The sequence below is a fragment of the Sander vitreus genome, chromosome 17, assembly GCF_031162955.1.
Source record: "Sander vitreus isolate 19-12246 chromosome 17, sanVit1, whole genome shotgun sequence".
NCBI classification, from domain to species: Eukaryota; Metazoa; Chordata; class Actinopteri; order Perciformes; family Percidae; genus Sander; species Sander vitreus.
The window spans coordinates 3,071-124,966 of NC_135871.1; the positions used below are offsets into that span (position 1 = coordinate 3,071).

Consider the following 121,896-nt stretch of genomic DNA (forward strand, 5'->3'; position numbering starts at 1 on the left):
GAGGATCTCCAGTCGTGTTTGGATTCTACTAACTGGGATGTGTTCAGGACTGCTACCAACAGTCTGGATGAGTACACAGAGGCTGTGACGTCATACATCAGCTTCTGTGAGGACTGCTGTGTTCCATCAAGCACCAGGGTGAGTTACAACAATGACAAACCCTGGTTCACAGCCAAACTCAGAAGGTTAAGGCTGACTAAGGAAGAGGCGTTCAGGACTGGGGACAAAGACAGATTTAAAGAGTCAAATTACAAGTTTAGCAAGGCAGTGAAGGAGGCTAAACGACGGTACTCTGAGAAGCTCCAACGCCAGTTTTCAGCTAACGACTCTGCAACTGTCTGGAAAGGATGTAGGCAGATCACCACCTATAAGCCTAAAACCCCCCTCAGCTGCACCTCCAGTCACCAGTCCATCAAGCTTCTGAAGTTTGCGGACGACACCTCCCTCATCGGACTCCCACCTCTAGACGAGTCCGCCTACAGGTGGGAGGCTGCCCACCTGGTGACCTGGTGCAATCAAAACAATCTAGAGCTCAACGCTCTAAAGACAGTGGAGATGGTTGTGGACTTCAGGAAGAACCCAGCCCCACCTGCCTCCATCACCCTCTGTGGCTCCACAATTGACACTGCGGAGTCTTTCCTCTTCCTGGGAACTACCATCTCCCAGGACCTCAAGTGGGAGCTGAACATCAGCTCCCTCGTGAAGAAAGCACAACAGAGGATGTACTTCCTGCGGCAGCTGAAGAAATGATGGTGACCTGCCAAAGACAATGATGGTGCACTTCTACACAGCCATCATTGAGTCCATCCTCACATCCTCCATCACCATCTGGTACGCTGCTGCCACTGCCAAGGACAAGGGCAGACTGTCCTCACATCCTCCATCACCATCTGGTACGCTGCTGCCACTGCCAAGGACAAGGGCAGACTGTCCTCACATCCTCCATCACCATCTGGTACGCTGCTGCCACTGCCAAGGACAAGGGCAGACTGCAGCGTGTCATTCGATCTGCAGAGAAGGTGATTGGCTGTAATCTGCCGCCGCTTCAGGACCTATACGCCACCAGGACTCTGAAACGTGCTGGTAAGATTGTGGCCGACCCCTCCCACCCCAGACACAAACTCTTTGAGACACTCCCCTCTGGCAGGAGGCTGAGGTCCATCAGGACCAAAACCTCACATCACATGAACAGTTTTGTCCCCTCCGCCACTAGCCTTATTAACAAGGCCCGAAAACCACCCTGACTCTCTCCACACCCCCCCCCCCACACCCCCCCCCCCCTGGCTCTACATGACACTGTTTTTTTTATTTATTTATTTATTTTATTTAACCTTTATTTATTCAAGGGAGGTTCACTGAGAGGCAGCATCTCTTTTGCAGGAACGCCCTGATCACACAGCTGCCCAGCACAACCGCAGTCTGATCTGCTGGCCACTGAGCAGCTCCACTGGAGCGGTTGGGGTTAAGGGCCTTGCTCAAGGGCACCTCAGTGGTATTAATGAGGGAGGGACAAGTGCTCCTTTATCCTTTAGTCTGGGGATTGAACCAATGACCTCCCGGTCACAAGCTCTCATCTCTAACTCTAACAATTTTAAAAATCTTCTTAAAACCCACCTCTTTTATTTGGCTTTTTAGCACCAGGTAGAATGTTGATGTTATGTGTATACTTTTTACTATATGCGGGCAGTGCATTTTAGTTTTTTATTTATTCTACTTATTTCTGTTTTATCTTTTTGTGCAGCACTTTGGAAACCTTGTGTTTGTTAAAATCGTGCTATATAAATAAAGTAGATTGAATTGGATTGGATCCAGGCACCCCTCAAAGCTTTTAAAAGTCTGGATGCTTACCAGTTCTTTCTAATTGATGCCTGAACGCATCCCAGCTCTGGGAAGTGCAGTCATTAATTATCTATCACACGTTAATCCATGAAGTAAATCAAGGAGTGTCTATGATCAGTAGTAACTAGAGATGCACCAATTACAACTTTCTAGGCCGATTCCGATTTCCGAATTTTTTTGAGTTAGGCCAGCCGATACCGATTTTAGCCAATTCCAATTTCATTTTTTCTAACCACTTTACATTACATGGGAAATTCACACACATCTAAAGTGCAATGTTACGGAAGAACCATTTCCTTCTTTTCACATCCAATATCCAACTAAACTTCTGTATGTATGAAAACAGGTAAAACAGGTAATGGCAATAAAATAATATATAAATAACAAATAAAAATAAAATAAATATAGCCTTAATGCAGTATAAAGATATTTCTCAAAACACACACAGAGGCCTGTTTGAACGTCAATAGTAACGTTACCTGAAAACAACTTTTTTAGCAAGTTTGCTTTATGTGTCATTGTGCATAAATATGAACACTACCGTTGCTGTCAACGGGCTTATCTGCTAACGTTAGCTACCGACGGTTACCTCGGAACAATCCAGCAAATAGACTGTACCCTAGAGTGCCGTTACCTGAAACAGATGATTTTAACGTCACCGCTCATTTTACACACAGTTTAACATCAAAACTAAACTCTTTAAAGATTACTACGTTTTTAATGTTGGTTTTCAGAAAGTTGGTTTTTAAAGTTCCATTTCAGCTGATGGAGCGGCAGTGCGCCGCTGCTACATGCATACAGCTGAAACCGTGCACGTGTGGTGTTGCTGTTGCACGATGTAAATCATGCAGCGCCCGAGTGCATTTGACCGGCATAAAATCGGCATATGTCAGACTGACCGGCAGGTCACCGGTCATGGCCGATGACGTGAAAATCGGCCAATTCCGGTCACTCGGTACATCTCTAGTAGTAACCATACATAATTGTAACATCTAGCCATCTTCTTATCTGTGATTATATTCACTGTAGCCTATGTTAAGATTTGACTGGTGGATATTATGACGCGATGGGCAGCAGCTAGCGGGCAGTCCAAAGCTAGCTGCAGCTAGCTGGTCGGCAAGCCGAGGGTAGGAGCTCCGCAGACCCGCATTTAACTTGTTTTTTTTTTACCTTTTTGAAGCTAATTTCTGTGCCATGTCATCTTTAATTTAACCAATATTTTTTGTATGTGTGTTAAGTTAAATGATCAAGGGAACGGCTTTCTTTTTGGGATATGTAGGTCAGTGAATAACCAACGATAGGTTGACCAGACGTCTGGAGCTGTCCCCGGAAATGTCCCCGGTGTTCACTGTGACTGAAATTGGAATGAAAGAAAGAAAACATCGACCAAACGTATAGTCGCGCGCCCTACATACGCAGGCTCAAGACAGCCAGAGCAAGCGCTGCTCAGAGCTCAGAGATGTTCTAGAATGTCCATATTTTACGATGCTAAAATTACTGTTTATTTACATGGAGTCTGGTGGGTTTAGCGAATGCAATTTCGCGGACTTTTTATGTTAAAAAAAAGGAACTTACTCTTTAACAAAAAGGTCGACCTCCTTAGAAATAATGTTGTCTGACACTTATAATATTAATCTGAGTCTGTCAGCAGCAAAACGAGCACTTTTATGAACGTAAATACAAGCTGAACAATTGTCCTATAAACTTACTGTACATTGTAGCTTGTTTCACCTTTGCTGACTGCAGCGATCTCGTTTAATACTGGACCAATGTCAAAGGAAAATATTTCCTCAATAGTTTTAATTGTATCCAATACTAATGAGCTGTTGCAGAAACAAGCCCAGCGTGAAGCAATAAAGCAAAAGCTGTCAGATAAATGTAGTGCAGTAAACATTACAACATTTCCCTCTGAACTGTAGTGGAGTACAAGTATGAAGTAGCAGCAGGGGCGATTCTAGGATCAGACCTTTAGGGGGGCTCAGCCCCTAATGAGAATGTAACATGGATATAGTGCATGCAAAAGTGTTAACCCCTTGCTGTGACAAATGGTTTGCAAGAAAATTAACATTGAACTTACATGAAATGTTATCATATTTGCATTCTGCATAAATCTCTGCACACCCATTACTCTCTTGTTTTGAAATTGTAACAACATTTCTACATGGTCTCCAACTTTGGGCACAAATTATAATGTATTCTCATGTAAACTATTTATGTCAGCACAGACATTTTTGTAAATTGCTTAGCCAGTGTATTCCACCATAATGGTTATTATATTGCCAGATTCCAGACAATCCCACTTACTTATATATATCCCACTTACAAATATGAATATATATTTCTACTGGTATGCTTCCTAGTGACATTAAAGCAAAAATATGAAGAAAAAACTATTCCACCTGTGTGCATGGTTAAAATTCTGATCCATTCATTTCCATTGCTGGCCGTCGAGTAACTTCTGAGGTAAGTTGATTAAATAGCTACCTCTTTAGAATTGTCAACTGTCTATATTTTATCACAGGCCCTTTATGATGCATATACTGATCTTTATTTGTATGTGTGCACAGCGTAATTATATATATTTATATCTTGGTAGTCGACCGATTGCCTGTTAGTTTGTTAGCTAGTTAGCTCGTTTGTTAGCTTGACTTCGCCAACTGTGATGGTATCGCTACACCAACAATTCCAAAGTTCCGTAGTGAATCTCTGACAACTTTTATTTAGTGAGTTATTGATGTTGGATTACTAGGATCATTAAGGTTGATTAAGGGCGGGTTTTATTTAGGTTTTATCTGCTGAACCTGACAGTGTTAGCTAGTCAGCTGAGTACTGTGTGTCTAGAAATAAGGTTGTGTTTGTTTAATTATACCATTATAGGGCTGTTGGATTACATGTATGAATACAAATGATTCCACACAAAAAATATCAGTAAGTGACATATGACAATGACATAAGTTTAAATATGAAAAAGTATTAAGACAAATTTCACAGTTGTGTTTTTTTTTACTGTTTTATTTTTTATATTTAGTTAACGTTTTCCACTGTTTTTTAAGTTCAATAATTGCAACATCTTTCCAGAAGTCAACAAGTAATCGTGTTAAATTATCGTGATTTCAATATTGACCGAAATAATTATGATCGTATTTCTTTCCATATTTGAGCTGCCCTAGCTGGTGCTGGCGACGGCTGCTGGCGGTGGCTGCTGGCTGCTGAAATAAGAGGCGACTGGAGGCTGCGGACGATGTGCCGGGGATGGAGAGGCCAAATACATCCATGGCAACCAGTAAGGTGTTTGGCAGTGGACTCGATGTTATGACCTTAGGTGAGGAAGTCTGCTGTGTTGAAATTGCCTTCTTAGTCTGACTCTTGCTGCCAAGGTACCCCTTATCACAGTTGTTTACCGTCCTCTCAGTCCTGATGCACTTTGATTGAATCCTTAACCTCAGCCTGATATATGTGGAGGATATTTTTTGTTAATTAATCACTTATACTATTCCCCCCTGTTCCTTCACTTTGTTCTTGTTTTTCAAGTAAGATACACAGCACACCTGTTCACACATTTGTTGTTCTTTTTCCACACATGACTAACTTTGTTTTAATTATTGATACCCCCTGGCTCTACTTTGTTGCTCTTATTCATACTTGTTCCCACTTGTTTTTTGTTCCACAAACCTCAGCCTGATATATGTGGAGAGGATTTGTTTTATTAAACACTCAGCATCTCAAACACTAACCCCCAAAACTCCAGATGTACATGCTGCATCCTCCTTTGCAGCGTGCGGATGTTAGGCAGTAGAATCTGCATTTGCTGAAGGGTTTTATAACCAGTGGTGCCAGCTTTTTTTTAATCGTCTCCTTTCCCCACTGTATTCCTTTCTTTTTCTGTACTTGTTCTTGTTGTGTCACTCATTGTTTAATAAAAAAAATACATTTCATTTATTCATCCAAGTGTAATGAGTTGTTATTCTTTAATATATGTGATACTTTGTGTATGGCTTAGTCTTAAAATGATCATGGTTGTGTGGTCAACTCCTGCCTCATCAGAAGAAGTGGGCTAGACACTAAACGCTGAATGGACTGTTGCTACTCTGCTTTCTCAATCGCTCTCTGACCACGGGTAAGTGAATCGGAATTACAAGCAAAATCAAGGAAAATCCAATAGTCCAGATGTGCAAAAAAGAACATCTTGAATCATCTTTGATTTAAAAAAAGATGTAGTAAGGTTAAGGTTAACCCTTGTGTTGTCCTTCGGGTCCCCGGGACTTAGTTTATTTTTGACGTTTTTGCATTGGCCTGGCGTTGAGCTTCGGGTCCCCCGGTGACCCTCGCGTACTCATTTAACGTGAACTGGCACGGGGGGGTCCCAAACATGTCAGAACGAACGCGTTTGGACAGGCTAATACAAAATGTAAATAAACTAAACAAGTCCCCGTGACCAGAAGGACAACATAAGACAGTAGCCTAGTGCTACCCATGCTAACACGGACATGAAGCTTTCCCTCCAAAACTTAAAAACGTATCTATACATAGCTTTCAGTTGTCACCCTACCACTCCAAATGTAAAACTGACATTTACAAATATGCAATAACAATCAAACAAGTACATGGGTATGTGTTTTTATTTATATTTACCATTCAATATCGCAATCGCTGCTGTCAGTCCCATAGTAGAACATGACAGCGCTGCGTGTGTTTGGAACTATACAGGCTTACATGAACCACGTGACCACCCCACTAGCGAGATCAAAGAGTGTCGCAACTCTTCTCTCTCTATGGCTCTGGGTCTAGTGAGGGGCAGTGTCCCCATTTTAAGTTTTACAAAGATAAAATCATTACCTGTTTTGGAGGTATTTACGCTTCTGAGCTGAAAATGTCCCGGATTTTGTCTCAGAAATCTAGTCACCTTACAATGATAGTTATGTGGGTCATCATCGGGTTGACCTGTTAGCAGGAACAGCTGGTTAGCACGGCAGCTAGCTGGTTGAGGATAATTTTATTATTATTTATCATCATTATTTGTCATTTAAAACAGAAAGGCAATACATAGACATGCTTGTGTTGGTGAGGATTACTTACTTGGCGTGCCGTCCGTCTACAGCATAGCTCTTCCGCCGTCCATCATGGCGTTCATAATTTGCGCGAGTAGAGCGTGACGTCACGTGCAAAGGGTGAATAGGCTCAGTCTGCTGTCATCATCGTCATCTGCAATCATATTTCAGAGGGGGCCTGTGCCACCCCGTGCCACCCTTCTAGCCCCACCCCTATTTCCAGAATGCCTGTATACCAACAAGAATGAGATGTGGTCCCACAGGTAGACCTGTGGTAGGAGCATCACAGAGCACCTCCTGGTTGACTTTTATGGTTGCTGAAGTACTGATCAGATGATTCTCATTATCCATGGGACAGAAATATTTGTTAGGTTTGTGATGTACATATTGTCAACCAGGTATTCATGGTTTTCTCTCACCTGGACTAATATCAATGCCTCATTGAAAAATCTACCTAAAGTATATTTCTCCACAGTCTCTAGCACAGATTCAGACCATAATCAGTAGCAGAGTTGATTGACAAGTCTCAATCAATGTCACAAATCATTGTTGACTAGTATTTTTTACTTCATGGCACACTACGTAACACAAACACAACTGTATTTTTTCAGTGGTTTGGTGCACATGCTAATCTCTCTTCATAATCCTTGTATAAAACATTTAATGCATGTGAAATGGTGCATTATACATCTGGCCCCTGGAGTGTGTTTTAACAGATAACAGCTGCTTGACTCCTTTAAATCCACCACATATTTCCTCTGCAACCAAAATGTCAACTTCCCTTTTCTCAAATGTCTGCATCTTGGATCTGCTGCCACATCCCACCACCACATGCCACCGACTAGGCACAATTGTGGGTGCATCGTAGTAAAAATGAATTGATTCCACGTGAGTCTCATTTCACTAATGCGGCTGATTTCTTACATCTATTTCATCTGATTAATGATGTAATGTGTGCTCATTTTGGTTTAGTGAGAATTTACACATTTAACCAAAAGACTTTCCCTCACAGAATGTGAATGTGTGAGTATTTTTGTTTGTTTGATGGTAATATATGGGTCAGACAGATCTGGGCAGTGGAACCTGCTGCTGCTGAATATGGACCCATGAAGGCAGTGGTGTAGTCTACGTGATACGTAGGTATACACAGTATACCCACTAAGAAAGCTCCAGGATTTCCATATACCCACTTTAAAATGCCCAATGACACGCAACAACATACTTTCCATTATATTTTTGATATATTTAGGGCCCGAGCGCCAACGGCGACGAAGGCCTATTGAAACTGAAGGAATTATTATTATTATTACGGCAAATGAATTGCCATTTTGAGGGGCTTAACATAGAGATTTCATCTGATCAACTTCAAATTTGGTCTGTGCCATCTTATGACGTTAAAGATGAAAAGTTGTTCGTCATAGGGCGTGGCCGTGGCGGGACGGCCATTTTGTGCGTTTCGCCATCAAAACAGGAAGTGGGTGTAAATTGAGTGTACATTGCCCAATTGGCTCAAAACTTTTCAGGATTCATAAGACTTTAACTCTGAGGACATTTACCAGACAACATTGACTCAAAGTCATAGCCTAACCCTAACCCTTAGTGGCAACAGGAAGTAGGCCTAGAAGTCAAGGTGCTAGACTTTAACAAACTCCTCCTAGAGATTTCATCCCATGGACTTCAAATTTGGTCTGTGTCATCTAAACACCTTAAGATGAAAAGTTATTAAAAGAAAAACTTTTCGTCAAACGGTGTGGGCGTGGCGTGGCGGCCATTTGAGTGTTTAGCGATGAACGAGAAAGTGGCTGTAACTACAGTGTACATTGTCATATCTGCTTGAAATTCCCCACAATCAACAAGAGTCCAGGCCTGAGGACATCTACAGGCCAATATTGACTTTTGGTCATAGCGCCCCACACTGGCAACAGGAAACCAGCCTTATATGACAAACATTATCTGATTTACATGAAACTTATAATGTGTGGTCGACATGTGATACTGAGCTGCCCCCTATACTTTAACCACGCCCATGTATGCAGGCCACGCCCCTTTCATTACATTTGAACCATTTAAGGTAGAGTCTTGTGTGAGGTGTCATTGAACTCAGCAGAGAGTTTGTTTTTGATTGGTGATAGTTTGGCCCGCCCCCCATCCTTAAGCCACGCCCCTTTCATAACTGGTGACCCGTTTAAGGTCTTGTGTGAGGTATCATTGAACTCAGCAGAGAGTTCCCTTTTCATTGGTGACGATTTGCAGTGTCTGAGTGTCGCGCAAATGCACGGTCGCAAGGAGCGGAGTCCGCCAGTAACTAAAGTAAATAAGTAAATAAAGGTATTTCCACCGTAAATTGGTGCATGAAAGTGTATCCAAATACAGGAAATGAAGTCGTCAAACTTCCCTGGGGAGGACACCCAGATCCCCCACTATGATATGCCCCCCCCTCCCCCAAAGGCAGATGCTGGCCAATATGAATATACGGTTCAGTATACCCACTACAATACATTAGACTACACCACTGCATGAAGGGTGATGGTAAGCAGAACCTATAGACAGTGACTGTGGAACAGTTTCCTTGGGAGAGAGGGAGGATGCTGGGAGTCCTTTGCCAAACTTGTGGGGAAAGCCAAGGCAAGGCTCCGAGGAGGGCTGCAGCCATGATGCAATGTTTTAAAATCCAGGCCGAGAGAGAGTATTCATTCAGTCAGCCTGGGTCATCCACACAGAGACTGCTTTCATCAAGGACAAACATGTTTGAAACATGAGACCTAAAATATGTATTTATATGTATTATTTTGTTTTGGTTGTTGTTTTTTTACACAGATTCCATGTGTTTGTGGGAATGAGCCCCATATCATACTTCTTAGGTTCACTACACTACTATATCATGTTATATTGATGTATACTATATGATACTATATTAGTACTACACTACTGCACCTTAAACTATGTCTCATTCCCTCACTATATCATAATGTACATATTACACTATATTATGTGATGACTCTAGCACTATATTCTATTATATTAATACAGACAAACACTTGAGTTAGGTGTCTCATTTATATGGACCCATTGACTCTGAGGTGACGAGACCGCGAGGGTAGCTAAATCATGCGATATCAAGGTGGCGGATGAGACTCCGCCAAATTTCAGCTCTTTGTAGTTCAGTACAATAAATCAAACTTAATTATTTGTTTTGTGACTAGAGCTTTTAACATTCATTGCTGGGGGAAAACATTTCCTGTTAATGTAATCTGTACAAGTAGTTCAAACTAATATCATTTATAGAATATGTAATGCAATCATATATGACATATATTGTAAAGCTTCATTGTTAAACACTTCACTTAAATTATGTATTTCTTTGAATTTTTATTGAATTGGAATTCTGCTTCCTTTAATTCAAAGTCGATTGTAATTCTAGATCCTGTTTTTGACATCAATTCAAATCCAATTCAAATTCAAGAATTGAATTGGAATTTAGGAGTCATTCTCAATTCAATTCTGAATTGTGCACAAGCCTGCTGCGCAGTAACGCTCAGCCATCACCGGAAAAGTGACTTCACTGGTCTCCGTAGAAATATATGGCGTCACTGTGTCCAGTCTTTTACTGTCTATGGTGTGTTTGTGTGTGTGTTAGATTCATGTGTAAAAGAGGAAAGGAAAGCACAATTTAGAGAAAGAAAAAGCACTTGGAGTCTTGATTCTCGAGGTTCTGATAATAAACACTCCTCTCGTTCACTCAGGACTCCGTGCCCAACGTGACGTTATGGCCGGAGGCTGAGAAGCTTGCTAACGTGGGGGTTGTTTATTTTACAAACTCTGGTGTGCTAACAGATGATTTTACAGTGGAAATAATAGACCGGTCCCTTCGTCTACACAGCGACCCTGCGTTAACTGTCTCATTACCTCGAGGTGCTGTAGTTTGAGTGACGACTACCTCGCTAGTCCAGTAACTAACTTCTCCGCAGCGGGAGAATTAGTAGGGTAGCATTTACAGTTTCAATAAGCTACCTATCTAACACAACATATATCAACTAGGGCTGTCAAACAATACATTTTATTTTAATCGCAATTAATCGCTGAATTTCTATAGTTAATCACGATTAATCGCATGTTTTATCATTTGATTAAAATTCTATTATTTTACATTTCAGAACAGTTTTTAAGTCCATATTAACAATGGAAAGCAATTCTTACCAGAGGATCTTGTTTGGGAATCAAATGAATGCAAAGAAAGTGACTTTATGAGCTTGACTTTAAGATTTGTATTTGTTATTATTTATTTACTGTAAACAAAAGAAAAATGTGCAAAAGTCTTGCTGCTGCAATCATATTCTGCGCACTGTCTGTGTCCATAGTTGTAACTTTATTTGCAATGCCCCATGTCTCTGCAACTTCGCTTAAGTGCTCGGCACGTTTCAGCATAGTGTCGTTCTTCTGTATGTCGAACCGTTAAAGCAAACAAGTGCAAAGTCAATCTAGTGTTTAGTAACTCCTAAATAATGTTGATTCCTCACTGACGTCCAGTGATCAGCGGTTAATGAGACAGAGTTTGCACTCTGCAGCAGTTCCAGTTTAGCTGCTTTCTCCGTGTCATACAGGCTGTGTATGGTGAAACTACTGTCCCCCTCGATGGCAGTATATAAGACGGGTCAGAACATGCCAACCGTACCACTTCTTTAAGACCCAAGCCCATTGTACCGAATTTGGTTGCAGTTCCACCAGAGTTCCACTGGGGGTGATCGCGGTCCAGTGCTAAATGAATGGGACTCTATGGAGCTAGAGGGCTAAATTGATCTCTTTCACCTGATTGTCGTTGAGAAATCTCAAGGCAAGGCAAGGCAAGGCAGCTTTATTTGTAGAGCACATTTCAACAACAGGGCAATTCAAAGTGCTTTTAAAATTAAAAACAGATTTACATGAAAACAGATTAAAAAATATAAAATACGAGAAAAAATAAAAAGTTACAGTGCAGTATAAGAAATGAAACATTGAAGAGCAGTTAAAACAGTTAAATATATAAAAGCAGATAAAATAACTTTCCTGGACACAGTGATCCAGTTTTTGGAAAGCCAAAGCTTTTTGACCAATATGACAGATATTTCAAGCAGTCCGGTCCATATTTTCGAACCATCTCACCCATTATGGGTCCAGATGCGTTGCACGGCTTTGAGGTTTCATTCCCCATAGTTACAGAAGCTTTTCCTTTAGTATACTCTTATCATTTTCGATGTGGTCGTCACCACAAAGCTTAGTTCTTTTCTTCTCAAACCTTGTAAAACCCGGTACAGCCCTGCAGACAAAAATCTCTTAATAGTCCAGAACGTGTTCTTAAACTATTTTATTTCTTCTGCAGTCTGTCTCTAAATAGTCAAGAACTCGCTCAGAGTGTTTATAGACTATTTTTTTTTTAGGCCTTCTGCCTAAATTAGTTAGTTACTTTGACTAACTTTTGACCAGCCCAACGTCTGTCTCTTCTGTCACTCTATTGCCATGCCTGCATCAGAGAAACAATCAGAGATATGTCCGTTTCTGCAAGAAAATGTCACTCGTAATCATAAATTCAATCTTAACTTTCCTGGACTCAGTGATCCATTTTGTGGAAAGCCAAATCTTCAATCTTCAAAACTAAATCAAATCTCAGATTTGATTGTAGTTTTCGCAAGTTCAACATGGATTATAGGTTGAAAGGTGAATGAACGAGTACTTGTGTCCTTTTGATTTCTTACAGGTTGAGTCGTTGTTGCCCATAACACGCTAGCATTCTGCTAATGAATGCTGATTGGTCAGTGAAGGACTGATTACGATCGGAGATCCCGCTTGACGGCATCCAAAGCAGAACCAGAATGTCAGAGTGAATATTTCGGCTTGGTCTTTAAAACATTAGCAAACCTCTTTCTAGCACGTGTATTAACAGGGAGAGTCTAACCTGTCAGCTGTGTTGTATTAACAGAGAGTCTAACCTGTCAGCTGTGTTGTATTAACAGAGAGTCTAACCTGTCAGCTGTGTTGTATTAACAGGGAGAGTCTAACCTGTCAGCTGTGTTGTATTAACAGGGAGAGTCTAACCTGTCAGCTGTGTTGTATTAACAGGGAGAGTCTAACCTGTCAGCTGTGTTGTATTAACAGAGAGAGTCTAACCTGTCAGCTGTGTTGTATTAACAGAGAGAGTCTAACCTGTCAGCTGTGTTGTATTAACAGAGAGAGTCTAACCTGTCAGCTGTGTTGTATTAACAGAGAGAGTCTAACCTGTCAGCCGTGTTGTATTAACTTCGAGAGTCTAACCTGTCAGCTGTGTTGTATTAACAGAGAGTCTAACCTGTCAGCTGTGTTGTAGTAACAGAGAGAGTCTAACCTGTCAGCTGTGTTGTATTAACAGAGAGAGTCTAACCTGTCAGCCGTGTTGTATTAACAGGGAGAGTCTAACCTGTCAGCCGTGTTGTAGTAACAGGGAGAGACTAACCTGTCAGCTGTGTTGTATTAACAGGGAGAGTCTAACCTGTCAGCTGTGTTGTAGTAACAGAGAGAGTCTAACCTGTCAGCTGTGTTGTATTAACAGAGAGTCTAACCTGTCAGCTGTGTTGTATTAACAGAGAGAGTCTAACCTGTCAGCTGTGTTGTATTAACAGGGAGAGTCTAACCTGTCAGCTGTGTTGTATTAACAGAGAGTCTAACCTGTCAGCTGTGTTGTATTAACAGAGAGAGTCTAACCTGTCAGCTGTGTTGTATTAACAGAGAGAGTCTAACCTGTCAGCTGTGTTGTAGTAACAGAGAGAGTCTAACCTGTCAGCTGTGTTGTATTAACAGAGAGTCTAACCTGTCAGCTGTGTTGTATTAACAGGGAGAGTCTAACCTGTCAGCTGTGTTGTATTAACAGGGAGAGTCTAACCTGTCAGCTGTGTTGTAGTAACAGGGAGAGCCTAACCTGTCAGCTGTGTTGTATTAACAGGGAGAGTCTAACCTGTCAGCTGTGTTGTATTAACAGAGAGTCTAACCTGTCAGCTGTGTTGTATTAACAGGGAGAGTCTAACCTGTCAGCTGTGTTGTATTAACAGGGAGAGTCTAACCTGTCAGCTGTGTTGTATTAACAGGGAGAGTCTAACCTGTCAGCTGTGTTGTCAATGCCTCAAGAGAACAAAGGAAGTGACTCAGAATTTGCCGTAAAGCAGTATCTCTGGCCGTATATGTGTATGACGTCATTGACATTTTAAAAGGCTTTTTAGAACAAACAAAAAAACACTTTAAAGGGGTGATAGAATGATTATATAGGGTATTTCACACTAAGGTCTCAGAAGAGGATATGTCACATTGGTTGGGCTGAAAATGGCCCGGGTGCTGTTCTATGCTCCCTAATGCAACCCTGTTAAACAGCCCTAGAATGAAACAAGAGGTTTTCTCCCTTAGATGGTATTCTCAAGAATATTTAGATGAGCTGCGCGCTGATTGATTAGTTTACAACGTAGCTGCAGAGCAAAGACACATGGGGGGAATGGACAACACAGAGCACAGCAACATGATACCTTTTTCTCCTTTTGAGTCTGACATTGTCAGCGCCACCTTTCCCTTTTTGGCTTTCCATCATTAGACTCACACACTGTCTGTTAACGTTACCGATAGACTTCCAAACGGCCGCAACGACGCTGGCAGGGTTCGAATTATGATTTCATCTTTGTGGGGGTCTCTTTAAAAAAAAAAAAAAAGGCATTCTGTATTGCTATTTATTCTCCTTTGGATTGACTTTTCTAATTATAGCTGAGTCAGCACACATGTAGCCTAGCATCATTTACTCCTCCCTCCTCTTTTGCATCTTTTGTTGAGGAAGTAACCTCCTTAAATGTGCATATGACAATTATTCACCTCAGTGATACATTATTCATTTAATGGATTAATAAACCCCTGGACTGTAATATTTCAGATGTGTTTGAGCAAGATTACTGCTCATGTTCAAAACTTTGTGCACATTCAAAATATATCCCATCTGTGCTCTCTGAGATTTTGAGGAGTCGTGATATTTTTAGAAAAATAAAGTGATAACAGTCTATTACAAGAATAAAGTCACTACATTTCAAAATAATCTACCTGCACCATAGTCTGCTGTGTATTACGTGATTGCTCTGCTGATACGGTAGATCTCAGACCGTCTGACCGACTCAGAGCCCCGTTTGGGACTCTGGTCTCTGAATGAGACAAAGTTTAGGGAAGTGGCTGTACGTTACTCTACATCGGAGGTGGAAAACCAAAACTACGACAGAAATACACAGAGCACATCCATTATAAACCTGAAGCTGCACAGACCACGGATGGCGCGCTGCTCATCTCTATTTATAGAGTGTGGACAATAAGAGTGGGGGTGGACAATAAGCGACACACAGGTCTGCTTCAGAGCTCCGTGTGTTTGGGAAAAGTGCTTTATTTGCGATTTAAATAATGGTGCTGATGATTTTTAGAGACCCCCACAGGTGTATGATTTTACTGCTTTCATGGGAGCTCATCCTCTCTCTATGGGAGCTCAGCTCCCACGTAATTTGAACCCTGGCCGCCGGAGCAGGAATGGCTGGAGCAGCCGAGGCCCGAGAAAATATCCCCGGCTGGCTTCAAACTTCATTTCTGCTCCGACACATGAACTCATCAACTAATGTTACTGTACAAAGCACCAGAGACACAGTTTAGTTACAGTTTAGTCATCCTCCAGTCTGTCGCGCACACACACACACACACACACACACACACACACACCAATGCAAAGTTATGACACTTTCATTACAACTAGTGTTGTTGTAACGTTACCCTTAGGACATAAAAAACCTCCATTTCCAGACAAGGAATCACAACTCACGCTGTAGCTAGTTCAGTGTCTCAGCGCGGGGACATTTAGCGGAGAGTGAAGCCCACAGGCACACAGACAGAGAGCAGCAGCAGCAGCACCTCCAGCAGCATGCCGCCCATTGCAAGTCCTTTGCGCCGCCGCGTTAGATTGCCCGGCCGCACACATTTGGAAGTCTATCGGGAACATTAACAGTATGTGACAGTGTGTGAGTCTAATGATGCCCACTGCTGCGGCCCGCCGTACGGGTTGAGCAGAGGCTGCACAGTTTGACCAGCAGGCAGCGGCGCCAGGCCGCCGGATGGTGTTGCTAACGACTTGCAATTTATAACTATTATCAGAACGGCCCTCGTGGCCTCGAAACACTACCGGCCCACCGGGAAAAGTCCAGACTCTCCCGATTGCCACTCCACTACTGGTTAAGTGTATTATTTACATTGCAATATAAATGAAAACATAACTTAATTTATTAATATCAGGGAACATGCCTGCCACACTCGCAGTTACCCGGTAAATAGACCACCAACTACCGCTGACCTGACGGAGCTTCACGATTGGCAGCATGGTGCTCTATACCCAGCGCACAGTCACCTTTTCTTGGGTAACTGAACCACTAACTACCGGAGCACCACGACCAGCAGCCCGTGATGAAATGTGAAAAGTGTCAACATTCCCTGTACAGCCTGGAACACTGCATTTACGACCATGGTTCATGTTCAATATCCTTGAAAAACTTTCTTCTTTGTAATTCCTGTGGAAGTGCAAGCAGCTAAACTAGTGTCTGAGATCTGCGTGACCTACATTCAGAAGACCAGCTGGTCTCAAACCAGAGGTCTGTATGTACATTTTGGGGAGTGACAAAGGTACAGACCAGAGCCAAATAAGGTACAGCCACTGAGTTGATGTCAACTATCAGCTTCATTGAGATTCGCCCGTTTTCAGAGGCAGTTTCAAATTGTGAGATTTGCAGAGGAAAGGGATGTCAATGGGACTTTGAGGTTCTCTGTATGCCCATTTCACCCACCAAACTCGTTATTCAGCTATGACAAGGTAAACTCGGTTTTGCATTCTATTACCCCTTTAAAAAAATCGAACACCCAGCAGTGTGTATTCAGTTCAGTTCAGTTCAGTTCAGTTTATTCTTTGTCTCAAAAGGGCAATTTATATGCAGCATTTTCTTAGCCTCCCCTGTCGAATGCAACATTCAAATTACTAGACAAAAGATTATATCCTGAGAAAAGTGGATTTTGAGGGGTATAGCTCCATAGACCTCCATTCATTCTGCACTCGCCTGTGAACACCCCCTATATGGAACCAGAGTGGAACTGCAACCAGTTCAGAAGCCGGAAGTATCGAGAGAGTGGAACTTCTTCCCTTATTAGAAATTCTTTGACACATGGAAGTGTGAAGTGAAAGGGCTTCTGAAAGTACATGCAGGCCCATCTCTCTGTTTGAGAAAGGGTGCTCAGGCTGTAGATTTGGCTTTGTCTCTCAGAGGTCAGTTTAATCATACTGTTTGGTTCCAACACTGACCGAGCACTTCAAAACTGTCTGGCCTGGGGCGCCCTGGTAGCTCATCTGGTAGAGCGTGCGCCCCATGTACCAAGGTTCAGTCCTTACCAAAGCGGCCCAGGGTTCGATTCCGACCTGCGGCCCTTTGCTGCATGTCTTACCACTCTCTCTCTCTCTCCCCCTTTCCTCTATACAGCTGTCCCATCGATTAAAGAAAAAAGAAAAAAAAAAAAGGCCTGTTTGTGTTCTATGGACGTGTACGATGCTTTAAAGGAACAGGTTGACTTATTGGGACTTATTCACCGTATCCCCCAGAGTTAGATAAGTCCATACAATACACTTCTCATCTCCGTGTGTATCGTAACTCTGTCTGACGCACCCACCGCTACCCTAGCTTAGCACAGATCATGGAGGTAACCAGCTCCAACTAGTCTACTGCTCCCAATAAGTGACAAAATATTGCCAATATTTTCCTATTTCCATGTTGTGATTTGTATAGTCACAGTGTGTACAAATAACAAGGTCACATGACACACAGCCATCTTCTAACCGTATACATACTGGGAACTATATTCTCAGAAAGGCGAAGCACTGCTACTTCTGCTACTTGGGCGGAGTGATTTGCTCGCAGCACCTGAGAAGCCCCGTGGTGAGGAGCAGAGAGTAACAACGGGGCTTTTCAGGTGTTGCGCTAAGCAGTGCTCAAAGTGGGCCGGTACTCACCGCAGTGCCGGCACTTCTACATTTTACTCTTAAGCGTACCTGCACTTTTTCTTGTGTACCGCTACTTCTCGCATGTAGTCGGTACTCTACCACTGACAGAGAAAGTGTCAGTGTCAGAGAGATTGACCCAAACGTTACATAAACTACACTACCCAGAGGGCACTACTTGACTTACCTCAGTTCGGAAAAGCTGTCTGATGTCTGCAGCCTGACCGTAACTGATCTTTCACTGCTGAGAAGCTAGAAACTAAAAAGAAGTGTGTGGAGTTTGTAAGTTGTTATGTTAGCCTGGCTTCAGAAAGGTACTAAAAGAAGGCGTGTGCCAGAGCCAGACACATCAACAGAGGTCCAAGTCCAACCAGAAACATCAGGTACCATTCATGAGCATCAAACTACCGTTAACGTTGATGTGAGCGGAACAGCTAGCCTTAATGAGGAGTCTGCAGCTACCAACCTTAACGTTACCTTAGTCAATGACACCGACGTCAACAATAACGGGAGTAACGGAACACATGGATGGCCTGACTGTTGGTCAAGGGACCAAATTATGTATTTTTGCTCCACGAACAGCTGGCTCGTTTTCAAAGACAACAAACTGGGCTGCAAAACATGTAGCAGCATCCCATCACTTGCTGGCCAGACAGAGAGGGGACTACAGCTGTCAAGAGAAACACACACACACACACACACACACACACACACACACACACACACACACAATGCCAATGCAAGAGAGTACCGGCACCTTTTTTTTCCACTTCAAGCACTGGCGCTAAGGCCTATAAAACTAATGCTGTCAGTCTCAGCCACCTGTGTGTGTTTGTGTGTGTGTGCGGGGGGGACATTGTATGAAGCACTTTGTGCTACATTTGCTTGTATGACAAGTACTATACAAATAAAGTGTGATTGATTAAGTGAGGTGTAAAGAGGCAGATGGATGTCCCATGTCTGGCCTCTGTAGTTCTTGTACCAGATCGTTTAAAGGAATTCTTCTTTATGGAAACTTAATTCCAGTCCAGCTTCAGAACTAAAAACCGTGGTCATGAAGCAACCGGGACATGATTGAATCTGTCTCTCTCCCAAGTGAACTAAAATGTGATGTAATGGGAGTTTTGGGAATGGTGACATCAGTGCTTCATTGGCCACTGAGGAATTCTGGGAGAGCGAGTCTGAGGCAGAACAAGCAAACCTGTGTTTGCTTCTATTACAGCTGTCCTCCGGGCAAATCCCTCTAATATGGTTTATCTACAAACAGGGACATGTACAGTCCCATTAAGGACATTAGTCACTACTTGTGACTGATCCTGAGTCTGTGGGTGTGAGACAATGTGGTGTTGAATGAATGACACATAGCCTGAAATGGCTCATTATTTCATGCCATGTTTATACCATGACTGGTGTGTGAGGCTGGAAATGAGGATTTAATGCCCCCTAACCTGAGTGTTGCCTCATATAGTATGCTATGCAGATATCCAAAACAGTGGTGGAATGTAACTGAGTACATTTACTCCTGTACTGTACTTCTGTCCAAATGTTGAGGTACTTGTACTTTACTTGAGTCTTTTCTTTTCATGCCACTTTCTACTTCTACTCCGCTACATTCATCTGTTCCAGCTTTAGTTACTAGTTACTTTAGTTACTCCGCTACATTCATCTGTTCCAGCTTTAGTTACTAGTTACTTTAGTTACTCCGCCACATTCATCTGTTCCAGCTTTAGTTACTAGTTACTTTAGTTACTCCGCTACATTCATCTGTTCCAGCTTTAGTTACTAGTTACTTTAGTTACTCCGCTACATTCATCTGTTACAGCTTTAGTTACTAGTTACTTTAGTTACTCCACTATATTCATCTGTTCCAGCTTTAGTTACTAGTTACTTTAGTTACTCCGCTACATTCATCTGTTACAGCTTTAGTTACTAGTTACTTTAGTTACTCCACTATATTCATCTGTTCCAGCTTTAGTTACTAGTTACTTTAGTTACTCCGCTACATTCATCTGTTCCAGCTTTAGTTACTAGTTACTTTAGTTACTCCGCTACATTCATCTGTTCCAGCTTTAGTTACTAGTTACTTTAGTTACTAGTTACTTTACACATTAAGATTTCTGCTCTCTAAACACATGTAGTTTATAAATCTGATGTTTTATTCTAAAGTAAACTAGCCAACAATATAACGGCTACTAGTCAGCTGACATGATCAGACCATTACACAGGTATTTGACTGACAGCATTGTTTTGATCGCTTCCAGTTTTTAAAATGGGAGGATTTTTCTGCATTGACTACTTTTACTTTTAATACTTTAAGTACATTTTCCTGATGATACTTAGACTTTTACTTAATTAACATTTTCAATGCAGGACTTTTACTTGTAACAGAGTATTTTTACAGTGTAGTAATAGTACTTTTACTTAAGTAAAGGATCGGAGTACTTCTTCCACCGCTGATCTGAAGCAATAAGAAAACTCTAACCAGTGCCTTAAAGTACTAATATCTATTCAACGTGCAGTACCTGGATGTTGCACATTGCATTCCAATCCCTTACATGATAACAGCCAAATCATCAACACTGGCTTTCAGAAAACCCTATCTTAAACAAGTCCTCTCCATCCTTATCAGGCTGCTACAACAGGCTTTCCCTTCCAAGCAGAGGCTGTGTGTGCTGTGATCAAATGGACCAGGCAAAATAAAACAGTAAAAACACACAGCAGATAAAGCCCTGAGCAATGTCAAGGTCATTTCCTGCTGGGTGAGGAAATAAACTGGAGGGAAGATTGTGGGATCCTCCTTTCACTAACTCTGTGTGTGTGTGTGTGTGTGTGTGTGTGTGCGCGTTTGTCTGTTCATGTGTGTGTGTGTCTGTTCGTGTGTGTGTATGTATGTGTCTGTGTGTCTGTTCGTGTGTGTGTGTGCGCGCGTTTGTCTGTCTGTGTCTGTTCAATATGTGTGTTTGTGTGTGTCTGTTTGTGTGTGTCTGTTTGTGTGTGTGTGTGTGTGTGTGTGTACATCGCACACATACCATCTCTCCGTTCTCAGAGTGTGCCCTCTGGTTTTTAACAGCTGTGAACATTACAGTGTCTACAATGGAGAGCTCATAGGCAGAGGAAGTTGTGGGATTGTGTTTAAATCTAGTTGTTCAGAATTGTAATTCCACATTGTGAATGTGCACAACATTGTGCATATGGGCACCTGTCTTTAGTTGAAGACAGACCTAGCTAACCTTTAACACCTGTTCCACGGCCCTCTCTGGTTGGATGTTTCAAGACTGTTGCATCTTTGACAGTAACCACACCCACTAGTGATGTCACATTCTACTGAGTCACGATGGAGAGTTAAGAAATAAACCACGATGTCAGCAAAAACAAGAGCTGCTGCTGCTCGTAAGTTAGTATTAATAGTGCTCTAATTACCACAGAACTTTAACAGAATATATAGAAAATAACAGACATTAACTCAGAGGATGCTGGGAGCCTGCAGTGTAGGGCTGTTGGAATGAATTTCAGGAGTCAAATATAATTCCAATAGTAATCAAATATAATCAAATACAAATCGAATGCTTAAACTACTATTTGAATGTGTATTTTTAACAAATGTGTTGGCTAACGTTAGAAAATCTTACCCCCACCGTGGCCATCCCAAATATAAAAACTAAATGCTTGTCATGTCACATCTGATGAACAACAAGTTAGATCTCAGAGGACGGAGCTATCGTTACCATAGAAACTGAGTAACATTAGGCTTGTTTGAGATAAACTGAGCCTCGCCTGTAAAGTGGACGAGAGCAGGCGGCAGCAGCCGGGGGCGGTGACAAAAAGCTGCAGTAAAGTCAGACAGTTTCCAGCAGCCTTCAGGCTCAACAGGAAGTCACAGAAACACTCACATCCTGTTATGGCCGATTCTGATTTAGTAAAATGTTATCAGACCCAAATATCAGCTTGTACACAGTCTCCAGTTGTTTTTATGAAGACAGAGTAGCTGTCAACATGCTCTACATGTGATCTGTTGCCGATGTTAATAACAAACAGACTGTAGATGATCCGTAATCTGAACAGATTCAGTCTCTCTGACTACTAAACGTCAGCCACACAACAGGTGGTTTGTACACAATAAGCCTTTAAATCAGACAAATAGCTGTTAAAATCAATTCAAAAACAATAAAAAGTGTATATAACATTATCATGTTGTGTTGATTCTGAACCAATCAGCTGTGAGATCAGCTGAGAGCCAGGTGTTTCCCAGCATTCCCTGGGTCCGCCTGGGTCTTGCAGGCTGTGAAAAACATAGACAGTTAAAGAAATGGACACAGCGACGCCGTAGACTTCTACAGAGATCAGTGACGTCTCTTTCCCGGTGATGGCTGAGCGTTACTGAGCAGCCTCCAACTGAGCTTGAAGACGTAGATGTGACGTGAGCAACCTGTCTGAAAGTTGGAAGTCTTCTGGTAGCTGTGCCAAGAGAAATCTCAATCATTCCCAATCTAGCAGAGACGGAGAGCGTAGGTATATGTAAGGAGATAACATAGACACAGGCTCATTATTGATCACTAAAATGATAGTTCACAGTAGTCATTACACTTAAATTTTGAATTATGCGACAGAAAGTTGCGTGGTTATGACCCAATCGTTAGCCTATTGTTATAAAAACGTCTGCTACGGAGCCAGAACGTGAGCTACAAGGTAATGGAGCCTTTTATACATTGTCGTGTTTCTTTAGAAATAAACAACGGACAAATAGAGTCTTTAAACGCCTCAGATGTAAAGGTATTCTCTGATCTCGCCTTGATCACGTGATGTCATCGTTGCCCACGTGTGCATGACATCAGAGCAAGCCGGGATCATATCAGACACAAATCTAACATGCATTGGGCGGCGATCGCCGCCGATTGATTCTGCGCAGACCTGGATCATCTCGAATGAGCAGAGAGCTAGCTGTTTCTCAATGTCAAGGATCCTTCCTTGGTAGGACTAGTCCTTCCAAGGAAGGATCCTTCAGAGGCTAGGCCAGGCTTCTCCTTAGCATTCGGAGAACACGTACAATGGAACAGGCTACCAAGTGCACGTCATTACGTTTACATCAGTGAAAAGGCCTTTGGTGCTGCAATTCAACAGTGGACAGAAATGCATGTGCTACTGATTGTTTTGCTGTACAGCATCTTTGCTGAGATGGAGCTGCAGATGATGAGAGAGCATCGGGGTCAGGCTGCCCGCAGGAGGAGGAGGTTCATCTGTCGCCACCTCTGCCGTCAAAGACGTGGGATGGTAAGTGACGTTAAAACATGAATAAAGGGTAAACAAGTAAGCTAGCTAGTGAGATCTCAGAAGGCAGAGCTAACGTTACCATAGAGAGTAACGTTAGCAGAGAGGGAGTGACAGGCTGCGGATCTAAAGGAGGATGAGAAATACTGCTTTAACATGAATTAATATCCGACTGATGACTTTTTTTCCTAACTGCGTCGCTAGTTATAGGAGCTCAGCTGTCAGAGTTAGCTTCTACTTCATATATTACCTTCTAACAGCTGGATTCTCAGTAAAGTGACAATCTGCAAGAAACAGGTTTTTTATAAATCACTAAAACAGTAGTGACAGCACCGTTTGGTTTAGTTATCAATGCCGTTAACACGGTGGCTAACACTATTGTTAGTCCGTTAATGACATTTCGGCTGTGCTTTCTAACATGATGTCATTGTGCTAACCGAGCAACGTTAGCCTTTACAACAGACTACATATGTTAGATAACGTTTCATTCCAGAGTTCTCTGTTGATTTGTGTTTATCGCTGTGTGCTCGTGGTGGAATATAATGTAAACAGAGAGCGGCGTGCCAGAAATGGAATGCTCCATGACGTAGATCTCCTTCAAGGCCAGGCTGATGTTAGGAGTCCCTCTAGTGGACAGAACGTGTAAAAACAACCACATGCATGACCATAAGCCTGAGTAGTGTAGTACATATTAACAGGCTGCATTTGAGCATTGAATATTTATAAAAATTACAAATTAAATGTTAATAGTATTGTAGAAGAAGATTGACAACAAGGCCACAAGGGACTGGTACCCTGCAGAATGCATCAGTACACTAAGATTTAGCTTCAGCACAGTTTCTATACTAGAAGCAGATGAAACACACACAACATTGACACCAACTCTGTAATGTTACGTTCCTCAAGCTCATCTTGTAATACAGAAATGATCCAAATCAATGTTGTCCTAATGCAACTAAAATAAAGCAAGTATTACATTTTTTTTTTTTTTTTAAAGATAATTTTTTTGGGTCTTTTCCCTTTATTATTTAGTGACAGTGGATAGACAGGAAAGGGGGAGAGAGAGATGGGGGATGACACGCAGCAAAGGGCAGCAGGTCGGATTTGAACCCGCGCTGCTGCAGGACTCAGCCTACATGGGGCGAAAGCTCTTACTGGGTGAGGTAGAGGCCGCCCTGGCATTCCATATTTTAAACATTACTTTACTATTTGATGCCTTACAGTCATTGTTTCCATTCCAATGTAGAGGTATAAGAACATTACTAACTTTATCTACTGTTATTCTCAGTGCTCACATGGAAAACTCTTGATTTACATAGGGCCGATGACTGCAGCTGAGTCTCTGGTTAGTTAGTCTCTGGTTGAGCAGCGTCCCGCTCACTGTGATTGGCCCGCAGCGTCCCGCTCACTGCGATTGGCCCGCAGCGTCCCGCTCACTGCGATTGGCCCGCAGCGTCCCGCTCACTGCGATTGGCCCTGCAGCGTCCCGCTCACTGTGATTGGCCCGCAGCGTCCCGCTCACTGTGATTGGCCCACAGCGTCCCGCTCACTGTGATTGGCCCCGCAGCGTCCCGCTCACTGTGATTGGCCCCGCAGCGTCCCGCCCAGCTCCTGCAGCTCTGTGAGCAGCTGCTCCAGAGCAGCGACAGCATCCTGCAGCTCGCCGTGGATCTGACCCGTGGACACATCTGTGTGCATTTGCTGGAATAGAGTAATGCAGAAGAAAAATATTAACTAATGATCACGCTTTGGGTTCAGGACATTTTACAGTTGCTCTCTGGTGGACAAACTGTAACATGAACACTTTCTAAATTAACTCAAACATATCTTTGGCATCACTGCAATTCTGGCCAACCTGTGCGCTGATGCCTTATTCCTGATTCCATAGCTCCATTGTGATTATGTCCCCTGTCTAACTTGCAAAGACACATTTATTAGTGATGTTTCAGTATTCCACCTTCATCAGGCAAATCATAAAATGTTCCGTCACTGACCTCCCTGCATCCAATGGTGCCCCATAAAACAGAATAAAGATAAATAAATAAATAAAAATATATATGTTATATGTTAAATATGTTGACCAAAGTCGGTTTGTCAAAAACTCACTCGGCACCATTTTGATTTTAAAGAGGTTAGTGAGAATCGAGTCGGTTTGGTGTTCAAAAAGACCAATGAAGTGATAATTCTAACCGCTGACAAACTATCAAGTGTTAGCTGACTGTGCACATCATAATCCATCCCAATATGTTGTAGCCAGATAGCAGTCGAGCACTGACTGAGTGCTAAGCTAGCAGATAGTTAATAAAAGGCTAAATCCCTCAGGAGTGCGACAGTGCGAGCTGAGCAGCAACTCATCCCGTCAACCAGTCAGACTCTAATACTGGCTAGACCCATGTACATGACACCTGCTGTCTTCAGCTTCTTCACATCATGGTTTTCATTAGTACCCAAACTAGACGACTACATAGCATTCACCACTAAATATAGTTTCACTTTTGTATGCAATGATTAAAATAGTCAATGTTTGTGTCAATGGCTTAGTCCTGGGGGGTACTTCATCACCATTCTTTTAAGTCACATGATTTTATATTTTCCTATAAATTCTACTTTGTTGAAAGTAATGGAAAAGTAGTCACAGTGAGAAAAAAATGTATAGACATAAAAAATTGTATGCATCAAGATGCATCAATATCATTTTAATGGTATTATCATGGCATGGAATGGGATGGGTTGAGGTGCAGCAGTGGACTGTGATTAACCCTGAGCTTACCTTAGCTTTGGTGGCCAGACTCTTGAGGCTGAGGCGGGTGGAGGAGAGCAGCTGAAGAGCTTCTGTTGGATTACTCTTGTTCTTACAGCAGCTGATGGTCACTGAGACATAGACACATTCAGAGAATGGATTAGATGCTTTTGTGTATCTGTAGTGTTGTTCTAGATTTGAACTCAGTTTCTTTCACTTTTTTTTAGTGCTGTCAATTATTAATTAATAAATAATAAATAAAATAAATTAATCACACATTTTTATCTATTCTAAATGTCCCTAGATTTCATTTTGTCTAATTATTTTGTCTCATTTTAATGGTCTTATCAACATGGAAAAGTGGATATGCTTGCTTTGTGCTTTGTGTCTGAAGTCAGCCATTGTCGCCTGGCTTTGACGAGGGGGCAGAGAATTGCCATCAGCTGTGTGCTTGGCCATCAGCCGTGTGCTTGGCCATCAGCTGTGTGCTTGACCATCAGCTGTATGCTTGGCCATCAGCTGTGTGCTTGGCCATCAGCCGTGTGCTTGGCCATCAGCTGTGCGCTTGGCCATCAGCTGTGCGCTTGGCCATCAGCTGTGTGCTTGGCCATCAAGTGGTCTTTCAGACTGGACGTGCTGCGATGATAGCTCAGTTCACAACGACAAAACACACAGATCACTTTGGTCTTGTCAATGGAACCATTTGGCAACTTTTTAAAAGTAAACTTTCTATTCAGAATCTTATTGGCATCCATTTCGGCGTCTCACGCTCGCCATCCACTCAAAACCTAACGTTAGCCTACTACTCTTTGGCCGGCTCCAAGCCCAAACAAGTGTGTGCAGCGTGCGTGTTGTTCTGTTTCCGGTCTAGCTAGATCCGGTGTGGTGTTGTAGTTTTTCTAACATTACTAGTTGTTGCAACAGCATGTGAAAAAAACTACAAAGTTTGATAGGCCAAAAAGAACGTTAATCTCGCGATAAAAAATTGACGCCATTAAAATGGGTTTGCGTTAACACCGTTAATAACACGTTTAACTGACAGCACTACTTTTCTTTACATTTTACTGTATGACCATATAAAATAAACAAACTATGAATTATGCAGACACTGCTCATCTGCATCAGTTGTACTGTACAATCCAAAATGAAACAGTGAATATAATTGACAACACAACAACAGGGTAAAGTGTGATACTGTATACCACATTTGGAGTATTACATAGCTGACACAGCTGTTTTCATTTCATCATCTGTCCTGGCTATCACAACGTAACCAGCAAAAGTATGCGGCACGGCACAACCTATTTTTCTTTTGGTTTTCCATTAGCAGAAGTTGTGGCTAGCACCTGGTACTTTTTTTGGTACCACCTCAGTCGAGGTTCCAAGCGAGTTGAGTGGATACTAGAAGGTGGAGTTAAAACGCTGCAGACCACTGATTGGCCAGAGAGAACCGTCACTAGTGTGACAAAGGACTTGCTCGGTGTCTTGCTCAAGGGCACCTCAGCAGTGCCCAGGATGTGAACTGGCACCTCTCCAGCTACCAGTCCACACTGGTACCCGGTCTGTACGGGGACTTGAACCGGCGACCCTTGAGTATAGGTACTATTACCAATACTTTAGGACGGTTTGTCAGGGCTGGGCTGAATGTGACATTGCGTTACAGTTTGGGAGTGGAGTGTCCAAGGACACATAATAGATTCTCAGAAGACAGAATGAGAATGGCTAAGAATCCTGAGTTCAATATTACTGTGGTAAGGAAAGACATCAACATGGCAAAAGTGAGACTGTAAAAGTGGAAGGGCTATCACCTTCCCCCATATTGATGGCTCGTAGGACCATCTCCTTGAAGAGACTAGCTTCCTTCTCCCAGCCCCCAGCCTGAAGCTTGCAGCGATGAGCCTTGGACAGGAACTGGAGAGCCTGGGAAAGCACACAATAACCCTGCCTTTAGAGTAGGTGACTACACACAAGTCAAATGCAGTCATGGCTTTAGCTGGTCTCTGCCGTGGGGATTATTGGTTAGTTCAGCTGACTATGAGTCAAGCAGCATGGGGAAATAACATGGTTGGGACATTTCATCTCATCAAATTAATTCAATCAGTGCCGCTCAGAACAAATACTAAATATGAATAATATTGGCGCCAACCTTTTCGTTGTCCTCTGGGTTGGAGCTGCGTCCGTCTTCGTACAGCAGAGCGTACTGCTGCCATACCTCAGAGTCGCTGCTGTGGCGGGAACTGACCCGGCCCAACAGCTCCTTCAGTTTGGAGCCAAGGGCCGCAGCCTGCTCCCCCTGGCTGTCCGTCACGTTCTCAACAACTGCTCGGACCAGGATCTGCACAATCTGCCATGGGGACAAATCAATGATACATACATCAACAATGCATTTGTGTTCAAAGATAAATCACAATTCATCAAGCCTCAGCCTCATTATATGTGATGTCATGGCTCGGGTTGGAATTCCACATGCAATTCTATAAGAAACTTTATTATTGGTCACATACATGTCTGGCTCAGGGACACTCTGACATGTGGCCGGAGGAGCCTGGGATCGAACCGCCAGCCTTGTGGTTGTGGTTCTTTAATTACTGTTCATTAAAGCAGCATTGCCTCGAACTGCCAAAGAATCCAAAGACGAAGCGGCAGGATGGAAAGCAACTGGGTTTATGGGAAACGTGGTTTTCATTTTCACAAACACTGGAACTCATAATGGCACTGGCGTGAGACTGCTAATTATCACTCTCAGGTCTCTGTGGTTTATGGCAATTATGTGAGATTTTGTTACCGCCACATCTTCCACATCTCTTTCCACCTGAACACAGGCTGCTGTAGACTGGCTCCTCCAAAGACAAACAAGGCTGTAAAGACCAACACACGCAGTATAATATCTGCCAGAGTGTCTTTGATGCCAGTCTATTTGATGTGACATTGACTGTGATGAGAGGGAGATTAAATCCAGAAATAGAACTCTGTTTGATGCTGTCTATCTATCTCTATTATTAGGGTGAAAACTGAATGGATGACTTATTCAGATTCCTGCTGGATCCAGTTAAAGTGTGAAATTAAATGGAAAAGTAATAACCTCTAGGTTGAGGAAAAAAGGGTAAATAACATGAATGACAGGCCAGAATTTTACTTTGACATCACAACAATGGAGAAGGTAGAAAGCTCTCTTTTTTTTCAAGGGATTTGTGTGTGTGTGTGTGTGTGTGTGTGTGTGTGTGTGTGTGTGTGTGTGTGTGTCATGTGACTAGGGTTGGGTATCGTTTGGGTTTTTTCCGATACCGGTGCTAAAACGATACTTTTAAAATAGTGCCGGTGCCTAAACGGTGCCTATATATATATATATACACATATATATTTATATGTATATAATATAAAATATAAAAAAAGGAGCACAGACGACAGTTGGCGACATTAAAGAATGGCTTGTTTATTGCTAAGGCCATATGGTCAAAATGAAATGATTGATTAATAATGTCATAACAATAACTTATAACAATGACTTATTTCACCAGTAGATTGCTGGTAAATGACAAAAACAAGCACCAGATGGGAAAAGGTTTTTTTTACAATAACTTTGAATGCAACAAAAGGCTGGCGAGTTTCAAGCGAACACACCGTCTGTGTGTTGTTTTCCGACAACAGCAGCTGCAGTCAGACTGTTTACACCACTTAACGTAAGCTGTCAGCATTTTAACCATTGTGTTTAATCCAGCTACTAGCTAACGGTACCGTAGTGTCCTGTGCAGCGATGCTTCTGAAAAATCAAAAGTCAGGCACTGAAATTTTCATTCATATTTGGTCTTGTTACTAGCATTTACGTCGGAACCAGTGCCCTATTGGCATTGAGTTTCGGTACCCAACCCTACATGTGACCCTCAGCTCCTCTGAAATCTATCAGCTAAAGCACTGGTGTCAGCGCACTGTGCACAGAGACGATTCATGGCGGTCCCTGGCATCATCTCTCCTTCACCACTGCTCCTGCTCTGGGCCCGGGGCAACAAACAACCCCAGGACAGAGAAATATGGAAGAGAATAAGGCAGAACTGTGGCTTCTAAAAATGGGACTGAGATCTGATTATGTAGTTAAAGGAAGATGTTTTTATGCAAAACACCATTAAAAGGTGCAAGATGAATGTTAGTAAAAATAGAAGGGTAAAAATGGAATTTTCATCATTTGAAGTAAAGAGACTGCTTTTATGTGACGTTTTGACAGGTTTGTTTCCCTGAGGAAGGCATGGGAGAGGACTGCTGCACAGTGATGTCAAACAGCAACATTGTTATAGAAATATACACAAGAGATCATGTCAGAATGTGAGCATAATACCCAGAAAATGGGGACTGTGAGTCCGGAGAGTGGGGCTTCTTCGACATGCATTAATGCTGATTTGGTGTCTAATGTCCTGACATATCTCTAAAAAGACCAAACAACTGCTAAGCATGGATTATAGAGGTTTTAGTATTAGATCAATCTAAAATGTTGTCTGCATATAAAGCAATGGAGTGTTGGTGACCAAACTATGGGATTGGTTTAATCAACAACTGTGTCTGATTGTTGAGCTACAGGTTCAAGTCATAATCAAAACAAGAAAGGGGAGAGAGGTCTGCCTTGTCCCGGGCATCCAGGGAGAGATGATGCACCCTCTAAGTACCCTAGCCATAGGTAAAGTACTACAGAACTACTACACAAACAAAACGAGACCAGCAGAAGAGAGTGGAGCTCTCTAAACTGCATCTACCTAAATTAAGTGTGTGTGTGTGGGTATGAATGTACTGGATTATTCAGTTCATTTTTCCCTCCCAACTCAAAATTGATTTTGTAAATCTTACCATTGTACTCCCTGGCCACACCCCATAGCTTACACTACCATGCACATGCGCACACATCGAGTCTCAAACAACTCCATTCCGGTCTCCAATGAAACCAACGTCGTCATTTGTTGTGCACTTATATTGTGGGTTTATAGGATACTGCCTGAATTTGATCAATGAAAAGTATGTTTTCTTTAAAAATACACTGAGCAGAAGACATATTTTTTATGCTAAAAATCTTGGGGTCCCATTCTTTCATATTTTCTAAGGTTACATTGTTCTGTTGTCTTACAGAATACACAAGTGGGTATAAGTTTTAAATAAAAGTCATCTTTAGTTGCATATTTGGAAAGTAATCAAGTTATGGTACTTTAATATTGTGTCACTTGGATTAACAGGTCATTAGTAATTGCATGGGAATCTTTTTAAAGTAATCCTCCCAACCCTGGTCCCAGCTGTAGAATGAAGTTTGAGAAGAAGACATTAAGAGCAGTCCTTTACCTGGATGTCTTTGTAGTTTTCCCTGAGGTCCATTAGGCGATGGTAGGCATGGATGGCTTCAGTAAACGCCCCGATGTCCGTGCTCACAGCGATAAAGTTCTCCCAGATCTGCCAGTGTTCATAGTTACACTTCAGGGCTTCCTGCAGGGTACAAAAGGCTTTGTTTCTGCAAATAAGGGGGACAGAAAGAGAATGAACACACTGTGACATTAATGTGTCAAATACACTTTTAACACACAACAGTGATGTTACACACACACACACACACAGACAAACACACACACACACACACACACACACACACACACACACACACACACACACACACACACTTAAAAGTGCTCCTGCTGAATCAGCAGTGGTGCTAACCAGGTATTAATAAAAGCTTTTCCATTTCAGGCCTGAGAGCACAGACGTCTGATGCAAACAAAGCACCTTTTTGAGGTCTCTACCACGAAGCTCTTAGGCTGTCCTGTGGGCAAAGTGGGCTCCTAACAACTACAAAGGTGTAACTAAGGTACGTGACACTGCCTTTCAAAAGGTTGGAATCACTCAGAACATTTTAGATTTCCATGAAAACTCATACTTTTATTCATCAAACAAATTGTAAATTGAAAACAATACATAAGACACTGAGAAGGTTAAAAAAGATAATCTTCGCTTCAATTAACAATTTGGTGCTTGAGGGGGCTGTCTCACCTGCCTCACTGAGTTGTGTTGAATGGCACTAGAGTTGGTTTTCCCTCTTGGTGCGGTTCGTTTGGGCAGCTGTCTCGCAGCAATTGCACTGAGATGCGCACCAAAGGGGACAAATCAAGCGTACCGGGAACTCCTTCAAGTGGTGGTCTCAGTACGCATTCAACTGCTGGAAGAACTGCACATTTTTGGCCTGAACCAGCTGCCGAAGTCAGTTGCGCTGCGCTGTGATGACCAGCGCTACAATCAACCTGTGCAGTTCTCTCTCCATAGCAGGACTTGGAAAAATGACTTTTTCTCCTCTCTTTGTTGAGCTCTGTTGGCAATTTACCCCATGTTAATTCTGACCAATCGAATAGAAGTTTAACAATTACGTTCAAAGACACATCTGGCCAATGATGTGAATGTTGTCACGTGACTAGTTTTCTGCAATTTGGTCAGTTTCACCATTTCATCAACTGATTGGAACCAGAGCAAACAGTGTGGTGTGACAAGGAACCCAAACGGCTGAAAAATGCTACAATGTAGAATTTTTAGCTCTTGGACCAAATAAACCAAACTACAGATGTGAAGGCACACTTAAACTTGGCTTCTATTGAAGAATTCTCCATTTGCAGCAATTACCGCCTTGCAGATCTTTGGCATTCTAGCTGTCAATTTGTCAAGGTAATCTTCAGAAAAGTCACTCCAAGCTTCCTAAGGTACATCCCATACATTGGATTGGTTTGATGGGCACTTCATTTGAATGCAATGCTTGGGGTCATTGTCCTGTTGTAGGACCAATCTGGCTCTAATCAGGCGCTGTCCACATGGCGTTGCAAAACGGAGTGATAGCCTTCTTTGTTCAATATGCCTTTCACTTTGTGCAATCCCCACTTTCCCCAACACCAAAGCACCCCCAGACCATCACACTGCCTCCACCATGCTTAACAGATAGCATCAAGCTTCCAGCTTCTTTTCATGGGTCCTGCACCTCACTCAAGTTGAAGGCCAGCATCACCCATTCGCCTATGATGACCCTGGTGTTTTATGAGTACTGTTCAATAAACCTGCCAGCTGACTTTAGCTCTTTTATTTCTTTGTGAAGCGACACATGAAGATGCAAAAAAACACGAAGATTTTATTAACGCTGGACAGGACACTAACCTCCATATCTGTCATCTGTGGGTCCTCTGTGTCTGTGGATAACTCTTGTTTTTATCTTTTGGATGGCTGGGTGGATGTGCAGCCAGAGTCCTTGTTGTCTTGTTGATGGCAGTAGTGATCAATAACAGCTTTCCAGTCTGATAATAAAGCTTCACTTTGAGGGTAATCCTTTCCGTGTAAGCCGCAGGAGATAAGTAAAAGAAAGTAGTCCTACAGTTTTTGTTTTAATCAGTAGGCTTTCCTTGTATGCAATGTATGAGCTTTCTCATGATACTCATACTGCCATCACTCGCCGCGCTTATTCACTTTGATCAACGACCAATGGGGAAACTCCAACACTCAGCCGACCAATGGTGCAGCTCCACTCACTCACTAAGTCAAGGACAGATTTTTATTTAGCGTTTACAGGGCTGGTCACACTTTGGTGACTTCCTTTTGTTTGGTGCTACAATCAGGTCAAATTCTCCTAATACACGAACCATGATCCATCACAAATCATCTTGAAAACTAATGGAGCCATTTCCATTATGTTTGCTATGGATATTGATGTTTCTAATGCTAAAATCGTACCTAACAAAGCTCAATCTATTCTATTACCCGACACACTCTCACTACCAATGCAAACAAGTTAACACAAACGTTTCCAATACACACCACAGTCATAGTCATACTCACTTCTTCTGGAGGCGAATGTAGGCTGTAGAGAGGTTGTTCCATGCTTCTGCATTCTGAAAAGAGGAGGGAGTAAAGGAGGAAAAAAAGGGAAGGACACAGTAAGGAAGAGGTGTAGTACAATAATAACATTACATATGGAAGGATAAGAATAGAAGAGAAGAAGAATCCACACAGGTATGCCCAGAGGCTATCAAACCGTGCAGGGTGGTGTGAAGAAAGAGTATTGGTGTTGCAGATTCTGCTGCGTGGTGTTTGTTTTCATGTGTGTGTGTGTGTGTGTGTGTGTGTGTGTGTGTGTGTTCTGGACTGTGAACGAAGGAACAGGAGTGTTTGATGGGATTGTTATTTTCTCCATGCATGAACTTGTACTTTTCCACCTTGTGATGTAGTTACTGAAATGTTGAGTGTGTGTAGGTACTTACATCTGGCTCTAGTCCCACACATCTCTTAAAAGCCCTGGCAGCTCCCTCATAGCCCTCCAGGGCAAGGTAGGCACAACCCAGGGAAAACCACACACCGAGCTACACACACACACACACACACACACACACACACACACACACACAAATCCATGTATTATATCTATGCAGAGATATTTCAAGAAAACATTCCAAAAGCAGCTTGTTAGCAAAAATAACAGATTATTTACATCCTAATAAGACTACTGGCTGTCACAGTTCACTTCCTACCCACAGTTCAGTACGAATTTGGTACAAAAAGTGGGAAAAAACCTAAATGGCGAGGGCCTGTTAATCGACTACTTGCAGCTTTAATTTTAATTTATAATAGGAAATGAATGTGTTCACAGTAAACAAATATTAACTGTATCTATCATTCCACATATAAATGTATCGTCCCTGAACAGTATGGTAGCCCATGTATCTAGATATGTATCGGATTGTCCTATAAGGGAGAGATGCACAGCCCTAGGTATTGTTGTATATGTACATAATGCTACCAGATTAGATAGTTTCGTTATAATTATCCCTTCCAGAAGCACATCTCTCAACCACAATTTTCATATCTGAATTATTACTATTTGTTGCATGTCTTATTTCTGCTTAAATTCGAGCTGTTGGATTCCACCAAGCACAGCTGATCACAAGACAGTGCTTGAGATTCCACGAGCGTGTCAGAAGCAGCTGTCTGTTCTGCTCCAGTAAACATACCAGCCCTGTCTGTTCTGACGGAGTCTTCGGTGCGTTGCACAGAGCACACTGAGCCGGCCAATAGACCGGAGGCAGGAGCGCCGTGACATGCCGCGGAGCACGGCCAAGTGCATTCCCCTGCGCCAAGCCATTTTGCTTCTCTGTTCTATTCTAATCAGACGTAGAGCTGTTTGCCAGGCTGAACCCAACGCTACACACAGTAGGACAGCTACACTACAGGGCAGTACAGGGAAGCATACTGAACAACATATCTGGAATATAAGCTTTCCAATAATATAGGAATTATAAATGAATAATAATTTAATGAAATGTTATTAGCGTTACAAGAACCTTAGTTTTGCGTTTCAGTAAAACGTAAGTGATGTGCTTGTACCTGCATGCCGTTGATTTGCAGTGAGTGCTCAAAGCAGTCCACACACTGCTGGAACTCTTTGTTGCGGAGGTGCAGCAGGGCTTTGGAGCGCATGGCTCTTGCACTGCGGCGGCCCGACAGCTCCCACGCACGGTCGTAGTACTGATGCTCCCTCAGGATGTCTCCCAGCAGGCAGTACAGACTGGGCATCTCCTTCTTCTCCAACTCCCGGCGAACTATCTCCTCAGCCTGGGCAAATAGACGGGACGGAGAGGGACGGTCAGAGTGGAGGACGAGATGGATAAGGAAGGAGACCGTCATTGGAATGGGGATGAAGAGAAAGATGTTAGGAACTGGGAGGCAGTGTTCGCCATGCAGTACTAACAGAATAAAGTTACACAGGTAATACGTATGGAATGCCAAGATGAGGTGTAAAAACAACAATGGATTTGGGGAAAAAGTTCAACAGAAAAACAAATGAACCCTCTGGGGTCGACACAGCTCAGCAGGATTAGAATAAAGATGTCATGTATTTAGATAAATAGCATCACATTGGCTCCGGTAAAAAAGTGAACGGTAGACAACCCTACTTGATACAACCTTGTGATGCTATTTATCTAAATACCAGTACCTGAAATTCAGTTCCGGTACCCAACGGTACCTTTTTCGGTACTTTCCCTCAGTAATAATGCAAAATTAATTGAAGTTGTAAAAATAATTCCAAACCTATTTATCCTATTTACTTAGAACATTTAGTTATTTATTTAGAAGATTTTACACTCCACACAAATTAAAACCCCTCCCTCTCCCCTCCCAAACTCGTCCCTACGACCTGTTCAATCAAATAATTATTCATTTCTCACACTGCACTGGAACCTTTATTCTTGTATTTGTATCTTATTCTATTTAACCTGTTCTTATCTAGACTATACAACTGATTGTACCAGATACAGCATTCTGCAATTAAAGATAATACACAAAGCTTCTATTACACTCTGTAACTGACAGATAATTAAGATAAATAACCATACACTGGCACGTTCTTGCTGGCATAGCTGCCGATAGAAAAATTATAGTAACAAACATCTATTAGGGCCATCACTGTGTATTTGGCCGTTAAAATGTGGAAGAAAATTCTATATTTGATCTGTCTGAATTAAAGCTAATTTTGTACTCTACTGTGATGGAAGCATGAAGGAGCCACTGTACAGCTGAAACATGACACAGCAACATCCAGCGGACCTCAGGCGGACATGCGGTGTGTGTGTGTGTGTGTGTGTGTGTGTGTTTACCTTGCCGTGTTGGCCCAGCCTCTCATAGCAGATAACTACATCCTCCCAGAGCTCCAGCTTCTCATATAGGAGCAGAGCTGAGCTGGTGCAGCCGAGGTCCGTCAGCAGGCTGGCCAGCTGTTTCTGGAGACGGAGAGAGAACGAGACTCAGAAGCTACCACCATGCTAGCTGCTTCAAATGTCAGCATGCTCACATGCGCACAATAAAAATACTGACATGCGGGTGTTTAGCAAATGTTCACCATCTTAGTTTAGTGTGTTAGCGTGCTAACATTTGATAAACAGCACTAAAGAAAAACTACAGCTGAATGATGGAAATATCATTAGTTTGCAGGCCACTGGTCATAAACCATTGTTTCACCAAAGATACTACAATTCATCCTGAATGTCAGAACCACATCTCATGGCAATCCATCCAATACAGAAACAGCAATTTCATTTATATAGCAGAGATGTTCACAAGTCATTTTTTGGAAGTCCAAGTCGAGTCTCAAGTCTCTGGTCATATCTGTCCCTAACACTGTATTGTTAAATCTTATGAATTTAAAGCATGTCCTGTAGCTCCCATCCATACAGTACAGCATCAACATCAGTTGTAGGAGAACTTTATGGGGTCTACTTAACACATCCCTCTAGCCCTCGGACCGGATCTGATTCTGGGTTGAGCTAGAAGGCCTCTGCCTGATGACCTGAGAGGCCTGATGGGGTTATGATCAGTGAGAAAATCAGAGATAAACCATTAAGTGCTTGTAGACTAACAGCAGGATTTTGAAAGTGATTCTGTATTGTACCGGGAGCCAATGAAGTGGTTTAAGTACCGGAATAATGTGTTAAAATTTACGTGAATGTGTAAGGACTCTGGCTGCTGCATTTTGAATGAGCTGGAGGCATCCTACTGATTGTTTGGATAATCCTGCAAATAAAGCGTTACAGTAGTCTAATCTCAGCCTTTTTTGTATTTAGCTTTAAAAGGTTTCTGGATATCCAGCAAGTAATATCATAAATACAGTTAACTAGTTTGTTAACAGAGCTGAGATCATCGGGGAAAGTGGAATGTACAACTGTGTGTCATAGGCATATGGCTGGTAGGATATATTGTATTTCTTTATGATAATACCAAGCGGGAGCATGTACAGATTGAAGAGCAATGGTCCGAGGACTGACCCTTCTGGATCCCAGAGAAGATTTCATTTGTTTCTGCAGATTTAAACATGGAGCGTTTTAATTAAAATGTCATGGTCAACAGTGTCAAACGCAGCCGGAAGATCAAACTCTAAAATAGAGTTCAATGTCACGGTTTATCTTGAGGTCATAAATTACTTTTGTGATAGCTGTTTCTGGGCTGTGATTGGCTTTAAATCCCAATTAGTATCTATCATATATATTGTGACTTGAATGACATTCATCCACTTATTTATATAAACATTTTTCAAGTATTTTGCTTATAAAAAGGGAGATTGGAAATTGATCTGTAGTTATTTTTTAAGGATTCTTTTTTTTGGCATCGTAGGCCTTTATTTGATAGGACAGCTTAGACGTGAAAGGAGAGAGGGAGGGGGAATGACATACAGCAAAGGGCCGCAGGTGGGATTTGAAGCTGTGGCCACTGCGGCAAGGACTGAGCCACTCCCAGGTGAGTTAGCCAGGCGCCTGGTCTGTAGTTAGAAATTATACCTGAATCCAGATTTTCACTCAAAAGTCAAGCGTTTATAAACCTGGAAAGTCTATACAATATTTCATGGCAATCCATCCAATATTTGTTGAGATATCTAAACATAATGACTATATGAAATAATGACTACAGTACTGTAAAATAAATGGCTGCCTAGTCAGCAGTGATGTAACATATTTTACACTGTGTTGTGGAGTTACAGGCCTGAAATGTGCTAAACCAGGGGTTCTCAACCTTTTGCAAGCTGGGCCCCCCAAAAGCTGGTTCATTGCAGTTGGGCCCCCCCTTTCCCAGCGACACCCCCACTACACCACCTTGCATAGATAGATGGATGGCCCTAGGCTAGGCTATTGTTTTTAGGCCCACACTATTATTATTATTATTATCATCATCAGTAGCGGTAGGTAGGCCTATTATCATTACTAGGCTATTGTTATAATTGGCAGTAGCACCAGACTTCTAATGTGAGCTTGCAGGCATTATTATTATTATTATTATTATTATTATTATTATGAGTAGTAGTAGGCCTATTATGATTACTAGGCTATTGCTATATAATTATATGAGGTCACATGCTTTATTGCTGTTATTATTATTATTATCATCAGTAGGCCTATTATCATTACTAGGCTATTGCTATAATTGGGAATTGGCACCAGACCTCTGATATGAATTTATGCTTTATTATTACGTTATTATTACTAGGCCTAATAGTAGGCATATCATCTGCATATTTTACAGAAGCTTGCAGGTAGGCGATGTTAATGTGAGACCTGAGCCAGGTCAGCTTCATCGTACTTTCGAAGCTTTTTTGCAGCTGGTGGTGCGTCGGTTGCCTTGTTGGTCCTCACTAGAAATCTCTCCATTTTTGTTTGGTTTTGAAATAATTTGGATGTGGATTAGTTGTGTTTTCAATAAAGTTGAGGCTATGATGTAACGATGTGTGCAGCCTGGACGCGGAGTGGTGTGTGTCTCTTCTCTGCTCTGACTGCAGGCTGGGACCGCTGCGCGAGGCTGCTGAGAGACTGACCGCCTGTGAGGGCTTTTGGACGGGGGAGGGGCTCACGGCAACACCCGCTGCTCGTTGAGCACTTAACTGCAGAGTGATACGTACTTTCGAGTCTCCAAACACCACAAAAGTCTCCAATAACACCAGTAAAAGTCGCTAGATTTGTCGCTACTCGCTTTTGACAAAAAAAAAGGCGCCAGGATGATGATTTGTTTGTGTGTTAAGCTTGTTTTACAGTTCTGCAGAGGCTCCACGCAAAGCTTCCTCCGTAGCCTACGTAAGTGGCCTGATGTTTATACTTGTGCACTGGTGTGTGCGTTGAGCCGGCATATGTGTGTGTGTGTGTGTGTGTGTGTGTGTGTGTGTGTGTGTGTGTGTGTGTGGGGTAGAGGGAGAAGTGAGAGAGTGATGGCGATTAGCTCCGGAGCAAGTACCGACTCTAGAGTCATAAGGGGCTTTCCGACCAGAGGGATTTTTAAGTTCCTCTGGCCTCAGTAGCGTACTTTTTTAGCTCCTACTCCAGAGCAGGGTCTTTTCCCTTTTCCCTTTTCCTAGATGGACTTGATTGGTCGAACTTATAAGTCCCGCCCACTGCCAACTCGGAACTTGCAGGCAGAGCAACAACCAACAACGGGACATTTTTAACAATTTTCACCATCTTATTCATCATTAAATTCACTTCTGACAACGTTTTAGGCGCGAAATTAACTGTTTAGATTTCTAATATAGGCTGTCTTGCAAAAATTGATGCTGAATTGACAATTTGCTTCAAAGTTTTCGGAGTTCAGAAGCTCCATGAAGTGAGGAGACAGCCAGCAAGGGCCTGCCCCGGCTTCTAGCTCGTGGCTGGGCCAGTCATGCTCCGACACCTCGCTGTAAGCTGGAGGTCTGTCAGACTGCTCTCGTAAATAAGAGGCTTTTATTTCGCCGTTGACGGTTCGTTTGTTTAAATATAACAACACATGTCCATCATAAGCTTAGCGGGAACCTGTGGTTAACTTTTCAGGTCTTTTCAGAGTTAAACTCCACAAGCGTGTCCTGCGGCTCGCCGGCCGTCACACACACACACACACACACACACACACACACACACACACACACACACACACACAGCGCAGCAGGCAGAGGCGGGGTCTGTTCCGAGTATCTTAAAGCCCCGTCTGTGTTGAGCAAAACATTACGTGAATTACTACGAGAATGGACGGAATGCGGAACTCGAAAAAGTGGACTGAGGAGGTGCAGGCACTGCTGGCCATGTACGGCCTCCTCCATGCTGCTTTGTTGTTGTTGTATGTGGCGCTAAGGTCTAGTGACCATGCTATAAAGACCGTTGCCGTGCTTGCGTCACTCCCTTACCCCTCCTACCAGTCCCTATGGCCACTTGGCCAGTGGGAATGCAAACGGAAAAAAAGATTTTGGGGGAGAGTAGTTCTTAGAACTGCTTAGAAGTGTACTTTTCCTCTAAAAAGTACAAGTACTATCCGGTCGGTAAGCACCTATTGTGAGAGAAACAAAGTGTCTCCCCTGTTCTTTCTGACCACGGTCTGAAATCTGGAGCAGGAGAACTTAACCCTCTCCTTGATCTCATGTTGTTGATGGAGAAGGAGAACCAGGAGAAGTTAACCCTCTCCTTGATGTCATGTTGTTGATGGAGAAGGAGAACCAGGAGAAGTTAACCCTCTCCTTGATGTCATGTTGTTGATGGAGAAGGAGAACCAGGAGAAGTTAACCCTCTCCTTGATGTCATGTTGTTGATGGAGAAGGAGAACCAGGAGAAGTTAACCCTCTCCTTGATGTCATATTGTTGATGGAGAAGGAGAACCAGGAGAAGTTAACCCTCTCCTTGATGTCATGTTGTTTATGGAGAAGGAGAACCAGGAGAAGTTAACCCTCTCCTTGATGTCATGTTGTTGATGGAGAAGGAGAACCAGGAGAAGTTAACCCTCTCCTTGATGTCATGTTGTTTATGGAGAAGGAGACCCAGGAAATGAGTCGGGGAGGAAATGCAATGCTACCAAGCCACGGCCGAGCCACATGCGTCGCCGTGACGTGTAGTTACATTTTTCGAGAGGTGCACGTCAGGCTACGGAGTAGGGTCCGGTGTAGACACAGAGGGGTCTGCGTCTATGCCGGACCCTGCACCATCGATTCTACGCACAACTATAAAAAGGCCTTTATAATAGACCAACCACTTGCATTTCAACATGGGGGGAATTTTCGTGATTATTTTTTTTTTCTCCCATCCTGTAGCCTACTCGCGCCCCCCCGGGAGAGTGTCCGTGCCCCCCCAGGGGGGCGGGCCCCACCGGTTGAGAACCACTGTGCTAAACCAACAGTACATAACGTAGAAAAATGCCTTAGCTCCAAAGGTGTTTAAAAGAAATGGTATTTCATGAAAATAAAGTAACACACACACACACACACACACACACACACACACACACACACACACACACCATAAATAGACCTTCAGTGCTTTGTCACATGCAGGCCATGGTTCTCCAGTGTAAAAAAAAAAAAAGCATCACAGCACCTGCTGCAATCATCCGCCTCCACTTGCTTTCATGTCCTCAGGCGGCAATAGGGACTCTTCAATTCCAGCTTTATTGCTGTTATTAGTTATTACTGGGTGATGTCTTCTCCCCACCTGGTATCTCTCCCTCTCTCCAACACTCCCCCTCCTTCCTTACAGCTTTTACTACTTAATCTATTTTATTCTGCCCCCTACCCTGCGCTGAGTTAGAATGTCTCATGTTTGTCTTCAAAGATCTAATGATGGTTTGTTGTATAGCAAATGTGGAACGAAATGTCATTAGTGCAGTTTGCTACAGCTCTCTGAAACCTTGATACTTCCCATTTCCTGCGTTGCTTCAGAGCTGTCACCTTCTGCACAAAGAGCAATACAAAAACTGAAAATGAACATTTTCTAACTGAAAGCAAGTCAGACTGAGACTGTGGACTGTCCAATCAAAGCTTAGAAACTGTAACTACTCACAGCAGGTCTGTTAAGCTTTGGATTTCTCCACATGTTGTAGCCGTGTGCACAGAGCAGTAGTAAGAGAGATACTCTGTATCCAAAGAGTTTGGAGGGCTGTGTCTTTAAGCAAAGAAATAGATTAAACGGTGTGTTTATCTGCTCTAATGTAAGCTGCTAACATTAGCATGCTGGCTAACTAGCTTCCCACTTACATGGGTATAGTGATCTAGCATTACTTTGAAGGCAAATAGTTAACATAGCATTAGCTAACTACTTTATTTTGTTGGGTTACAGATAAAATTAGAAAGTTCCCGTTAAGGAATAGAACAGCGACTGTGTGGGAGATAAAATGCTACTTTATCACTAGAGATAGAATTATCATCACTATATCATCAGAGTTTAATGCTAGTGCTAGCAGCTAGTAAACACCTAAACAGCGCTATGGATGTCTTCTAATGATACTAGGGCCAACTAGCTAACTAACTATATAGTCCTGCAACACAAGAACAATGCTGCTGATTATTTCCATGTATTCTGCATGTATCATCCTCGAGCATGCTGGCTGGTTGGACAGGCCAACCAACAGTTGTTGAAGACGTTGAGGCCAAACAGCTTATATTGTTAGCCTGTTTATATTTCAGCACATATAATAACAGAGTTTACAGACATCTACCCATCTTTTATTGCTATTAGTGTTGATAGCGGTATGGCTTGGACCAAAGCCCACCACTTTGGTCCAAACTTAAATATGAATTATGACGCAACATGTTTAACTGACATTAAAAAGTTGCGGTGGACGGAACAAAACCGGAACGCAGCTGGGACGCAGCACAGACGTGCCCAGACATCCATGGTTCCCAGATGATGTATCCTACTCTTCTGACTTTTCATCTGACATTCCCATTAGCCTCAGCTGTATGTTATGTTCTGTAGTGCCAATAAGCAAATGTTAGCATGCTAATACGCTAAACTAAGACCACGCTTAACTAAGCATATTTTGTTACAGGCCAAAATAATAAATTGCCTTTTTGTGTCACACATACATTTGTTTTAGTACATTTCATTGATATTGAATACAAACTTAAAGAAGAACATTGTTTTCATTAAAAAACAGCTAAAAGATAAATATTAGCAAATACAAATGTGGGACTTTCTGGGAAATTCTCCTAATTGACGCAGTAAAAATGCTGGATTTGGAGTCTGTAGTCAGAGTTGTCCTTCATTAAAATTGTTTTCCCTGCAACCCAAAATCAAATAAGTAATTTCTTCACAATTTAGAGAGATTTTTTTATATGTACGGGAACTATAAAAAGATAATCTATTAAAATAATAACACCAAAACATTTAAAAACACAATACTTAAACTATTTATCATTATTTAAGCTGTAGGCCTAAATGTCACATTTATTTCTCAATAGCTATATATTTTGTGTGTGAGTGTTAAAGTGGCAGCAGAGGTCCGATACAGCGCTCTCACCATTATATATTTGTTTTGGTAGGATACAAACATTTAACCGCCAGTGTGGCAGATAGCCTTCTAAAACGTACCCTCCAAACAGAAAATCTGCCTGCATTAGGTGCTTGTTAATTTTAGACCCTGCTCATAAATGAGCATGTTGACATAGTCATTATGAGCATGCTGATGTTCATCAAGTCATTGTTAGTCATTGTGACAAATACATTGGTTTATTAAAAATGAAAAACATAAAAAAGGCTTTTCTACCTGGACAGCCCATCTGGGGGGGGCTTGGCAGAAGTAGAACCCCTTCAGCCTCTCGGTCACGGGACAGTTCTTGTCTTCAAAGTGGTCTACTATCGCCTGGCAGAGGAAAACACAGGATGACTTTCTGCAGCTGGGTGGGTTAATGCTTGTTATGTAGCCCACAGACAGGGAGGATGGTGTAGCACACCTACACTACACCGTAGTTCATGAAAGACAAACCCTACAACTGAACAATCCAAGTAATATACCAGTTTTTCTATACATTGGGTTAAACTAAACAATAAGCTGATTTTCAAAAATCTGTTTTCAGCTTTTCAACAGATTCAAATAAAAGATGATCCTCTCAGTTTAAAATGTAGAGACTGATGTGTACAATAGTCAGGAATGTCGGGAGCATTTAAACCAAAAACAGACCTGCTTTTTGGGTTCAAACTGTTGCTGTAGTGGTGAGGGTGTGTTGCCTCAGGTGCAGGTTAGACATCCAATCATCACAATCTTTTGTTGTGATGATTGGGAGGTTAAGAGTAGTATATAGTGTTCATGTTACAAAGTAATCCACCAGGAATGTTTGCGTCTTGTATTTAATTGGCCAACCTTGTCAGATGACACTCCACTGTGGTCTGGCAAAAGTTGAAGTAAATCTCATGACTATCAAAGACAATGTAAAAACTGAATGGATATGACATTACATTTTGTTTTGTGACTTGCTGTCAGAGATGGACTCTGCTGGGATACTGATATTTCTTCCTCAGGGGTAGGTTAGGTGACCCAGGGTAACTAAAAAGTTTGAGACAGCTGACACACCATCAGCATAAAACAGAAAGTCACAAATCAAGGTGTCAAGTTTATTTTCACACTTATAATTTAGCTCACAAAAAGGTTTTCACAAGAGAAAAAAATCATGTGGATGCGCCGACAGTGTTGTTGTAATTACTTAGAATTCCTTATGGGGGCGACAGACACTATGCACTATAGCTTGGGATTAACCATTAGTCAAACAATACTGCATTCAGCATTATGCTGATGTATGGTGTATTTCATTTTACGTGATATTTTTGTTGGTATTGACAAAAAAACATGGTGTGTTTCATTTGTTAAATAAACCTGAACCTTTCATAGGAAAACACTTCAAGTAGATAAAGTACGTCTAAGAAAATGACATCTATTGCTCACAATTTTACTCTCAGTACCTAGCCTCAAGTCTGAAATGTTTGAGTAAAAAAACAAGCACAATCCTTGCTTCATTTATTCATTTCAGCATGAGCACAGCAACTTTGTTCCAGCTAGTGGTTTGAGTCTTAGAAGCTCTTGCCTGGCTTTTTCCTTATCTCATAATCATGTCTGCATTAGGTTATTTGGAGCTGTGGTGGATCGATGGATTTGTTTGTGCTTAGGGTTGTTTGGAAAGAGAAAACAACAGTTTTTTAGAACATATTTTTCTGACTCTATTGCACATCTGATGAACAGTTGTAGATTTTTTATACATAATTATCTGACTATGAATCGAGGACCTTCTGTGTGTGTGTCCATTAAATATCTCGAGAAGCGTTCATCTGATCTACTTGGCGTTTGGAATTTAGAGCAGTTTGGACAGCGTTGATTATTAAAAAATATGAATGAAACTAAGCACCGGGTGAGAAAAGACCTGTGTGCAGCTGCGGGGCTTCAGGGTTTCACGGTTCTCAGTCAAGCATGTCTTCGCAGCGGGCTACCATTAATACGCCTATTCTGAAATGAATACCTCCATATTTCACCTGAGCGTTTCTGACCGTAGGATACAGCCTACTGACCTAACAACCCAACTTCCCTTCACTTCCCTCAACAAACACGAGCGGACTTCCTACAGGTCAGGAACATCGTCACTCTGCCAACTCCCATTCTAAGTTCTACCTTTATGTTTCACTGAGCAGTGTTCTCATTCCCAACCCCACGCTTTGTCCCTCAGCGTGAGTCTCTTACCTACGCACTAGTCTAACTGACACACAGAGACAGAACTCACTCACAATCCTTCCCTGAGTCTCTGGAGCCTGCTCCATTATGGAAAAAATCATAATTACAACTATTTTGGTCAATATTGAATTCACGATTATTTAACACGATTACTCATTGACTTTTGGAAAAATGTTGCCTTTATGAAACTGAAAACACCTTGAACTGTGAAATTTCCTGTTTTTTTCATTCAGAACACAAGACAAAATAATAGTATCCTTGCAAAAGATAATCAAAATCATGATTAAAGTTTGATTATTAAACAGCCCTACTGGACGGACCTACAGGTGATGTTCTGTCAGTCATCATCTTAATCTGGCCTCATATTAGATAACTGGCTGTGATTGGTCTGCCCAGGGCGGCTGGAAATCTGACTTACCGAAAGGGGGGCCGGACATATCTGCCAGAGCAAATCAAACACATTCATCTAGCTCCAGGCCAGGTTGGCCTCGTGATGAATATAGAAACCATCTTACCTGGGTTTGCATCATGGCTCTCTCCACACAACGGGAGCTCCCTTTCTCCAGTTTGGTCCGGAGGCAAAGCGCGGAGACTTCTACAGCCCAGAATTTAGGCTGAGACAGAATACACTGCAGACAGACATGAGAGAGACAACATGTATGATCATCCTTTAGATAGCACTAAATCATTCAAAATGCACAACTAATAGGACATGTATAGAATATATACATTTTGACTAGGGACAGACCAATTATTGGCCCCGGCTGATTATCGGCCGTTTTGCAGATGATCTGCATCTGTGTTTTATTTGCCTGATAACCGATAAAGTTAATGAATTAAAAAGTGCTCTACTTTGGCTCGGCTAAAGCTCTGTGTCTGTCCCTCTGCTTCAGTTTCACTCACCACTGACCCCCCCCCCACAACACTATCTGACTCTCTGTTACTGGGGATTATGTTGAAAGTTTATAATTTATTAAATAATTGCTTAAAGCCTTTAAACACAGTTTTGTGTTGGAGTTTGTAACATTCCAAAATCTTCATTTTGACTTAAAGATTTTCATGTTCACTGTAAGTGCATATCGGTTCCATATATCGGTTATCAGTTTCATTAACTACTAATAATCGGTATCAGCCTAGAAGAACCAGTATCGGCCGATCCCTAATTTACACAGCACTAATTCTACCAGTACAGCAACAGAATTGTACTACGTACAAATATTTCTATTTTGTTTCCACTTAGCAGGTTTTTTGTTTGCTGTTAAGATACCCTCAATGTTTAGTACTACTTCCTGCAAAATGTTTCATGATAAAAGCCTACCAGGAATGGTATTTCCACTTTTAGTAATACACTTTGAGCTGCTGAAAGATTTTTAATGTGTGCAGGCAATGTTGGGTTTTATTAACAGACTCATGACATAAGTACTACAAAGTGTGACAAACTAAACACTCCCAGCGTGATTAACCAGAATGAGCAGCAATTCAGGAGACAGGGGCCACGACCCCCCCTCCTAAAGACACACATATCTTCTTCAAAAATAAACCGTATGCTTTTCTGATCATCGGAAAGCTGACAAACAAAATCCACAATTTCAATACTTTTGGTCCAAAATAAATATGCAAATAAGGTGAGTTTTCCCTCTAAAATCTTATTTTGCAAAAAAACAACACTTAAACAGTAGTGCATTCCTGTAGGGCATTTTTTATTTGCATAATTATGAATGTAAACAGCAGCAACAAAATCACTGCTGATTGAGTTCATTTCAATGATTAATGCTAATGCTATTGTACTAGAACATGTTTACATGCTTTAATGTTTAAAAAAACACTATTTTTCTCATCCTAACCATGGCTGCTGCTCCTGTATTCACCCTCTGTCTGAGACGCTCTGTTGGAGCGCCTGTCTCTTTAAGAAGCCCAGTCTGCTCTGATTGGTCAGCGTTTCCGATTCACTGCATCTGTGCTCCACTCTCACCGTCTCTGGACCGTACATGCAGCAGGGGATGACTTTAACGGAGTCACCAAATCACCAATAAAGGCTTCTAAACCGAAAACCACTTTGGTAATCTTTAAGTATTACTGACTAAATTAGTGCTGTGGAAATGTACATTATATTGAATTTATCAAGATGACAGAAACATGGAAGAAGTATTGGGCTTGCATTAACCAAGGAACAGTAGAAATAGAAAGGCTCAGGTAACTCCTGCAGTTTTGCAGAATTGACTAAATCAGTCTGTATTCCACATTGGCAACTTGGGAGTGTCACAGGAAAGTTTTTAGCTTTTCCTATTGCACAACTCCATATTTAGCTTCCACACAGACACTGCATTCTGACTGAATTCCATAAGTGTATTCATTTCAGTATGCCCCTTTAGATTTAGAGTCTCTTCATTATCCTCCTAGTTCACACTACTGCATGAGAAGAGAGAACTTCCACAGCAATGAAGAGTGGGACTGGACTACCATTGTTAACCCTCTGTAGGTAAAAAAAAAACTGTAGAGGTCTTGACACCTGGTGGAAAACAATACACATAATAGTTCAATAGTTTCAGTTCGCACTGAAATACATTTTGCATTCCTGAAAAGCTCCGCTTACAGGAAGAAATAAAAAGAAAAACACACACAGAGCTAGACAATTACACATATAGTACAAAGATGAAGACATATCAACAGCCATGGCAAAGAACCATGTTACATGATCTCCTCTGATCCAGATCTTAATTGGCAGTACACTGGTTTTGGTTCAGCAGGATAGACTGATACACAAGACCTAAGTTCACTTTTATTCTCCCTCCCCACTTCTAAAACAACACAGGGCCCACTGTTTGCTGTGCTCTATAATGAGAAGTCATCTTAGGTGATAAGATCACCTGATTGTTAAAACCTACTACTGTATAGCCTGACACCCCTGTGTGCTGTGGTGACAATGTGCTGTATAATAGCTGGGGAGGCTTAGTGGAACAGCTTCAGATAAGCTTATTAAAGGAATATTACGCTGATCTCCTGACAGGTAGACACCAGGGAAGAGCACTCTCACTGTTTATATGAGCTCAGGTTTTGGCTCACTTTAATTAGAACAAGTTATACAACAATGACTTTCTATCTACAGTACATTCATCACCATGGAAATATGCACTTAATTTGATGCATGGTTTTAGGAGAGATGAACAAACACTAATGATGTTTGTGGATGCTTAGCGAGTCTTGCTGGAGTCATTAGTTCAACAGTAAATTGTCCCAATTAGACAGTTATTCCTCTAGCATCATCAATCACTGAGCGACTCAAATCAAATGATAAGGCACACTAAGCATTTGTCATGCGCCTGTTAACACAAACAATGAGGTCATTTCAAAAGCAATGAAAATAGTACAGAACTTTTTTTTGTACGTTAGTGTGATAGAAACTAAAATTGACTTCATATTTTTATTATTAGGATGGATTATTTTCTGCCGTGCTCAGTAACGCCATCAGTTAGTTGCACTGACCATCCACTCTTTATTTTTGGGGCTTTTCAGCTAAGGGGGTTTTAGATACAATTCAGACCTGCCAACCTTGAAGAAATTTTATGAGTACAACCCCCCCCCCGCGCACCCGACAGCCCGCCGCCAATGTACGCTCCACGGTTGCCCACCCACCACTGAGAAACCTATGAGATACCTAACACCATAATACATAATAGACACATGGCGTCTGCAATCTGAAAATGTAGGTGGAGAGGGGGGAGATTATAATAGGCTACTATGAGTAGGTCATATTCCTGCATATTGTTACAAATATTATGAATTATGTTACACACACACACTTCAAAGGAATACTAGATATATGTAATTTATATTCAATACATTGTTTGGCTCATCACTACCTCCTAGATTACAATACATTATTATTACTGTGTAGAGGAATGGAGTGGATGAATGGCTGTAGGTGTACTGAAACTACACAAATGTTTTCTTATATCCTGTCCAATTTTGTGCCCATATATATGTGTTATATTAGCCTCCTATTGGCTAGACTATAATAATAAATAGGCCTACGTACTTCTGTGTTAAAGATGAGAGTCAGACCAGGTTAACACAGAGCCTTCTTCTGATTACTGAAGGGAAATGAAGTCGTCTAAGTAATGATTTACTCATAAAGCAACTTTAAATAGGCCTAAAGCAACTACTAAAACAGCACAAGAAGCCTGGCAGAGACACGATTATAGGCTAATATATAACATGGGTCAGATATTTTCAGATAGGCTTTTCAAAGGTTGACATGGCATTATGTCAGTTGCCATCACATTGGCCTAGCAAATAGCCCTACTGTATGCTATGCATTATTAACTGAGCTCATCCCAGCTGGACTCCCTGTTATGATGTCAAGGTCATTATTTATGTTCATAAATTCAAGTAAGCTAAGAATAGCCTAACTGTTCCCTTTATCTTAGGTTAATCAGCACCTGGCCTATCTAAAACCTTCTACTTTTCTAGCCATTCCACCACTTTTCTAACTGCCCCCAACTAATGGGAAGGATGGCTAGCCTATTGACACTATGAAGGTTTTTTTTCTTATCATCCTTTTATTTTTAATATCATTATGTTTTGGGGGGTGGGCGGGGAGTATTTGCAAGAGTGTATGGCTGCAGCTGGAGACCTCCTGTCTCATGCTGCTCCCGTCTCATGCTGGGCATGTCCAACGGTAAATTCAGATGTTCAGAATAGCCTACGGAATTGTGAATTATTTTCTAAATTAATTCACAGATAAGTTAGTGAGCATGGGAGGCATGAGACGGGAGGTCTCCAGGCTGCAGCCATACCCGACTCAGTATTTGCGTGTGGGACTGTGTTCGTTACCTGTTGTCCCTTCGTGACTGATATCGATGTCTGTTGCGTGATGAGGTAGCCTGGACGTGTGGAGGCAGGGCCATCTCTCCTGATAGCTGTCAAGAAATCGCTGTGGTTTCCGAACCTTTTTTTGAGGCGGTTCAGCCATGACATACAAGCCCACAGTTATCTGGACAGCCTGGCTTGCTTGAGGCACTGAACTGAATTAAACGTGCGAAGCATTTAGCTAGGAGGGGCAGGTGGGCGGAGGGTTAAAATGCAGCGCTCTGATTGGCCGAAAGCTTTTCACTCCACTTAAACGCTGTGGCTCAGCGGCAGAATCAACGTCATATACAGTCAGGTCCATAAATATTGGGACATCGACACAATTCTAATCTTTTTGGCTCTATACACCACCACAATGGAGTTGAAATGAAACGAACAAGATGTGCTTTAACTGCAGACTTTCAGCTTTAATTTGAGGGTATTTACATCCAAATCAGGTGAACGGTGTAGGAATTACAACAGTTTGTATATGTGCCTCCCACTTTCTAAGGGACCAAAAGTAATGGGACAATTGGCTGCTCAGCTGTTCCATGGCCAGGTGTGTGTTATTCCCTCATTATCCCATTTACAAGGAGCAGATAAAAGGTCCAGAGTTCATTTCAAGTGTGCTATTTGCATTTGGAATCTGTTGCTGTCAACTCTCAATATGAGATCCAAAGAGCTGTCACTATCAGTGAAGCAAGCCATCATTAGGTTGAAAAATCTAAACAAACCCATCAGAGAGATAGCAAAAACATTAGGTGTGGCCAAATCAACTGTTTGGAACATTCTTAAAAAGAAAGAACGCACCCGGTGAGCTCAGCAACACCAAAAGACCCGGAAGACCACGGAAAACAACTGTGGTGGATGACCGAAGAATACTTTCCCTGGTGAAGAAAACACCCTTCACAACAGTTGGCCGGATCAAGAACACTCTCCAGGAGGTAGGTGTATGTGTGTCAAAGTCAACAATCAAGAGAAGACTTCACCAGAGTGAATACAGAGGGTTTACTACAAGATGTAAACCATTGGTGAGCCTCAAAAACAGGAAGGCCAGATTAGAGTTTGCCAAACAACATCTAAAAAACCTTCACATTTCTGGAACAACATCCTATGGACAGATGAGACAAAGATCGACTTGTACCAGAGTGATGGGAAGAGAAGAGTATGGAGAAGGAAAGGAACTGCTCATGATCCAAAGCATACCACCTCATCAGTGAAGTATGGTGGTGGTAGTGTCATGGCGTGGGCATGTATGGCTGCCAATGGAACTGCTTCTCTTGTATTTATTGATGATGTGACTGCTGACAAAAGCAGCAGGATGAATTCTGAAGTGTTTCGGGCAATATTATCTGCTCATATTCAGCCAAATGCTTCAGAACTCATTGGACGGCGCTTCACAGTGCAGATGGACAATGACCCGAAGCATACTGCGAAAGCAACCAAAGAGTTTTTTAAGGGAAAGAAGTGGAATGTTATGCAATGGCCAAGTCAATCACCTGACCTGAATCTGATTGAGCATGCATTTCACTTGCTGAAGACAAAACTGAAGGGAAAATGCCCCAAGAACAAGCAGGAACTGAAGACAGTTGCAGTAGAGGCCTGGCAGAGCATCACCAGGGATGAAACCCAGCGTCTGGTGATGTCTATGCCTTCCAGACTTCAGGCTGTAATTGAATGCAAAGGATTTGCAACCAAGTATTAAAAAGTGAAAGTTTGATTTATGATTGTTAATCTGTCCCATTACTTTTGGTCCCTTAAAAAGTGGGAGGCACATATACAAACTGTTGTAATTCCTACACCGTTCACCTGATTTGGATGTAAATACCCTCAAATTAAAGCTGAAAGTCTGCAGTTAAAGCACATCTTGTTCGTTTCATTTCAACTCCATTGTGGTGGTGTATAGAGCCAAAAAGATTAGAATTGTGTCGATGTCCCAATATTTATGGACCTGACTGTAGATTGCATAGAAACTGAAACCGGCAAAATGAAAGATGCAACAAAATGCGTACCTAGAGAGCAGCAAATCCTACAAGTGCACTTAAGGGTCAAAATGTGTGCCGAGTACGAACAATGTGTACATGTTGGCAGGTCTGACAATTTCACCATGATTCTAAAACAGCATGGAGAAAATGTGAAAGAATGCAGGCTTCAGGATCGGGCATACCCAGGCACAGATCATAGGAACCTCCAACTTAGATCAGGAAGTGTTTGTCCCTTAAAGTCTGGAATGCTGTTGAAAGACATTAAAAACGCCATATATCCACACACACCTTTTGGGAATAATTATCACTTTCAATCAGTTAGGAAGCCATTTTCCTGGTCCAGCCGGGGCATTTACACACTAAAAGATATTTTGGGGGGAATAGCGGTTTGTTATTGTTTCAGAAATCACATCTCAGTTTAATATTAACCACGGTCCTCTTATTTCTTATATTTACAATTAAGATCTCTCAGGACATATGGTGCACCATGGCAGTCTTCTGACTGATCATCCTTTAGATTTTTTAATCCATTTGCAAAGTCTTGTGGTTGGGTTTCAAAATTATGGAAATGTTGACTGTACTTGGGATAGAGAGCTTGGGACTTATTGTTGTCTACCATATTGTAATACAATATAAGCACATCTGACTGGGGGCCTGCTCTGCCGACCCAGACTAGTGCTGCTGGCACGTATATATGACTTTTAAAGTTTTTTTTAATCATTTTTTTATTGTCTAACTTTCATTGGTCTGTGTCATATGACTGCAACAAGTGTAAGCTGGGCTAAACACCATAGTGACGTATATACAAGGACTACTTCTGGTACTGATTGTTTTGGTTGCGTGGAAGCGGAGCTTCCGCTGTGTTACACCAGAGAAGCACTGCTGTTCCTTTGTTTCATGAGAACAATTCCTCCTGCTGGCCTCCCCCAGGATGTAACAACCGGCAGGAGGCAGACAACGCAGGAGAGGCAGAAGAAGGGGAATACGGCAGCGCCTCTGACAACGAGGAAACAGACCACCGCTGCCCTGTACATGTATGATACGTAAGACCATGTCAACACCAAGGTGTGCTGGGAATACAGGGAATCGAGCTATATGGGGTTTAGCTATATGGAGACTTGGCTCCATCAGGATATTTCAGACTCTCTCATCAAACTCGAGGGTTTCTCTCTCATACAGGCGAACAGAACAACACTATCAGGGAAGAGCCCAGGGGGTTAGCTCTGTCTGTTTCTGAATGACAGCTGGTGTAGCTACTACACTGGGAGGGAGACTGTATACACAGCTGACATGGAACTATTGGGTCCGTCACTGAGACCCTTCTACCTTCTTCGGGAGCAGGGGCGCCGCCAGGAATTTTGGGCCCCATGACAAAAAATCTAATTGGGGCCCCCTCTGCGCAGCTGTTGTCACCACATCTCTAGGACCTAACTGTCCCATCAAAAGCTTTACATAACTCTTATTAAAGGCTTGCAACTGTCTTGCTTCTTGTAGTTCAATACAGTTAATATGGTCTGTATCTTACATGCAGGCTCAGGTAAGCTACTCACTGTTTCCAACTGTCCAGCATCTAGTACAGACAGTAGGTTGTTTTAAAAAAAATATTATTTCATAATGATCATTATGTGAGAAAATAATTGTTATTAATATGTTTGAATTTCTGTCATTAATAAATATTTCATTTTCTTTTTTGTAATGGTAAAAAGAGCAAGAGAGAGAGAAATCCCCACAGACTCCCTGCTATGATGCTAACTGGCATGTCACTGAACACAATGTTGCTCACCTTCTTCACTGGGACAGGGAGGGGCTCAGGTAAGGGGAGACTGGGCTGCTGCTGACTCATCTGTTAAGTCTGCTAAAAGGGGCAGGGACAATGATTTAATATGAATATCTTGCTAAACGTTTCCCTGCACTGATTAAATGGTAATTAAATGTAGGCTAACACTAGTCTGTAGCTAGCTAGCTCATTTCACTATGGACATTAAGCCAACAGGTTAATACCACTCACAGACTACAGGCTACCCACCTTTCTTGGTGAAAAACTGGGTTACAGTTTGACACCCTTTCCTTTGTCTTACCTCTCTCTCTCTCTTTTCTCTCTCTCCTTTTTTGAAAACCAAATTTTGATTAGAGGTCGACCGATATGGGTTTTCTCTGGCCGATGCCGATCTTTAGGAATCAGGGTCAGCCGATGGCCGACTTATTTTGGCCGATATTTTGGCCGATATGTGCTAGTTTTTAAACCTCTATTTGAAAGATAAAATGTAACACTAATATACACAGAATTTCTCTACAAAAACATTTATTGAACACTTCACCAATCTACACTTGTATACTTCAATTAAAAATGCATCATGTAAAAACATACTGTATATTGTATAAATAATGTATGAAAAATATATTAAATAAACGAAACAGGTAAGAAGAAAATAAACTTTGTCAAATAAACTTTTCAATGAAAAAATAAAGTTTAGTGCACTTAGCAGCATTTATTAAACTTCTGAGAATACAAATCCTCAAGCTTCACAGAAAGTGACATATTATTATTAATCTCACACTATTTCCTCCTAACTCCTGTTGAATCACGTCAGACCAGGGCTCTCTAAAGTCAGTTCTTGGTCACCTTGTTTGTTAGATCATTGTTCATTTGGTGAAGTGTTGTATCTGTGTTTTGGGGGCCCTACTGTTACATGTCCTGTAGCACTCATTAGGATCTTATCTGAGCTCTGAGTTGGAATTTAAAACTCGTCCAGCCAATTTAATGAAATGAAGGGTTTTATTCGTGCTCGAGTCCATAGATGCAGTTAATGGATACAGGCACGGAGAACTGAAGGCTCTGTTAGCAACCATTAGCTCCGTTAGCGGTTAGCTCCGTTATAGGAGTGGATGAGACTTCCACAGACAGGGGTAACAACCAGACTCTGATAAATGACATTCGGGGAGCTTCCACAGCGCTGTGGCTACGGTGTTTTGTATGGTTTCATTAGTACAGTTAATCCCAAGGCAGGAACACCAGCAGCATGCTACTGCTAACGCTAGCATCTGATCCTGAAGTGACTGCGCGAGACACACAGCAAGACTTCACGAGGGGAGGGGCTGGAGGCAGCTGGTCTGGGTGCGCTGTAAAAAATGTCGCCTATTCATGTTTTTAACACTAGGCTGCCCGCAGATGTGCCTGCCTATTAATCGGCTTGATATACTGGGATATTGGCCGATGCCGATTATGTAAAAAAATGCCAAAAACCGGCCGATTAATCGGTCGACCTCTAATTTTGAAACATCGTGGTCACTGTAGTTCTGCCGCATCTACTGACTGCAACTAAAAACCGTCACAGAGTGCTCTAAGGCAGGACCAAACCATTTCATGCAGATACAGGGGGGGGTGGACGGTCAATATGGATGTTTACTTTTTGGTCAATGGGGATATTTAACTTATACTGTCAAAAACAAGTAAAAACAAAGAGATCATTCATTTTATTATTATATTTGAAATATATATACACTGAATGATGATGGTTTAATAATTTTATATTAGTTTTTACCTATTTTTGGGGCCCCTGTCAGTCATGGGCCCTTGGAATTGTCCTAACTTTCCCCCCCTATACGGCGCCCCTGGGAGGGAGTTTCGAAATGTTTTAATCTGTGCGGTGTACATTACACCCAGGGGGAACGTGGCAAAAGCTGCAACTAGAATAGCAGACTGTGTTCACCAACAATTGCAACGCACACTCAGAACCTCTATTTTCATTTTAGGGGATTTGAACGACTGCAGACTGGAACTAGCCCTCCCTGGATTGTTGTTGGCGACAACAAAGCTTTAGATAAATGTTATGGAAACATAAAAAATGCTTACACTGCAAAACCAAAGCCCCCTCTGTCAAATTCTGACTATAATACTGTCCAGCTAATTCCTACCTACAAGGCTGTTCTTAAAAGGAGTAAACCCCAGACCAAGACAGTGACTGTATGGGATAGAGATCGCATAGACACACTTAAAGGATCCTTCCTCTGCACAAACTGGGACATATTTTATAATCTGGAGATTGATGTGGCCACTGAACACAGTGTGGTTACCAAAAAAAATAATAGTGTACCCTAACAATAAGCCTTATGTAACTAAGAGCATAAAGGACTGCATCAACAGGAAAAAGATAGCTTTAAAAATAATGACATAGTGTAAAAATGGTGCAAAAGGAACTCAACCAGAGGTTGAAGGATGCCAGGAAGCATCACAAGGACATTTTAGAGCAGACTGTTCAATGTCAATGAGCTCTAAAAAGCTGTGGGACTCTGTGAAGGCAGTAACCGACATGAACACAACTAAGAAGCGCCTTATTACTGATGATCTGGAAAAAGCAAACAAACAGAATTACTTTTGAAAAACATGATTTTTTTAATTTATTTTTTGTAATAATGTAATGTACTGATACAAGTTGTAGTATTGTGGTTGACCCAGACAGGATTCAGTCCATTCTTAAACATATATGCACTAAGAAATCCACTGGCCCTCCTAAAGGCATGCACTCACTCCAGCTTGGATTTAAATACTGTTCCTGCCCTCTGGAAAGAATCCATTATAGTTAAACTGTGATGCAATGACATCTGTGACGTGACGTCCCCATTTTAGTAGTTTTAGTAAAAGGTGGCACATTTAAATTAACTTTTTATTTGTTCTTCCAAGTCATGGCAATCAGGCAAACCAAAAAATAAACATCATAATCAACACACATCAATAACTATTTATCCTCAGAAAAGTCCATACACTTTCATGGATATAGCGTGCCATCTCTAATGCTGGATTCCCAACTTCAGTTCCCCACCTTTTGGATCTAGTTCACTCCCTGCTCGCAATATATTTAAGTTTGTAATAAATCTTTTTTGCCTTCTGGCTCAGCTCTCTTTTTGTCACAATGGTGCAGTGCAGAAAATGCAATACCGCCTCCACTGCCACGATTCTCCCACTCCATTGTCCCGTCACTCGCACACAAGACCCCTGGTACTTGTACTCCTTCACTTGGGGGTAAGGACTCAGCTCAGGGTGGAGATATATCTCCACCTATTCCTGGGTCTTTTCCAGAGGCCTCCCCAGCTGGACGAGCCTGGCAAAACCACCCTAGGGAGGGGCCCAGGGGGCATCTTTACCAGATGCTGAACCACCTCAACTGGCTCCTTTCCACGCAAAGGAGCAGCGGCTCTACTCCGAGTAACTCACAATGACTGAGCTTCTATCTCTAAGGGAGATACCAGCCACCCTCCTGAGCAAACCCATTTTGGCAGATTATAGCCGCAATCTAGTTCTTTCGGTCATGACCCAGCCGTCTTGACCATACAGTAGCTGAGGGTACTGCTAGGTCCTGCAGATACTGAATATGACATAAGGTATATTTTCATGTTGGACACAACATTGGTGGCCTGAGTGTTAAACTTCAGCCGCCACCCCTTAGTGACTCAGTTTAGAGAAGACTAGGGGTGTAACAGTACACAAAAGTCATGGTTCAGTTTATACCCAAGTTTAGGAGTCATTTCTTATGGCATTTCTTATTTATTTCAAACAGACGATTCTGCAAGTCTCAAAGACAGACAAAATCCTCTTGCTGGGTACTGAGGTAGCATTTGGCAGGTCTTCCAGCTCCATTATTTCATTTGCGCTAGCCAAAGTGTGACTGACTCACACGCCAATCCACTTGTGCTAAACTCAGCACGTTGCCAACGACGTGCAGCTAAAAGCTTCTGACAGAACTCACCTTTCTGAACGTTGGTTCCACATTAATCTACTTACTGTGTATTCTGTGCACTTGACTGTGACCCCCGTACTGTGATGGTTCACTACAAATACACAAACCCTTACAGCCCTAGAGACAGTTATGTTTGGTAGCAGACTTGACTTGGCAGGCTGAGAACCTATTTGTTGTTAGGTGCTGGCTATGGTGATCAAAACTGAGCAGAAGTGAGAGGCATCCAGACTAGCTGCACAGTGTGCACTGAGCTGAGCTGGCACAGAGGAGACATGGCAAGCTGTGTCAGGTGGGAACAACAGTGCAACAATTTGTGACTTGGCTGTGAGTTTTCAATGGAATACAGAGATGATGTACCATCTCATTTGTCATCGCCTGCAGAAAACCGTACAAATAGTGATTTGGGCCTTTATTTACCTCTACTGTGGTAGTCTTAATACATTCAGTATGATGTACATTTCCACAGCACTGATCCCATCAGCAGATTCATGTCATACTCACCACTTTGCTCCTCACAGTTCTGTTCTCTTTAATAGTTTTTATTCAATCATTTTTTCAACTCCCTTTAACGTTTGTTGTTAATCACTTATGAGCTCCCGCCAACACCTCCATTACAAAATGTTTCCCATTTAAAGCCCCCCAATGGCTCAAAGTGCATAACTCCTCTCTATCATGATATACTTTAAATTGGACAGATCTGAAGTATTGAGTTTCATTGATGGTGAGTTAATAGCGAAAAAACTGCAAAGTAGAATCAAATGGAAATAATTAGTAAATAAAACAGTAATTATGTTAGAAAAGAAAAATGGACTGTGTTGTACTGATGGACTTAGTGGTGAATTAACCATGTGGGTCATTATAGTGGGTTAAACGCCTTATATGGCACAATCCATCACTTTATTTGTTGACTTTTAATTTGAAATACATGCAGAGAAGGTTACGTTTTATTGACAAAGGCTTTGAAGCAATGGCAAAAAGAGGTAACTATTAAATAACTATTAATGCCTTTTACCTGGCCTTTATAAGCAACTGGCCTGAATTTGTTTGCGCTGACCATTTCCATTAGTTGTGACTAGAATACACACTTTTTGGGAGTATTTACAGTACAATGTTTTGCAACTAACATTCCAATGTACAAGTACACTTAAACAGACAATACTAATACATTTGAGAACTGAATATTTCTGTTCTCAAATGCTGTGTTCAACTGCTTTGAATTTCTATATATCATAACATACATATGATACAATAACACACTGCCAAATTGGAAGGAAAGCGAAGCTGGACTGATAGATAGATTTACCATATATACCAGCCACAACAACTCCAGGGAATTAGATTAACCTTCCTAGCTTCTTATACTTTCTTTCTAAATTGGGATTTCCAAAATCCATATTTTTCCTTTACAATGGACATGATCCTTCATCTCAGTCCTGATTTATGAGCCAATCAGGCTGTGGACAGGGATCAGACAGACAGATGAGACCTGTGAGGATATGGTTTACGGTAATGCCTATTGGTCTTAAGGTGGGACCTGGACATAAATGGGATCACTGAATCCTCTGTTTGCCCTCCAGCAGCTGGTGGTGTGCTGATCAGCTGTAGTAATCCATTTTCTTTACTGACTGAACCCTTTGCTGGTTAAAGCAGATGGCCGGCCACATAGAGCCCGGTTCTGCTCGAGGTATTTTCCCGTTAAGGGGAGGTTTTACCTGCCGCCATCGCCAAGCACTTGCTCATGGGGGAATGTTGGGTCTATAGTAAAAAAAAGTGTTATGAAATAACTTCTGTGATTTTGCACTGTATCAATAAAATTCACTTGACTTGCCGAATGATCCCTGTGCACTCTGCCCAATCTGGATCAATGGAAGTACATTTATTGAATAATTGCAGGACAACGCAGGATGTCCCTCGCATTCTGCTCTCTGCGTGTTTCCGTTCACTGTGGGAAACGGCAAGCTTCGAGCTACACGCTGAAAATGGCAAGTTTTGAAGAACATTTGGACGGTGCAACAAGTCAGGTCTGCTTGGTTCTTTCAGGGAATGATTGTAAAGATTTACTAAGAATATATTTAGGTCGGAGATACACTGGTAAGAGCCAATGAGGTTTAACCATGCATCAGCTCATTTAAATAGCTCACGTTACTGGATTGTGTCAACAGTTCACTTCATTTAATATTGGATGAGGAGTTTTCTTTTGCAGGGTGCAAGTGTTCCACCAAAACCAGTTCCTTCCTGAGACAGCAGCCATCACTGTGTCCGGAGCGCTGTGGGGTAAGGTCTGGCAATGCTAGGCTACACTCGACCTATTAACTCTCAAACCTTTTCTCTATAACAAGATCTGGAGAAAGTCCATAACTGTTTGGCAGGTAGATATTCCCTTGATGATGACATACTGTAAGCTGATTCATTTTCATATTAATGGTTAAGGATCATATAGACGATGTCTTTTTAAACTGTAACCGACAACTGTTGCTGTATGAGTGAAAAGCTCGGGTAATAACGGACACATCAGCACTAGGTCCAGATGGTTGTCCAGGAAAGCGACAGTTGTCATGGATCGATGAAGACAGCTAGACATGTGACAACCATCTAACCAGCCTGCAGATTCCTGGATCTACATGTAGGCTGGGAAGATGCCTGCTCACAGAGCCAGCAGCTGCCTGCAGCCTTTTATCCTTTGCAGTAACAATACAACAAACGCTGCCAGCTCATTGTTCGAACTGAGCTTCCAGCTGGAAGGACGCATGATAACTACGGTCCAACTTTTCAGAAAGTGATGAGCACAAAACAGGCCACATTTTTTTTTTTATTATTGATATGGATAATAGATAGCATCAATAGCTAAAATATGGATGATTAAACAAGCTGGACTTACAGATCAAAATACAGGACACAGGAATTATTTTTCAGTGTTTCTGAGATAATGTATAATAACAAATAATGTATTGTATAGTTTATTAATCACCAGTGGGGATATTACAATTTATATGGGCTGGACTGCACCAATCTTTCAAAAAGAATTGCTATTTTATGTTTCACTTTTACTACGAAGTTCACACCAAAACATCATTTATTCATTGAGAAGGAGAGTCTGTCTGTCCCTCTCTCTCCCCCCCCCCCCGTTTCACATTAGATGATAGAAACTGATGTAGGCTAAACACAAACATTTCATGCAGCAACAGTGAAGTTTTCATGTAGTTACTGTAATTGGGCCGGTGTACTTTTTCGTTCATTTGATTTACGATGTTGAAACAAAAAGAGTGGTTGGGAAATGACGTAAGACTGCTCCGGCGAAAGCCTCGTTTTCATGAGCTTCTGGGGCTAGCTGCTAACTAGCTCGGAAGCTAACATCTTAGCAGGTTGCTAATTAGCCAATGCTAAAAAGTATGAAAGTACTAGTTCCCCTGCTTTCTATCAATATTCCTCGGTATTTGTCTCTTGGTGTAGTTTGCTAACATGCTCGTAGACATGTAAATTAACTGTTTGCGTGCTAGCTAAGTCAACGGTCAACACCTTTTATATTGTAACGTGAAAGCTGAAATGGCGTTAGCTTCAGCTAAACCACAGCAGTAACCTGCACTGCCTCGTTAAAATGCAACTTCAACCCTCGGATATAACGGTAATCACGTAGCGATTTTACTGTCTAGACATCTGTATGTGTGTTCCACCTTTTGAAATATTTAGATTATATATTAGGTGTGTTACTGCGCAGGTCATTGAGTGACGGCGAATATCTGAGGAGCATCTCGTATGATTGTGAGTTCTACTGAATCGCCCCTTTGTACATTTGGTTGTAACGGAGACTGAATTCTTGCTGTTAATGTGAAAGTCCATGATAACGAAACAACACACCATTCTACTGTTGAGGGCTAAATTAAATGAAATATGGCTCGTTTTCCGTTTGAACACACTATCATCTTTAAAATGACCCATTTTTCAAATTTGAATGAAATTTACATTAAAGAGGTTGTAAGGCATTGTAAATGTTCAGAGTCCGGATGGCTTTCTTATTTGTCAGTCCTTTTAAAGTTTCAAAATATAATTTCATGTCATTTTTAAATTGGTGAATATTCGGTTTTCTTTCAGACCATTTACATTTATGGATATAAAATGTTCCAAATAAAATTAAAAGATTCAAAATGAAAACATGGCATTTAACCAAATCATTTCCTTCATAGTAAAAAATGCTACCAGGCTGTCTTGGTCCGTTTGAGCGTATGGGGAGTGACCATGGATGTATGAAGAGAACTGGATCCATTGTTCAGCTGGAAGCCCCGTACGTTCCATTGAGAGTGCTCAAAAGTGCATAAAGCAAACATGGAGCTCGGCTCTTCCGCGTTGACTGGCCCATGACGTCACGATGGACACACGCACCAGCAACAGTTTGTTTGTGTTGTCGTAGCAACCGGTAGCAACATGCTCGTTCATGAGCTTGTCTCTCGTGTCTCTTACAAGTGGCGAAATCATGAACTCACCGTTTTCATTGTCTAAAATATGTACTAATGTTAAACATTGTATTTTCACTGTTCCTGATCGTTTACATCCATCCATCCATCTTCATCCGCTTATCCGGGGTCGGGTCGCGGGGGTAGCAGCTCCAGCAGGGGACCCCAAACTTCCCTTTCCCGGGCCACATTAACCAGCTCCGACTGGGGGATCCCGAGGCGTTCCCAGGCCAGGTTGGAGATATAATCCCTCCACCTAGTCCTGGGTCTCCCCCGAGGCCTCCTCCCAGCTGGACGTGCCTGGAACACCTCCCTAGGGAGGCGCCCAGGGGGCATCCTTACCAGATGCCCGAACCACCTCAACTGGCTCCTTTCGACGCAAAGGAGCAGCGGCTCTAATCCGAGCTCCTCACGGATAACTGAGCTTCTCACCCTATCTCTAAGGGAGACGCCAGCCACTCTCCTGAGGAAACCCATTTCGGCCGCTTGTACCCTGGATCTTCTTCTTTCGGTCATGACCCACTGATCGTTTACATGCTTATCTAAATAAACGATGGCTGTATTTAGACAACCAAGGAGATTTAATTATTATGTCGTGCTACTAGCTACTAGCTAGCGCTAGTTAGCCTGCAGTTTGGTGAACAAAGCTCATCCATGGCTTCATCCCTCATCCATGTTACAAGCTTTACAGCATACAGCCCTCGGACGTATCATAAAAGAGAACCAAAGCCATGTCATCACTAGCTAAGTGTGTTAAAAACATGACGTTTTAAATACGACCCTTTAATTGTTCGGGCTGGTAAGTTGATGTACCCCCAAAAAAGTATCCGCTGAAATATAGAAGTTTCTTTTGCCATGCAAAGTCTATGTGAAAAGTCTTTCTGGGCCATGGGGTGCAGTACCACCGTTATCCGCTAAGCCCATGGTGGCTTTAAGACATGGCGCTCTTCCTGGGGGCTTGGGAGTGACGTAGGCAAAGAAAAATGGCTGACTAGGATGTGGGCGGGGCTTGATGTCAAGCCCCACCTTCCCGCAGGTACCCTATATAATCATTCTATCACCCCTTTAAGCTGCATTCTCTCTAACTTCCAGCAGGGGGAGACTCCTCTGTTTATAAAAAAGAAGTCTGTTTCTATAGAAGTCTATGAGAAAATGGGTCTACTTCTCACTGGATTTATTACCTCAATAAACATTTTCATAAGAAGTTTAAGGACTCAATCGCTAGTTTGAAGTCTTCTTCAATACAGCATGATGTTCATTTTGTAAATGATGGTCCCATTTATTCTAAAATAGAGGATAAAGCAGGGGATGCTTTAGGACCTGTCAATCAGGCCAGAGGCTTATTACTTGCTAATCATGCTAACACTGGGGACATTACAATAGACCTCAACTTGTTTTTGGATGTTGTCCGTGTTTTCATCTCAAACTTTGACCCTCGCACTGTGTGTTCTCTCTTTACCAAAGTTAACTGGAACATTAGGTCGCCTAAAAATGTCTCTCCAGCTTTTGATAGGACCTTGTCAACCAAGGCTAGCTAGCTGGCGCTAGCTGGTAACTTGAGGGAAAGTCTGCAGACTTAGGGTTATGGTGCTGTCCATAGACTGAAACGGGCTGATAATGGAGACACAGCAGCAGACTAGAGAATGCAATTCATATTTTCCCATTTAATGATGTATTATTTTACCTGCTAACATTTAGAATTTTATTTTTATGACCCAATCCATTCATGTGTATGTCTTGGTCCTGGCTGTGTAGTGTATTTTGCCCTCTGCATGACTCTTCTGCAAATATGAGCTACTTTATGAGAGCTGCAGTGATTATGTAAACCCGGCCTGGTATTTGAAATGCGTGCGGTAGGCTAATCAGAGTTTTATGGTGGTGTTATATTAGTAATGTTAAGTGCAAAAAAAAAAAAAAAAAAACTAATAAATCTCTGTTCTGTTGCTGGCTCGCTGAGTGGGAACCTTGGTGTTGGCGGTCGGTACTATGAAATAGAATCCAGCCGGCACCTATGCACAGTTTCATTGGGTTTAACAGTAGACATTTTAGTTAACTGAAAGGATAAACCATGTTCTTTTTTTCCTGCTTTTGGCTGAACCTTTATAACGATGATGAAGAAAATACCAAACAATCAACTAATTGCCTGTGGACACTCTGGCACACATTGATTGATTACACTGATGTGTGAAGATGAGTGTTTCCTGACCAAGAGAGAGCCAATGCATTGTGTATGCAGTGTTTCCGCTAGATTTTTTTTCAGCAGTGGCGGGGGGTGTTGGACGTCAGAGTACGGGCTTATCTGCTAATGTAAGCTACCGACCGTTACCTTGAAACCATCCAGAAAATAGATGGTACCGTAGGGTGATTTAACGTCAGCGCTCATTTTACACACAGTTTAACAACAAAACTAAATGCTGAGTTAACATTACTAGCTCCATTTTTCATGTTGGTTTGGAGCGGTATGCACCCCCACTAACCTGGAAAACGGTTTTAAATCAGTAACGTTACTACAGCGTGTCGGAGGAATACACACAGACTCCTGCAGCGGCGAGTCAGAGGCAGAGGGGACATCACAGCAGCGTGGCTAACGTTAGCTTCTGGTCTCATCTGGGTCTGATTAAATTGGGGTCTGGGACAGTAAATTCATCACAATGCTATTTTCCAATAAACTGTAGCTGTCATATTTCATGGGTGTGAGTGCGGATTTCATGTCGTGGCTTTCGTCGCTGTTTATCACTTATTGAGTGAAGTAGTACTCGCCCTGTTGTTTATTTGGTTGCCATAACTTCGCGAGTGACGTCCTGTTACTGTTCCAGTTGCTCTGCTCACCCTAGGGGGAGAGAGAGCTCAGCCTAGGGGGGAGAGAGCTCACCCTAGGGGGCGAGAGAGAGCTCACCCTAGGGGGAGAGAGAGCGGATGACAGTTGCTTTGAGTTCAGTAGAGCAGACGGCGCTACAAGTTTATGACTTTTCATAAACAGCTGAAGGAGCGGTTGTGCGCGGCGTACATAGGGGAAACCCTGTTGTGCGTCTGCCCTATTTCTGATACCGTGGCGCTGGAAATTTTACCATGGCGGACCGCCACTATGCTATCAACATAGAGGAAACACTGGTATGGTTTACTCAGAACAGGATCTGGTATTCTTAGGGAGGTATGATCTAATGTACAGTAATGTTATCACGTGGGCAGCACCAGACTTCTCAGTATAGAAAAGAAAGACAAAGACTTTCTGAATCTGGCAAAACTGCAACATGAAAAGATGACTGCTGTCCACTGAGAGAGAAAGGAATGGATAAACCAGGATCAAGCCGAACCGCCACATGGAATTGACAACGTCTGAAGATTGCCGTCCTCAGAGCCGTCCACTGTGACAAAGGATTTCAGGTGTTAATGAGTTGATGATAGATGCTTGACTCTAAAATCCGAAATAAGAATTAATAAGCGTCGATTAATAAGCTTTAGACCAAAAGTAAGATCTCCCATAACACTTAAGGCAAACAGTAAAATGCATAATCCTAATTGTCCATGCCATCCATGCTTTTAACATGCTGAAAGTAGTCACTGTGGTAATTGTAGCAAACAGAGTGAGAGCTCCTTTTAATTACTTCTTCAGTTCCACTCACTCTCTTCTAACTTACTCTTCTTTAATTAACTGACATGTGTCTGAAAAGAGTGGGAGCATCCAGGCAAGAGAGGGACAAAATATTTGCCTCAGCAGGACAAAACCTAAAACTCAAAGAGTAAGGTGCTTCACAATTGGCAATGCTTTCATTCAGGAGAAAATTAGATATTTCACAGGGGTTAGGTCAGGGATGATCACTGATCAGTTATTCTGTCAACCTTGAGACTACTCTGATATCATTTGAAATACGTCTTTCAGCCATTCTGTGTTCCAGACACCCAAGGTTGAGCATAAGGAACTGCTTACAGTTTTCTCTGAAACTGGCATCAGCGTTTCATATTATTGAAGTAATATAGTGAGACAAGGAAGACCACTGCTGTTGTAAGTTAGGGTGATAGTCTCTACAATCCAGTGAGAAAGCCGCTGTTGCACAGGTTTGAACTTTTCTATGTAAAGATTATTTTTAGGGCATTTCAGGCCTTTAATTGACAGGACAGCTGCAGTAAGGACTGAGCCTTTGTACATTGGGCGCACACTCCACCAGGACGCCCCTAGACCGGGCTCTGCCCCTGGCCCAATTAGCAAAACAGACAAACAATTGGTCACATAAAAGCACACCCTGAGTATGGTCTATCTAGGTGCATAGAACACGCACCGGGCACAGGGAATGCAACCTCCTCTGCTCCTCGGATGCCAGAGGAGGAGGACAGAAGCTCAAAAGCTGTAGAGCAATAGGTTGTAGGGATAACATTAGGCAAATACGCCGCATTCGGTTGTAACGCAACTTTGGAACCATCCAAAGTGAACTGGGTACAAGAGGGATGCACGGATAAAGCATGAAGGTCATCTACATGCTTTGCAGAAGTCAAAGCGAGAAGTAGTGCAGTTTTATGTTGTAAGAAATAGACTAGAAATAGAAATAGACTCATAGGCTGAAATGGAGGTCCATAACGAGCCTTAAGCACCAAAGCCAAATCCCACGAGGGGACACTGGACCTAACCACAGGACTCAGCCGACGGACTCCCTTCAAGAAATGTATGATGAGAGGGTGGGCGCCTGGCATCACCCCCTCTAAGCCCACATGACAGGCACATATAGCTGCTAAAGAAACCTTAATCGTGAAAAAGGAGAGTCCCTTGTCCAACAGGTCCTGCAGGAAGGTCAAAACATCCACAACAGAGCACTGAAATGGGAGTACATTTCAGTCTTGACACCACTGCTCGATTGGCCTCCATTTATAGGCATATAGGCCTCTAGTGGATGAAGCCCTCACACTTTGGATCGTTGCCCCCACACTTAGGGGCAAACCCTTGGCTACAATATTGGACCTCTCAACAAGTAGGCATGCAGCTACCACAGCTCTGCACGCAGATGAACCACCTCCCCTCCTGCTTGGGAGAGAAGGTCCCTGTGGAGAGAGAACCAGGGCCTAGCCGCCAGCAAACTGATTATCTTGGCATACCACGACTAGATGACTGAATGTATAAAACATTTCACTCCAAACGGAGCTTTCTCTCCCACAGACAGCAGTTATTCTCAACTGCCTAAAAACAACTCGCCACATTCCGCTTGAAATTCCTCAATTAGTGATGTCATTGATGGAGAAAGCCAGCCCAGTTTTTCACATGTGCTGCCCATTGGTGCTGCCTAAGCAGGCACAGTCCGCCCAGTGGCTTGTTTGAATTTGGTTGACCAATCACAACAGAATGGGCCAGCAGACCAATCAGAGCAGAGCAGAAAAGGCGTATAAGAGGGGCTCTTTACAGTCACTTTTACCAAAAACAGTACAGGTCCAAGGAATGACGTACATAATGTGTCTGTGTGACCGAAGGTTGAAACTACCGATATTTTAAGGCGTCAGTAGAGAACATGTATACAAAAAATACAAGGAAATCATGATCAAGTATTTCTGACTTAGTTTTTTGGGCAATAAGACAATCACAAAAACAATTTAAAAAAAAATTACTCACAGATGTGAAGGCCAGGAGTTCCTCTTCAGTCAGTTTGTGGACAGGATTATTCTTCTGGAAGTCAGTGCTGCAAGACAACACTCTTGGTTAACAGTATATACATTATAGATATACACACACACACACATTTTATTTTCTCTGTACATTGCATATTCTTTTTATTCCTAATACTGTGCACCTTTGGACATCCCCTGGAATATGTATTGCCCATTCCTACCTAGCTCTTTAATTTTAAAGTTACATTGTACATAGTTTTAATAGTATTTTTTTATATACCTTTGTATTGTAATTTTCCTTTTTATGCACCAAAACAAATGTCTTCTGATTCAGATTTGTCTCCATAGGCTTAGGCCTGTGGAGTGAATGTAATGAGCCTACCACCTCACTGCCCACACGGAAACTTATGTAGCCTATTATTAGTGCTGTGTAGAATGGTTGTCACTTTACACAAAACCGTTTTATAGCGTTATAGCTACAAAACATCACGACAGTGCCCGTTTCCACTGGACAGAGGGAAGTTTGTCCCAAAGCTATATTTATACCCTACACCATTGGTTCCTAACCCGGGGTACGTGTGCCAGGGGTACACAAATGGACAAAAACAGAAAACAGATCATAAAGAGTGTGAGGGTTGGGGGTACGTAGGGGTACAAATGTCATTCAGCTGAGAGTGTGACTCCACACAGAGTTACACTGGTCAGGGAGTGGGAGGGTGTAGGGGCCCGATGGGAAGAGTCGATATAAGCAGCTCTGTGAAGCTGTGCTTTAAGCTAAATGCTAACGTTTACCATATTCACCATCTTAGTTTAGCTTGTTAGCATGCCAACATTTGCTAATTGCCAATAAACAATGAACGTGTGTGCCAAATTCATGGTACTGCATCCAATAGTTATGTAGTTATTTCAATAAAACAAAACAGTCAACAGCATAATGGCAGAGAAAAAGGGTATCACCAAAGTCATTAGGATACATTTCTCTGGACAACTTCAATGTCATATTTTAAAAACTACAGAAATTGACAGCGTTTAATTATTATCAATTAATAAATTGATAAATATATAAAGAAATATTTAATTAATGTAGCAAACTTTACTGCAATCCAACCAACATTGCCATTTCTAAAAAGTGCATCAAGATCAAATACAATAAGCTTTGATTGAATCCTTATTAAAGCATCCTGTTGAGTTTACGTGCGGGCGCTGCCAGAAAGTCATGATGCGGTTTAAGGAGGTTGACTTCTTTCCAGATTTGGATCACAGGGAGATTACATGACATTACAGTTAGGTGTACCTTTCCATTTTTTTCTTTTTTGAGACAGTGTTATAACATTCCGGTAGGTTGATAATGATAAGCCCTTTACTACTTTTCACTCCTTCCTTTACACTCAATCCTCGGCAGCCCTCACTGGGCATAAGGAAGGGAACGAGACGGTGGACAGATGGCCAAAGAGGCCTACAGGTCCAGTTGTGAAAAGGAATTATGGAAGACTCAGTCTTGCCAAGGCTAATGTGGAGATTTTCTACATGGAGATGACAAATCTGTACAATGTGTTAATACAACTAAATGAATCAGATCATCAAAGGATAGCTAGTATGGGAGAAAAGATTTCATTCTGACTTTCTTTCTTTCTAAAAGTGTGTGTGTGCACGTGTGCATGCCTGCGTGTATGCAAAACATTTTTTAAAGGTTTGCTGAGCGTCCTTTGACACACCATGCAGAGCGGTATGCACTATCATTATTATTCTTTTATATGATAAACTGCAAATCCTGACAAACCAAACCAATTTAATTCCACTTTAAAGATTTATTTTGGCCTACATTCCTTTTTGTTTATCATAATCGGAAGACAAATTTACTTCTGGGTGACTGGGTAGCTCTCCTACCGTGGGAGCACGCGCCCATATATAGAGGTTTAGTCCTCGACACAGAAGCTGTGGGTTCGACTCCGACCTGTCCTTTGCTGCTTGTCACTCCCCTTCATGTCTTTATCTGTCCTATCAAATAAAGGCCTAAAATACCCAAAACATTCTCTTTAAAAAAAAGATTTATGCGATTTAAATAAATCCGTTTCCTGTTGAAGACTGATCCCAGTAGTTTGATTTGGAATACCAGCCAGTGTTTATCGTGAATCTTTATTAGCTTTAGCTAACTTAGTGATTAAGAGCTGCAGGTCCTGAAGGGAAAGTGAGAGTGAGATATACACATGCAGGATTACTGGGCCAGGGTCCCAGGGCCTCCCCCTCTGAGAGTGGCTGTTTGGATCAGGTATGGACCCTTTTGGTTTCTGACAAGGTTGGACAACACGTGATACCAACTAGTTCTGTTTGAGCATAACTCAAACCGTAGCCTGAGGCTGAAGTTAGCAGCTATTTAGACAAACAAATTTAAACTCAAGGTCCAATACCTAGCCTCTTGATCACCAGATGGTTGTTCAAAGCTTCCGTTTTTTTAGGCACTTTTAGAACTTGTTATTTGAGTTGGCTTAGCTTGAGAGTGAATTCTTGACCTTGTAAACGGTTGAAGTTTGTTGCAGTTGAAGCCAGGAACAATCTAGTATGTAGACCTTGAGTTGAGACGGAGACTGCTGTTTCAAGGTCAATAATAAACTTCCAAGCTAAACTGTTCATGAATCTCATAAATCAAATGATTTATGAGATTTCACAGTGCATTAATTGATAAAGCTTTCTAAAGTACCTTACCTAAAAGGTAAATGTAAGAGCTTCCAGAGCTCAGCATATCCATAGAGGGAGAAAAGAACATCCAGACAAGGTCACATTCCCAGAGTTAAAAGGACCCTGGAGGAGAAAAGATGACCAGGCACTCTGAAAGGGTTTAAGCCCGTGGCTAAAATGTAATCACATCCTGGAATGTGCTCTAATTAATACAAGATGCACTGACAACGAAGAGGTAATTCAAATTCCTGAAAGTGCTGTGTGTCCAGTCAAACTAACCACTTACTTCAGACAGTGAAACTGTGGCTGACACTCAGGCTGCGTCTCATTTCTCTGTCTTACCTCTTCCCCTTAGTTTTGCGTGTTCACGTGAGAGTAAGTGCTGTCCCAATACTCATTTTGGTCAAGGGGTAGGGCTAAGGGGAAGGGCTAGATGCCCCTTAACACCAAGCAAGGACGCAAGCTTACTTGAAAAGCAAGGGGCTACCCAGAATACACTGCACAACAAGGAACATGGCTGCCCCGTCAACCAGAGAGACCCATAAATGTAAGTATTTTCGGCTTAAAGAATTGATTTAAAAATTACGATGGTCTTGTTTTGTGCTTTACACAGTCCTGTTCATAAATATTTGCAACCATATTTGTAATTGAAACATTTTTAAAAATCACTAGCTTGCTATGCTAACGCTAATGCTAACGCTAATGCTAACGCTAACGCTAAAGTTAACGTTAGCTACATTGCTTATTTGCCCAACAGTCCCGCATTTCTTTGCCTTGAATGGACTCCATGCATGTCTACAGTGTTAACTAAACTCCATTAGCAGCGAATTTTGTTTGATATCAGTGTATAACACTACTTGCTTTGGAGACATCGATACGTGCTTTACATTTACCGTCCTGTATCACACAGGGACGCCTGAGGAACATAGACCGTCCTGTATCACACAGGGACGCCTGAGGAACATAGACCGTCCTGTATCACACAGGGACGCCTGAGGAACATATACCGTCCTGTATCACACAGGGACGCCTGAGGAACATAGACCGTCCTGTATCACACAGGGACGCCGGAGGAACATAGACCGTCCTGTATCACACAGGGACGCCTGAGGAACATTTACCGTCCTGTATCACACAGGGACGCCTGAGGAACATATACCGTCCTGTATCACACAGGGATGCCTGAGGAACATATACCGTCCTGTATCACACAGGGATGCCTGAGGAACATATACCGTCCTGTATCACACAGGGACGCCGGAGGAACATATACCGTCCTGTATCACACAGGGACGCCTGAGGAACATTTACCGTCCTGTATCACACAGGGATGCCTGAGGAACATAGACCGTCCTGTATCACACAGGGACCCCTGAGGAACATAGACCGTCCTGTATCACACAGGGATGCCTGAGGAACATATACCGTCCTGTATCACACAGGGACGCCTGAGGAACATATACCGTCCTGTATCACACAGGGACGCCGGAGGAACATATACCGTCCTGTATCACACAGGGACGCCGGAGGAACATCTACCGTCCTGTATCACACAGGGACGCAGGAGGAAACCCAGCAGCTGATCCACTTTCTGGGCTGAAAACGAGCAGAAGTTTCTGCGTTCATGTTGCAGCCATTCATTATTTTATTGGTACTGTATTATTGTAAACGTGTAATTCATTCCTGTTCATGCACCTGTACATTGTCGTTGGTTATGATACAGGACACTAATGAAGGAAATGGGGTATGAGGGGAAAGGCTACTGGCCAACAGGCATCAGACTGGTCTGGAGGGAAAGGTTACTGGCCAACAGGCATCAGACTGGTCTGGAGGGAAAGGTTACTGGCCAACAGGCATCAGACTGGGGTCTGGATTTTCAGAATAGCTGTAGTTTTTTGTTTGTTTGTGGTCTTGTGTGTCTATTTTTAGTTTTATACATTTGAGTGCCTTTTTTATGTGTGTGACATGTAAGTTATGGTTCTAATAGTTGTAATAGTTGTAATAATGTTTACTTTATTGGGCAATAAAGACAGCATTTTGTTAACAAAGTAAGTGTTTCTGAACACCAATGACATTCAAAACAGTGATAACTGAAACAGATATACAACACACCATGCAGTGTGTATACAAATATTTATTGCAAACAGACCTAAGAATGTATGATGATGTAACCAAGTGGCATCCCATTTCATAGGGGTATGTTTTCAACCCTACCCCTTACCACTCGTTTTCAAGGGACAAGGGCTAGGGGTAAGAGAGAAATGGGATTCAGCCTTAAAGTCACTGGATTACACCAACACCCTTTCAACAATATACACATTTCATTTACAGCCATCCATCTGATTGAAGAATTATGCTCCTATTTTAACCAATGCAACTGTTTACACCGGCTGTGTAATGGCTCCAACTTCATTGATGCTCTATGTGCATCTTATATACCCAAGTCCCTGATTGTGTATTTGTGTTATGTCAAACAGTGCAAGGCAGTACTGTGGCTGAATAAATTCAGTTAATAGTAATTTATTTGCAATGCATTTACCATGTCCATTGATGCCTTCACATGTCCTTTTGCTTGGACAATAAATATGCAATTATCAGTATGTGAGCATAAGTCTCTAATCAGCCCCATCCAAGACTACACTATGTACCAACAAGCTGACGATAGATACTCAAGGGTTTTTTCAAGGATCCAGTAACAGTAGAGTACATATTTATATTTTCCATAAATCTGGTTTGTTCACTCTCTTGAATACTTAAGAGGTACAAGATACATTTTTAATGTCCAGCAAGCAGGTGTGCGGATCTACTATTAATTTAGAGAGACCTGCTGCCCATCCATCATCTCCGAGCAATCTCACTGATCGCTCCATTCACCTTCACTATAGTCCCAGCAGCAGCATGGGAATTAATCACTGACGCGCTGTGAAGCTAAATGGTTTTCTATAATGTTGAATGTCTTATATTCACCCTTTTCTGGATAAAACCACCACTACAAACAAGTTCATTATTTACAGTAGTTGATCCATAATCCCGAGGTAAAACCACAGGTAAAGATTTTGCAAACAGGAGAAAAAGAAGTGCTGACACCTGCTCAAGACTATCTACTGATACACTTTAAGCTACAACTTGTGAAGTCACTAAGAAATAGTCCTGCAACATATCATCCATAAGCACACAGCACTAACTTTAATAGGGATGGGTATTGGCAAGGACCTCACGATTCAATTTCAATACTTTGGGTCATGAGCCGATATTGATATGATTCGATACAATTCAATATCGATTTAATAATTCACATGACATCAATATCCATACACATAGGTGACTGAAGTACCCACAGAATTCAAAAGAGTACCTTTTGATATTCGTGATATAATACTGTGTATTATTGATACAGATGTTAATTAAACGGGGAGATATTATTTATCCAGTGACAGCTGTGGTAGCTGCAATGTACAGCAACAACCACCAGGTGGCACATGTGAGCAGGCCAGATGCAGTTTCTCTGTCGGTACACCGGGAAACAGAGAACCGCCGTAACAGTACTTGGTTTAATTGTCTTCAGGGCCTTTACAGTATAGCTTCACATTACAGAGTCTTAATTTCATAATAGACATTTGTGTTATGATCATAGATTGTATAAAAGAAGTGGACGGACGTGGCTTCTGGGTCTGAAAAGTGAAGACCAATACTGAAGTGCATTAAACCTGAATTCATTCTATGCCCAGCAGAGGGCGACTCCACTGGCTCCAAAAACAAGCCTGATTAAGAAAATGACTACTTCTCACTTGCTTTATTACCTCAGTAGACTAACCCTAACCTTAACCATAATGAGTTTACGGACTCATTCACCAGTTACAATTCTACCAGTTATTGCCGACCTAAGGCAGGGTTGGTAACATTTTCTAAACAAACAAAAAAAAAACGTTTTTTTTTTTAAACACCCCGACAGCTATAAACAACTGATGGGCTCTGAAAAAGGAGTGAAAAAGATCTGTCATCTGTAGCTGCTGTAATCGTTTAAAAACTCAGACAAATCAAACTGAACGGAACGCTTTATTAGAACCAATGAAAAGCTCCCAGCCCCGCTGCTCGTACTCTACCCCTCCTGTGAACGAGCCAGAGCTCTGTGCACGGCATCGCCACCAGAGTCACCGCAAGTCTGCTGCAGGATGGAGGAGAAACTCAGGAAAAGTTAACGCTGTCGCGCTTAATGCAACTGCCCGCCCTGCTGAAAAGGCAAAGAAAAGAGACTAAAGCTGAAGACACAGCAACTAAAAAGCGGTGAGACACACTGACTCAAACTGAACGCCTCGCATGCCACACACGTTTTCCAGCCTTTGCCTCTAAAGAATCCAGGGCAAGCCTGACAAGGACTCTCCTTGTGAAGAAGTGACCACATACAGCCTGTAATGTCAGTGTTTTTCACATGACACATGTTTTAAGCTCAGATCCACAGAGTCGTGCAGAACCAGTGCTGAGCTGGGAGGTAGAGGACTTACCAGACGCCCAGGATGACGGCCTGCTCCTCGGCGCTGAGGTCAGGCAGCTCATACTGCTCTGGCTCCGCTAGGTTGATCTTATCCAGCACCGTGTCATCCCCCAGACTGTAGTCCTGTAAGCACATTGAAACACACAGAGTCAGATGTATATACAGTCTGAAGCCATAAACCATGGAACATGAAAACAACTAAGCACTACCAAGTGAGCCAACATGCTTTTTGTTAGATTAAGCATATTTCTTGAAAAATTGCTTGCAGTCACAATTTTTATGGGAAAAAGAAAGAAGACATACAACTTTTAAGAGTTCCTCACGCATACCGCTGCTTAGTAGGTAATTTCTTGAAAAATGGAGATGGTAATGGTTGGGATATATTTCATATAACTTTCACTGATAACAAGATACCAACTATGGTTATAATTTACAGTAACAAATATGTGACCCAAGCAAATAGCTATTTGGTCCATTTCACTACTCTCTATGTCCTAATCCCCAGGGAGACCCGCACCGACACAATTTAAGAGAAAGAACAGTACACAGTGACACTGACAAGTCATGTCAGACAGACGATAGAGTTACGACCACATGGTACCCTAACTTCACTGAGCTGCTACTGCACTGACTGCAGTTATCAGTATACATGCCACCAGCCCCGTCCTTGACATTTCACACCTGTTATAGTCAGAACTGGAGCAGAAACTCCATCTGGGTGTTGGGGAAATGCTAGAGTCGCCTCCCTCTCTTGTTGGTGTCCACCACATGCCTTTTATTTTACTGTCACACATTTGATTACTTTTCTGAGCTTTCTGATCTTGGACCAAACTCACCAAATAATTCCTCATAAGCCCTCTTTCAACTGCAGAATGCATTGAAAAGGCTTTGCTGGTTACTGACCACTGGGGGTGTAACAGTATGAGGATTTATTCTGATCTGTTCGATCCAGTATGAGTTTTAATATTCGGTATTCTTCATTTGGGTACGCCCTATTTACAAAATAATTACTGTCAAATTAGCCTAATACAATATTATTTGGACTACGGCTTAATTGAACATAACTTCTGATGAAGCTTTGGAAGTCTCGCCTTACCTATGTTGTTACCTTAGGTTTTTTTATATTCCTATTTAGTCTGCATTTTTATGTATTTTGTCATTGTAAAATATCTTGCAGTTGCTAGCTGAACCATGCTAGTGGGGTAAGCCCTTGGCTGTATAACTCCTGAAACATGTGTCCAAGGTATGGCTATAACTTAACACGAAGTGAGAAAGCTGGAAGAGCCTTGATTTAATTTAGATCTTTTATTTGGGAGTGTTATGGTTTTACAGTAATTTACAGTCAACACTGGACAAACTTACTTCAATACATTTTTTTTATCCGAATATACGTGTCCAAAACACATGACAGATTTCAGTAAGATTTGGTGAAGTGTTAGGCCATGGGCCAAGGAAAACCAGTTTACTTGGTGGAGCAGAAAGGGCCACCATATGAGCCCTTCATGTTTTGACTCCTAACTGCTAAACCGTAGAGTATAGCAGATAAATGCCCTTTTCTTGTATTCTTTAGTTAAAGATACATTTTTAGCCTTTAAAAAGTGTTTTGTGATCTAGCGTCCTAATCCCTGCAACAAAAAAGATTCATGTGGTAGTTGGCAGATGTGTCACCGCTATGGTCTAGGTTTGGTTTAGGAAAAAAAACTAACAGGTTTAGGTTAGGCAAAGATTGTGTTTTAGGTTAAATTGACTACTTGGTTAAGGTTAGGAAAATATCATGGTCCAAAACATGTTGGTAGAAAACTGTTAATAACAGCTGTCGGTCAGATGTCAAAGTCCAACGCCTCCATACCAACCCCCTTCATAATCATCTCTTAGGCTTTTTAACCATGTCGCACTACTTCCGTCTTTACTCCAGACATCTATTTTCTGCCACTGGCTGGGTCACAGTGGCAGCAGACAAATACCTCTTTCACACCCATGATAAGGGTCGAACCATGGGTTATCTGACCCGTGTTCAACTCTTCCTTTGTCAGTTTAATTTAATCTAGATTAGCACCCCAAGCCTGACCAAGACCAGCCAAAAATTACAATTCCATCGGAATCGTTTCTTTATTGGAAGTTTGGAATTGTTTAGAAGATTTGGTTTCAAATCCGATCATCGCTTCCCAATTTAATATGCGCAAGTTTTGTTTTGTGAAGCGGCCAGGCGCTTGTTGTGATGCAGCCTTGGAGCTCAGTAAGCAGCGCTCTAGTCTGGCTTTATTTCACGTTGAAAAAGCTGTAAAACTGCAAACCATCATTTAATCAAAATAAAAAACTTTCCTCTTATTTGTGAAAATAAGCATGTGACCCGTTTCAACTCCACCCTCAAAGAATCAGAACTGATAAGAACCAGCATTGGAATCAGAATGGTTAAAATCCAAACGATGCCCAACCCTACTCTGCTCTCCCTCAACTTCACAAAGCACGATTAAACATGAAGACAGTGGCCATCCTTCTCTTTTTGCTGGCTGGTGTTTGTGTGGTGCGAGTGTGTGTGTCAGCAGTCTGTGGTGGGCGTCTGACCAGCTCTTCATCATGAAGGGTGTTGGAGCTGTAACCATGCAGCTGTGCAAAACACTAACAGGAAGTCATTTAACGCAACAAAAACATGTTTTTCTTGTTAGACACGCATAACAAATGGGTTGTCACAGTCTAACATGACACACTCAAAAGTTAACATAGGGCACAATGGCCGAACTATGAAGAACATTTTGCAACAGAATTCATAGATTTATTATTTGACCTCTTTTCTAGAGATGTAATACGTTTTTGCCTGTAAATTTGTGTAATGCATATTAAAGGTCCCATGACATGGTGCTCTTTGGATGCTTTTATATAGACCTCAGTGGTCCCCTAATACTGTATCTGAAGTCTCTTTTATATAGACCTCAGTGGTCCCCTAATACTGTATCTGAAGTCTCTTTTATATAGACCTTAGTGGTCCCCTAATACTGTATCTGAAGTCTCTTTTATATAGACCTCAGTGGTCCCCTAATACTGTATCTGAAGTCTCTTTTATATAGACCTCAGTGGTCCCCTAATACTGTATCTGAAGTCTCTTTTATATAGACCTTAGTGGTCCCCTAATACTGTATCTGAAGTCTCTTTTATATAGACCTTAGTGGTCCCCCTAATACTGTATCTGAAGTCTCTTTTATATAGACCTTAGTGGTCCCCTAATACTGTATCTGAAGTCTCTTTTATATAGACCTTAGTGGTCCCCTAATACTGTATCTGAAGTCTCTTTTATATAGGCCTTAGTGGTCCCCTAATACTGTATCTGAAGTCTCTTTTATATAGACCTTAGTGGTCCTCTAATACTGTATCTGAAGTCTCTTTTATATAGACCTTAGTGGTCCCCTAATACTGTATCTGAAGTCTCTTTTATATAGGCCTTAGTGGTCCCCTAATACTGTATCGGAATTCTTTTATATAGGCCTTAGTGGTCCCCTAATACTGTATCTGAAGTCTCTTTTATATAGACCTTAGTGGTCCCCTAATACTGTATCTGAAGTCTCTTTTATATAGGCCTTAGTGGTCCCCTAATACTGTATCTGAAGTCTCTTTTATATAGACCTTAGTGGTCCCCTAATACTGTATCTGAAGTCTCTTTTATATAGACCTTAGTGGTCCCTCATGGGGGGGCCAAATTCTCTGGGCGAGCAAAGCAGAGAAAGGGGAGGTAACCTTTCCCCTTATGACATCATAAAGGGAAGATTCCAGATCGGCCCATCTGAGCTTTCATTTTCTCAAAGGCAGAGCAGGATACCCAGGGCTCGGTTTACACCTATCACCATTTCTAGCCACTGGGGGGCCATAGGCAGGCTGGGGGAACTCATATTAATGTTAAAAAACCTCACAAAGTGACATTTTCATGCCATGGGACCTTTAAAGCTAAAGTGCGTAGTGTCTGTCCCCCCAATTCTAAGTAATGACAACAACACTGTCGGAGCATCCACATGGCGGATGCGCGAGCGGCGACAGTCTTCTGCACGTCCTGTCAGCTGTGTTTTGTTTGTTTAAATAATTGTTTTACAATCCGTCGGAATATCAACGACTAAATTACGTTTTTAGACAGATGATCGTTTAGGGTTCAGAATTAAGCTGAACCCAGCCATCCTGCTGGTGATCTTGATCACTTTTTAAACCAATCATGCCAAACAAGCTGCCGGTTACAACTAGCTGGAAGCCCGAATCACCTACACACGAGACTCTGTTAAATCTTAAATCCCCTGCAACGCGTTTTCATCCCAACCACACATCATTGCTTCCATCTGAATGTGTCAGGGCCAACAACCCCAAAGCAAGGAAACGCGGCAGGAAAGGAGGAATCCGGGAACAAGTGAAAAGACAACCTTACAGACAATCACTTCCATCTGTTATGCTCGGCAATGTCCAAAGCCTAAGGAATAAGGCAGAGGAGTTGCGGGCCTGCACTCAGCACCTCAGCCACTACCGGCAATCCTGCCTTATTTGCTTGACAGAAAGCTGGCTCACTGAGGTGGACCCTGACTCATTGGTCGACCTAGAGGGCTATACGCTGGTGAGGATGGACCGCAACCTGAACTCCGGGAAAAGGAAAGTTGGAGGTGTGTGTGTCAACAATAAATATTGTAATCCTGGTCATATTACGATGAAGCATCAGATCTGCACGAAGGACATTGAACTACTAGCGCTCTGCCTAAGGCCTTATCACCTGCCTAGGGAAATACACCAAATCAGACTGTTTGTTGTGTATATTGCGCCCTCCGCCGACACACAGGCCACTGCCACTACGATTCATCAACTTGTAGGTAAAGCGGAGGAGGAGGCCCCCGATGCAGCCAATTTTGTGATGGGTGACTTCAATTTATGCAGTCTAAAGGAACTTTTACCTACGTACCAACAATATGTCACCTGTTCTACGCGTAATGAAGCTTGCCTAGACCATTGCTATGGAAACATCCAGGACGCCTTTTATTCTAAGGCTTTGCCTGGTTTAGGGAATTCGGACCATAATATGATTAAGCTGATGCCTTCCTATGTGTCCCAACTAGGGCGTAAGAAAGCGAAAAAGGTGGAGGTCAAATGCTGGTCTGCTGCTGCGACTGAGGCTCTTCAGGACTGCCTGGAGTGCACAGACTGGAATGTAGTTACTGACGGGACTGACAACGTCAATGACGCAGCGTTTGCTATTTAGGGGTATGTACAATTCTGTGAGGACACAATCATCCCCCGAAAGACTATTAAGATGTTTCCAAATAAGCCCTGGGTCACTCCAGAGTTAAAGCAACTCCTTAATGAGAAAAAAAACATCTGTTTAAATCAGGAGGAAGTAGAAAAGAGAAAAAGATTCAACGATCAATGACTGCAAAGCAGCATACAAACATAAGTTGGAAAGCTTTTTCAAAAATGATGTTAGGAGAGCCTGGCAGGGAGTCCAATCTATTACAGGATACAAGCCCAAGAAGCACCCTATGGTAGCAGACAATGACTTTAACATGGAAAATCAATTTAACGATGTTTATTGTAGATTTGACACAACAGATTTTAAAGCAGAATAGAATGAGGCCATCACAGCAGTAAGAGACATGAAGGGTGTGGATATTGACATCTCTATGGATGATGTCAAATCTTATTTTAGACGTGTAAATCCCAGTAAAACCTGTGGACCTGATGCCATCAGCTGTCGGACATTAAAGGTGTGTGCTGATCAGCTGGCACAGCCCTTCCACAGGATGTTTCAGCTGTCACTAGATACTGGTGTTGTTCCCAGTTTATGGAAAAAATCCCTAATAGTGCCTGTGCCTAAAAACAATAGACCTAAGGAACTCAATGATCTGTGCCCTGTTGCCCTTACATCTACAGTTATGAAATGTTTTGAAAAAAATCATTTTAAAACAACTTCTCCATGAGGTTTCACCTCTTTTAGACCAACATATATTTGCTTATCGTGCAGAGAGAGGTGTTGAGGATGCGCTGCTATCTTTGATTAACAGCACTCATGAGCACCGTGAGCATGCTAAGAGTCTGGTCAAGATCGTGTTCATTGACTTCAGCAGAGCTTTTAACCCAATCCAACCCCTCCTGCTGGTGAGAACATTGGTGCATTTGGGAGTAAATCCCCAATTGATCTCATGGATTTATAACTTCTTGACGGACCGCAGTCAGCAAGTCAGATTGAACTCATGTATATCATCCTTAAATACTATAAACAGGGCACCACACATGCGTTCTGTCGCCTGTTCTATACACATTGTACACCAATAATTGTCAAGCCTCCTCTTTAGCCCACACTTATCCTAAATATGCTGACGACACAGCACTGGTTGGCTTTTTAAAATCTGACATTTCTTCTGTGAATGGGTTCCAGAGGGTTTCACTCAGTGGTGTTCTGATCATTGTCTTGAAATAAATGTGAACAAAACAAAAGAGATGGTCATAGATTTTAGCAAAAATAGAATTACAGTTCCCCCCCCCCCCCCCCCTAAGATCAATGGAGAGTCTCAACCGACACATATTTGGGAGTTGAAATTGACTCTAAATGAACTTTTAATGAATGTGCACTGAATAAAACTAAGAAAATGCACCAGCGGATGTTTTTCCATAGGAAACTAAACACTTTTAGATTAGACAGACACATCCTCGTAATGTTTTATAAAAGTATCCTCCAGAGTGTTCTGGCTTTTGGCCTTATCTGTGAGATTGCAGCGAATGATCAAGATGGCCAGTAGGATCATCGGACTTGACGAGGTGTCAGCAGCTCAGCTGTACAACGAGCTCATCTTAAAAAAGACAAAATCCTTAATGACCCTACTCACCCTCTTCATCATACATTTATGAGAAGCAATAGAACTGTACAACAGAGAATTAGAACAGAAAGGTACAATACATCATTTGTGCCTACAGCGATCCCGCACTGGCACTTTAACTGGATGGTAGATCTCAATTTTTTTGATAACCACTCCTAGTTATTATTTTTAAAATGTTTAGCTACCTGATTAGTCTTTTTCTTTTCGTATCGTAAACGTCAGATTGTCTTTGTCTTTTTGTAGTATTGTTTATTTTTATTTTTAGTATTGTTATTGTTGACTTCTGTCATTGTCAGTTCTGTAGTATTGTTATTCTCTTCTCTATACATGCTTATTGGCTTGTTGGTGGTGTCTATATGTTTAGAGAATATGTTGTGACAAGGACGCGTAATGAATGACCACATGAATTTCCCCTTGTGGGATAATAAAGTTTACCTTGACATGACGAAAGGCTTCTGTGATCACTGAATATTCAAATATGTGTTCGATGGGCAGGTATTAGATTTTCAAAATTAGGATTTGAATATTCTTTTTTTTTTTGCAAAAAACATGCACGCAGGTTTTGAACCGTGGCGTTTTGTCGGAATTAAGCTGCTTCCTGCTGGCTAATTTATGCAGCACTATGTCATCCATTTCAGCCAAGAACGGAGAGATGTTGAGTAAGAGCGATCAGTGTGATGTGTGGAGAGGTCTCTATGTTTACACTGTAGCAGCCTGCTGACCTTTGATAAAGGTGGCGATAGTACGGCCGTTCATAATGCTAACGTTGCAAATAGTGTAGCAGGGAAGGTTTGTTCAGTCAGTCATCTGAACAACAAAAGGTTCAAAGTGGTAAATGAAGTATCAAAAACACCAATTTGGAAAGAAGCCACCAGAAGCTCCTACCTTGGGCAGACTAGCCGGAGGTGTGGGAGTGGGACTGGCCTCATCATCCGTCTGGCCCGGCTGCTTTCTCTTAACCTCAAGGATGAGCTGAGCCAAGTACTTGTGCTGGAAATGGGTCCGTTTGCCAAGAGCACCTTGATTGACCAGATATATTTGTTACATTGAATTAAGGTATCACTAAGGCTGGATCAGTATGGGCTTAGGACGACCATTACCAGGTATGACAGCCTCCTCTAATGTATTTTCAATTAGTTACTCAATTATTGACCGAACCCAGACCATGCTGTACTTTACGTACCAGTCATGTTGATATCCAGTCCTGAGAGCTCCTGGGCCTTGTTGATGTGTTCCTTGGCTGGCTGGTAATCGTAGTAGGTCAGACTGGTGTAGACACACTCCAGGTGGAAATGGATAGCCAGCTTTCTCTGCTCTGAGAACACAGTCTGACATTTCAGCACTGTGAAAGAAGACATAGAAGAGTTCTACAATTACAATCAAAACTATACTAAACTACACTTCTTTTTCACACCAGGGTCATCTGACCCCCCGTGTTTAACCTCTCTTTTGGAAATTCAAACCAAGCCAGTCAGCCATACATACCAATTACCCCACTGCTGGAAACGGGCGGGGGGGGGGGGTTTACACTCACATTCAGTGAACAGCTAACATCACATACTCCAGTCCAGGGTGGTATTTCAGGAAGGAGGTTTAACAAACTCGTGTAACCCTGATGTCTGAGCTGATTTACCCTGAGATGGAAACTGAGTTTTCAGTTCCAGAACAGCTGATATGGGTTGGTTCAATCAACTCAGAGTATGTTCATGTGCGTGTGTGCACCACCACAATAAAAAGGCAGCATGAATGGAGCCATGATACTACGATTCACCATGGTAACAACCATAAACAAACGGGTCGGCGGAAATACTCATGAGCACAAACAGCGAGTTTGAACATGTATTTAGTTAAAAAAGCAAGACAGCAGCTGCTGCAGCAGAGAGAGAAGTGGTGTGGGAGAAAGCTGCTGCTTGAGTCAATGCGTAGCATTAACAGAGTATTAATTTCATATTTAATCACAGTTAACTGATAATATTACTGGTAAAAACTGGAATTGTATTACACCTATACTTTCATTTAGGTGCAATCCTGCGGGCGAAAAAGTAAACTCTACTAATCCCACTCTGAGGCTGCAGCACCATGATCATTAACACAACTATAATGTATAATCATTTATTTCTTTTAAATGGCTCTCACTGGTTTGTGTCCAGGGAACAATACAAAAAACATTTAAAAAACAGAGCCATCAGAGCGAGTCACACTCTTCTGACGGCTACAGTGGCTTTACTATTACAGTCTGATCCGCATCACCAATAAGAAAACTGACGTTTGCTAAACACGTAATGCGACACAGACTGTGCTGGGATGTTAGAGCCTGTCCTCGATGGTGGATGGTAGTGATATGAGGACGATAAGGTATCTATATCTGATGGACTGGGAACAAATGTGGAACTGAAAATACATCTAGTCGGGACTCAATATCATCTCCCGACGTCAACTCTGAAGTAATCCAGCTTCTTCATCAACGGGATCGTCGACAAAAGGACATGACATGTTAGAGAAATAAACGTTTTATAATCTGCCTAACCATAAGTTTTATTTATTAAGTGTTTATTCATGCAGATAACAAACTGCATTAAAATGCGCCTGATACAGACTGAATGAATGAATGAGGAAATGAGAGAGAAGAAACCTGGAGTTCCTCTCAGTCTCCTCCCTCTGATACTGAGAGAAACTCAAGGTTTCGTGAAGAAAACCTGCTCCTGACCAGGTTAGGTTCACAGACTCCGTTACCATAGTAACTGACACAGAGGGAAGCTAAACTGGCTTGGTGAAACGGAAAACCCAGAGTTTCCCTCATCTCAGGGTTAACAAACTCAGAGTTTTCACTAAACCTGCTTTCTAACACCCAGCTGTACACCAGCAGAACTAGTGTTTGGCCAGTCCACGGCCAGCTGGGGCGCAGGACCAAGCCATGAATGAGAGGGAGGACTTCTTTCTGACTTCATGTTCTAAAGTACAAATTAACACTCAACATATGATTTCATGAAGAAAGACGATGTTACCTTTATTCATTCATCTATTATTATTGCTTTATTTTTCACATGCTGCCTTTGAAAATTGTTTTATTTTGTATATTTAGTATATATTGTAGATTTTACATTGTTTGGCATTCTGTGGACAGCAAAGGAAGAATTGTATTGTACAGGGAAACATGATTCCTTACTGTGCATATGACAAAAAAACTTTGAATTTGAGTTTCTCCTCTTCTTCATTTCATTCATTGCAGGTGCAGTAGTAAACAAGGAAGTAGCTCCTCTATTGATTCAGGAGAGTTTTAGGACAGAGAGAGTTTGATATCATTAAAGGGAGGCTGTGCTGTCTGTCTGTGAAGGGGAGATTGGCGTGAGCCTGAACTGCCGGCTGCACACCTGTGTGTTGGGCGAGCGAGACAGAGAGCGTTGGTGCTTTGAATGAGAGAAATAAGACGGTACTTTCTGATTGGTTCCCAATGGAAAAGCACAGTTCCACCACAGCTAGCCGCTTTCCGACCAAGTAGTTCCAGGAACGTAGTTATAGGAAAAGACCACTTCTAAACAGATCTACTAACTACTCTCCCCCAAAATCTTTTTTCCATTTGCATTCCCACTGGCCAAGTGGCCATAGGGACTGGTAGGAGGGGTAAGGGAGTGACGCAAGCACGGCAACGGTCTTTATAGCATTAAAATCAGAAAACAAATACACCAAAAACAGTATGAACTAAATACTAAATCTAATGTATATAGCATATTTGTCGTAATTTAAACAAGTCTCCCAAAGAGAAACGGGTATCTCTCTCTCCCCCGCCTCTGCCTGCTGCGCTGTGTGTGAGTGTGTGTGTGTGTGTGTGTGTGTGTGTGTGTGTGTGTGTGTGTGTGTGTGTGTGTGTGTGTGTGTGTGTGTGTGTGTGTGTGACGGCCGGCGAGCCGCAGGACACGCTTGTGGAGTTTAACTCTGAAAAGACCTGAAAAGTTAACCACAGGTTCCCGCTAAGCTTATGATGGACATGTGTTGTGATATTTAAACAAACGAACCGTCAACGGCGAAATAAAAGCCTCTTATTTACGAGAGCGGTCTGAGAGACCTCCAGCTTACAGCGAGGTGTCGGAGCACGACTGGCCCAGAGACGAGCTAGAAGCCGGGGCAGGCGCCTTGCTGGCTGTCTCCTCACTTCATGGAGCTTCTGAACTCTTGAAGCAAATTGTCAATTCAGCATCAATTTTAACAAGACTGCCTATATTCAAAATCTAACAGTTAATTTCGCGCCTAAAACGTTGTCAGAAGTGAAATTAGTGATGAATAAGATGGTGAAAATGGTCCCGTTGTTGATCTGTCTGTACCGGAAACCCGACCCTCGTTCACCTAGGTTCATATGCTGAAAAGGGAAAAGACCCTGCCCTGAAGTAATAGCTGAAAGTGTTACAGGAACTGCAGCCAGAGGGACTTAAAAATCCCCAAATTGGTCCAGTCAGAACACGAGAAAAAAAGGGTTTTAGGAATTTTATGTTCTAGGAACTGCAAAAATCCCTCCGGTCGGAAAGCAGCTAATTGTTCCACCTAACAAGTTCCTTCTGGGGAGCACTGGTACCTCAACCCCATGGAAGCATCAGTCCTTACCGCAATGGCTCGGTGCGATTCCAAACTGCGGCCCTTTGCATGTCATTCCCCTCCTTCCTTTCCTGTCTACAGAAAAAGTTCCTTCCCAAAATTTCTTTTGCAGGGCCGCTGTCTCTACATCTGAAGGTTAGTGCCACACAAAACTACTGTGATTGGTTTAAACAAATGCAAACAACCCAAAGCCTTTTTTTTCCTATCCCAGAATGTGTGTGTGTGGTGTAGCTCTACCTTACTCCACAGCGCTGTGGAGTGTGTTATTCCCCTCCCTGCCTAAACCATAACCTTCCTACGTAACACTAAGGCATCTGCTGCGTGTGGCCACGAGAGAGAGGACAACAAACATGGCGGCTTTAAAAATTTCAGACAACAAAGAAGCGCTGAATGCAAAATAAGTGGTATCAAGATAAAAGATTCTGGCTTCTGGCGAATGCTTCCAAACAATGGCACAGCAGCTGCCGGTGCAGTCGCCATGGTTATATTCAGCTCATCAGACATTTCCTACAAATAAAGATGGTTCCCGAGTCCCACATTGAGTCTCAGTTGAGTCTGAAGTCACTGTGTGTGTGACTTAAGTGTGACTCGAGTCCAAGTCTCAAACTATGATGTCTGTCTGTCTGTCTGTCTGTCTAAACACCTGGCAAAGTACTCAGAACTGTGTCAGTGGTAGTTCCTGCTACAGTAGCTGTCTCCCACACACAAGATGAAAACAATACCTAACAAAAAAACTCCTGCACAGATACAATCAAACCCGTTAATCAAGCAGCTTGCAATGTAAACATGCAGTAGAGTTCTGAGAAGAACACCGGGATGTTTGAAATTCAGGAGTAATACCATGGACAGACATCTAAGTTGTTCCCCTAAGCACCATCCATGTGAACCGAGTACAGCTGCACTCTTTATAGTCCCAGCCCAAAGTACTCAGGCCTTGAGGTGACACATTAAAAAGACAAACGGAGCGTGGCGGTGATGGCAGGGGATGAAAGCTTGGTCTCTTATCTGCTGCCTGGCTCCTTCTCTTTCTTTCCATCTGATCTGATTATTAATGTGGCCTGTCACAGAGACAGAGAGGTTATCTTTAGCTGAGACTGGCAGGAGTAAAAAAGCACAGAGGAGGTGTATAATTCATGATCAGAAATCATACTCTTTCCTTCCCATTCAACATTAATGAAGAGACACCAAGGCTGATGGCGCTCAAATCGAGCAAGGAGAGAGAGACCGAGATTTGCATGCAACACATCTGTGTCACCTTTTGCATCGGTGATATTACACTGCAGGAAAATAACTTGATGGTGGTTGTGTGAGCAGTCGAGTAGAAGGAAAGAGAAACACACTAAAAGCCAGATTTCAGAATTATTCAACCTCTTAAAAGCGAACTTTGGCTTTTGGGCAATTGGAATATAATATTTTACAATTTTATCCAGAGTAGGGTTGGGCCTAGTCTCCCATTGCTGGTACAACAATGTATTGTTATTTATTAACAACATAAATGTATGTATTTATTAAGGTAGGTGTGTGTGTGTGTGTGTGTGTGTGTGTGTGTGTGTGTGTGTGTGTGTGTGTGTTTCTCTTGACAGCTGTAGTCCCCTCTCTGTCTGGCCAGCAAGTGATGGGATGCTGCTACATGTTTTGCAGCCCAGTTTGTTGTCTTTGAAAACGAGCCAGCTGTTCGTGGAGCAAAAATACATAATTTGGTCCCTTGACCAACAGTCAGGCCATCCATGTGTTCCGTTACTCCCGTTATTTTTGACGTCGGTGTCATTGACTAAGGTAACGTTAAGGTTGGTAGCTGCAGACTCCTCATTAAGGCTAGCTGTTCCGCTCACATCAACGTTAACGGTAGTTTGATGCTCATGAATGGTACCTGATGTTTCTGGTTGGACTTGGACCTCTGTTGATGTGTCTGGCTCTGGCACACGCCTTCTTTTAGTACCTTTCTGAAGCCAGGCTAACATAACAACTTACAAACTCCACACACTTCTTTTTAGTTTCTAGCTTCTCAGCAGTGAAAAATGTTTCTGCTGCATCGACTCGCACCTGGTTATGAACCGAATAGGGACTTCTGTGTACCGTTACAACGTAGTACAGGGATGTCCATATTGTAGGGTCCACAGACCTTTGTCAATGCTGCTGTGGGCCAAGTTGAGGAGCTGTGGAGAACGGGCCTCCAGGATTTGCTGGTGCAGGCTGATGTAGCGCAGGGTCCACCAGGGCAGCAACTAAAATACATGGGAAAAAACAAAAAGAAACAGATTAGAACATGTCTGTTGACTTTATACATCTATCAGCTAATGTTTTGTATATCTGGTATCCATTACCTTAAAGGGTAACTAGCGTTTTTTTCAACCTGGACCCTATGCTCCTATGTTTTTGTGTCTAAGAGACTGATGGAACAAATCTTTGACAGTAGTCCAGTATTAAGAGAGATCTCTGCAGTCGGCAGCAGTGAAACAAGCTATAATGTAAGTTAATAGAACATTAATTGTCCAGCTTGTATTTACCTTCACAAAAGTGCTTGTTTTACCGCTGACAGCCTCAGATTAATATTCTTAGTGTCTGACAACATTATGGAAAGGATTTCTAAAGAGGTCAACCTTTCTGTTAAAGAGTAAGATCCTTTTTTTTAAACATAACATCCGCGAAATTGTCATTTTAGCTTCATAAAATACACTTCATTCAAAGTCAACTCTAATCTGTTGGCTCTATACACGCTAAAAATATTGGTTTTTTTTAAATGGAGTCTGGTGGGTTTAGTGCTAGCGACTTCAGAGCTGCTTCTGGTTAAACAGAAAGGTCCTAAAGAGGTTTTACAGGTCTATCTCTGTAGGGATCCTTTCCTATTAACTTACATTGTAGCTTGTTTCAATCTTGCTTAATACGGGACCAATGTCAAAGACTGTTGTTCCCATCAGTCACTTAGACACAAAAACATAGGAACATAGGGTCCAGGTTGAAAAAAACAGTAGTTACCCTTCAATACTATGGTTGTAGAAAATCTTTTCTGGTATACATCCCATTTGTAAAATATCTTAATAGTCCAAAAAACAATTCCATAACGTCAAGTGTGAAAGCATCCATCCATCCATCTTCGTCCGCTTATCCGGTATCAGGTGGGAGGGGTAGCAGCTCCAGCAGGGGACCCCAAACTTCCCTTTCCCGAGCCACATTAACCAGCTCCGACTGGGGGATCCCGAGGCGTTCCCAGGCCAGGTTGGAGATATAATCCCTCCACCTAGTCCTGGGTCTTCCCCGAGGCCTCCTCCCAGCTGGACGTATCTGGAACACCTCCCTAGGGAGGCGCCCAGGGGGCATCCTTACCAGATGCCCGAACCACCTCAACTGGCTCCTTTCAACACGAAGGAGCAGCGGCTCTACTCCGAGCTCCTCACGGATAACTGAGCTTCTCACCCTATCTCTAAGGGAGACGCCAGCTACCCTCCTGAGGAAACCCATTTCGGCCGCTTGTACCCTGGATCTTCTTCTTTCGGTCATGACCCAGCCTTCATGACCATAGGTGAGGGTAGGAACAAAAACTGACCAGTAGATTGAGAGCTTTGCCTTCTGGCTCAGCGCTCTTTTCGTCACAACGGTGCGATAAATTGAATGTAATACCGCACCCGCTGCGCCGATTCTCCGACCAATCTCCCACTCCATTGTCCCCTCACTCGCGAACAAGACCCCAAGGTACTTGAACTCCTTCACTCCTTCACATGGGTAAGGACTCATTCCCTACCTGGAGAAGGCACTTCATCGGTTTCCTGCTGAGAACCATGGCCTCCGATTTAGAGGTGCTGATCCTCATCCCAGCCGCTTCACACTCGGCTGCGAACCGATCCAGTGAGTGCTGAAGGTCACAGGCCGATGATGCCATCAGGACCACATCATCTGCAAAAAGCAGCGATGAGATCCCCAGCCCACCGAACTGCAACCCCTCTCCACCCCGACTACGCCTCGATATCCTGTCCATAAATACTACAAACAGGATTGGTGGACAAAGCGCACTCTCACCCTGAGGCCAACTCTCACCTGAAACGAGTCCGACTTACTGCCGAGAACCCGGACACAGCTCTCGCTTTGGTCGTACAGAGACTGGATGGCCCTGAGAAGGGACCCCCTCACCCCGTACTCCCGCAGCACCTCCCACAGTATCTCCCAGGACACCTGGTCATACGCCTTCTCCAGATCCACAAAACACATGTAGACCGGTTGGGCATACTCCCAGGCTCCCTCCAGGATCCTTGCGAGGATCGGAGGAGGACGGAATCTGCATTGTTCCTCTTCAACCTGAGGTTCGACTATCGACCGAACCCTCCTTTCCAGCACCTTGGAGTAGACTTTACCGGGGAGGCTGAGAAGTGTGATACCCCTGTAATTGGCACACACCCTCTGGTCGCCCTTTTTAAAAAGGGGAACCCCACCGGTCTGCCACTCCTTAGGCACCGTCCCAGACTTCCACGCAATGTTTGAGAGGCGTGTCAACCAAGACAACCCCTACACACCCGGAGCTTTAAGCATTTCTGGATGGATCTCATCAATCCCTGGGGCTTTGCCACTGTGGAGTTGTTTAACTACCTCCACAACTTCCACCAGGGAAATTGACGACAATCCCCCATCATCCTCCAGCTCTGCCTCTACCATAGAGGGCGTATTAGTCGGATTTAGGAGTTCCTCAAAGTGCTCCTTCCGCCGCCCTATTACCTCCTTAGTTGAGGTCAACAGCGTCCCATCCTTACTGTACACAGCTTGGATGGTTCTCCGCTTCCCCCTCCTGAGGTGGCGAACAGTTTTCCAGAAGCACCTTGGTGCCGACCGAAAGTCCTTCTCCATGTCTTCTCCGAACTTCTCCCACACCCGCTGCTTTGCCTCTTTCACGGCAGAGGCAGCAGCCCTTCGGGCCCTTCGGTACCTTGCAACTGCCTCCGGAGTCGTCTGGGATAACATATCCCGGAAAGACTCCTTCAGTCGGACGGCTTCCCTGACCACCGGTGTCCACCACGGTGTTCGTGGGTTACCGCCCCTTGAGGCCCTTGAGACCCTAAGACCACAGCTCCTCGCCGCAGCTTCAGCAATGGAAACTTTGAACATTGTCCACTCGGGTTCCTCCCAATCACGCCTCTCCATGTGTCTCCATCATTGCCCACATGCGCGTTGAAGTCCCCCAGCAGAACTATGGAGTCCCCGACTGGAGCCCCATGCAGGACTCCACTCAAGGTCTCCAAGAAGACCGAATACTCCGAACTCTTGTTTGGTGCATATGCACAAACAACAATCAGAGTTTTCCCCCCCACAACCCGCAGGCGTAGGGAGGCGACCCTCTCGTCCACCGGGTTAAACTCCAACGTAGCGGCGCTCAGCCGGGGGCTTGTGAGTATCCCCACACCCGCCCAGCGCCTCACACCCTGGGCAACTCCGGAAAACTTGTAACCAGGAGTATGGTTCCAGAACCGAGACCGTGCGTAGAGGTAAGCCTCACCAGATCTAACCGGTAGCGCTCCACCTCCCGCACAAGTTCCGGCTCCTTCCCCCACAGAGAGGTGACATTCCACGTCCCCAGAGCCAGCGTCTGCTGCCCGGGTCTGGTCCGTCGAGGCCCCTCACCTTCACTGCCACCCGTGTGGCAGCGCACCCGACCCCAGCGGTTGAAAGTGTAGTGTGAAAACAGCAGTGGGGAATTTATAAAGTCCACAACTCACCAAAATAATTATGTGACACCATTATGCTGCCACATTTTGCATATTTCCTTTTTTTTTTTTTATGTAGTTCTTGACATTATTTCTATCAGTTATGATAGAACACATTGTGCTCCCCAAAATAATTGCTGAGATTTAGGAATGCAGTACATTGCTACAACAAAATCTGACAGGTAGAGAAACATGAGCTGTCAGTCTATGAAACAGCTTGGAACCACCAAACCATCTAAACCACTTTATTTAAAAAGGTTTAAACTGAATGTGAGCACACCTGAAATATCAGTAAGAATTCCTAATTGAACAAGGAAATCTTACCTTAGTTGTACATAAATCTGTGCAGCTAACTATGGTAGCTGTGTAAACTGAGTGTGGGTGATAATAATCCAGAACACCTTTGTTTTCTTTCAGTAGCTAACCTGGAGGTTTGTTTACCATCGGTCTGATCGTCTGATCGCCAACAGTACTGGTTTGGAGCTCGCTCGCGTCACTCAGCAGTCAGCAGCTGGTATGCGCCCCCAGAGACGAGAAGCAGAGCGCACAGAGCAAGTCTGTTGTCCTGCTGCCCGCAACCTCGACTTCATTACAATCCTCATGTCATAATGTTTTTTTCTGCCACAAAGGCAACCGTTGCCTCGGTTGAACCTGCCATATAACGCTGGGGTTGGCTGGTCTGGTGTGCAAGATTAGCCGACTGCTGGGGCGGACGGATTATGCTCCGGCCGTGGGCTGCGTACTGGATCACAGGGGTCCTCCTGCGTCAGGTGCTGGCAGAGTGGCACAGTACTCTAGCAATCAGGGTTACAATAATATGTTTATCAAATTATCCATGTTAACACGGACATTTTCAGCTCCATTTTCACAGTGCTAAGCTGCTATGTGAGAGACGCCGTTTCACAAGTGTTTAGGGGTACGCAGTAGGAAGTAACGGTACACATGTGGACAAAAATCAGACGTACCGGTACTCTGTGAGTTCCGGCCCTGCTATGATCACTACACTGTCATTACTAAAGCTTGTGCTGGAAAAGAAACAATAACGTCGCTGTCAGTGGGCTGGCTCCGCTACGGAGAAATCCAGCAAATAGACAGCACCTTAGAATAACGTTACGTGAAACAGTGATTTAATGTCACCACTCATTTTACATACAGTTTAGCAACATAACCTCCTAAAAAAGGGAAGAGAGTGTGGATGAAATAAAATTCTGAAGCAGAGGGGTAATAATATAGCAGTGGCGGCGCGGCGCTGCTTTATGTATACAGCAGAAACACAGGCATTGATTTACTGATTATTTTCATGTATAAACAAGATACATTTAGGATTATTTCTGGTATAAGCACATCTTGTTTTAAATAATGTATACCTCAAATACAGGCCTAGAGTTTAAATTATTGAAAATAACTTTAAAATTGTAATATGGCATACCTGAGGATCCAACATTTTGCAGTAAGTAAATGTAATGCATTACATTATATTAGGTCATTTACATTAAATAGGTGAATATCATAAAAAATCTTTTGATTTCACTGTGATTTTAATACAACATATTTTCAGTTTAGGAGGTACATGCTTAGGTTAATAAATAAACCCTTAAAAAAGGCCTTTTAGCACAAATCAAACACCAACATCCAGGCTGCTGCATGCTGGAGCTAGCCTAGGTGCTGACCACGCAGTAAAAACAGCCAACCCTCTTGTTTTTGGGGTCTGACCAGAACACAAACCGACAGGGAGAAGAAAAAAAAAAAAAAAGTATGTCTTGCAGCCATGTAAGTATATTTCCTCCTACACCAAAACCCCCTCACCCCTTGCACCCTCCTGTTCTCATGCTCATTCTGGGAGAGTGGAAGTGAACCGTGTAAAAAATCTTATTTGTGTGTCAGGGAGGATTTCTCCTGCCTCATATCCAATGCAAGATGACCCCAGCCTCTGTGGCATGGTTGCATGGAGGTTTAATTGCCTGTCTCACTGAATCAATATCCTCCAGCGCACACACGCTCTAACTGAGCATGTTCACAAATATATTCATCATGTCAGCATACACATATACACCTGTCTCCTGAGCGGCAGAGCTTTGCTTTCTCCTTCCATATTTAATGTTGTGCAGTGGGCTATAACCAGCTGCCAGAGGGGGATGGAATATGAATGAACAGAGTTGGGTAGAGGAGGGGAGGGTGACAAACATCTTCTGGAGGGAGCATTGGTGGGGTTATGCACTTAAAGTTAGACAGTCCCCGCTGCTTGGAGGAGAATGGTGCTGGTAATTCATTCTCCTTTCCCTCATTAGCATGTCAAGGGTTGTTATTGATTTTGTTTACTATTCAAATTATATTCGACTTTCGGAATTCGTTCCAACAGCCCTACCGTCGATGGGGTTGAAAGCTCAGAAAAACCTTTAAGAACTCTGTTGTCCCAATTGCATATTGATCGTATCAATTATCACCTGATCGTAGCAGTTTTGAGTCCTGAGTTCAACTTGTCAAGTTCAAACTCTCCAGAATGCTAATTCAAATATGAAATATTTTGTATTGAGAAAGGCCACATGTATAGATTTATTCATTTATTTATGAGGACAATGCACATTTATCAACATTTCTGTAAATTAGCCAATGTTAGCCAGCCAGCTAATTTTAGCTAGTTACCTAGCATGTACGTCATACTACAGTGCCTTCCTACACCAATACAGAACACACCAGTCCTCAAGCTGGACTCACCTGATGAAACACCAGTTAACATCCCATGCACAAAGCACACAGTTAACCATAGGTACTATGAGGTCCACTCTCTGCCGTTCTAAGTACAAAGGACTAAAATTACCTACAGAAAACTTTCTAGATACTGTATCAATATAGCATTACACATTCTAAAATGTTCTTTTAGGGGCTGAATTACCATTAAACAAAATCTCCTAAAATAAAATAAGTCATCATTGGGACAGAAAGACCTTACCTGGAGGCTGTCCATCTTTGAGCAGCACTTGTTGAGAATAACCCTGGCCAGCAGGAGGAGGAAGGGGTTGGCCACCAGGCTGTACACAGACTCCCCGTCCAGGAGCAGGCTGGAGTGGATAGCCTCAACCAGGGTCTGGGGCTGCCAATCAAAGATATGCAAATCTGAGTTAAAGCCCAGAAGCCTCTGCCAGGGAAGCATCATTCCAGTTTTATCCAGACCAACAACTAACTCATTCAAAATGTTGTCACGCACAAACCATTCAATGTATTTTAAATCACTGTATTAATACACACCTTGGCATACTCAAGTCAATTTCATTTACATAGCCCAATATCACACATTTGCCTCAGGGGGATTTACAATCTATACAGCATATGACACCATCGGTCCTTTCACCCTCACAGTTTAGCCCAGTCTTTTTAATACAGTGACTCAAGCACAACAGTAGGGTTGCACGGTATTGACAAAATGTGATATTGCGATATTGATATTAATTTAGATATTTTTAAACATGTAAAATTACCAAAGTTATGGGAAAACGCATCAAAATAGATTCACAACAAATTAAACAAGTTTTCTTACAACACAAGGTTTATTTCAACTGACGGTCATATTGGACTGGTCCAACATGAATATATAAATAAGGACCATGTCTACAGAACAGGACATGTTCTACTGGTTGGACAGTATACAATATATAAATAAGGACCATGTCTACAGAACAGGACATGTTCTACTGGTTGGACAGTATACAATATATAAATAAGGACCATGTCTACAGAACAGGACATGTTCTACTAGTTGGACAGTATACAATATATAAATAAGGACCATGTCTATACAACAGGACATGTTCTACTGGTTGGACAGTATACAATATATAAATAAGGACCATGTCTACAGAACAGGACATGTTCTACTGGTTGGACAGTATACATATATAAATCAAGAGAACAGGACACAACTTTTCTTTCCCTTCTGATTCGTTCCGTTTTGTTGTCTCTATCTATTTCTTCACTTACGCCGTCACTGTCTAAATATGCACACACGTGGTACGCTCCATAGGGTTTGTCACGTAACGGCCCCGTGCACTGACGTGCACCAACATGTGCAAGTGGTACGGAGACCGGCTAATGAAACATGATCATTAAAGCGTTTCAAGCTCTAAAACAAACACAACTGAGCCACACAGCCAACTGACAGGACGCAGCACTCCACAAAATAAACTAAATATTGCATACATTGCGACACTTTCGATATACGATGACGATTTTGATTCGATATATCTTGCAGCCCTACATTACAGTTATTCATCCATTTTCAGATCTGAGTCATTAAGCAGAGAAGTCATGATTTCCAGTAGCACAGGGCAGGCTCTGATCCTTGTGCCGGGTGTTCCCCGACCACATGGATAATATAACCCCTCCCTCCCCATGTATTATACACCCAAGCACAGAGTACATTCATTACAACACAAAAAACACAACACAACCAGCAGGGAGGGGGAAAAAAAGTATGTCTTGCAGCCATGTAAGTTAGAGGTCGACCGATTAATTAGCCGATTTTTGGCGTTTGGTGTTAAAAACATGAATAGGCGACATTTTTTACAGCGCACCCAGACCAGCTGCCTCCAGCCCCTCCCCTCGTGAAGTCTTGCTGTGTGTCTCGCGCAGTCACTTCAGGATCAGATGCTAGCGTTAGCAGTAGCATGCTGCTGGTGTTCCTGCCTTGGGATTAACTGTACTAATGAAACCATACAAAACACCGTAGCCACAGCGCTGTGGAAGCTCCCCGAATGTCATTTATCAGAGTCTGGTTGTTACCCCTGTCTGTGGAAGTCTCATCCACTCCTATAACGGAGCTAACCGCTAACGGAGCTAACCGCTAACGGAGCTAATGGTTGCTAACAGAGCCTTCAGTTCTCCGTGCCTGTATCCATTAACTGCATCTATGGACTCGAGCACGAATAAAACCCTTCATTTCATTAAATTGGCTGGACGAGTTTTAAATTCCAACTCAGAGCTCAGATAAGATCCTAATGAGTGCTACAGGACATGTAACAGTAGGGCCCCCAAAACACAGATACAACACTTCACCAAATGAACAATGATCTAACAAACAAGGTGACCAAGAACTGACTTTAGAGAGCCCTGGTCTGATGTGATTCAACAAGAGTTAGGAGGAAATAGTGTGAGATTAATAATAATGTCACTTTCTGTGAAGCTTGAGGATTTGTATTCTCAGAAGTTTAATAAATGCTGCTAAGTGCACTAAACTTTATTTTTTCATTGAAAAGTTTATTTGACAAAGTTTATTTTCTTCTTACCTGTTTCGTTTATTTAATATATTTTTCATACATTATTTATACAATATACAGTATGTTTTTACATGATACATTTTTAATTGAAGTATACAAGTGTAGATTGGTGAAGTGTTCAATAAATGTTTTTGTAGAGAAATTCTGTGTATATTAGTGTTACATTTTATCTTTCAAATAGAGGTTTAAAAACTAGCACATATCGGCCAAAATATCGGCCAAAATAAGTCGGCCATCGGCTGACCCTGATTCCTAAAGATCGGCATCGGCCAGAGAAAACCCATATCGGTCGACCTCTAATGTAAGTATATTTCCTCCTACACCAAAACCCCCCACCCCTTGCACCCTCCTGTTTCCGTGCTCCTTCTGGGAGAGTGGAAGTGAACTGTGTAAAAAATCTTATTTGTGTCTTATCTTATTTGTGTGTAGTATATGCGTATAGAGCACAAAATTGTTTTAAAGGGTATTTAAAGATCTAGCCTCTTGATTTTGCTCTTGAAGTGCACCAGATTGATGCATTGAACAAAATGTGCTAAATGTTCTTCCGGGGTAGCATAGCCCTGGACCCCCGTAGAGAGTCCGAGGTCTTCCAGATTCTGTGGGAACACTGCACAGTAGGTCATCATTTACACAGAAATCTATATACACAATATAGATTTCTGTCTAACATTCTAATGCTAATTCAATATATATATAGATTTATTATGACCATTTGTGCTATATTATATTCATGTTTAGCTGGTAATGTTGCAATGAACCATGTTTTCCATGGTGTAAGCTTGGTCAGCTTTCACTTGTGAAAAAAATCAATATGAATTCTCAAGTTGTTTCTAGATTCAATAAATCTACGTGACAATGGCTGTGCCAGGTTTGTCCTCCTTTTCACCTGGGCTTCATGCATGTATGGAGGACCTGCTTTATAACACAAGCTCCTTGGTGTGACAGCACAGATAAACCACTGATGGCAAAGGAAGGACTTTGATAAAAGAAATGGCCGTCTCTTCTGGTGTAAAGGCAGCCAGCAGCACCCTGCCTAGAGGAAGGAACCCGTGTAATCAACGCCCCACAGATACTTCATTCTCCTGCACCGTACCCGTCTCCAGCTCGCTCTGGTTCTACTCTGGCTCGGCTTTCCTACGTTAAATCAAAAAGCTTTACTACACACAGCAAAGACCATCATTCAATATTTGGTGATGTTCAAATATAAAAAGAAATTTTGCATCCAATAGGGGTGTTACGATTCTCCAAATCCTCGATTCGATTACATTTTCGATTCTCGATTTTTACATATTATTTTTTATAGCACAGGTTGCTATGCCATTTTTAGACTAGACTGTTATGCAATATGATATCTGACCTTTGTTCACAATGTACCACACTACATTGTCAAATTGAAAACATTTATTAACAACATAATGTAACAGTAACATATCTTCAGTCAATTGGAAAAATGACAATTTGTCAATAAAGTAAAAAGAAAAAAAAAGTTTACCGACAACCCTGAGGGCAGACGCTTCGCAGCACACGGAGTTTGGTGTTAAAACCCCAACATCGTCTTCCAGGCAGCGCTGCCTGGAAGGCACTAGGATTAGGCAATGGTTAAAGACGATGGTCGCAGCACTGCCTGGAAGGCTTAGTTGGGGGCTTAAAACACCACCGAGCCAGCACAGCAGCTGAGCAGACCGAGAGCAGAGAGGGCGACTCGGCGAACGGCAGTCTGCTCTCTCTAACATAACCAACAGAAAGTGCTCTGTTTAGGCTACAAAACGTGCATGCAGGCTGAAATTGAACTGTGTGCTTTTGTTGGGATAATGCTATAAGAAGAAGGAATATCTGCTAGCTGCTAGGCTAACGTGCGATGGTAAACACACAGAGTATGGTACACACACGTAGTTGTCAACATAACTCTCTGGAAATCCAAAATACTTCCACACTTTCACACACTTCAGTGAAAGAGGAGGGGGCTCAAGTTCTGTCAATAGGTCTGCTACATCTGCCGTTGCCATGGTAACTTCTGACTGGCTGTAGCTAGGTTACAGGAGGTTGACTGACTCGCACCACTTCAACACGTGTGTGTGTTTTTTTTCCGCTTGACAATCATGACACCCTTAGCATCCAAACAGGAAAGGTAGGAAACAGGTTTTTAATCATCATTTCAAATTATAATCAAGTGAAAGAAGTATTTGTAAAGGTAGTATGTCATGTAGTTTGGGTTCTCTTTGTACATCTGGCCCCAGTAGACTAAAGGCCGTTTTATAGTCATGCGTTGAATTGATGGCGTACTCCCACAGACCCCAGCATTTTTGTTGCAATGAAGTTGCGAGAGACAGTGAAAGTTGCTTTTTTGTATAGTTCTTTAAAAACTAAAAAGGAAAGCTGTTTTGGGGAGAATAAAATGACTCTGGGCTGAGTTTTCCTAGCAACCTTACCAAAAAGGCTCAGGATGCTGCTAATGTTGGTAGAATATGAAAATGGCTGGTGGATTTAATACAAAAAATAATTTATTGAATGAATCAAATTTGAACATTTCTGTCAGTGGCTTGTTGATCTTTACATTGTTAGTTGATTTCCTGTCCTGGGACACACTTCATACAGTTCAATAAAGGACTTTAACTTATCGTTGCACTTACAATAACTAGTGTAGCTGTCCTCAATTTAGGTCATCCTGTACGTCTCATCTCCGTTTTTTCCTGTATCCACCCTGTGTGTGTGTGTGTGTGTGTGTGTGTGTGTGTGTGTGTGTGTGTGTGTGTGTGTGTGTGTGTGTGCGCCATCAGTCACGGGGGGAACTGAGCAGCAGAGAGCTGACAGGATTGAAACAGCAGCAGCTTTTTGCGACTGAAAAATCGTTAGAGCGTCCATTGATGTTAAAATGTTTACAGGTTGGCAGGACGGTCTGACATGTTTTGCACGGTCTTTCGCTGTACGTTTTGTCAATGCGCCACTCGAAAAGTACTTTCTCTTTTTCTTTACTTCGCCCTCCAGAGTTTGTACATTCATAGCTACTGCTGACTCCGCGGCGGGCCTCTTAACACCGGGGATATGTCGCCACATGTTTTTTAACGATCATTTTCCTTTGGTCTGTACCTCAGCTCAGCTACATGGTGTCACGGACTAGTGCTGAAAACTGCTCGACAAAAGTCTGGAGTTGACGGAAATATGCGTGGTCAAAGCTCCGGCTGTGAACGGTTTCATTTCCTATAAGTTCTTCACAATAAAAGTCCTCCGTTATTTTGCTATTTGAATGTATTATGAAGCAGCAAAATCCGGAAATGTTGTGCATTGTTTCTTAGCAACAGCATTCTTTCACAAAAGCTGTCCAATCTGTTACAAGGAATGTTTTACAATCCATCCCCCACTGTGGCTGGTATACAAGGCAAAGTCACCCGCCACTTTGAAAAAATACCCGCTATTGGCTGGTGGCGGGTGCTAATTTCCCACCCTGATGTTGACGCACCAGCAGCTGCTGTGTCACTCATCAGAAGCTTTGGCTTTAAAAACGTCAGACAACAAGGCCCAAACTAAATAATTGCTGATGCAAAATATGTGTTATCAAGATGAAAGGATTCCAACACCCTGATAGATTAGAAAACATGTTTAGCTCAGCTAACGTTAGCTTGCTTCTTGCTTTAGCTATGACCTACGGAGGTAAACTCTGCCTGTCGTCTGCTAGATGTTGTGAGAAGATGAAGGAGCGTTTGTTTGTTTGTCTTTTGGGGGGGGGGGGGATTTACGTAATCATTTACATCCCGCTGACTGCCATTACTTTAATTATTAATGTTGGCTGTAAACCAGTTACAGGTTTATTGTTGATCATATAACAGTTTCATTTAGTTAAGGTTACGCTGGGTCTGAGAGTCTGGGGGATGGGTTGACTGACAGTAGTTCATTGGCTGTCAGTCTACAGTTTACAGTACCTGGTTGTACATAAGAGAAAAAGTAGGCATGCATAGGTCCTGTTTGTGCATGTTTGTGTAATGTGTTAGACCAAGTTAGTTAGAAATGTATTAACCCTTTGAGGATTATTATAGTATGTCTTCTTCTAAACATTTTAATTATGATTTCAATTGACAGTACATGTGGCGCATGCTCAACCAGGTGACAGTCAAACAATGACTTCGGAAACTTAAAGACACACTCAAGAGTTACTTCATATAAAAGGATACAGGATGATACAGTACATGACAGAAAGGCAGGATAGAGTGATGAGATGTTATCAGACCTGAGAGGAGAGCAGGGCCTGGGGCAGCAGGTCACAGATATGGATGGAGACGGGAGGACCAGTCCAGTTACTCTGGGCAAACATGTGGAGGCAAGAGACAGCCAGGGCCATCACTGCCAGCTCCCTGCAGCCAGAGAAACAAGAAACACACTGAACTTAGTGGACAGAAACACTGGGGGGGGAGAGAGAGAGAGAAAGAATATCTAAAGATGCTTTAAGGTTTTCAGAAAAAAACATTCCATGGCATTAACAGATGCACACACTTTTATAGAAACAAGTTTATAGAAAGGCCCAGTGACAACAGTGTTTGGCTAGCTGCCGCCTCACTCTCCAGGCAATTAGAGGGTTTTAAAAACAGCCAGCCACTAGAGACATGCTTTGCTGCCTTTTCTATTAGGCTGAGAAAGTGATGAAAGGTGATAGAAGAGAGGAGAAGGATCCAATAGGAGGAGGAGCAATATGTGCTGCATTCAACATGAACTCACAGACAGTTCTCCCCTGAGCCAGAAGAGAGGTGTTAAGCTGTCCTTATTAAAAATGAATAATTCACAACAAAAAGAATAGAGGCGGTGAAAGGAGAACAAACAAGCACTCTTGAGAAGAGCTTGTGCAAAGCTCAACTGCTTTCACTGCCAAGCCCACCTTATCAGACCAACGTGGAGACCCCATTATTAGGGGTCCAAGCCCGAGTCTGCAAGAACCGGCAGTAGCAAGAGCTACACCGTTCACACAGCAGGGCTGTAGAACCCTATTGTTTTTGTAAGGATTAATAATCATCATCATTATTCTTCTCTGCCTAAAACTCCGACTACAGCCTAAACCATACATGGTGGGGGGGGTTGCCATTTTCAGGACTGGTCCGGAACTCCGCAAGGACCTCAGGTGCAACAATTGACCCACTTCCACCACTAGGTGGCGCTATAGCAGAAAAAACGCATTTGGCCCTATAACTCCCACACCGTACACAGGACATTCAAAAACCATATATCCAACTGAATCACCTGATATAGGCCACGCCCATTTCCGCCTAAACTTTTATGCATGAAAAATCACTATTTATCAAAAACCTACTTTTTCTAACTCCTCCTAGACTGTACGACCGATTGGCACGAAATTTTGCAGGTAGCATCTCCAGATGGGCCGGACAAAAAGTTAATAAAAATAATTTTGGTAGGATAAAAATTGCGCATATTACGCACAAACAAATTTGTGTAGCTAACTATGAAAACACCAACTTTTCCATATCTCGGCCAAACTAAATGCCATCAACGCCAAACTTTAGATTCTTGTTAACCATGACCGTCTGAAGGTCCCCCACACGTTTTACGAAAATTGGTCAGTAGGGGGCGCTACAAGTACAAAAACTTTATATCTCATGAATGGCTCATCCGATTTTTACAAAACTGTGGGTACCATCTAGGGCCACTCCTGAGGCCATCTCTAGAGTGGGGTACTGAGGGGTCAAAGTGGGCGTGGCCTATGGGACCCACGTCTAAATTTACTACTTACACTAACGTGAATAACTTTAAATTTACAGTGTAGATAGACAATGGGTCATGGACCACAACTACCAAACATTACACATGTGGACCACTAGGTGGCGCTATAATGTTTTTTTGCCTTTAACTCCCACATTACACATCGCACATTAGAAAACCCTACATCCACGTGTTCCTTGAATCAAGCTGAATCACATGATATAGGCCACACCCATTTCTGCTTAAAATCTTTTTCGCAATATCGCGCAAAACCAACTTTGTCGAACTCGTCCTAGGCCGGATCAGCATGAAACCTGGTACGTAGCATCTCCAGATGGACGTGACCAAAAGTTCAAGGAATTTTGCTACGTTAAAGTATGCGCATTTGACGACCAAACTAATTTTCCTAGCTAGCTACCACACACATATCATATCTCGACCAAATTAAATGTTATCAGCAAAGAACTTGAGATCATTGTTCACCATCCCACTACGATGCTCTCTACCAAATTTGGCGAATATCGGCCTTTAGGGGGCGCTATAAGCAACCCTTATTTGTTTTGGCCAATAACTCAATGCATTTAAATGGGAAATTTGCAATTGCAATATCTCTGCCACAGTAAATGCAATCAACACGAAACTCGTTCAGCATGCCGCTCTAAGGCTCTGTACCAAATTTGGCGAAGATCGACCATTCGGGGGCGCTATAATCAACAGACAAATTTTGGCCCTTTTACTTAATCTATGTTAACATAGCTCACACTTTTCAATATTTACTGATGTTTGCCTCCTACCGTTTGTGTGTGTGCTCCCCTGGTTTTTTTACAATAAAACTTCTTAAACCACCTGACAAAGTTTCCACAACCTTCACAGTGGACAAATGCAACTCTTTTCTCTCACTTTTTCAATCCAAAATCAACACCATTCACAGGCGCCGATACCGTGCAATTAAACAGTGCAGTTGGTGCTAAGTGGAGCGTCTGTCATAGTGTGATTGGTTATGTCGGTGTCATTGATTCTTAATTTCCCACGAAGCACCCACGGAGGAAAATATAAATCGGCGCCTATGACGCCATTTACAACAACTTGACCACCTCCCCTGCTCCTTCAACCACCACACCTGCCTCCCCCCCTTCACCCTCTCAGTCACGCTCTCATTTCTCTCTGCTGTCCCCCGTGGTCAGGGGGGATTAAGAAGTTTTTATTGTAGACCATTCTTAAAGGTGGTCTGTATATGCATGGAGGTGAACTGTTGACCGCTACGTTTGCAACCGCGACGTACTGCAGACCTCGAGGCTTGTGCCTCTCGATATTTACCGACGTTTGCCTCCCTGCCGCCCGGCTTCGGGTTCTGCTTTCGCGCGCACCCCAGGGCGTCGGGGGCGACTTGCGTGGGTGGCTTGGGCCCCGTCATAACTGCTTGCAGTTCTAGTTTTAATTTAAAAATCGGAAATTAATGTGTTCACACTAAACAAATATTAACTGTATCTATCAGATTGAATCGTATCTCATCGAATCATTCCATATATAAATGTATGGTCTTTGAACCGTATGGTAGCCCATGTATCTAGATACGTATGGGATCGTCCTATAAGTGAGATGCATCCTCCTATCTCCCATCATACTCCTATCCTTTACTCTCTAAGCCCTGTCCGTGTATGAGTTAGACTGATAGCTAACAGCCCTGACCCACCAAGGCCACCCCAGTTTCTGCTGTGTCCCGCACCGTCGCTACTCGTTAGCCTTTGTCCACCCTTTTTTCGGCCGATTTAACATGTTGAATTCAACATGTACATGCTGTTGGTGAGAAGAATCCCTCTGATTGGCTATTCATCTTAGGCGAATAAGTGTACGAGAAGACACAGTAGTAAGGACAGGAACCAAATGACTGGCGAGAAGGTACACAGAAGGATCTTCTCATCTCATTTGATCAATCCAATTCATATAGAGCTGTCAAAACTGGCCAAAAAGATGTTTGAATGTTCTTTTTCAAAAACAAGACAGAGGTTTAAACTACTGGGATAACTATTTTTACACATTATGTCCATTAGATGACAAACATAACTACTTGTGTAGGTATATTTATTTCAACATAAATCTTTTTAAAAGTCTTTTAAAAGGATCTACACAACTACACATTGCAAAATAAGCTCATTAAATAATGTCCTATCCCATAAAACTTCATTTAAACACCGTAGACCTCTCTGTGCACCAGGTGCGTTTCCAGGACTTGAGGAGATTCTGGTCTTAGCCCGGACCCATTTAAATAAACTGAATGCAATGCAAAACAGCATTTGGCTTGCCCAGCTTGTTAAAAGCCAGTGTATATTCATTTTAGCTGCCCAGTTTGTAGACGTTATTTAGATGGCACCACTATTTGGCCTAATCATAACTGGTCTGGCAACCCAAAGGCCAAGGTTTTGTTTCCAGATTTGTGTGGTGACTTATGATGGGGGGTCTGGGGTCCACCCCCAAAAGTTTTTTAGCATTAAACACTTCATTTCCTGCATTCTGGTGAATTTGTATGCACCTATTTCTACCCTTTTCTGAATCAATTCATGCTGGAAATATCTTTATGTAAAAGGGAAACATAGATTACAATCCAAATATAAAAACATAATGGAATATATTACAATAAGGCTCTCAGGCATGCTGTATTGCTATTTATTCTCCTTTGGATTGACTTTTCTAATTATAGCCGAGTCAGCACACATGTAGCCTAGCATCATTTACTCCTCCCTCCTCTTTTGCATCTTTTGTTGCCTCCTTAAATGTGCATATGACAATTATTCACCTCAGTGATACATTATTCATTTAATGGATTAATAAACCCCTGGACTGTAATATTTCAGATGTGTTTGAGCAAGATTACTGCTCATGTTCAAAACTTTGTGCACATTCAAAATATAACTCATCCCATCTGTGTTCTCTAAGATTTGGAGGAGTCGTGATATTATGAGAAAAATAAAAGTTTAGAAGTTTTAGAATAAAGTCACTACATTTCAAAATAATCTACCTGCACCATAGTCTGCTGTGTATTACGTGATTGCTCTGCTGATACGATAGATCTCAGACCGTCTGACCGACTCAGAGCCCCGTTCTGGGACTCTGGTCTCTGAATGAGACAAAGTTTAGGGAAGTGGCTGTACGTTACTCTACATCAGAGGTGGAAAACCAAAACTACGACAGAAATATACAGAGCTCAAATGGGACACATCTGCTGTAGCATGTCGACAGCAGAGCACGTCCATTATAAACCTGAAGCTGTACAGACCACGGATGGCGCGATCTAGCCCATTCACCTCAGGTCTCATCATTCCCAGCACCCAGGGTTCCTCCATCAGAAGCCCTGCTTCACATCATATCCATCCAGATCTTCAGACTCTTCCAACCATCCCTTCATCACTTCCACCAGTGTCTACACTCCATCTGGGGATATTGCTATGTAGCTACAGCCTCTAAACTCCTTATAAATTAACATTGTGATGGAGTCTAATCACCAAAGAGTCTAACATACCAACCTGTTAAGCACCTTGTTCATTAAAGTGCCCATATTATGAAAAAAAATATCTGGGATTTGGGGTGTTATTTTGTGTCTCTGGTGCTTTCACATGCATACAAACCATCCATGCTGTTTTGAGTGAGATACAGGTTTCTGAATGTATCCTGCTTTCAGTGAGCTGGTCAAAATCAGCAGGGCCGTCTACGTGATCGGCCGAAACATTTGAATTCTCTGAGTCTCCCCTCCTTCAGGATCCGATTCTGGTTCCAACATGTATGGTTGATCTACTGCCGCCATGTCCGTAACTTTCACACGTAGTTCTATCTAGTCACGTTAGTCTACACTCTGCCCGTTACTAATGTCTGTGCCCAAGCACTGACTAAGTGAGTATGTACTGAGCATGTGTGACTGCCAACAAAGATGTTACAGCAGTGAGAAGTCTCACTCTGTAGCTAAAACAGAGAGCTCAACACACAGGGTGAAAAGAGGAGCTGCAGCAATGTGCAGTACAACAAAAATATGTTTTCTGAAAATTAAACCACATAAACCTATTCTGATATAACCTCTAAATACAATTAATAAACTGAAAATGAGCATAATATGAGCACTTTAAACCTATTTCCCTCTTAAATGAAGCCTCTCCTGATTAAATTGATGGCTGGTGTCCCTCCCTACTTTATTACCTGTTGGTCTGATCATCATTGGTGCCACAAGTAAGGTACAGCAAGACCCGTTTCTCCAGGTAGGCCTCGATGTCCTCCCCGTCGCTGCAGCTGCCATCCCCAGCGAGCAGATCTAACACCTGGGGGCTCAGAAGAACCGCCTCAAAGTCTCCCTCCATCAACGACTCCAGCAGAGAGCCCGCCTCTGGAAGAACACAGCTTAGAGTCAGTTCACATTAGGCATCTGCTTACTCATTTAGTATAATTCATGCGACCACATGAAAACAACGGCATTAAAAGTGGCAACATATAATTGCACAAAGATGTCTGAAAATGTAAATGCTGCCAGGGATTTTGTGTCAAATACAAATTGATTAAAAAATAATTGAAAAGACTGAATGCATTTAAACCCTAATAATCTGAAAAATGCTGATCTCAATACATAGTTTGCAGTGCCTAACGATCGTAATTTTGGTAGTGTTTTTGATACTAAAGGTTCTTGATAGCCTAGAGCAAGATACAAAATGGTCCCAACACTGGACCAACTATGTGATTGTTTTTGATCAGCACTTTTATTTAAGCTCACGAAGCTGTCATGCAGTCATTGCTCTCATTTCATCACGTCTACAAAAAGAGCACCGATAAGAGACACGCAGGTAAAATCATCAGGCCATCCGCCACTTTGCCGGACAGGGAAAAGGCATAACAGAAAGACCCGTTGAGTAAGGTTAGTGTATGACTGGATAGAGCTACACATTTGAAAGTTTTGAAAATCAATGCAGCCCTATTGTGCATACAAACTTATTTGTTTTGGTTGACAGTTGAAATTCACCTGATTCAAACCAACAACTATCAATTAGAAAGAGGCGTACACATACATGCATGCTGGGAATGGAACGGTTCCAGTAAAAAACCTGAACCTTCTGTTCTGCTAGTCACGGTTCAGGGCATGTGTATTGTTTGGTTCATTTAAGCCTCGCAGATTTTGGTCAAAAAGGTTTGTGCAGAAAAAAAGCCGAGTGCAGCTGTCAGTTAGTCTTGGTCTGCTGTACACCAGCATTATGGATACTCAACGATTGATCCTTTTCAAGTCAAAATCACGTTTTGAAAGAAAGCTTATAGTGCTAATTATATTAACTGTTTTTTCATAAGATAAATGCTGGAATAATGTTACATTTCACACATTGTTCACAGAGATGTCCTATTTTCAGTGGATTTTATTTTGTTTTCCTTTATGATCGTAGAAGGTGCAATATGTAGATGCTGCTGTTGAACTGCTTGGAATTGTTTTTAATATTTTTATAGCTTTTACTTTTGTTATAAATGTTCTGTGTACTGTTAAATGTTCCATGCTTATTAGTGATGCACCAATGTGAAAATTGTGACCGATAACTGATATTAATATTGTTGTTATGGCCGATACCGATATTTACCGATGTCGATATCTCTGTATAGAAAACACATTTTTATGATAATCAAATAAAGAACTATTTTCCAAAACGCATTCTTTTTTACTTTTGTGATTTATTTTCAGAAATCACCGATATTGGGCACCTTTACCTGTGTGCAAAATCATCAGATTTTCAGAAGAAAAAAATTAATATTTATATAAAACTTAATTTTTATAAAGGATACAAGTGTGTCCTGAATTCACACTATGAATAAGCCAACCCTGAGTATTCCCAATAAACATCTAACTCACTTGAGACCAAGTCACTGTATTCTGTGAACATTGTACAACAGTTCAAAACTTTAACGTACAGTAGTAGGCCTTAAATGGGCAAAGCCAAAAGTATTGAAAAAGGTAAAATGTGAAAATGGAGCCAGAACAAACTGGACTGAACAGACACTGGCTTTTGCAGTCTTCTGAACTGTAAGTACAGTAACTGCCAGGTACTTTAGGGTTAGGCCTAACCCTTGAAATTATAGAAATTGGTGCCTTCTAGGCCAAGATAAGCCAGAAAATGTGTTTTTGGCTCTGGATGAAAGACATCAAATCCCAGAATGCACTTGCTTCGCTGCTTAGACTCCACTCCCAAGCCACGCCTACCGTTTACAGACAGTGTTACGGTCTGTCTGTCGTTGTTGTTGTTGTTGTATGAATGTTGAGGCAGCACTCAACTCAACCCAAATGTGTTTTGTCATTTCAACCGTATACATGAAACAACGTTTCACCGTGGCGCTAGTGGTTACACATTTAAAATATATAAAAACGACATTATATAAAAACGACACAAGAAACAGGTGTTTACAGCCCACCAAGCACTAATGCTAGTATGCGTTAGCTGAACTTTACGTGTGTGTGCAATAGCTAAATGTAGCCGAGTATAAACACAGCCGTAAATTTGCGTGGAATATAGAATGGTCGGCATTTAACTAGTCACAAACTCCACCAGCAGTTAGCTAGTTGGATACAAGCAGCTCATTTCGGCACCAGTCCGTGTTAACACAGCCCATCTGGCGCTGCTCTGCGGCTGACATGCAGATGGGAGCTCTGATTGTTTGGTCAGTATCTGTTAGTATCCGTTGTTTTTGTTTGTTTGTTTGTTTGTTTATTTATTACGGTCCTTCGGTGTCAAGTCGTGTGTAAACGAATGTAAACGTCTGCAATTGGAGACAAACAATGGACAGTAACATGGCTTACTTGAAACTATTTCTGGCGATCACTCTACTCTCTCTACTCCTGTCAAACACCGAGCCATTCAGGATAATCTACAGTAGAGGTCAACTACTCCAGCTGGGCCTAACAACACAGCTGCAGTGGACACCTCCAACAGACTTTCCTTTGGAATGCCTACGTCCAACTGAACAGCGATCTATCAGGACAAAGAGAAAGCGTGGTTCGAGAGGTGGAATTAAACACTGCGTTCGGGCAAGAGGATCTAAACCCCCACTACCAACTATAGTCCTCTCTAATGTGAGATCGCCAAGGAACAAATTAGATGAACTCCATGCCTCTACGCAATACCTGTATGAATTCAGAGACAGTTGTCTGCTATGCTTCAGTGAGACTTGGTTAAACTGTACAGTGAACAATGACGGTCTTTGGTACACCGTTAAGACTTGACAGAGAACAACAAGCAACTGGGAAATCGGTCGGTGGAGGACTATGCATGTACATTAATACCAAGTGGTGTAGACACCATATCATTAGACACACCATAAATTCCCCAAACCTAGAACTCCTATCGGTTTCCCTAAGACCCACATATTTATCACGAGAGTTTTGGGCAAACTACAAAGCGGCTGCAGATGCGATATATTACCATATACAAGAATTGGAGGCAGCGTCCCCAGACACTCCTAAACTTATTCTGGGTGACTTTAATGGCTGCTCCTTGTCATCTGCACTACCCCACTATCAGCAATATGTGAAGTGTGCCACGCGAGGATGCAAAAACAATCGATCTAGGTTATGGCAATATAAAAAATGCCTACAAAGCAGTCAACAAACCACCGATAGGCGGGTCAGATCATAACACTGTCTTTTTACTGCCCTCTTACCGACAAAAATGAAAAAGGGAAAAACCTAAAATCACATCAGTGCGCGTGTGGGGTGGGCTGTTTTGACTGCACGGAGTGGAGCGTTTTTGACAGTATAGACCTTGACTACCATGCGGATGTTGTAACGTCATATATTAACTTTTGTGTGGATAATGTGATCCCGACAAAACGTGTGAAACAGTTTGCTAATTGAAAACCTTGGATTACAACCGGAATTAAGAAACCGTTAGTGGATAAAGAAAGAGCAGTTAAAGCAAACGACAGGCATGGAGGGAAGCTGATTCAGAAGGAAATACAGACGGAAATCAAAACAGGGAAAGAGACAATATAAAGACAAAGTTGAACAACAACTAAAGGAAAATAACTCGCGTATGGTGTGGAGGGGTATTAAAACTATCATTAGGTCAAAATCACCACTCAAACACCCCGGTACATACAGTCGAGCAAGCGAATGCCCTGAATGAACACTTTGCGAGATGGGAGTGTGACGTGCCAGCCAATCCAATCAGCCTCGACGGAAAAGGAAGTGTACCAATCAGGGTAAGCTGTGAGGAAGTGGGGCGGATATTTTCCCATATAAGGACAAGGAAAGCTGCCGGCCCTGACAGGCTGGAAGGCACCATCCTAAAGAGCTGCAAAGAACAACTGAGCCCAGTGTTCAGAGGACTGTTTCAGAAATCACTTGACACACACAAAGTCCCAGCGATATGGAAAACAGCGGAAATTTGACCACTTCCTAAGAAACCCAAACCAATTGGAATGAACAATTTTAGACCAGTGGCACTCACTTCTGTTGCTATGAAGTGCTTTGAGCTGATTATTTTAACTCCTCTCAAAACACAATCCCAAGCTCACATGGACACATTACAGTTTGCTTACAGAGAGAAAAGGGGAGGGGAAGGTGCTGTCTCAACCCTCCTGAATGGAATTTACAAACACCTTGAAACACCTGCCTCTCATGTACGCATCCTGTTTGCAGCCTTCTCTTCAGCTTTCAACACCATCCAGTCACACATGTTGATGGAGAAGCTGACAAACATGGCTGTAAACCTCACTCTTGTAATGTGGATTCAGGACTTTTTAACAGGCAGACAACAGTATGTGAGGGCGGGTCACAGTCAGTCAAGAACCATCATGACAAGGATGTGTTTTATCACCATTGTTATTTATTTGATATACTAATGACTGTGTCAGCCACCATTCCAACTGCTCACTGATTAAGTTTGCAGATGATGCTGCCCTAGTTGGCTTTTTAACAGATAACGAACAGGACTACAGGACTGAGGTTGACCACTTCCATGAATGGTGCAATCAAAACGCACTCATTTTAAACATTTCAAAAACAAAAGAAATGGTGATTGATTTTAGGAAAAGGCCCCCTCCACTGCAACCAGTTACTATTGACGGGACAGTCATTGAGACTGTGGAGGAGTATAAATATCTGGGCACTATTATTGATTACAAACTCACCTGGTCGGCCAACACATTAGCAAGATATTCAAAAGCACAGCAAGACTATATTTGTTAAGGAAACTTCGTAGTTTTAATGCAGACAACAACTCTGACATTGTTTTATTTAAAGTGCCATTATTATGAAAAAAACACTTTTTCTGGGATTTGGGGTGTTCTTTTGTGTCTCTGGTGCTTCCACACGCATACAAACGTTGAAAAAAATCCCTCCATGCTGTTCTGAGTGAGATACGGTTTCTGAATGTATCCTGCCTTCAGTCTCCGGGTCAGCTGGTCAAAATCGGCACGGCTTGTGACGTCACAAGCCGAAACGAGCTGGCTAACCGCAACCGTTAGCTCGTAGCGTTAGCATGCTAACGATAATTCTAATGCTAGCATGCTACCTCGTTCTCAATAGCAAAGCACTGCTACAAAACACACAAGTTCACCATAATCTACTAAAGAACTACTTCCATGTGCGCCCTCATTTAGAAGAAGTCTCCCAGCTAATCCTGCCTTGTAACTGACTGAAGGTGGAGAAACAGCCTTTCTTTTACTGTCTATGGAGCTAGCTAGCTGACATGATCTACATCTGAGCTACTGAGCATGTGTGAGTGCAATCAAAGATAGTACAGAAGAAGAAAAGAGGTCTCACTCTGTAGCTAAAACAGAGACCAGGTGAAAAGAGGATCTGCAGCAGTGAGAGAGAGCTGTGCAGTACAACAAAAATATGGTGTTTTTTGAAAATTAAACCATGTAAACCTGTTCTGGTACAACCTTAAAATACAGTTATGAACCTGAAAATGAGTATAATATGAGCACTTTAACTTTTATTCAGAGTGTGGTGACTTTCGCCATCCAGTGCTGGGCGGGGGGGGTCCTTTCTGTCCAGAATAGGAACATGCTGGACAAGGTAACTAAAATGGGCAGGAAAATTACCGGATCCAACGTTAAAAGCATCTCCAACCTCACAGAACAGTATACCCTCAATCTGGCCCTGAGGATACTGGATGATCCATCCCACCCACTTTTCTCAGAGTTCTCCCCCCTCTCCTCTGGACGTAGATTTTGAATGCCCCTAACAAAAACCAAACGTGCCATTACATCATTTGTGCTGAGGAGCATTCAGTTACTGAACAGATCACACAGGCACATAGACATGGTGCACGATTGATTGATTATTTATTTAATTATTCATGGAATCATTTTAGTTATTGATTGATGACTGCATGTCCCCACCATTGCTGTGTTGTTGATGTTGTCGTTGTTGATGTTCTGTTTTTCTGTTTTCCAGACTTCATTGTTGTCAGATGTTTGGTGTGGTTTTTATTGTTTATGGTTATTTACTGTTTACTGTTGTATGTGCTTAATGTTTAATGTTTAATGTGGCTCCCTTGAGTGCAAAACAAATTCCCTTTGGGGAAATAAAGGTTTCATTCATTCATCCACTCTTACCCGGTGACAGAGCAGCAGGCTGGATAGTCCGCTACACCGTTGATCAGCCATGTTTCCACAACAACTAAAACACAGCAGTCTCTGAACTCGCGTTGGGAGTTGTGTTGAAGTTGGATGTAGTCCAGTTTTTGTCTAATGAGCGGATACTTGCAAGCAGGATTGATGGAACAGGTGGGCGGCTAGCGTTAGCTTTCCACCTAGCTAGGTTAGCTATACTCCAGCCCCCTGTTTGCGTTTCACCGCTGAGAATGTCCCCCCCATGATCGCCCGCTCTGGCCGCTGCCCTGCTCCGGCCGGTCTAATAGCCCGCTACGGCTGCTGCTCGCTCCGGCCACCACTGCTGCCTGCTGGTCAAACTAACCTGTACAGCGGGCCACAGCAACCTCTTATTTCCGAGCATTCATCTCTCCCCCGCCCCCCGAGGGCCGGTGGTCTACGAAATTTCGCCGCAGATTCCGTCTGCAAAAACAAACATCCCCACCCCCACACTCACATCTTCTTGGATTTCGGCAGGATTTTTATTTTATTTATTTTTTTATTTTTTTAAATCGCAAATCGAATTGTAATCCTGTATCTGGCAGAAAAAGTAACAATGATTGATTTTTTCCCCCAAATTATTCAGCCCTACTTCCATTATAACGGTGCATTTACGGAGACATGGCACCAGTGTGTCTTCTTACTGCAGCCTCTCCATGCACATTGACAACTAAAGCACTGGGCAGGTTTATAGCCCAAGATGGGCAGTGGTGGAGGATGCCGGTTTCAGCATGGGATTAAAGTAACGTTACTTGAGCCGCGCTACAATATCTGCAGACATTTCAGCCACAAGTGAATCCTGAAGTGTATTTTTGTAGTGTTTGTATTCTTGCATGAGTGTACATTGTGTGTTTGGGTTTTGCTGAACTTAATGCGTTTTATTTTTTAATAACCCAGTGGCACTTTTCCTTTTCATAAATAATGCAGCCATATTCCTTTCATTGTATTTCACACACTGCACTTTAATGTGTAGTAGAAAAACTCATCTTTCCATTAGGAACTGAGCTGTTATAGGCTACTGCTGTTTAAAAAACGTCTACCCTAGTTTTGGTTGAGCTCATGCTTCACTTTATGTTGACGGCCTTAGAGATCTATAATGTGGCCATTCATATATAAACATAACAAAGCTGCATTTCCTGTTTGCAGTAATTAAAAAACCTATTCTCTTAATTTAATAGAAAGATTAAATTGTGTTTATGTTCCTTATACACCGAATGATAGCAGCTGAAGAGGCTGATGGTGACATGGTGAAGAAATGATGATTAATGAAAGAACAGAGGGCGGCTGGGCTACTGCTTCCAGACAAGAAATAATTGTGGTGTTCTTGGTTCAACATCTCCCAGCCTTTTCATTACCTTTTTATTCGAGGAGGCAGACTGGCTTGGCTCATTAGCATTGCTTGGAGAGAACAGAGAGAGGGAGGGAAGAAGCTGAGCTGCATGACCAAGCCTGGCTTACAGAAACAGTCCAAATGTCTCACGGACAGTCCTTAATACACAAAAAGGTGAGTAATGACAAAAGAAACAACGTCGGCTTCAACCCTTCTCCATGATGGTTTTTACCTCTTCGAAAAAACACCTCTTTAAATTAGGGCTGAACGATTAACTATTTGCGATATCGCGATATGTTAAGACGTGATGTCAGGTGACTCGCAAGAGCAAATCAGTCTGCACCCGCAGAGAAAGCATCAACTTAGCACGCTAAAGCTACGTCGTACCTTTAGCAGATTTCTGTCATTCAAACAACTCTGAGTTGTAGTTTAAAACTTGTACAGCCATTTTAATAAAATGAAGGGTTTTATTCGGGCTGGAGTCCATAGATGCAGTTAATGGCTACAGGCACGCAGAACTGAAGGCTCGGTTAGCAACCATTAGCTCTGATTAGCGGTTAGCTCCAGTTAGCTAGCTCCGTTATAAAGATATGGAGTGGAGGAGACTGCCACGGGGCTTTCACAGCAGCGTGGCTGCGTTGTTTCAACTGTTATATTAGTACAGTTAATCCCACGGCAAGAACACCAGCAGCATGCTACTGCTAACGTAACGATAGCCTCTCTGTCTCTGAGTGGGAGTGCAATGTTGACGCTGTCATGCACACGGCACGCAACTTCATGAGGGGGAGGGGGGGGCCGGAGGCAGCTCCTCTGTGTGCGCTGTAAAAAAAATACACCGTTGTATATACTGTATATACTATACTATTTTACTTATTTAACTGTCTAGTAAAGACAGTGTTTAAAAAGTGCAATCCACATGTTTATTACAGTAAATGATAATTAAATGTAAATACTACTAAGTGTGGTAAAGCCACATATTTGTTTTTACATTTCTGCAACCTGCCCTTTAGTTTGTGTGATTAGTTTCTGACTTTCATATGAATGTTTCCACCAGGCGGTCAGTGCTCAGTATACTACTGGGACTGAAGTAGTTCAATAAAAGATGTCATTCATATAAATTTCATGCATCACCTAATGTCATCATCACATCCAGGCCTGGCCTCCAGGAAAGAACAGTTTGTTTAATCTATCTAATCTTGTGTTGTTCATACTATACAATGATGTATTGCTTGTCTTCATTGAATAATACAGAAGACAAAGAGCTTAAAAAATAATCGCATATTGAATCACAATCGCAATTTTTTGAAAAAAAAAATCGCAATTAGATTATTTTCAAAAATCGTTCAGCCCTACTTTAAATCCAAGAGAACAACATTCAGCTGATCTTCAGACAACTCAGCATGTCTCAAATGCTAAAACTAATATGCAATCTCTTATGCGGCTCAAGGAATTAAAACAATTTCCAGCTGACTGAGCCAGCTTCATGAACAGCATTAACACTTATTACAAACATAATTATCCCAAAACCTGCTCTGCTATCTTTCCTTGGATTTTTTTTAAATCAAGGGATAAAGTTGGTGCCCCCGAGGTGGATGTTTTTTGGGACTGGCAGCGGTGCATCGGGCAGGCCTTATTGTTGAAGCCTGGTGTGAGCGAGTGAGCCGAGCAGACGCAGTGGGGTTACGCAAAGGGTGTGAGACAGATGCATCTGCACAGCTTCACAGAAGAAATGGATTATGCAACGCAACTCCAAACTTATCAATAGAAAAGAAATGGTCTCATCCCATATCTCCAAATCCATAAAAGTCCAGCCAGAGCAGGAAGGGGTGTCAAAGACGAGGTATGGGGGCACCTGGGTGGCTCACCTGGTTGAGCGTGTGCTTCATGTCTTCAGCTGTCCTATCAAAAAATTGACGAGCTATGCTCACATTCTCACATGAAGGCAGATTTAGCCCATTTAGGCACACCTCCAGGCCAGTCACAGAATCCCAGATACATCTATATCTATCTTTGTATAAAACAGTGGTTGGCGTATTTTCTGGACATAGTTATGCTTGAGCTCTCTACAGTAAGGATTAACAAAGCCAAACCATCAACTATCAGCCTATGGGAAAGCACAGCAGCACAAATACACACAATACACAGACTTAATGATCTCAGCATCACAAGAACTAGAGCAGAGTGACTGTAATGTGTGTGAAATGTAATGCAGCCTTTAAACACCAGTAAAAGACAACACTTATGTCATACCACTCAGCCAATCCAGTCTGCTCAAAGCCATGGTCTTTTTCACAAATAGTTTGCACGTAATGGGGAAAAAAGTAGCTTCCACTTAAGGGGTCCTATCTTGCACCCTTTTATTTATATTCATCCGCACGTTACTCATCTGTATATCTGTGTTTATACACTGTCTGTCTATAGAAGGGTGTTTGTGTAAATTTTGATTTATTACTATTATTATTATAACTAATTCTATTTTTTCTATTTCTTATACTTAATGTATATTTTTCTCCTATGTCTACTTAATGTTTTTTTCTCCTATGTCTACTTAATGTGTATTTGTGTTATTCTGATGTGTGTACATTTTTTTCATTTGAGCTGCTGTAGCACAGGAATTTCCCCAGTGTGGGATTAATGAAGTCCATCTTATCTTATCTCGTAATAGAGGTGTGGAGATGTTAATGTCATCTCTCCATAATATCATAGTGAGAAGGGAGGGGGGATGACGGGGAGAAGGATGGGCTCTGGCTTTATGAGGGGGAAAATGAAAGCCTGAGGTATGGCCACTTGTTTAATGACATTTCAGCTTCTCTTCAGGTCTGCCAATGAAATGGCAGCAATTATGGAAAACAAGACAGAGGCCCTCAAATTAGTCCATAATTCATAAGCATTCAAGTAATGAGCTGCAGTTAATAAGGCAATGGTGAATTAAATTAGCAAAAGCGTACAGAGCTGAGCAGTAATGTAGATCCAAGATGAACAGGAATATCTCAGACAAGCATGGTCATTCTATAGGCCTACTGTGTACAAGCTAGTCTTTAACTGAAACTGCACATAGTCACAGTCCGCTGGTTTCTCCTGTCACTGAATAGGTGGGCTGGTTCACACAGCCTTGACGACTTGCATTATACTTGAAATCAGTTTCATTAGTCTGGGTTTAATCCAGAGTTTTATTGTCCTGTGATCATCTGTAGGGTTGGGCAGCGTTTGGATTTTAACGATTCTGATTCCAATTGCGATTCTTCCTTTTGATTCCGGTTCTTATCGATTCTCGATTCCGATTCTTTGAGGGTGGAGTTGAAACGGGTCACATGCTTATTTTCACAAATAAGAGGAAAGTTTTATTTTGATTCAATGATGGTTTGCAGTTTTACAGCTTTTTCAACGTGAAATAAAGCCAGACTAGAGCGCTGCTTACTGAGCTCCAAGGCTGCATCACAACAAGAGCCTTTTTGGAACCCATGATCAGATTTGAAACCAAATCCTCCCAAACGATTCCAATAAAGAAACGATTCCACTGGAATCGTAATTTTTGAAACGATTCCAAGTAGGAATCGGTTCTCGATGCCCAACACTAATCATCTGCATGCCATTTTAGAGGCTTTTCCTCAGCGCCGACACTGAATATAAATAAATAATGCATGGTTCTGCATGGACAACTTTGTGAAAGAACTGCCAGGTAAATGTAAAGCAGACAACGAAGTCACCAAACACTACCCCTACCAAAACAAAGAGAAGAAGTTATGCAGTGGTAAAGACCAATCTCCCAGTGGGATCACATGCCTATCCCCTCACTGAAAACAGCTGATCCAATTGAAAGGGGCTTTATTAGCATAGGAAACAGACGTTTACATTGGGTTAGCACCTGCACTGTTTTCTTAGTCCTTGTCAGACAGTAGGTTTGATAACTAGAATAAGTCTTGTTTTGCCAGTATCAGCCAGAGGAAACTGTCCATCAGGATAGTACAGTGCTAAAAGTTGAACTTTTGGCAGGGTTCAACGTTAAGGAATTTATTTATTTTTTCGAGTAAATTATTATATTAGTTAGTTCATCGACTTCCTCTACTGCCACCCAAGAAAACTACTTCCAGGACACTTCAAACACTCTCACTTTAGCTCGTACGCAGCCATCATCATCATCTTCTAAAAGTCAGTCAGTCATGCATCACTAGCACCACCTTAATTCTTGATTGGCCAACAGCACATTCAGATTAAATCATTCAACAAGCATTCTCTGACGGGGCAAGAGAACGTGATTTATATTACGATGATCGGAAATTATTGAAACTCTTTTTCTACCTCTTGTTTTATTTACTAGCCGGACATGGCGTTCTACTTACCCCGGGGCCATCCGGCAATCCTTATTGTTAAAACCCTAAATTGTTTGTGATTTTGTAATTGATCTATTTTGTAATAGTTTCATTTTATTTATTCTTTGAAGGCTACATGGCACTATATTAAAACTACTGTTTTAATATGTATCCTATATCTATTTTGTAATATCTTTTTCCATTATGTGACTGTGGCCACTATTGTTGTGAGTTTATGTTCAAATGTTAAAATAAAGGAATTCATGTTTAAGTATAAGTTTTTTTTTCTCACACACACTGTTGACTTTGGTATCGAATATCGTGTACTTTTGGTGGTATCGGTACCAACTACTAGGTTTCTTGTATGTGACATCCCTACTCTGTCCACGGTCCTATTTAATCAGTGTTCATCCGCTGCCTGCTAAAATAATAGAAACACGTGGCCCCGAAACAACCGGGCCAAAGTTCCAACCATACAGTTTGAGAGAAGAGACAGTCGGAGTATTCAAAGCTGACCGCCGGACATAAAACACACACACACAGGGTTAACACAGGTGACGCTAGAGACAGAGAGAACTAGCTTGACAGCACATGTAGAATGTAGTGTAAACTACAGCTGTGCTAATGTGTCTGCTAGCCATGGCAGGCAGTAAGCTCTGGCTCTGCTGCTGCTAGCGCTCCAGTGTAGATACTCACACATGTGTATGAACGAGACGTCACGCCAGACTCCAGCAGAGAAATAAACCCGATTCGGCACATAGCCTTGCAAAACGATGTAACAACAGAACAGGGGTTTCCATGCAGCTAGCTAGCACTTAGGCTAAACCTCAAGTCGCAAAAGCAAAATCTAAACTGCACTCAAAACTCCATCTCGGTATTATTTGAGAGGAACATTTAAAATCGCTATCAAGTATTAAGGTTACTTCGTGCGAGAGGTACTGTTGTTGCCCACGAGTAAGACCAATTCACCCTGGGGTCCGACACACACGAGAGCACGGCACGTACTGTTGCTAACAGCTCGCTTAGCTAAATATTAAATTCATATCAATTCCTTTTGACTGTAGCGGAGCCATATCTTTCGTTAGCATGACATTAAAAAGCCGTCATTAACGTTACCATGAAACGGCTAAACCGGTGCCGTACAACGTACCCGTGAGTTCATCCCCGGGGAAAGCCTCTAACGTTACACCGCCGCGGCGCGTAGAAGCTGAAATGTCACTTTCTCAATGTGCCAGTGTAGCCATACAGAGCGCTCGTTAAATAACACGATCTGCTCACAGTGATGGAAATAAGAAAAGACAGCCTGGTGTCTCACCTGCAGTTCTGAAAATATTCTGCTTCCATTCCGCCGCCTCGCTCGCTGTTAAAAAGCCCCGGAGGACGGGGATCTCTACGTCCAGCGGCATTCCTACCGACTCCGGTCCCCGGTGAAGAGCTTCAGTCTGGACGTTCCTAGGTCAAAGCCGGCGATTAATCGCTTTCTAATGAGCCAAGTCGGTGTTTCTTAGTCTCACTTCAAATGTTTATTTCCACCCATGTGGTGCAAGTGGCATCAGTGAGCAGCCATGACAGATGCGCATTGCATTATGGGGGGACTAATCGAATGGAGACTTGTGTGGCGGTTCTGTGGCCGTTTTCGAAATCGCCTAAGTACTACATACTACAGACGGTACTGCGTTCATCAGTAGTATGCAGTATAAAACAGTTACATCGTTTTATTCTGCAGTATGCTAGGCCAGGCTGAGCCTTTGAACAAGCTCTCAAAAGCACTGGACACAAAAATGAACTCACACCACTATTGCAAATGAAGAATATAACTTATTGAGCTTTGGATTCGTTTGTTAGTTTCCTTTTTAAGATGCTGCATGGTTTAGCCCCCCCG

At 42.3% G+C, this 121,896-nt stretch overlaps 1 protein-coding gene across 1 annotated transcript; it reads right to left on the bottom strand.

Moving 5' to 3' along the window:
• Positions 1-23,903: 23,903 nt before the first annotated feature.
• On the bottom strand, positions 23,904-121,605 carry ttc27 (tetratricopeptide repeat domain 27). The gene is made up of 20 exons (XM_078273225.1): positions 121,330-121,605; positions 107,952-108,135; positions 102,289-102,412; positions 95,747-95,887; positions 89,232-89,334; positions 83,706-83,864; positions 83,408-83,541; positions 75,700-75,812; positions 68,526-68,592; positions 46,432-46,545; positions 43,967-44,062; positions 36,586-36,708; positions 35,315-35,542; positions 34,195-34,293; positions 33,773-33,825; positions 31,256-31,421; positions 28,086-28,283; positions 27,748-27,859; positions 25,970-26,070; positions 23,904-24,900 (listed from the first exon to the last, which is right to left on the bottom strand). The coding sequence occupies exons 1-20, from the start codon at positions 121,418-121,420 to the stop codon at positions 24,775-24,777; spliced, it is 2,532 nt and encodes an 843-aa protein (XP_078129351.1). The 5' UTR covers positions 121,421-121,605; the 3' UTR covers positions 23,904-24,774.
• Positions 121,606-121,896: the final 291 nt, after the last annotated feature.

Excerpts from the sequence above, each read along its gene's own strand:
- ttc27 (XM_078273225.1), bottom strand. The coding sequence starts at position 121,420 with ATGCCGCTGGACGTAGAGATCCCCGTCCTCCGGGGCTTTTTAACAGCG. Across the intron at positions 34,294-35,314 it reads TGCAAATCAACGGCATGCAG|CTCGGTGTGTGGTTTTCCCT; the intron begins GTACAAGCACAT and ends GTGTGTGTGTAG. Across the intron at positions 27,860-28,085 it reads ACCCAGAGGACAACGAAAAG|GCTCTCCAGTTCCTGTCCAA; the intron begins GTTGGCGCCAAT and ends GTGCTTTCCCAG.